The following is a 144,179-nucleotide window of genomic DNA, read 5'->3' as shown; positions in this document are numbered from 1 at the left end:
TTTCTATTTCTTTCCATTCAGTTTTGTGGTATTATATAGAAATACTTATGATTTATATAGATTTATTTTATATCCTTCAATTTTGCTAAAATTGTTAATTGTTTCAACCAGTTTTTTAGCTGATTCTCTAAGATTCTGTATGTCATATCATTTGCAAAGAGTGATTATTTTTTATTTCCTCATTGCCTCTTTTTATTCCACTTTTTTCTCCTTAATGCAATTAATTAATATTTCTATTACTCTTGGTTTTAAATAGACACTACTTGTCATTTTAAGCAAGACTTCATCTCTTCTCTCCAATTTTATAATTCTCTCCAATAGTCTCCTAAATCATGTGATTTAGGCCTTCAAAACTCTTCACCTGGGCTTTCTTAATTGGTTTCCCTATCTCTCCTCCCTTCCTAATCTAGTACTTTATTTTATACTTGTAAAATTGATATTCCTATAGCACAAATGTGACTGTTAAGACTTGCTCAAGAGGTTCCAGTATGCAAAGTCTTTACTTCATTTGATATTTATAACACTTCATGCTCTGGCCTATCTTTCCAGACTTAATACACAGTCTTCTTTTATTTATATACTATATTCCAATCAAGTTAACCGAGATGTCATTTCCTGTACATGCCATGTTACTAGGGAACATAATTAACCTTCAGTGCTTATTAGTTTATATGGTAAAATTGACAGTTAACTATATGTAATGCTGTTGGAATCGTTCCATCCAGGGGCAGGGGATAATTTTTGTGTGTCTGAAATAGTCCTAAGCAGGAAAGATTCAACACTCAGTGACAAATATGAAAGTCAATCCTACCTTGGGGTTTTTTAATTAGCATCCTCAAACAGCCAGTATGGGGGCCCCTTAACCTCTATAGCCACTACCAGTTGTTCACTAACTTTTAGGTTTCTCTTAATGAGAGTAGACATCTTCATCCTTTTTTACCTAAGAAAAAACAGGTTGAACTTTTGAAAAATAATTTTGTGATGTATTTATGTGGCCTTCATATACCTACTCATTGATTAGATTCCTATGAGATAGAGGTGTTTACTCTTGTCTTTTAACCACTTATCTGTTGAGTAATGGTTCTTGGTCTTATATATTTGAAATAATTTCCTTACTTTTCTTAGAAATCAGATCCTTATCAGAGATTTTGATGTTAAAATTTTGTCCTTTAAAGTCAACAGTTTCTCTAGGAAGAAGAATTTCATGAGCAGTGTGTCTCTTGGTAATAGATGACAATCACTCAAATGACTCCTAGTCCTGAAAAGAGTTACAATAAGGCATTAAGTCTACAAAATAGAGGGAAAGGGGGCCTGGACTTTGCAGCAAATTATTCAAATAATTCATATAGATATTATTCAAGTCCAATGGGAAAGGCTTACCTATCTAGCAGCCCTTGGCATTTCCTTTTGAAATGGTTCCAAGCTCTTAGAACAATCCCTTAAGGCTAAATATTTATATGAGTCTCTGTGGGGTAAGAGAGGGACTCTAGAACGTTCTGGTGTTGCCTGTGTAGTAGTCCCAAGTGTGTTTTCTTTCCAGGTGGAGTTCAGTCCTCAGGGTGGCAGTTGAGAGGTTGAAGAACTGCATACTTGCAGTCATGTGAATTTCCCTCCAGAGTGAATTTAAACTTAAGCCTAGTGTTTAGTTTGAAGAGATTAAAAAACTCTTTGGAAAGTGAATTGAATTTTTACAAGTGGAAGTATTGATTTTTTTAAAATATGATTTCTGACTACCCATTTTCCAGATAAAACTCTCAGAAGGGACAATAGCTAAAGAGTTGTTGATTTGGGAAGCCATCCCCAAAACTGGACCAAGTCTATATGAGCCCAAAGTGAAAGTTACAAAGTAGTGAGCTACCTGTATGTATTATAGATAAAAAATATACTGGTATCCACAGTGGAGGATAATGATTAGCACATTTCTTAAAATTTCATGTATAAGTCTTTATGAAGGGTAAATATTTTTTTTAATTCTAGTTTAATGTCACATTAATATATTGCCTAAACAATATGAAACTCAAGTTAGAAAATGGCACAAATCTTCTGGTGAAATCTAGAATCCTACCATGTGGAATTCACATTTTTCTGAAACTTTTTTTAGCCCATTATCATTTATTGACATTAGTAAAGGCAATTTAAATATTCCAACAAATAATCATTAATTAACAAGAGAAGTATAAACAGGACCCTGACAATTGTTTTGCCTTATCATAGTGTCACTAGTTTGCTATTTTATTTTGGGCAAGGCATTTTACCTCTTTAGACCTCATTTGTTAAATGAGAGAGTTAGACAAGAATCTCTAGGACCCCATTTAGCTCAAACTTTGTGAGTCTGTGTGTTGATTCTAGGTGACAGATGTTTTTTCAGTTGCTGGAAGTACAACTGAAATTGATAGAGCCTCTTAAGGAAACCCTTACACTCTCCAGGCTAGTCTATATGCTGTGCCAGAGAATTCATTTTTTCCTAGGTCCTAAATGCAGTGGATAATTCAGGGGGACATTTCATTGATCCTTTATTGGAATCAGTGTGTAGAAAGATCATGGGAGGGCTTGAAAACTGATTTTCAGCTCTTCTATGTGTTTATGTCTCTTGAAATGTTGCCTAGGACAGAGCCAGCCCTAGTGAAGATGACTTAGAAAAACTGACCACAAGTTTTTTGGAACTGAACAACCACCAAAAAATAGGCTGAAAATACAACCAAAAAGAAGGAAGCAAAAAATTTCTGATCAACAAATAAAATAGTTTTGTTAATTTAATGATCTTTTTGGACTAGACATGAGTTTTTCTTCTTTTAAAGTTGCTAAAAATTGGATAGCATAGATCACCAGATTATATTGAAAGATTTAACTGCTTCATAGTTTTTCAAGTGCCATACATATGTATAGTTTAAGACAAAAGAATTTATTATATTATATATAATACATTAAATTTCATAGAGTTGGATGTATGTAAATGTGTACATGATGGCAACAGTAGCTAACATCCTATTATCTTGAAAGAACAATTAGCATATTCCTTAATCAAAATTCTATTTATGATAATAATTATAGCTCCCGTTTGCAGTTTTCAAAACTTATGTTTATTATACCATTTGATCTCATGACAAACTGTTTGGTAGATGCTGTTAATTTACATATTCTTTAAATGAAACAAGTCCCAAAGGGGTCATAAACTAGTAGGTATCAGAAGTGCAATTCAGACCTAGGTCTTCGGGACTCTTAAGATCAATCTTATGTCTGTTAGAATTTATTACTATGAGACCATATTTGAATTAATTATTGACTTAATTTACACTTGTTATATACAGATATTGATTGACTACTATTAAAAAAAATTACTAACAATTTTGTAACTGGAAGGCAGAAAATTACTTAGTTCAAATAAATAATAAAAATAATTTTTAAAAATTCAAGCTTTTATTATGTGTCTACTTTGTATAAAGCATCATTTTATTCACAGAAGTATAATAATGAGTTGCTTTGTTCTTTCTTAGCTTTAGGTTTTTAGCTGTGACTCTTGATTCAGTAGTGCCAGTGATTGCAGTGGGGTTTTTTTGTTGTTGTTGAACCCATACAAATATAAGATATGAATTGCAACAGATGTACTGTTCTTTGTAGTATAATCCCATATGAAGGTTTTTCTTTGATTTTGTGGCAAATAATGCCACAAATTAGAATTGTGTAGAATATATGGGCTTTGCTCTTACTTTTCTCCCCATTTGCATTCCACTAACAAGTTGAATCTCCAGAGCCCCCTTCAGAATTCTAGAGACCTCCTTTAGGGGTATGAAAGAGTGTTCTTTAATAGTCAACACAAAATTTCAAAAACAGGCTCCCCAGTTATCAAGCAGAATATAGGTGTATGCGCTTAAAGACTGGACTTTCCTTGGCCACTCACTCCCACTTCAGTTACTCTTGTAATTAGTTCAGTCCAGAGCCTTCATTCACAGGGATCAGATCATTATTCATCCAATTGGTTTGATTGAGTTAAACCCAGCTAGGCAGCTTGTGTTCCATGATTATATTGTTTAATAGTTCCAAATGAACTGTTTGGCTTTTGAAAAAAAAAAAACTTGTTAAGTTTTCTCTCCTGGAAGTTTGAGAGTCTAGTCGCCTATTTTAGTCAGCAAATAAATTGTTTATGAGAGAGCTTTGATTTGAATCTATTTAGCAACTTTATTCCAAAAAGCCTTGAGGATTGTAAACTTTTGGGTAGAATTGTATGAACATTCAGAATTATAAAGTATAAAAGGTTAGGAGAGAAGGCATAAGAAAAGTAGGCAGCAGACTGCAAACTGAGATCTACAATGGAATTGTCATTCTTAGCTTGGCTCTTAGCCTGGTAACTATTTTCTCTGAGATAGTGTACTTCTTGATGCTTTTGCCTGTCAGAAAAGGAAGCTAGGTCTGGAGCCCAGGGGCCTCCTAGGAAGGAGCTGTCAGTGTCTGTGTGTATTGCTCTTTGTGGATGGGGCTCTTATGGACTGACCTTGCTAACTAAAATGTTTTGTTGGCATAGTAGCTTGCTAGTCTTTGAACAGAAGCTTTGACTATAAATGGACTGAGCTCTTTGATGCCCTCAGATGACCCTAAAAGGACTGCTGCTGGAAATGGGAACACAGGCTATAGTTTTCTCTACCATTCTCCCAGAGTAGATTTCTTAGTTATGATAGCCAATCTGGGAACTATCCTGACACCAATTCTTGAAGAAAAAAAATTCAAACTTTTCCTGAAGTTCTGGCTTTGTGCCTAAACAACGTTCCTGGAGTTGTAGACAAAGCAGATCTCAATCACAGGGGGAAAAAAAAACTCTTAAGTAACTGTGTAGATGCCCTTTTTAGGGAAAAAAACAAACTGTTCTCCTACAAAAACTGGGCTTTTTGATACACATTCTACATTCTTCCCTAGCTACTCATCAGTCTGTCAGTTGCAAGAAAAAATCCCTTAGGGTACAAAGTAAAGGGCTTAGAGAAAGATGGGGATGGGGATAGGGGAAAGTCTGGAAAAAGCAAAGGAGACAAGTAATGGGAAGCTGGAGGGTGAGGCAGAGATCTTACCACTGCCTGGAACATTCTGTTCTGGTTCTTACATAGTTGTGCTCACTTTGGCTCTGGTCCAGTAGGAGGTCCAGACCCCAAAAAGAACATGAACTCAACAGAGAGCTAAACTTGTAACCAACTGCTGTATTACGAGATTTGAAAGTACCGTATATACTCGAGTATAAGCCGACTCGAATATAAGCCGAGGCCCCTAATTTTAACCCAAAAATCTGGGAAAACTTATTATATCAGTAGGTTTAGGTAGCGCACCGGTGCCTGCAGAGGAGGAGGGCGGGTGCCGGTATATGTATGTAGAGCGGTTGCCAGCATTAGTATACAGTCTAGTTACTGACTGTGATACTACAGGAACAGCCGCATCACTGTAGCAATGGCGGCCCTTAGTACCACAGTCGGCACTCGCGCTGCATACTACACAGCAGGAGGGGCATTCAAAGGGATATTTACACATGTTTTATCTAGTGACTCGAGTATAAGCCGAGGAGGGGATTTTCTGCTTATACTTGAGTATATACGGTAATAAAAATCCTGTCTTCTTATATCTTCCATAGTCCAAAAAAAAAGGAATTTGTCTTGGGGATTCAAAACAGAATATCACAATGATAAAGGTGCTTCCTTCCTGTATACTGATAACAGAGAACCTGTTTTTGAACCCTGAATTCTACTTTGTGATTGTGGGAGGTCTGGTCAAGCAATAAATCGTTGCACAGTTTCTAAGTAAGGCTTGTACTATCAAGATGAAGAGAACTAGCCTCTTCTGAATCACAAATGTTATTTCTTTAATACCTGTAATTTTCAATGGCTTGCCAGATTAGGTGGAAGTATAGGCAGCACTCATTTATTAGCATGTTTCTAGTTGCTATGCCTTTAATTTGCCCATTCCTCTCTGTTCTCACAGCTACAACTTATGCCTTATCTCCTGTCTTCCTTACCTCAAAACTTGGTTATTCCTGGAGAAAGTTTAACTTATGGCCCAGCATCCCAGATTCTGGGTTCACATAAAATCCAATCTTGGGAATAATTCCAAAAAATCTTCTTTGTCCCCTCCTCAGAGTCTCCTTTAGAAAAATAGTCTTCTAGGACATATTGTCCATGTTTTAGTTTCCATACATCCACAAACCACATTCTATCCACAAACAAGCAATCAAGGTCATAATGCTTATCACTTATGGAATAGGATGTAGACAGAGAGAGGGAGGGAGAGAGACAAAGAGAAAGAAGGAGGGAAAGACAGAAAATGCAGAAAACATATAAGGGACTTGGAGTGGCCCATAATTGATATGATTCTCTCAACACTTCCAGTGAATCCTACCTTCCCCTCAAGGAGTAATCTTCCTTGCTCAAAGTACAACCCTCTGTAGTTTGAATTTCATTCTGAATAACGAGTTTGGTGTTGCTAATGGGGTAGCTCCTTTCTCTCACTTCCCCTGGAAATTTGATGAATCTTTCTTTCTAGACACAGCCTTCTAACTTTATGGTATTACCCTAAGGGCTTGGATTCCTCCCCAAAAGGAAAACTAACTTGAGGATGCTACAGAGAAATGCCTTTCCATCTGATGGGCACTCTTAATAATTAATGATTGTAACAGAGGATAAAATCCAGATCTGTTGTTTTTTCGTATCAAGGCTTAATCTTTTGCTGCCCTCCTGCCCCACCTCCAACCATGGTTTCCTATTCCTGAAAAGCTACAGTTATCTAAAAGAGTTACTGCTCTTTCTTATAGTATGGTTCAAGAACTTTACATTGTCTAGAAAATCCCCTTTCCTCTTTCTAGCAGGTTTGCATTTTGGAACTCTGTCACTTTCCTTCTAGTTAATCTGTTTTCCATCACTTGGGCTGAGATGTAGTTATACACTCTGCTTCTCCACAACTGTGGTCAGGAACTCTCTCCTGAGCCATATGGTGAGAGAACACAGGCAAACTCTTCTCAAAGAATTTAGGGGAGAGAGAAAGAGGGAGGGAGATAGACAGATGGATCAAATGTGAGGTTTTTTTAGGATGAGGACAACTGGATATGTTATAAGCAGTAAAGAGGCAACAGGAACAAAGATTGAAGATTCGTGATAATTGAGTAGAGATTTTAGAAGAGTCTGCTAGAAAAGACAGACTTGAATGGGATCATTTGTATGTGAATTGGGGCATTAACTAATTTGACAAAAAGGGCCAATTTATGTGAAATCAATGAAGAGGGAAGGAGATAGTGACAGAAGACATCTAGGTGATATGAGATGAGAAGGATATGAGAGGTCTCTTAGCAAATGACCTCAATTCTCTCACTTTAGCTATCTGGTTCTAAACATCAGAAAGTTTTTCCTGATGAAACATATTCCCAATCTTCAGAGAAAGAACTGAACTTTTTCACTTTTTTCATTTTTTCTTTCATTCTGGTCTTCTTGTGCAAAATTACTAATATAGAAATGCTTTGTGTGATTGCCCATGCATAACCTGTATATGATTGCTTACCTTCTGGGGGAGGAGTGAGGGATAGAATTTGCAACTCAGAACTTTAAATAAAAATGTTTAATAAATAAATAAATTGTATTACATCCCAAGAATTCTTCAGTGACCAAGCCAAAATTTAATCTAAGTTGGGAATGTAAAGGTGAATGCTCTCAAGAAGCTGGATTTGTTTACACATACACACACAAAAACACACACAATTTTTTAGTTACAGTATTCTCCCAACTCAGCATCTTTACACAACATTTGTTTGTGTTTTTCCAAGTTTTTCTGAAATCTACTTGCTCATCATTGCTTATAGCACAATCATGTTCCATTTCATTCATATGCTATGTTTTGTTCAGCCATATCCCAATTGATGAGCATCCCCTCAGTTTCCAATTCTTTGCCACTATAGAAAGAGCTGCTATATTTTCCATTTTTTTTTTCATTCCTTTTCCATTTGTAATGATCTCTTTGGATTACAGACCTAGTAGTGATATTTGTGGCTCAAAAGGTATACAGTTTTATAGTCCTTTGGGTATAGTTCCAAATTGATCTCCAGAATGGTTAAATCAGTTCACAACTCCACCAACAATGTATTAGTGTTCCAATTTTCTTACATCCTCTCCAACATTTATCTTTTCCATCATTTTAGCCAAACTATTAGATATAAGTGGTACCCTCAGGGTTATTTTAATTTTTATTTCTCTAATCAGTAGTGATTTAAAACATTTTTCATATAACTCTAGATAGCTCTAATTTATTTTTCTAAATTTATATAACTTTATTATATATTTAAGAGGAATAGCAAGTTATATATAATAAATCTCTTTAAATCATACTAAATTATTTTTTTATTCTATTTCTGAATGAAGAATATATTGAACTTTTGAGGACATTTATAGATTAAGATCATCTGAAAGAAGGAAAACAAGAATTATAAAAGATCTTAAGGTCATGATGAACAAACATTGAAGGAATAGGAGATGTGTAATCTGGAGAAAAGACGACTCAGGACATTTGATATCAATTCTGAAAGACTCATGATGGAAAATTCTATCCACATTCAGAAAAAGAATAATGAAGTTTGAATTCAGATTGAAACATACTATTTTTACTTTTTAAATGTTTTTTCTTTCTCATGATTTTTTCCTTTTGTTCTGATTCTTCTTTCACAACATGACTAAATATGTTTAATATGAGTGTACGTGTGTAACCTGTATCCGATTGACTTCTTGGGAAGGGAGGGAAGAAAAAAAATTGGAATTCAATCTTATAAAAGTGAATGTTGAAGAAAAAAATGAAGTGCTTCTAAGTGTGGAAGGAAATGAAAGTAATATCCTTTGTACATCTTAACCTCAACACGTCCCAATCTGAGCTTATTATCTTTCCTCCCAAGTCTCTAACTTCCCTATTACTACCCTGGGTACTACCATCCTCCTAGTCGAATAGAATCTTCAACTCCTCACTCTTAGCTTTCTTATTCAATCAGTTGTCAAGTTCTGTTATTGATACCTTTAAAACATCTTTTACACCACCCCTTTGTCTCCTCTGATACTACCACTACCCTGATACAAATACATATCATCTTACACCTGGATTATATCAGTAGCCTGCTGGTTGATCTCCCTGCCTCAGACCTCTTTCCTGTGTGAAACTGATTTTCCTAAAGCACAGTGGAAGTATGATGGTATCAGTTCTCTATATAACTAACTTCAGTGGTTCCTTCTTGCCTCTACAATCAAATATAAAATTCTTTGGCTTTTAGAGTTCTTCCTAACCCCTCCTATATTTACAATTTTCTTATTCTTTACTCCCCCAGTGTATCCTGCCATCCAGTGACAAATCTGATGATTTATTTGTTCCTCCATAGGCAAGGTGAAACCATTTCCCAACTCCAAACATCTTTGCTAGCTGACCTCCCACACCTGGAACTCTTTTTTTCATCTCTACCTTTTAGGATACCTGGCTTCCTTCATATCTCAGGTAAAAGCCCATCTAGTACAGGAAGACTTTCCCATTCCCCTTAAAGTTAGTGTCTTTTCTCTGTTGATTATTTCCAGTTTTTCCTGCATACGTCTTGTTTATATGTTGTCTTTCTCATTACTCTGTAAGCTCCTTAAGAGTGTGAACTGTCTTTTGCCTTTGTTGGTATCTCTGTTGCTTACTACAGTGCCCAGTTGCTTGCTGTTGTTCAGCTATTTCATTTGTCTGATTCTTCATGACTCCATTTGGGATTTTCTTAGCAAAGACCCTGGAATGGTTTGCTATTTCCTTCTCTAGCTGATTTTTTACAGATGAAGAAAATGAGGCAAACAGAATTTAATGAACTTGCCCAGAGTCATGTAGTAAGTATCTAAGGCTAGATTTGAATTCAGGTTTTCATGACTCCAGGCTGCCATGGTGCTCTAACTCCATTGTACTACTTACTTATCCACCTGGCATTTAGTAGATGCAAAATAGATGCTGGTTAACTGATTTTCTTTTCTTCCTTTTCATTTTTTGTTATAAGGTATATGATTTGCTGGGTAGGAGAGCTGAGAGGAGATTGTAGTCAGAAATGGTCACAGATTCAGAATTGGAAGGTATATTAGAGATCATCTATTCCAGTCCCTTCGTTTTGTTGGTAAGGAGGTAAGATCCACAGAGGTTAAAGTGACTTGCTGAGAGCCATCTAGATGCACATTGGTGTCTGGAGAAAGGACTGAATCTCTCTATCCGAACTTAAAAGTCCAGGATTCTATTCTATATGCCACGTAGCCTCTCAATATTGTTTGATTGTTATACAAAAACAAAAGGCATCATTTCTTTTTTTTAAAGGAGAAGAATATTGTGATAATTCACAGGAGATGGGATAAAACCCTAAACTAGAGTGATGGCAGAGTGTAAAGGAAAGAATCTCTATAAGATATTGTGGAGGTAGAAGTTTTTCTGGCCTCCATGCTCTCTTTCGTGATCAGTGTACCAAGACAACTGATCCTTTAATGTGATCACTTATGGGGACATAGCTTGATGTGCTATACCTGAGTGGAACATGATATACATCCCTCCTAGAGATGAAGGAAAATGGGTTTTGATGCAACTCAGACAATATGGCTATAGGGTGATAACATTTGATCTGTAATATACCTGCCTACCTTTCAACAGTTCATAAACACGATTTTTCATACCTGTAGTCATCTACTTCAATATTCTGATCTCCACAGATCATATTGAGTAACCACCCACTATAATTAACTCTCCACAAATACTACTTGTATGCCAAGCTAGGAAAAGGCCCATTTAGATAAAGTTCTTAGAACATTAAGGGTTGCTGAAATATAAGAGAAGAACCCCAGAACATGGATGCAGTTTAATACAGGCAGCCCTCGTGACCACAGAATATCTCAGCAGTTGTGGAGCACTTTCTCCACTTGTATCACACACTACTCATTGTTTTCTTCCTTCATTATTGACACTGAAGATGTTTTAGAACTTATAATGACTAGATAACAGGCCATTTATTCTAGATGATATAGATTACAAATCTCAAGGTATAGATTATCACCACTACTGTCAGCCAGGCTTATCCTGATCTTCAATGTTCTTATGGTAGAATCAAATGTCCTTTTTATCACTTTAGTGGTGATACTTTCTAAGACTGAACTATGATTTACTAGGCTCATTTTATTTCTGGAAAACTGTCTTCAATAGAGCAACTCTATTGCTCTCTGAACTTCCTTTGAACCATGGTAACAATATCACTAAGGAGCTCAACACCTAGTGGCAGTCCAGATTGACCATCATAATCTCATTGCATGTGTAGTGATTTATGATAACGTTAATAATTCAGTGGTAATATGCCCTCACTGATATGCCAAGAGTATAAATGGCAATCTTTCCATTCTTTTTCAGCCTGTGCAACTCTTTATTGTTATTTGTGGAAATATGTATAAGAGAAATGAACATGTTTAACATATATTGGATCACTTTCCATCTAGGAGAGGGGGTCGGGGGAAAGGAGAGAAAAGTTTTATAAGGTTAAATATTGAAAAATATCCATGTATACATTTTGAAAATAAATAGGAATTTATGCTTATAGAATGTATCTTTTAAGTGTTCAACAAAGTTTTTCATTTCATCAGCCTTTCTTAGTAAATCTGAGTCTCTCAGACTCATGATAAGTTGCAGTAGCCTAGCCTCCAAGGTAATTGTGCCACAGGAAAGATGTAAAGGATCTAGGATGAAATTTGGGCCTTTCTGATTTTAATCAGTTTCACATTTCTTCTTTGAAACTATCACGAAACCTTGTCTTTGACCTCAGGACTTTTCCCTTTAACTTCATTCTAAGCTTTTCTTGTTCACTGACACCAAATGGAAATAAGAAGTTTCTTGGATACAACTTAACAAAATTCAGTTCTAAAACTTTTTTTTTAATTGCTCACTATATACAAGACAATGTATTAGACAATGGATCATCCTTAATCCTTGAATCTACTTGGTTTTCTGGGTTAGGTGCTCTGTTACACTTAACCCTTAATTGGTTATCCCCTTTCTGACACTTTTATTGTAAATGGATATATAGTTCTGATCTACCTTCTTTCTCTACTTACTTTGTTCATCGCATGTTTCATACTACCAATTCAGGGCTTTGAGGAGAAAATGATATTCAAATTAAGAATACCACATTGTGGTAAGATAATTAGACATATGTATGAGAAAACTACTCAGTATCAGATTGGTGACACTCATGCCTTTCTGACTTAATATTTAAGTAGAACTATTTCTATGCCTGGAATATTGTGTTCCTTTGAGAGTCCCAAAGAGAATGACATCTTTAAAGCTCAGAATAACCACTTCCAATCTAGGATTCAGCTGAGATTCTGGATTGTGCCCATTAGTAACTCCCATAATCCTAGGTTTATATTCAAATATTTAGGAAAATTTCTAGTTGGAGGGTATATGATGAATCACTCATATGCCTTCATAATTATTAGTTGTATAATTTCTCCAGTCTGACCAAGGACTTATAAACAGGTTTGGATAATGTTCCCATCACCTCAAAAATCAAATACTACCATTCTGATAATATGCAAAGATGTATATGTTGTTGTATTTTTTGTGATTTTAAAGGTTTGAGGAAAGACACAAACAATTTCTGTTCTCTCTAATAGATAGTAGGTTGGTGTCATTTAATGTATCTGTTCCCTTTTTATCACTTTATTTGGAGAGAGACAGCTTATTTTATTTTAACCCTTATTTTATTCAGAATCTCAAAGTAAAGAGTACATCAATGAAGAATTTATTGGTATTTGTAAGCCATATATAAACCATAACTACAAAGAAAGAAAAAATAATTTTAATGAACACATTAAAGCATATGTCAAGATGAGTGACATTTTTCAATATGTTCCTTTGAAGGATATTACTTTATCCCAAAAATGCTACTATTGATCAAAAAGGATTAGGAACTTTGCGTTTTGGATTTGCCTTCTAAGGGGCAGATGGTTGGTACAGTGGATAGAACATTGGCCCTGAAGTCAGTTCAGATCTGACCTCAGACACTTAACATTATTAGCTCTGCAATCCTAAGCAAGTCATTTAACCTCAATTGCCTCTTCCCCTCTTCCCCCAAAAAGAATTGTCTTCTGAGCAGAATGGTCAGTTTATAAACTGCACAAGAAAGTTAATTTCATTACACTGACCTCATTTTGTGTATCTCAAAAAAAAGCTTCAACACTAAGGAAATAGCATTTATTTTACTAGTAACAGAAGTTGTCTGTTGTTAATAGTATTTTGTGTTTAAAGTCTGGAAAAACATTCTTTTGGGTGGGAAAAAGGAACACCTGAATAATATGTTCAAATACTTCAGGGATTCCTCATTTCTTACATGCTGAATATCTAAACTTGATTTTCAGGACTCTCCTTGATCTATACATACATACGTATAGTTTGATGATACTATATTCAAGTCTTAGTCAATTGTTCTCTCCAGGTTATTCTGACATCTATATGGAATAATCTCCCCTTAAAACTGCAGTATCTACATTAGCCACCAGAGGATGCCTAACCTGCAATTTGTCCTGCTGCTAAGAAAGATTCAAATCAATCTGTTACTCTTTGGCCAAACTGACTGAGATGATAAAATATGACTTTGAACTTTTGGAAAGTGAGAGGATTATGGAAAGAGGCAAAGTAAGTCAGAAAATTCTAAATTCTTCATATTCCCCGCACAAACATGACAAAATTGAGCCTCAGGGAGAACATAGAGCAGTTAAAAATAAATAATAGTTGGGATGGAATACTCGTTCTCTTGGAACAACTGGAAAAGATCTGAAGAAAGATACAGGACTGATGTTTGGCCCCTGTGAAATTTAAACATCTTCAGGCTACTTCCAGTGAAATAGCAAGGGATTAGCCCTGGTTTTAGCTGGGTTGAGAGGTAACCTTGGCCCCAGCCACAGGAATTTTTACCTCCCAATGTGAGAAGTCAGATGTCTGAGCAGGGGAAGACTGAGGGAATTTCTGCTGATAAGGAATGCCAGGCCCAGCTATCCTGGAAGACATGGCCCTGTGTGAGAAAGAACCAGCATAACCTGGTGAATACAAAAGCAGTGGGACAGGGGTACTACTGCTGGCCGTGGCCACTTACAAAAGGGTGGAGTTCTTGGTTTGGATTCAAGTCTAGAAGGAGAACTGAAGGAAGTCCTGAGTAAGAGGCACCATTTCTCCATATCCCAGGACTATAGATAAATACACCATTGATGACCTACTCTAAATTAAAAAAAAAAATGAGCAAAGTTGAAAGACCCCAACTGTAGAAAGTTACTATGGAAAAAGAGAAGACCAGGGCTCATCTTCAGAATAGGAGACTGAAAAAAGGTCTTTCCTACCCCAAAGAGTAACATTAAATGGTTACCTGCCCAAAAAGAATTCATAGAAAAACTCAGAAAGACTTTAAAAATCAAATGAGAAAGATTGAGGAAAAACTAAAAAAACAAACACCCCCCAAAACCAAGAATATTATGACAGCCAATTAGAAGAGGAGATCCAGAATCTTAAGGAAAAAAATGACTTCTTGAAAACTAGAATTGGGTAAGGAAAACCAGCAAAATTATAAAAGATTAAGAAATAATAAAAACAAAATGAAAAAATAGAAATGAATGTAAAACATTTCTTGAGAAAAACAATAAATCTGGAGAACAGACTAAGAAGAGAAAACATAATTAGACTACTGGAAAACTACAATAAAAAAAAAATCTAGATGCAATAATACAAGAAATAATTAGGTGAAGTTGTCCTGAAGTATTAGAACAAGAGGAGAAAGTAGAAATAATAAAAAAAAAATAACAACCAATCACCACTAAAAGAGATCCTGCAAGGAAAATCTACAGGAACATTGTAGCTTAAATTTTTAAATTCCCAGATTAAGGGGAAAATATTACAAGGAACAAGAAAAAAGCCAATTCAAATATGACAGAGCCACAATTAGAATCACACAAGACCTAATAGTAGCTACATTAACATTTAAAAAAAAGTTAATCATAATCCTGAATGGGGGAAAAATTCTGAGTCAATGAATTGCTAGACTTAAAGGATTTTTGTTGCAAAAATTCCTGAACTTAAACAAATTTGACATAGAAGATCCAAGATGCTTATAATGTAAGCATCAAAGATTAATTTCAGGGGACTCAATAACTACTTTGTTTTATATGCAGATATGTAAACTATATGTCTAAGATGGTTATTAATAAGGGGGTAATTAGAAAGATTGGGGTAAAGTTGAATATGATGTGATTACAAAAAGCAAAACCATATAGGAAAAAACAAAAAGAGTAATTAGGTTATATGAATGAGGAGTAAGAGGAAGAACTGACACAGAGGAATTTTGTTTTCTAATAAATTTTGTTCCTGATCACTCTCATGGCTCCATTCTTAGCATTCCAAAGAATATTCAACAGCAGGTTGGCTTTGGGAATCTAGAACCCGAGTTCTGAGTCACCACTTGGCTACATGATAGGTCTATTAATTATTAATTAATCTATTTTCTTTCATTTTGCCTCTTCTGTTTCTCCAGAATAATTTTGCCTCATCTCTGACTGTCAAATATTCTTCCCATTTTCAAAGCTCAATTTAAATGTTATGCGTTAGTCTTTTTGGTTCCTTCCTTTATTCTCCTCCAAGTACTTCCCTCCTTCAGGTAACTGTAGCATTTGGTATTTTTCTCTCAAAACACCTCAGCATTCTCAGAGTGTGCTGATTCCTTCCCAACTGGCATTTTACCTTATAATCATTTGTCAAAGAAACTTCTACCCTGTATTCTTGTTATTTGTGTATACGTCTTACATACCCTACTAGATTATAAATTCTTTGAAGTTAGAAATTGTCCTGTCTTTGTATTTACTACACATTGCCTCACACATAGTAAATTCAGAATAAATATTTGCTGGATTAGATTGAATTGAAATCAGAATAACCAGCAGAAAGACATGATCTTTGGAAAGCTACATAAGTCATCTTGACAAATAAGTTTATAGTTGAATGGCCTTTTCAATATACACTCTTTCCCCTTGTTTTTTCTTTCAAAGATCTTGCCCTGCCAACCATTGTCTTGGGTTACTTCCACAGTTCACTGCCTCACTTCCAATTATATGTTATTGAATAAAGCTGGAGAAAATGGCACAACTATGCTGACTGGTTTCAGTACAAGTGTATAATCTTAACTTAGCTCTCACTATGGCAAGGCAAGCTTTTCACAGCTCCCTAATTGACTCAGAACAGCTTTTCCAAAATTTTTCAAACCTCTCACAGGTGCTTTTTTGCCAATGCCTTTTCAGCTGAGAACCTTGCTTCATGTCTCACTGGGGAAAAAAAGAGAGATCCTTTGCCAAAAATTGGCTCTTCTCTGTTTATTTCATATCAGATTCTCTTTGTTGCTATCTCCTCCACTCATTTCACATAATGAAGTGAACTTTCTCCTTGATGGGGCTAAATCTTCTATAACAAGTGATCCCTTTCTATCTTTTCCAACAGATTCCCCCCTTTATCTTCTGTACTTCCTCATTTATCTTTAACCAATTCCTGTCTGCTGCCTACTTTCCAAATGCCTACAAATATACCCTTCTCTTCCCTCAAAAAAACCTTATTTTATCCTTATTTCTACATCTGTCCTATATCTCATCTTCCTTTTGCCACTAAATTCCCAAAGAAGACTCTTTACAATATATACCTCTGTTTCCTTCTCATTTTCTTAACACTCTATAATTTTTATTCTAGCCTCATCATTTAATCAAAACGGTTTTCGAAAGTTACCAATCATTTCCTTTTTTAATACCTCATATAATTTATTTAATATTTTCCCATTATATGTAAAACAATTTTTTAACATTTGTTTTTAAAATTTTTGAATTCTAAGTTCTCTCCCTTATTCCTACGCACAATTAAAAAAACATGTGAAGTAATGTAAAAACATTTCCATAAAATTCAAGTTGTGAAAGAAAATGTAGATCTTCCACCTTGATGAAAATGAAAACCTCAAGAAAAGTTTTTCAAAAAGCAAGAATGCTTCATTCTGTATTCTGACCCAATCAGTTCCTTCTCTGGATAGGATTTTTTATCATAAGTACTTCAGAGTAGTCATGAATGTGTACTACTGAGAATAACAAAGTCATTTATAGCTGGTCATCCCAGAACATTGCTATTACTTTGTATAATATACATTTCACTTGGTTTGAGTACATGGAGGACTTTCCAGGTTGTTTTTTTTTCCTGAGATCATTCTGCTCATCATTACCCATAGAACAATAATATCCCAATCACAAATACAATTGATGGACTTTCCCTTAATTTCCAATATTTTTGCATTGAGAAGATAGCTGCTATGAATATTTTTGTATATATAGGTCATTGTCCTTTTTTTAATGTTTTGCTATTCATACCTAGTAGTAGTGGTGTTAGGTCAAAGAATATGCATAAATTTATAACCTTTGGGGCACAGATCACATCTTTTGATCATTTATCAATTGGGGCATGGTTTTTTTTTTTATAAATTTGACTCAGTTTCCTCTTTCTAACCATTTCTTGCATGCCAAATCTAATTATTTTTCTCAATCCTCATCTTTTTTTCTTTTCTTTATTTTTTTTGGCTGAGGCAGTTGGGGTTAAGTGACTTGCTTAGGGTCATTCAGCAAGGAAGTGTGAAGTGTCTGAAGTCCAATTTGAACTCAGATTCTCCTGATTTCAGGGCTGGTGCTCGATATATCCACTATGCTAATAAACTCATCTTTCTTGACTTTGCTACAGCCTTTGACACAGATGATTATCATTTTCTCCTTGATAATGCTAGGTTTTAGGGGAGCTACTTATTTCTTCTCAATCTCTTTTACTATATCTTCATCCAATTCATACCCATTAAGAATGAGTTACTCACAGAGTTTTGTCTTTTTTTTTTTTAATATTGTTAGTAATGTTATCAGTTGCTAGTACTTAAATGATCGTGTCCCTTTATTTTACTTCACTTCATAGTATTTTTATATATTTTCTTTGCATTATTTCTCCCTTTATTTAGTAACTTTATCAGTTTCAATTATTTATGTGCAAAATAACTCTTAGAACTATTTATCCAGCCCCCATCTTTCTGCTGAGAGGCAGCTAGGTGGCTCAATGAACTCTGGGCCTGGAGTCAGGAAGACTTGAATTCTGCTCCTAACTTGCCTTGTTATTTATTATTTAATCTCTTCCATCCATGGATCCATTCCTTGTCTTCTTCCCACACCTTTTACTTACCTTACTTTCCATCCTTTTCCCCTTATTTCTTTTAGATTTTGGAGGGTACATATATACCCTTCAATGGTATATATGTAATGTTGCCTATTTAACCTATTCCCAATGTGAATAGGTTTTCACCTCTCTCTCCTCTAATGCCTCTGTGTCTCTTCTTCCTCTGCACCTCCTTTGTATAATAAAATTACTATTTTTACCTTAACTCTGCCCTAATCTTTTTTTTTTTTTTTGAACTACCCTATTGCTGATGTCAATCTTATGGCACACATTTCCCATATAAAAAATAAAAATTTGTCCATTTTAAGTTCCTTAAAATTGATCTTTGATAAAGGCTCTTATATATTAAATTTTCTATAGAGTTCAGGTTTGGTTGATAGACCTGAAAATCTGCAAGTTCCTTGAATGTTCATTTTTTCTCAAAATTCAATATGGATAATTTTTCTGGATATGTTATTTTTGGCTGTAAGCCTGCTTCTTTTGATTGTTGGTAGATATTTTCCTGGGACCTGTAATCTTTTATTGTGGCTGCCAATGAGTCCTATACGATTCTAATTGTAACTCCACAGTATGTGAATTGTTTTTTTCTTGTAAAATTTTCTCTTTCATGTGGGGGTTTCAAAATTTGGCAGTAATACTCTTGTGTGTTTTCCCCTTTTCTATTTCTTAATCTTGATGTTTTCCGTCTGAGATTACCTCCAGTTTATCCTAAAGGCATATATCTTATTTGTCTATAGTCGTTTCCCCCCCACCCCATCCCACTTAAATTGGGAATTCCTTGAGAGCAGGAACAAATTTTTTTTTGCTTTTTTAAAATAGCTTTTTATTTACAAAACATATGCATGGGTAATTTTTCAACATTGACCCTTGCAAAAACTTCTGTTTCAACTTTTCCCCCCCTTCCCTCCTCCCTCCCCTAGATGGCAGGTAATCCCATATATGTTAAATATGTTAAAGTATATGTTAAATACAATATATGTATACATATTTATACAGTTATCTTGCTGCACAAGAAAAATCAGATTTAGAAAGAAGATAAAAATAACCTGAGAAGAAAAAAAAAGTACAAGCAAACAGTAACAGAAAGAGTGAAAATGCTATGTTGTGGTCCATACTCATTTCCCATGTTCTTTCGCTTGGTATATCTGGTTCTGTTCACCACTGAGCAATTGGAGCTGATTTGGATCCTCTCATTGTTGAAGAGAACCATGTCCATCAGAACTGATCCTCATAGTGATGTATCAGTTTTGTAACTGATCATTACATGCTTTTTGTTGAAGCATGTAATGATCTCCTGATTCTGGTCATTTCTTATAGAACAATAATATTCCATGACATTCATACACCACAATTCAGCCATTCTCCAATTGATGGACATCCACTCAGTTTCCAGTTTCTAGCCACTACAAAGAGGGCTGCCACAAACATTCTTGCACATACAGGTCCCTTTCCCTCCTTTAAGATCTCTTTGGGATATAGGCCCAGTAGTAACACTGCTGGATCAAAGGATATGCACAGTTTGATAACTTTTTGAGTATAGTTCCAAATTGCTCTCCAGAAGGGTTGAAGCTGTTCACAATTCCACCAATGCTCAGTGTCCTAGTTTTCCCACATCCCCTCCAAAATTAGGTCATTATCTTTTCCTGTCATCTTAGTCAATCTGACACGTATGTAGTAGTATCTCAGAGTTGTCTTAATTTGCATTTCTCTGATCATTAATGATTTGGAACACCTTTTCCTATGAGTAGAAATAGTTTCATCATCTGAAACTTGTCTATTCATATCCTTTGACCATTTATCAATTGGAGAATGGCTTGATTTCTTATAAATTTGAATCAGTTCTCTATATATTTTGGAAATGAGGCCTTTATCAGAACCTTTAACTGTGAAGATGTTTTCCCAGTTTGTTGCCTCCCTTCTAATCTTGTTTGCATTAGTTTTGTTTGTACAAAGGCTTTTTAATTTGATATAATCAAAATTTTCTATTTTGTGATCAGTGATGGTCTCTAGTTCATCTTTGGTCACAAATTTCTTTCTCCTCCACAAGTCTGAGAGATAAACTATCCTATGTTCCTCTAATTTATTTATAATCTCGTTCTTTATGCCTAGGTCATGGACCCATTTTGATCTTATCTTGGTATATGGTGTTAAGTGTGGGTCCATGCCTAATTTCTGCCATACTAATTTCCAGTTATCCCAGCAGTTTTTATCAAATAATGTATTCTTATCCCCAAAGTTAGGATCTTTGGGTTTGTCAAACACTAGATTGCTATAGTGATTGACTGTTTTGTCCTGTTAATCTAACCTATTCCACTGATCAACTGCTTTATTTCTTAGCCAGTACCAAATAGTGACTGCTGCTTTATAATATAGTTTTAGATCTGCTACAGCTAGGCCACCTTCATTTGATTTTTTTTATTAGTTCCCTTGAAATAATTGACTTTTTGTTCTTCCAGATGTATTTTGTTGTTATTTTTTTCTAGGTCATTAAAATAAATTTTTGGGAATCTGATTGGTATAGCACTAAATAAATAGATTAGTTTAAGTAGTATTGTCATCTTTATTATATTCACTTGACCTGTCCAAGAGCACTTAATCTTTTTTCCAATTAGTTAGATCTGACTTTATTTGTGTGGAAAGTTTTTTGTAATTTTGCTCATATAGTTCCTGACTTTCCCTTGGCAGATAGATTCCCAAATATTTTATACTATCGGCAGTTATTTTAAATAGAATTTCTCTTTGTACCTCTAGTTGTTGGATTTTGTTAGTGATGTATAAGAATGCTGATGATTTATGTGGATTTATTTTGTATCCTGCAATTTTGCTAAAATTGTGAATTATTTCTAATAGCTTTTTAGTGGAATCTCTGGGGTTCTCTAAGTATACTATCATATCATCTGCAAAGAGTGATAATTTGGTTTCCTCATTACCTACTCAAATTCCTTTAATCTCTTCCTCAACTATTATTGCCGAAGTTAGCATTTCTAACACACTATTGAATAGTAGTGGTGATAGTGGGCAATTTTCCTGATCTTATTGGGAATGGTTCCAATTTATCCCCACTACATACTGATGGTTTTAAATGATGATACTATTTTAAGGAAAAGTCCATTTATTCCTATACTTTCAAGTATTTTTAATAGGAATGGATGTTGGATTTTATCAAATGCTTTTTCTGCATCTATTGAAACAATCATATGGTTTTTGTTAATTTGGTTATTGATATAGTCAATTATGCTGATAGTTTTCCTAATATTGAACTGGCCCTGCCTTCCTGGTATAAATCCTACTTGGTCATGGTATATTATCCTGAGGATGATTTTCTGTAATCTTTTTGCTAATATTTTATTTAAGATTTTAACATCAATATTCATTAGGGAGATTGGTCTATAATTTTCTCTGTTTTCATCCTACCTGCTTTAGGTGTCAGCACCATGTCTGTATCATAAAAGGAATTTGGATCCCTTTGTATTCCTATGTATGCCAGGCGTACCATATGCATTTAGTAACTATTATTTGACTTATTAGTCTTTAAAGGATTCAGTTTTTGTGATTGGAAGAGACAAGAATTGTCTTCAAATACTTGAAGGGAAACTGACAGGGTTCAAGGATGATCATAACAGACACTTGGAAACTTGGAGCAAAATTAGAACAATAACTAAAGAATCCCAGGATTCATGCAAGCTAACTAGTAAACAATATTAAATTCCCTATTATGTGCCAGACACTGGGAATACCAGAGATAAAAGTAAGCCCCTTCCCTCATGGAGCTCACAGTCTAATCACATAAGTATGGATTAGAGATGGGGGAAAGAACTCCCAATAGGCCAAAATCATAAAAACCACTAAGAAAAGCAAAATCTAAAATTAGTGATAGCAAACTCAAAGAGAAATGGATCCATTCTAGCTCACATTAACTTAGAAAACCATAAATTAACATCATTTATGTTGTATTTTTATTTTGTTAAACATTTCCCAGTACATTTTAAACTGGTTTGGGCAGTACTTCACTGCTTGGTCACAAGTTTGACACATCTGCTATATATGACTGCAGGATCAGTTTAGGAATGATGTGAAATCCAAAGAACAAATTTTGGTGACTGGACAGAAAAGCAGAACCTTTCTTATCTAGAGATCTAAGGACCAAGAGGACTAAAGAATGGAGAGACAGTACAACTTAGAACCAGAAGATACAACCTGGGAGCTCATAGTTATGGAAAAGTTGAAACACAAATTCTTGGAAAAGATGAGGATCGCATCCATGTACTAACCTGATTGTGCTATAAACATGAAGCACATTTAACTTGGCCTAAAGTTAAGCCAAATAAAGCTGAAATTAGAAAAATTAATTATATCTGAGAACTCCCTAAACATAAGTCAACTAGACCTATGAGTAGTTTAAAATTTCATTATTTATCTACTTCTGTATTTTGTTATTTTTATTTCCTTTGAAACTCAAATTTTATTTTGAAAAATTTTAAATGTGTTTCTATAGAACAAAGTGGAGAAAGAGTTTGTCTATACCTAGATTTAAATTGAGAGGAAGATCAGAAAACTTTGAGAAACTACATATATGTAGTAGTAGTGGTGAATATCCTATCTTGAAATATCAGAAAAAATAGATGGAACTAAGGCACACAGAAAAGTCAAAGTTTAGGATAAAAATGAACCCAGGGTAGAAATGAGTGAGGTTGATCTCATCCTGCCAGTAATTTTCCTTTGTGGTTTTTCCTAACTAGAATTGGATCTGAAGAAGCAATGCCATTGGTCAGGCTAAAAATTGACCATAGCTCTGCAAGTTTTAAATAACTTGAGCCTGCCAGCTGTTAAGAGTTTCAGTCAGTCTAGACCAAAAGTACTTTGTGCAGTTTGACCCTTGCACACTAAAGAGAGAGGATCCTCTCTAAATTCTCTTCATTCCGTCAACCATAGCATATATCACTTAGGAAGACCCTCCTTGTGTAGTTGCAGATTCATTTCAAGAAGTTTGAACCACAAAGGGACACATACTCTTTCCAAGCAAACATGGATACAGAGACTTGGTCACTGAAGGCTGAAAGCAGTTTCAAAGAATATGATTGACCTGTGGTAGCAAGGAAGAGAGCTGACTATGATTGGAGAGAGTGTTATTCTTGACAATCAAGATCAGATATGCACAGACAGGGGAGCAAATCCTGCAGAGAGGAAGCAAGTGAACTCTGTAAACTGTGAACTGTGAACTCAACTAAGTTACCTGTCCAGGGAGAAGCCTCATGAGACTGACCTGAGGAGAAGAAAGAGTACAGAATCTCTGTAGTTCTGGAGTGGAGATGATTTAGCCACATGCGTGTGCCTCATGATCATTGTACTCAAAAGTTCATGCCTACTGTTCCCATGGACATTATTTATGAAAGTATGTGCTCCATATTAACCAGAGAAATGTTTTGTGACTACTATTCTTCCTATGTTCAGGTTTTCCAGCTGTGTCCAATTCTTCATGACCTCATATTGGTCTGCCATTTCCTTCTCCAGCTTGCTTTACTATGAGGGAATTGAGGCAAACTGAGTTAAGTGTCTTGTCCAAAGTCATAGAGCTAGTAAATATCTGAGGTCAGATTTGAACTCAGGAAAAGGAGTCTTTCTGACTCAAAGCCCAGCACTCTTATCTCCGTGCCTCCTAATTCCTCATTCTTCCTATACCATTTTAGTAAATATCTTTACTTAGAGCTAATTGTATCTACTGACTATTGAAGGCAATCAAATTGGTGGTGGGAGTTCAGACTCACAAGATAACTCAAAACCTGGGTATCCAAAGACCTAAATCATAAACCTGTGATTGTCATATTTGGGCAGATGAGTATAAAAGTATTTAGTAAAATATTTCATAATCATGAAGAATTAGGAGGAGGAATCTAGAAAGAACAGGATGGAAACTGAGAACCTAGATCTAGCTGCATAATCACTGATTTCTGCAATTGAGTTGAGTCAACTTGTTCCAACTCTCTTAGCCTGAATTCAGAAAAAAATATGGAATGTCAAGAGTGTCAGATTTCATCTGTTCCAATTTGCACATGTTCCAGCATTATTGTTGTTATTATTTTCTTGGTGTAATGAGGAAATGGGATGATAATATGCACCTGTGCTTGCCCTACCCACATGTTGAACAAAACAAGTGAAGGGGGAGAGGCTTGCAGGCATAGAACAACTCAGTGGAGAGTAAGCAACTATCTTCCTTGGTGCTAAGCCTATTAGTATCAGGAAATCCATGTTGCTAATAACTTTAGAATGCCAATTACTATAGTGGAGTGATTTCAAAGCTCAAGCTGCAGTTCTGCTACTGCAGCTGCTTCTTCCAGGGTGTAATGTTTGTTTATTATCATAAGTCTCCAGCAAGTGGGGTTAGGTTGCCCTGAGTTGTAATTCTCATGGGCTTTTATTAGGCCACAGCCCTAATAGATTAATAATTCACTTAGTAATGTGTTGTATCAGAAAAAGCACAATTCAGTCAGAGGACTTTATATCAGATTTTGGCTCTTCTACTTCATGTATGATGTCAAGTAAGTTGTTTAACTTTTCTGAATCAATTTTCTCAGCTCTCAAATGACAGGATTGAATTTTTTAGGTATAAACCCAAGGATCCTGAATTTTGAGGGTTTTTTCTCCTTTGTATAATCAGAGTTATTCATTAGAACCTAATTAGTGAATGTATTGGGAATTTCACATGAGGAAATGCATTGTACCAATATAGATCAATAACTTTTTCTGCAACTTGTGTTTTTAGAAAGCTGCTTGGGACACCATGAAATTAAGAAACTTGCCACGAGTCATGCAGCTGGGAAGCGTCCAAAGAGAGGACTTGAATCCAGGCTTTTTTGAATGGGAATCTGGTTTTCTGTCCATGAAGTCCATTCTAGAAAGAATAATTAGCTTATTGAAATCCCATAGAATATTGTTACATAAAGGCATTGCTTGGGCAGTATCCTGGAAGATGGAGCAGATTCCAGTTCAGGATTCTATCCCTATTGCATGAAATTAATGAAATTCTAAAATTTAAGCACAGCATTCATAGAGACACAGCATAGTGGATAAAGAACTGGCCTCAGATTCAGTAAGACCTGGCCTCAGGGACTGCCTATTTACAACTGACTATGTGTTAAAGATATATTGTCTTTCCTATCGCCCATCTCTCCTATCACCTACGTTCAAAACCTTGATGTCATCTTTGACTCCTTACTCTCACTCATCCTACATATCTAATCATTTTTCCAGTCTTGTCATTTTGCTTTTACAGTATCTCTCAGATCCATTCAGATCCTCATTACCTCTTACCTGGATTTTTGCAATAATCTTCTAGTTAATCTCCCTATCATAATTTCTCCCTATACAGCCCATTTTCCACACAGCTACTAATGTGGTTTTTCTAAAAAGGATGTTTGACATGTCATTTACTTGCTCAGTAGACTCTAGTGGCTCTCTATCACTTCAGAAATTTAATTTAAGCACCTCTATTTGGCATTTGAACCTAATCTAAATTTCCAGCATTATTACATATTACTTTCCTTGTTCACCCCTTTTTACTCTTTATCGTTATATATGGCAGTCTATTTGCTGTCTCTATTCTTTTCTTTTTTTTCTATCACCCTAGGCCTAGAATCCACTCCTTTCTCATCTCCACCTCTTAAAATTCCTTTTTTCTTTTAGGAGTCAGATCAACTGACATCTCTCACGTGAAGCCTTTTCCAATCCCCTTCGTTGCTAGTACTCCCACCCTCACCTCAATTGCCTTGTATATATGCAAAATCCCACAGCTAGAAATAGATTGGGACATCACATGCTGGGGATACCCTCATTCACCAAGGGGTCCTGGCTTTATGCCTAACATTTAAGAAAGGGGATCAAGCTCTTGTACTCGTGCCTCATTTTTCCCCATTGGGACAACATTGGGGGAAATCTCTTACAGCTTAGACTTTGTCTACTATGTCTGAGAGTCCCCCAGAATAAATTAATAGAATAATTTCTATAAATATATTCAATATATAAAGTAGATGAGGTATAGGACTGCTATTTATTTCCTCTACCACAAAAGAAATGTTTAAAACACAAATGACTCATAAGTGTGCATTGACAGATACATAAAGCATGATCCAGCAATCCGTAATTCTTATTATTCTCTCCTGGGAGAATGCCACTCAAAACATTGAAACTTGAAACACTTTATTGTCTTCATCTAGCCTTACTCTGCCTAAGCATCTCAGTGAAGCTGTCTGTTCTAGCAATCTTGATTTAGGCTTATCATCCTAATTGTGGTCATCTCCAGAAAATTGTAAAAATCATCTCCCACTGAGCAAATAGTATCTTGGTCCAGGAGCTTAATCCTCTCAGACTTACAAGGTTGCTGCCAAGTTAGAACCAGTTTGGAAGATCTGGTCTCAGATTCACTCACAAGCACATGTTATTTCTCTCATAAGCAAGCAATCACTATTTCTGCTAAGGAGAAGAGGAAAGTACTTTCCCTCATCACCATCCCCAATGAAAGGTCAAAGGAAAGGCTCAAAGAGTCCTAAAATACTCTACAGATGAGAAAAGAAAGAGTAATCATAGAAACTGCCTTTCCTTTTAAAGTTAATTGAGCACTGTATGCAGTTCTTCTTGTGTTAGTCCTCTTTTACACAGCATGCCATCAGAAGACCAAGATACTAAGAAGGGGGGCTGCATCATCCCAAAATGAAAATCTTTCAATACTGCAGGCTCTGTATCCTCATGTTTGTCACCCCAGTTATGTCTATTTTGTAAATATTGTAAATACACATTTATATTTTCATGTCTAAGATCTTTAAGGGCATGAACTGATCTGTATCTCAAGTACCTAGCAAAATGTCTTAACAGCATATAGTAAGAACTTACTAAAGGCTGATTGGATTATGACCCTAGACAAGCCTCTGCATTTCTCAGTGCTCTGGGCAACTCTCCATCATGCAGAGGACCTGCCAATCTGCTTTGGGAGAGAGTGATTGCTCCCTAAGGTTTCCATTACAGTGAGGATAAAAGAGAGCCTTAACAAAGGGATGGGGGTGGAGGGTGGGGATAGGATCAGTAAGAGCTTCCCTCTAACAGGAAGTAATTCTTACTAAATTGACTTTGAAGGAAGATGAGAATACTAAAAGAGATGGAGAAAGTACAGTACAAGTATAGGGACCAGCTTTGCTGCATATGGAGGTGAGAGATGAAATGATTGAGTTTTAAGAACAGCCAGAATTAATCAAATTTGGCCTGAATGTAGAAAGAATAAAGGGGAATAATGTGAAACAAGATTGAAAAGGCAGTTAAAGTCTAAATGTTAAGGAATTTTTATATTTTATCCTGGAGGTAATAGAGAGTCACTAATGTGGGAAACAACTTCCTCAGTATTGTAGAGGGTTTTACCATCATTTGAGCAAGGGAATTGCAATGATCTGTTCTCTTCTGTCAGAGTTTTGTTATAATGAGCAGTACTAGTAGGCTATTTAAAAGGATTATACAGGTAAAATTATTCATGATAATGAGTGACATCTCAGACAGGATTTTTGGCCATATTACTGAGTTCTGCTTCTAGTCTACCCCAAAAAAAGGTCTCCTACCTTAACTTCTATCCTGACCAGACATTAGTGCTTTCCCACTCACCATTTGATTACCTGGTCATTGCCCTAAGAAATACTGAAAATGATTTGGATTTGAGGAGTGGTACTTTTAAAAACATAAATAGAAACACAAAATGGCTTGTGACTTAGTCTTCACTCCAGGAGCTTAATAATGCAATAAGTGAAATTCCAGAGGAGCTTTTTGAAGCTCTGTGTATAAGAGAAATGAGCCAGTCTATCTGCTCCACCAGACACCCTCCAGAATGTTGGGGACACATTCCTAGATTCTTCACTCCATAGAAGAATCACCCTTAAAGAAGGGGGAAGGATTTTTTCTGCTCAAGGCTTTCAGGGGCAGAACTTTAGGATTTTAGCCTTAGATACAAAGGCCCCAACATATCCTAGGCACGTTCCAAAGTTATTCCAAAGGTTTTCAGTTGGCATAAAATAGATTGGCAAGAGTGGTACTTAGGGGCAGTACTGACATTTAAGGGCAAATTGGCATTTCTCTTCAGGAATTCAACTCAATTCAAGTATTTCTTAAATTCTTTATTGTATGTGAGATAAGATAAACCAAGCACAAAATCTATTGGTTATTAAAAAGTAAAGGTTGATTTGGGGTTTCAAATCACAAAATTGCTTATATCCTGAGTAAACAAAGAAAAAAAACCCAAATTCTATTTCCTTACTTGAGTGTATTTTCTCAACCTATTAGACAAAGTCTGTTTATAAATCTTAACTGCTAAATGCTGGATCTATTGAAATTTAGAATATCAGTCAGTGTTGTGTGACTCACAAGTAAAGGATTGAGGTAAAGCTCCTCCTCCTTGGGATGATTGAGAACTTCCCTTGAGCAACGAACAGAGAAATTTCCTTTTTCTTAAATATTTCCGGCTTTTCCTTAAGCATAGGTGATGCTAAAGGCTTATTCCTTTTTTTTCTCCTCACTATATAAATCTCTGTGTGTCCTTATCACTGATTATCTCTGGAATCTTTATATTCAATTCTGATCGGTCTCCTAAAGTCTAGTCCCACATCACTGACTCCCTGATAGGTATCTCCACTTGAAGGCCCAATTTACATTTCATATTCCACATGTCCAAAAAAGCATTTAACATTTTTTGTTCTAAATCTACATCTCCCTCCTATTTATTAAAGAATTACTCCGTGGAAGGCACCGGGGGATACAAAGACAACACATCTTTGCCTTCATAAGCTTAAATTATGATAACATGGGATGGGTGGAATGGAGAGTGCAGTTTATAAACAAGTAAGAAAAGTTAAAGGGGAAGATTGTACCTGACAAATGCAAGATGGCGCCTGAGCCATCCTTGAATGATTGGTCAGAGATTCTTATCAGCACAGGTGAGAAGAGAGGATGTTGGCAGGGAAATATAAACAAGCAAGAGAGAAACTAATTTGGAAAACAACTTCCTCAGTATTGTAGAGGGTTTTACCATCTTCCCAGTTGGTTAAATTCAGGATTTGAGAGTCTCTATTTTTCCACCTCCCTCATTTATCAAATGCAAATCCTCCTCAAGATCTATCTGGCCCCTTCTCTCCACTTAGACAGCCACCACCCCCTTCTCTAGGGAACTGTTGTGATAACCTCCTAAGTGGTTTACCAGTTTCCAGTCACTTCTCTCATCTAATCTTCACCTCCCTACTGAGAAGCCTTCCATTGGCTTCTGACATTTAAGACCTTGTGCAAATTGGCTACAGCCAGTCTTTTTTCATATTTATTCCCCTTTGCAACACAGTGTTCATTCCAGCCATACTGGATTACAAGCTGTAGTCCAAATTTGACATTCCATCTCCTGCATGTGTGCATTTGCAAAAATCATTTCTCATAGTACCTAGAATGTCTTTTCTCCTCCTTTCTCTCTCATAGAATCTTTCGCTTCCTTCTAGGTTCAGCTTAGCAGTCTTCTTTTATATACCTAATTGTTAATATTCTTCCCCTTTTCAAATTATCTTGAATTGATTTGTACATAGATTAACTCATCTTCCATTATATAAAGTTCATGAGAGCTTTTTTCTTTGTAGCCCCAGAAAACAACATAATCATGTTTGTTGAATTAAAATTTCCAGTATCCTTAAGTAGGTAAGGTTAACTGGGACTAGGGTTACAAGCATACAAATTCCCAAGAGACTTACCTAGTTATTCTACAAGCCAGAGCCCAGATCATAACAGGCTTCTATTTGGAGAGGCCTGAGAATCCCAAGGAAGGGGGCTAAGTAAGATCCAGCTTACTCCTAGCAAGCAGCCACTGCTGTAGAAAGAAACCTCCTGCCTAGTTGTGTAGGCCTCTCTTCCCCTCTTGTGCCTGTCATACCTGTCTTAGTGTTTGACTACAACTCATCTAGACAACAATCCTGGGAGGTTGGTAAGTTGGATTTTATTGATGAGCAAACTATGGCTTAAGAGTTCTCAGAATCATAGATCCCGAGCTCCCAAGTTTCCCCAGAGAGGCTAGGGGCATAGCTAAGAATGAAATGAAGTTTGCTGCCTTGCAGAACAGGGCTTTTACTGCCGGGCACCATGCCTCTATCCTAGATATGGCTAGCTTCCAGGCAGAAATTAAATCAAACCCATATCTCTACAGAAGTTTGGTTGTTTCTGAGATTACATAGTTTTTCCTATTGTTTGAAAATCAGAATTGCATGGAGTGCCTACCCTTTACCTCCCTCAGACTACTCCAATTCTTGACTTGTTGTTTCCATCTTGGTAAGTGAGTCATTTGTGAATGGAAAACCCAGGAGTCACCATTGATGTACTCATAGCAGCATTTCTGCATTCCTGCATTCCTTCCTGGTGTGTTGTGCATTTTTATCATTCCCCAGGAGCCCAGTGTTCACAATATACATGACTCTTCAATAGGCACTCTGGCTTTCAGGACAATACCCCAGCTTCCAGTTGCCCCACAATTTTACTTGGTGAGAATTGGGGGTGGAGTCTCTGACAGGGAGTTTCAGTACTTGGTAGATAGAGGAAAAAAAGGGGACAAGAAGTTTTCTGGTGTGAGTTCATGGGAGGTAGCTACCCAGGATGAAGAAACACTGTTTCTCTGTGTTTGTTCCTTATATTGTCTTTTCTAGGTAAGTAGAGGAAAAAGTTGCAAATCAGTTGGAACAAAATTCAGTATCTTTTATGATGTCTCCAGTAGATTTTCCCCCCCTTCTTTTTTTAAAATTTCACCACTCATTATTATGCAATCATGGCCATATTAGAGAGCTAACCTTCTGTTTTTGCCTGTAGTTTTGCCGTCGTTCCTGTAGTATCTTTCGGGGATCTTTCTGTATAAAAACAAAGTACCTTTTTTCTTTTCCTTTTCTAATCAAATCCATAAATATTAATTGAGCAAATAATCTGCATGATTCACAATCACAGTCTTTTAACTAAGAGGTCATGGGACTAAAATTCCTAAACAATGACTCTCAAACTGAGGTCTATCAGAGATTTGGTAACAGAGCTTACTGGATGCTGAGCCTCAATTCAGCCTCAGACAAGCTGAGTGAGAGTCCCACCCCTAATCTTCATTACTGCTTCTCATGGGGTATTTACAGAAAGATTCAGTTTTGTCTGGAGACCAATTGAGCTGTCCTGGTTCCCAGTGGCCCTAGAAAAGCACAGGGTTGCTCTTGAAGTAGAAAGCTGCCCTGGATTTGGGCAATAACCAGTAGAACTTGATGCTGACGCCAGAGTGTAAAAATAAACACCTCCCACAGTGTCTTCTCAACCCGTTTGGCATCAGAGCTGCTATTATTAACCTGAAGGCCTCACAGGCAGCTGTAATGGGCAGACAACAGCCTGGACGGGACCCATCAAGCCAGATTGGGAGTTTGCTGCCTTCCCCTCGCACCTGGGGAGGCCGGATTCAAAGCCCCAGAAAAAGCGTGGCCAGGCTAAGAACATGCTCTACTTCAGGTAACATCAGAGGTGGGCTTTCCAGCTTTGGCCTTCTGGTCAGAACCCTTGTACACTCTTTGAAAGAGTTCTGGATTTCAGAGAGCCTTACATTATTTGGCTAAATAGTTGGGGGAGTAAGTAAGGGAAGAGGAGGGATGGGGTATTACAGAATGATTTACCAACCTTATTTGTAATTTTTATTCCATTTTTCCAAAGATGGAACATGGGAGATAAGGAGAGGGGAGATAAAAGATGGCATCCTTTTCTGCTGATACTTAGAAGGTTTTCTCTTCTGAGCTTCTCTTTTTGTTTGAAAAGTGTAGAAACAAAGAGCAAGGCGGAAGAAGAAAATCCTTAACATTTAGTTTCTTCTCCTCATCCTAACCACTAGCAAGCAGCAAAATTCAGATTGAAAACAGGATAGTCCTCAGAGACTTTGTGAATGATGCTGCTGCCTGCCTCCCATACCTTATCTGGGAGCTTCCTAGCAGCATTGATTTCCAAACTATATTGTGTAGTTTGGGGGGACTGTGTTTGAGCAATATAGCCTATCTTTACTTGTTCTTTTATTCTGTGGTGGCAGAAGGAAGGTTATTGGAAAAAAGGTAGGGACCCCAATGACCACCTACCAAAAGATGACCCAATTCAAATATGTCAAGCTAAAGTACTGAAAATCCAGTTATTGCATCTTCAACAAGGTACTCTCAAATCCCTCTTGATACTGATAGGATTGAGATAAGGTTAGTAGGTGTAGGGAGGGAGATAGCTTAGTTAATTGAGCCCTGGGCCTAGATTCAAGATCTGAGTTCATATTCAGCCTCAGACACTTATTAGCTGTGTGATTCTGGGCAAGTCATTTAGCTTCTGTTTCCCTTAATCCACTAGAGAAGGAAATCACAAATCACTCTAGTATCTTTGCTAAGAAAATCCCATGGATTGTAAAGGGCAGCTATGTGATACAGTAGATAAAGCAGTGGGCCTGATGTCAGGAAAATCTGAGTTTAAATCTGACCTCAAACATTCACAGATTTGCTAAGAAAATCAGGGCTGTGGGATAATAAAGACTGACCAGACTGAACAACAACAAAGGATAGAGAAGGGGGGGGGGGAAATCTGCCCCCACAATGCAATTGGGAAAGGGCTTTGACCTGGGGAATAGATCACATTGGCCTTGGGGTCACTGATCTCTTTCTCGGACTTTGGCTGAGTCATCTATCTGGGCAGTGAGTTCTGCTGCTATGGGCAGAGGGGCTAGAAAATTGGAGCTGAAGATTGGCTTCTTTTGCCCATATGGGCACTGTGGATGGTGCTAAGGGAGAGGAGCACGTGAGTGAATGCCAGCAGCTTCTCCCTCCCTGGGCTGCCCCTCCCATCTTTCCTCTCTGTAACGGGCTCTGTGTAATCCAATCTAGATTCTTCTCCTACCCCACTTCACTGCGCATCTGTGGCCCTTTATTTACAGCGGAGCTTCTCATGAACCAATTGGGCAGCAGCTTGCCAGCCTGCACTCCTCAGTCCACTGCCTAGGGGGAGGGGAAAGAGGGAACACCCCGGCCTTGCTCCCAGGCCTTGAAGCAGCAGGGAGCAGCAGCAGCAGCAACACCCCTAGAAGCAAGAGATTAGCCTCTCAAGACAGAGCCTGAGAAGAGCCTGGCTTGGACAGTTCCTGCCCCACCCATCCCTGCTCCTGCCTACACCAAGTCAGCTCTGAAAAAGAGAGCGGCAGCCCTGAACCTCTAGAGCAAGTTTATCTCTGCCTCTCAGCTCACACCCTTGGGAAAAGGCACCTCTTCCTGCAAGGATCCGTGCTTTCTGCAATTGCCTGCCTCCCAGATCTTCTCCTGCAACTGCAGAGGTTTCATTTCTTCATCTTCTGAGCCTGGCTGCCCCCTGCATTCTCCATCCTTATCTCCGAAGAAAACATTCTAGGGTCAGACTCAAGGTAGGCCCTGATTTTTCTAAGGCCTAAGTCCCTGTAACTCTTACGTTTCCCTAGAGGGAACTGGGGTTGTAGCACTGAGCCCCTGTCTTCAGGGACTTATCAGAGCTCTGTTTATAATTATGGTAGTTAGAAACTAAGGCATCGGGGAATGTAAGTTATTGTTAATGGGGGGGAGGTGGAATAGCGAGAGAGAAGGGAGGTGAGGTTTGTTCATATTCTGCTGTAGTCTTTCTCTTTGGCCTGGCTTTACTGTGGTTAAAGATAGACTAATTGCTCTGAGGGACCTTCTGAGGTCTTCTGGCTTAGTTCTCTGTCTGCAGGCAGAAACTACCAAGTGATCTAAGTAATGTCTGAGGTCCACTGGCTGCCTAAAATTTGGGAAAATAGTTGGTGTTTCCTAACCTTCACTCAGATCCAGGAGATAATATGTCTCTTTTGTGATGGGAATGACTGCCCTTGGGCAGAGGATGTTTGGGAGTGGTTAGGAAATCTGTATCTGGGTTTAATCTGCCTATTGTGGGGATTGGGGAAATAATAACCTCCAAAACAAGTCTTAGCCTCCTAGTTCATTTTCGCCTCATTTGAAATTCAGAATATACATCCATATTTATTCATGCTCAGCATTCCAGCCTGGATATTGAAGGTTTGTGGGAGTTTGGCTCTGCTGTCTCTAATCGGTCTCCATGCCTGATTTTAAATGAACTGTTCTTTGCCTGCCCCAAAGAATTTGGTTAGATTTTATATGAGGTCACAGTGGCCAGTTCAGGAGGAGAAAGTGGTGGATTTGTGCTTTGGGATTTTGTTGCTCTGGGCAATAAGCTAAAGACCTCTTCTTTATAGAGAGCATCCTATTCCACCTAAATGGTCAGTGATAAGCAGTTTAGGGGCAGTCTTTTGTGGTGCTGTAATTAGCTCTTTAGAGAGTTTAATCAAATATTGGCCTTCCCCTTGAGTGCCTTGAGAACCTATGGATAGGAAATAAAGATATTTTGAATATAAATATCAAAACTAGCTGCGGTCCTATGATTCTAAAAGAGAACAGTAGAATAAGTAGGAAGCAGCTGGGTGTGGGTGGGCTGGTCCTTCAGTTTAGAGATCTCATTGCACATTCTCAGCGTGCTGGCCTCAGATTTGAGTCCAAAATAACACCACCATGGTTGAGTCCCTAGGGTCATTGCTGTAGCAGCTCCCTACTTCAGGGAGCAGCTTCTTCCCAGCCATAGGAAAAAAGAACAGATCTCAAAGCCTTTTGCAGGGGAGTTGGGACTAATCTATTAACATAGCCAGGTGCTCTTAGGTACCTGATAGGTGATTTCTTTTGCACTCTACTTGTAATCTAATCTTAGGGTCCAATAGTTTACCAACAATGTCTTAGCCCTCAAAATTTATCCCTTCATATTTCCCTCCCACTCTAGATATAGCGAGAGCTTCTAGGATTAGAAGAGCCGGCTGATGTAGGATATGAAAGGGCTTTTCACATTAGCCAGACATATAGAGGAATACTCTTTTGGTCTGTTTTTCAGTAGCTAGTGAAGAAGGCAAATCTTTCTCTTGGAAGAGCAGCAAAGCAATAAATGATTGCTCTGAGATTATACCACACCCTAACATATCAGACTTCAATAAGACTAGACTGAGGTGCCTACTGTTTTTCTAGCCCTGTACACCAGTAGAGGATTACAAATGACAAGTAGCCAATCATAAGGAGAATTAGCCCTAAATTGATGACATGAATACTTGCCTTTTGTCTGATTCCAAAACCTTGCCAGCACCAGTTTCCAGGGAATTTAGAGCTTTCTCTAAATCCCAAAAAAAAAAAATTAAAAAATTCTTAATAGTATTTTATTTTTCCAGTTACATGTAAAGATAGTTTTCACCATTCGTTTTTTTGTAAGATTTTGAGTTCCAAATTTTTCTCTCTTCTTTCATTATCCTCCCCCTTCCTATGACAACAAACAGTCTTATAAGTTGCACTACATGTGCAATCATTTTAAATATTTCCAAATTAGTTGTTTCATAAAATAAAAATCAGGACAAAAGGGAAAAGCCATGAGAAAAACTAAAAAACTAAAAAAAAAAAAAAAAAGTGTATGTATTCTTTGATCCACATTCAGTCTCCAAAATTCTCTCTCTAAATGTGGATGGCATTTTCCATTCCAAATCTATTGGAATTATCCAGGATCACAGTATTGCTGAGAAGAACCAAGACCATGACACAAGTTGATCACACAATCTTGCTGTTGCTATGTACATGGTTTTCTTAGATCTGCTCACTTCAGTTGGTATCATTTCATAGAAGTCTTTCCAGGCTTTTCTGAAGTCAGCCTACTCATCATTTCTTATAGAACAATATAGAATAATATTCCATTAATTTCATGTACCATAACTTATTTAGCCATTCCCCAGTTGATGGGCATCCACTCACTTTCCAATTTCTTGCCACTACAAAAAGAGCTGCTAGAAACATTTTTGCACATGTGGGTCCTTTCCCCTCCTTTATGATCTCTCTAGGATACAGAGAGTGTACAGAGAGGGATACAGTAGTGACACCTCTAGATCAAAGGGTATGCAGAATTTGATAGCCCTTTGGGCATAGTTCCAAATTCCTCTCCAGAATGGTTGGTCATTTCACAAGTCCACCAACAAGGCATTAAGTATCCCAGTTTTCACATATCCCCTCCAATATTTATCATTATCTTTTTCTATCATCTTAGCCAGTCTGATGCGTATGAAGTAGCATCAGAAAGTTGTTTTAATTTTAAACATCAAAATTTTTATTTTGTTTTGTTTTGTTTTTATTTAGGCAATTGGGGTTAAGTGACTTGGCCAGAGTCACACAGCTAGTAAGTATTAAGTGTCTGAGGCCCGATTTGACCTTGGGTTCTCCTGACTTCAGGGCTAGTGTTCTATCCACCACACTATCTAGCTGTCACAAAATTGTTACTTTTGTTGGGCTTTGGAGAGACAGAGATTGCTTGAACTGTTTTACAAGTGGTACCTGGTCTCTAATGGCAAAGGCCAATCAAGGATTTAAGGGAAGGCAGTGTAAAGAATTCTAGATTTGGAAGCAGAGGACCATGGTTTAAACTTGACTTTGCCAAGCTACCTATATAACCCCAATAGTTAAATCAGTTTCTCTGGGACCTAATTTTCTCATCTGTAAAATGAAAATATTGTATCAGATAATAATAGATGACAGTTATATAGCATTTGAAGGTATTCAGAGTCAAAACCTACTTTGAGTCAAATCCAATTTGTCACTTCTCTTCCATAAAGCTTTCTTTGATCATCTTAGTCCACACTGACAACCTCCTCTGAATTCCTATAACGTGTATTGCCTATACTACTCATTAATAATTTAGCTGCTATACATTAAATCAAAAGTTGTTTCTGGGAGCTCTGCAATGCCTTGTACATTGTAGGAGTCATGTATTCACATGATCCCTATTCTCAGTTCCTCAGGGAACTCCCAATCAAATGGGCAGGGGTAGAGTATATCATTGTTTAAATGGCTTTTTAGTTAGTTGGTCACTTTTTTCCCTTATTGATGGATTGGTCACTCAGGCTATATAAACATTAAAGCCAAACAAGCAATCAAATGGAAACTGTCATTCACACAGAGGTAATCAAAACGTGTATAGTTAATCTGTGCCATGTACTCTGTCATCCTCAGAGATCCTTGGCAACCCCAGAGAAACTTCTAAGGCTTCAGGTTATAAGAGGCCTAGCCAACAAATACTTTTGTCTTGTCTTTTTTCCCTATACTATATACTTTAATTAGTATTATTCCTGGCGTTCTCTTGCTACTCCATCCTTAACCTAACATAGCTTCCTTAAGCTACAGAGAACAACCCTGGACTTGAAATTCTCCCCTAAGTCTTAATCAGACCCTCTTGAGAAAATGACTTTTTAAAAAAATAAACCTTATATCAGGCTATTTAACAGGTACAGATCTTCTTACTCACTGTGTTCATCTGTGCCCTCTAGACATGTCTTTGTCATTAAAAGTAGTCATCACTGTTATTATCATTAATGTCTCAAAATATTCATGTCCCCATCAGTGTGCACATTACTGTGCATCTGCTCTACTATGCTATATTCTGGTATAAGCTATATGTGACTAAGTAATAAGGTCATAGACCCCTGACCTTGTAAAGTTTACTGGCTAACTGTAAAAGAGCCAGTTGAACTTTCTAGAAGTTCAACACAGATAATAATAAAAAAATAATAATAGCCACTAAATATTTTTTTAAAAAAACTCATTCTCTTTGCTATTTGGAGACAGTTTAATGGACTATACTTTTTTCTGCTTTGTAATATTGATTTACAGATTTATAAATCACTTTTCATACAACAAGTATATAGAATAGATAGTACAAGTATTATTATTACTCTGTTATATATATAAGGAAACATGCTGGGAAATTATTATTTTTTGTTGTTGAATCATTTCACTTGTATCCTATTCTTTGTGACCCCATTTGGGGCTTTCTTGGCACAGATATTGAAGTGGTTTATTATTTCATTTTTTAGTTCATTTTACTGATAAGGAAATTGAGGCAAACAGGTTTAAATGCCCAGGGTCACACAATTAGTAAGTTTCTGGGATGGGATTTGAAATCGAGAAGATGAGTCTTCTTGATTCCACACCCAGTTCTTTTCCCAATAGTTAATAAATGTCCAAATTGGAATTCAAATTCAGATGTCTTGATTCCAAAGACAGTGCATATATATATGACAGACCATGCAGAGAAAAAAGCAGAAAAGTTTGGTATAAATCAGAAGAGAGAGTCAGCAACATACTTGACTATTTGGGCCATTTTGTGATAGGAATCTGAACATTGGATTAATATCTTGGACACGGCATTTAGGGCAGGTTTTTTCCCTAAAAATTTTGAACTTTGGGAAATCTAAAAATTATTTATCTGATCTCACCTGATGTTTGTATTTCTTTTTTTTTTTTAAATAACTTTTTATTGATAGAACCCATGCCAGGGTAATTTTTACAGCATTATCCCTTGCATTCACTTCTGTTCCAATTTTTCCCCTCTCTCCCTTCACCCCCTCTCCCCCAGATGGCAAGCAGTCCTTTACATGTTGAATAGGTTACAGTATATCCTAGATACAATATATGTGTGCAGAACTGAACAGTTTTCTTGTTGCACAGGGAGAATTGAATTCAGAAGGTATAAATAACCTGGGAAGAAAAACAAAAATGCAAGCAGTTTATATTTATTTCCCAGTGTTCTTTCTTTGGGTGTCGCTGCTTCTGTCCATCTTTGATCAATTAAAGCTCTCTTTATCGAAGAAATCCACTTCCATCAGAATACATCCTCAAACAGTATCATTATTGAGGTATATAATGATCTGGTTCTGCTCGTTTCACTTAGCATCAGTTCATGTAAGTCTCGCCAGTCCTCTCTGTATTCATGCTGCTGGTCATTCCTTACAGAACAATAATATTCCATAACATTCATATACCACAATTTACTCAACCATTCTCCAATTGATGGGCATCCTTTCATTTTCCAGCTTCTAGCCACTACAAAATGTTTGTATTTCTTTAGAGGTCAGAAAGGAAATAAGACATTTTGTTTCATCAACCCTTCTAGTTTTGGTCCAGACAGGAAAACAGGTTTGAGTAGAAATGGGTGAAGAATTATCCTTGGCCTAATAATATAGGCCAAGAAGAGACTTTGTCCTTTTAGTGTTACCATGATTAGAAAGAATCATGAATCCCTGAGACTAGAAATGACCAAAGCTTCATAAGATCAGAGTTAGTCCAGATATTCAAAAACAAGGATCTCCAGATCTCCCAAGCCATCTCTGTGCCAAACTGGCCATGAAATAAAGAAAAGCTCTATTCAGTATTATCCACAAGGTGAATTTTAATACTGGCCTCTATCTCATGAGTTTTTGTACCTTTCTCTGGGATTAGGAAATATGAGGCTTCATAGCAGTGACAGGCCTGAGATTTTGTTTTAAAGGGAAACTTGTTTTCTACACAGAGAACCATTGTGTCAACTGGGACCTATGCCAGGCAGTGTTGCTTATTTGGGGGGAAGCAGTCACATTTCCTAGAGTGACTGACTGTACACATACTCCAGAAGTGCTCCAGTCAATTAATCCCAAGGGGTCTTTTTTGCTTTTTTGCACACTACCTTCTTGGATTCTAGGATATTAGTCTTCATAGTCTTCCTAGACAAAGAAGAAAGTGATGTTCAGATAAGTTAGATATGTAGTCCTATAGCTAAGGAAGGCTCCTGGGAAGAATTCCAAGCTGCTCTCTCATCCAAAAAATGGAGAAAAAAATAAATGAGGACCAGAGAAGAATTAAAAAAAAAAAAAAAACCCACAGCTATCGTTCTATAGCCATAGAATGAAGTGTATAAATAAGCCTTAAAGAATGTAAGGTAAAATAATAAGTTAATGTTAATAGGGAAATCTGGAAATGGAGATAAGATCTAGCAGGGATAAGGAAGGATCTTGAAAGAGAGGTAGATTTTAGACAAGTAAAGAAAAAAAAGGAAGGCAGTTTAGACAGAATAATATAAGCAAAGGCATAGGGACCAGAATGCATGTGATATGTATGGATGACAATGGGTAAGTAGACTAGTTTGGCTGGATATAAAGTATCAGAAAATACAGTAGTAGTAAGATAGAAGATTTAAGAAGAAGATCAGAGCCATGAATACCAATATTCACGAACACAATATTCTCAGAAGATCAGTATGGCTGTACGTATTCTGAATGTGAAGACAAATGGGACAGAGACTAGTTGGGAGAGTACTACTACTACAGTAATCTAGGTATAAGAAGGAGACCCAAGATAGTCACAAGGAAAATGGAAAGAAAGGATGAATATAAAAGGTATTACAAAGGAGAAATGGAGATGGCTTAGTAATGGACTCTGAATATGTGTGAATGTGTGTATGTGTATAAATTAGTCAGAGATGACTAATATTTTGAAATTGAATGACTGGAAAAATGATATAACCATTAACTAAAATAAAAACACCCAGAAAGGAGACAGGGCTTAGGGTAAAGGTATGATAAATTCAGTTTGGGACAAGTTTGATATGGTCAGGCAGTCCTGGATGATTGATTTAAGCTCAAAGTTAGAATGTAAAAAGGCATTTATTGAAAAAGGGGAATGGGTGGAGGCAGTGTAGCTAGATGTTTTCAGTGGGTACCATGCCAGACCTGGATTCAGAAGGATTCACTTTGCTAACTTCAAATACGTTCTAAGTGTCGAAGGATACTTGTTCTTAGAACACTTACTAGTTGTGTGATCCTGGACAGGCCAAAAAACCTATTTTCTTGTCGAATGAAATGCATTTCTTACCCAACTCTCTATGTTTGTATATGTGTGTTCTTCCTTTTTGTTTTTGAGCAGTTTTATTGAGAGTGAGATTCAAGTATCAGCTGCACTGCCTTCTCCTAACCTCCTGCTTCTTATTTGACTAGATGTCTACTTGTATACCCTTTTTATGTATGATAACTTGTCCTTCTCTTCTTTTCTCTACCCTCCCTTTTAGTATATTCTTCATTCCTTTTCTTTCTGGGTTTTTTTTTTTTTTGAAGATTATCAATAAAAAACAGAAGTACTTCCAGGCCTTGCCTAATTAGTCTCTATTTAAACCCTAATGAAGATAGGGTTCATTGGGAACACATATAACCACATATTTAAATGTAAGCAGTTTATCATTTTCATTCATGTTTATCATTTTATCTATCATTACCACTACCAGAGTTTCTCTGGTCTTTTCATCAGAAATATTTGAAAGTTTTTGGTTTTATTAAAGATACATTTTTTCTATGAAGAATTGCACTCAGTTTTGCTGGGTGAGTTATTTTTGGCTCTAAGTCTATGTCCTTTGCCTTTTGGAATATCATATTCCAAGATGGCTGCTAAATCACATATGGCCCTGATTGTGGCTTTTTGGTACTTGAATTTTATCTTTCTGGCTGCTTGCAGTGTTTTTACTTTGACCTGAAAGATCTATGGCTATGCTGTACCAGAGATTTTCCTTTTGGAATTTCTTTCACAATGGTGACTGGTAGGTGCTCTTAATTTCTTTTGCTTTTTGGTTCTAAGAGATCTGTGACATTTCTTCTTCTTCTTTTTTCCCCTACTGAGGAAATTGGGGTTAAGAGACTTGCCCATGGTCACACACAGCTAGGAAGTATTAAGTGTCTGAGGTCAGATTTGAACTCAGGTCCTCCTGACTTCAGGGATGGTACTGTACCATCTAGCTCTCCATGATATTTTCTTATATCTGGGATCTGCTTTTGGTCATTGTGTTCAGATATTCTTAGTCCAGTGATTCTTAATTTTTTTTTCCTTGATATATTTCTAGATCAATTGTTTTTGCTTTGTGATCCTTACATTTTCTTCTATTCTTTCCCAACCTTTTAACTTTTTTTTTTAACTATTGTTGTATTATAAAGTCATTGGCTTCTAAACATTTGATTTATTCTAATATTTAGGGAGTCTGTTGCTTGGGTAAGATTTTGTACCTCTTATACCAAACCATTAATTTCTTCTCCAGTTATTTCTTCCATGACTCTAATTTTTCTTCCTAATTTTTCCTCAGGTTGGTCTTATTCCATTTATAAAAATATTTTTTTAACTTTTTAAAAAACTCTTGCTTCATCTATCCAGGAATTCTAATTGAATTTATGCCCAAGATATGTTTTTCTCCAAGGTTTTGCTTGTAAATGTTTTAGAGTCATTTTCTTCTCCTACATTTGTGTCTTTAAGTATTCCCTGCCACCATAATAGGAAATTATGAAGTTCTTTTTTGTTTATTTGTTTGTATATTTTTCTAACTTGCTTCCTAACATCAGACAAGCTTTAAGACTGACCTATGCAGCACTTTTGGAGTGAAAGTCTATTGCTGCTTTTGGGGATTATTGAGTATTGTGTTGTTCCAAGATCTCAAGGAGAGGGTGGGTTCCTACAAGTTTTTAGTGTTCCCAAATTGGATTGATCTAGGGCAGTCTTAATTGCTTGTCCCTGCCCCCCATCTCTACAAGTTCCTGATCTGGTTTGGGTCTGAGCAAGAGCAGATTGCTGTTGGATTTCACCCTTCTCAGAGAGCTAAAAAGCTCTGTTGATTCAAGTGGCAGAATTGTGGGCCTTCCTTTGGAAGGAATTCCTGTTTTGCTTATTCATTTGAATGCTAATGCTAGAAGTGAAACCCTGCTCTGAGTCTGGGGTCTTAGCCACAACAATTCTGCTGCTGCTGCTGCTGCTGCTGCTATTGTTGGGTTTTGAACTTCAGGGTCTTTCTACTTGGGAATAGAATACTATTCTGTGCACAAACTCCCTTCTCACTTCACTCTGGGAATGGGCAATATCTTTGTCATTTGGCACCTGTCCCATTGCAATGCCCTGGTATAGGTCTAGGAATGACTCAGTGGGTCTGAAACCTCTCATTTCTCTTGTACACAATGGTGTAGGCATTACATTCCTGGACTGATTTTTCACTGTCCACAGATCTCTCTCCGTATGCTGAGCTGAGCTGGACAAAAGACTCACAGTGACTTTTCCTTGATTTCTCCAACGAAATTCGATCTGATGCAGATATGTTTGGAGAAGTTTGTGAAAGAGAGTTCACTGCATTGCTCCTACCACTCTGCCAAATTAGCTCTACCTCCTATCTTTCACTCACCTTAACTTGAACAAAAGTGCTCCTTTCCTTAGCAATCTTCTCCCCACTTGGGAAAGTAGAGTACCCCAGTGGACCCTGGAAGTATGCTTTGGTATTATAGTAACTTGGCTGTCAACACTGGATACCCTTTTCAAGACACAATGATTTGAGAATGTGGCTACTAGGCTATCTGTGGTCCTACAGTTAGAATAGCCTAAATTTGGATAAACCTTGACAAGTAACCCTAGGGAGACTTAACAGTCCTTTCTTAACTGGATATAAAGACATGGGTGATTTTGAATGACCTGATCATCATCTTGTCCTTGTGTTTCAAAAATCATAACTCAGAACTCTCTATGGGAAAGAGTATCTTTCTCTACTTACCTACTATAGTGGTGGTCACCTTGTCATCTCCTATTATCCTCAAAAGTGCTGTATTTATGTGGAAAGCCCTATTTGTCTATAGAGAGTTGCCCCAAACTCCCTTTGAGACTTCACAACTTATATGATGATCTAGCAGTAAAGACCCATAACCAAAACCTGATCTAAGCCAGGATCTAATTTATCTGAAGCAAAATTGTGATAGAAAGTTAAGAAGAGGTGAAATGAGACTATAAATCCAGTCCATCATACCTTCTTTTTAAATTGTCATCTATTCCCTTGTTTTCACTCATTGGGAAACTAGAGGAATTCTGTTCTAATTCTCCACTTTAGCCACCTAAAAAGAGACAAAGGACAATACCCATCTGGAGCCTCTAATTAGTTTCATTGACTTTGCAAGTTCCAAACCAGTGAAACTCTGCAATTGACAAAACACTGAGCTGTCTTCGTTAGAACATAATCTCATTAGCCATTTTTCAACTGATACATTAGATTTCTGTTTAAACTCCTGCACTCTCCCTAGTTCCTTGATGGTGAAAGCACATTTAACTTCTGAATGCCCTGTGGAGTAAATCACTCCTTGGAATCTAATAATGGGATAGGCCTAAGGCTTTTTTTTTTTTTTTTTAAACCACCTGTACTGGTTCCCAGTCCTCTTCTCCTATTCCTGTTCTCTTCACTTATAGCCCTAATCCTAGCAGGGTTTAGCATCTTTTCTAGAGAATCCTCTGGGTCAGAGAGCATACTTCCATCTGTGGCCTATCAGTCCTCATTCCAATTAATATTGCCTTCTTTCCCTTAAGAATCTTAGTAGATTCTTAAAACTACTTCTGCTTTCAAGGTGTGGTCCTTAAAGTTCTTGAAGTTCATTCATCTCTGCCTCTAATTGTCCAATTAACAAAAACAATTTCTCTCCATTTTCCTTAATGTTGGTGGTTTTGAAATTTATTAACAAAAGCCAAGGAATACTTAATTTTGCTGTGTTTCTATTTTACTTCTAGAGTTTCTTAAACATCCATTGGGTTAATACTAAAAGGTAAATGGGAACTTCCTCCTTACTCTATCAAGAAGATTCCCCATATATCCCAAATAAATCTGCAGCTATAAGATACCAGGTCCTGTGTATGAACATCCAATCATTTGAGGATATTCTGCAATACTTTTCCCCTAGTTCAATAAATAAATTAACCATGAAATTATTGCAAACAACATCTGCTAACCACATTAGATATATAAGGCCAAGTCTATCTCAGGCCAATCCAGTATTTCAGGCTCAGGACTAGAATGCAGTGAGTCACTTAAAACTACCAAATCAAATAAAACTATTTTACTGGTGACAAAGGCTTTAAAAGAATGAAATTCCTAAATGCTAATAATGGAAGAACATAGAAAAGAAAGCTAAGTCAGGATCTTTAGGAATGCTTGTATTTGAGTGGAAAAAGGAAGTAGTGTCAAATGAGAAAGAATTGTGGGAATAATACCTGAACGATATAGTATATAATAATTCCCAGGCAGGAAAAAAGTTTTAAGAAGAGTGCTAAATCCCAAAGAGGATGAAAATGTTTAAAACTCCATTGGTCAGGTGAGTAGGAGGTCATTGCTAATCTTGAACAAGAGAGTATATTCATTGATGGGTGTAAAAACCATATTTCAGGGTATTAAGGACTGACTGCATCTGTCTTTGGGGATAGTGATTCTAGACAGCTGTTACCAAAAATGTTGAAAAGAAGGGAAGAAGAGACAGCTCTGCCTGTTTGGGGTCTTTGTGTCTCTGGAATCAATAGTCAGTTTAATTCTGAGTCTTGAGTACCTACTTCCCCAATTCACTTGGCTGGTCTTGCTGCAAGTGCCCTGAAGTCTTTATACCATTTCCTGTTTCAGTTATCCCAATTACTACTATTCTCGCTGACAAAGAAATGCACGTGAGTGACCTGCCTTTCAGCTTAAATCTTGACTGACTTGATTATTCCGTCCCTTTGTTTTATATTGGCACTAGGAATTGCTGTCAGCTCCTCCAAAGACTCCTATTCCAACTGATCTCTTATCCTACCCAGGCCTCCTCAAAAAAAAACAAGAAGAGAAATGTCATCTGTCATAAGAATATGGTTTGCACAGATTGGCTAAGATGACAGGAAAAAATAATGATGAATGTTGGAGGGGATGCGGGAAAACTGGGACACTAATGCATTGTTGGTGGAGTTGTGAACGAATCCAACCATTCTGGAGAGCAATCTGGAATTATGCCCAAAAAATTATCAAATTGTGCATACCCTTTGATCCAGCAGTGTTTCTATTGGGCTTATATCCCAAAGAAATACTAAAGAAGGGAAAGGGACCTGTATGTGCCAAAATGTTTGTAGCAGCCCTGTTTGTAGTGGCTAGAAACTGGAAAATGAAATGTCCATCAATTGGAGAATGGCTGGGTAAATTGTGGTATATGAATGTTATGGAATATTATTGTTCTGTAAGAAATGACCAACAGGATGAATACAGAGAGGACTGGCGAGACTTACATGAACTGATGCTAAGTGAAATGAGCAGAACCAGGAGATCATTATACACTTCGACAACGATATTGTATGAGGACATATTTTGATGGAAGTGGATTTCTTTGACAAAGAGACCTGAGTTTCAATTGATAAATGACGGACAAAAGCAGCTACACCCAAAGAAAGAACACTGGGAAACGAATGTGAACTATCTGCATTTTTGTTTTTCTTCCCGGGTTATTTATACCTTCTGAATCCAATTCTCCCTAAGCAACAAGAGAACTGTTCGGATCTGCAAACATATATTGTATCTAGGATATACTGCAACATATCCAACACATAAAGGACTGCTTGCCATCTAGGGGAGGGGGTGGAGGGAGGGAGGGGGAAAAAAAAAATCGGAACAGAAACGAGTGTCAATATAAAGTAATTATTAAATAAAAAATTTAAAAAAAAAGAATATGGTTTGCAAGCCTGCTTTATGTACTTATTTCTTCATTATGGATGCATTATAATTTATTTATATAATTTATTAAATAGGTAGATTTGAGAAAGTGGGGTGTGTATTTGTAGTTATTACTGTTTTCTCAGTTGCCTGATTTGGGTCAACAAGATCTGAGTTTTGGGGGAGTTTACCCCATGCTTTCAGTATTTTACTTCTCCATTTTAGATACCCTGACAGTGGATTTCTCAATGCCTTCAAAATTGTGTCACCACTAACTTGGATTTCTTCTCTAATCCAATTGCTTTTTCCACTTCTGTTTTCTTCAGTATCATATCTACTCTCTCGAACAACTATCTGAGATTACATTATAGTTGTCATGGCTTCACATGCCAATAAAAAGGAATTGTTATAAAAAATCTTAAATCTTTTATATTTTTAAATCTGTTGTCCTTCCAGTTTCATCCTCACTTGCTTTCAAGAATGACTTTACTTAATTGGGTCTTTTGCCTAGTTTTCTTTATACTCATTTTTCCCTATATCACTTCTCACTATGTCATTTATGCTTGTATCATTTTTTTTTTTTTTACAAACAAGTTTATATTTTATACCATTGCTATGCTTGGCTACCATGTTTCATCTCTTTTTGTTAGATGATATGTTTGCTGACTGAGACAGTTTCTAGTCTCTTTTGGTCTCATTATAATAGTTGATTTACATCAGTTAAGCTTCTTTAGGAAATTAGTATAATCAGTATCAAAGTTCATTTCTCCATTCAGTTCCTATATTTCAGCATCAATAGTTTTAATTGTATATCTTTTCTCAATTTTATTCTTTCTTTAGAATTTGTATTAATTTTGATCCTTTTTCTAACTATAAATAGGCAGTTGTTTCAGAAATGACTCCCATATCAGTAAGAAGTAATTTTTTATCTAATAAAATATAAATTCCTTTTTGTGATATCATTTAGTATTCAGCAAGTTCAGCATCCTCCATCTTTGTTCTCAAAAAAATATTTTATAACAAACATATAAAGCTTTGGTGTAGTTTATAATCTTTTGACTTTTTACGTTTCTTTTTCTTGAACTGTATTTTCTAATGTGTTTTTTTTAACCATCTTCTCCTATACACACTTTTATATTCAAATCTCTGTATTTTAAAGTGTTTGTTGGTTCAGAATGGAGATGGTTAGTGAATTCTTAATAGAATTTCTGTATCCTAAGTTTCTGTAACAGATATCAATACATAAACTGTAATTATTTTCATAGTGATAACATGAGTTTTTATCATGAGCATCATAATACAAGATGACCAAGTATCCCATGAAATGTTTTAAATATATGCTTCATTTGGGCAGCTAGGTGACATAGTAGGTAGAACACCAGCCCTGAAGTGGGGAGGACTTGAGTTCAAATTTGGCCTCAGACACTTAATACTTCCTAGCTACGTGACCCTGGACAAGTCACTTAACCCCAACTGCCTCAGCAAAAATTGTGTGTGTGTGTGTGTGTGTGTGTACTTCATTTATTTTAATATTAATTTTTTTAAATTTGAGTTCCAGATTCTCTTATTCCCTCTAGCTCTTGAGCCCTGTCCATTGAGAAGACAAAACATATAAGTAATATATGTGAAGTCATGTAAAAAATTTCTATATTAGCTATATTGCTCCCCCCCCCCAAAAAAAAAGAAAAAAATAAAGTGAAAAAAGTATGCTAATTTACATTCAAGATCATATCAAGTTCATATCAGTTCTCTTTCTGGATGTAGATAGCATTTTTTCTTCATGAGTCCTTTGGAATTTTCTTGGATCACTGATTGATCAGAGTAGCTAAGTTCTTCATGGCTGATCATTGGTTTTTTTTTTTTTTGGTTTTTTTTTTAATTTTATTTAATAATAACTTTGTATTGACAGAATCCATGCCAGGATAATTTTTACACAGCATTATCCCTTGCAATCACTTATGTTTCGTTTTTTCCCCTCCCTCCCTCCCCCCCCCCAAGATGGCAAGCAGTCCTATATATGTTAAATATGTTGCAGTATATCCTAGATACAATACATATTTGCAGAACCAACAGTTCTCCCGCTGCACAGGGAGAATTGGATTCAGAAGGTAAAAATAACTCAGGAAGAAAATCAAAAATCAAATAGTTCACATTCATTTCCCAGTGTTCCTTCTTTGGGTGTAGCTGTTTCTGTCCATCATTTATCCAATGAAACTCAGTTAAGTCTCTTTGTCAGAGAAATCCACTTCCATCAGAATACATCCTCATACAATATCGTTGTCGAAGTGTATAATGATCTCCTGGTTCTGCTCATCTCACTTAGCATCAGTCCATGTAGGTCTCTCCAAGCCTCTCTGTATTCATCCTGCTGGTCATTCCTTACAGAGCAATAATATTCCATAACATTCATATACCACAATTTACCCAGCCATTCTCCAATTGATGGGCATCCATTCATTTTCCAGTTTCTAGCCACTACAAACAGGGCTGCTACAAACATTTTGGCACATACAGGTCCCTTTCCCTTTTTTAGTATCTCTTTGGGGTATAAGCCCAATAGAAACACTGCTGGATCAAAGGGTATGCACAGTTTGATAACTTTTTGGGCATAATTCCAGATTGCTCTCCAGAATGGCTGGATTCGTTCACAACTCCACCAACAATGCATCAGTGTCCCCGTTTTCCCGCATCCCCTCCAACATTCATCATTATTTTTTCCTGTCATCTTAATGGCTGATCATTGTTACAATATTATTACTGTTATTGTATACAGTATGTACTGCTACATTTTTGTATCTATGTGTGTTTGTATTATATATTTGTATCTAGAAATCCTTTTCCTTTTTCTTTGATCATTTTGGGGTATCAACCTAGTAGTTTTATTGCTGGGCCAAAGGATATGCACAGTTCAATAGCTCTTTGGGCATAGTTCCAAACTGTTCTCCAAAATGATTGAACCAGTTTGCAACTCCTGCAGCAGTGCATCAATGTACCTATGTTCTATGAATTTTTCTTCTCTTCTATAGACACACATTAAGACCAATTTGATCAAAACAATCAACAAGCATTTATTATTATGTGCCAGGCATTGGGATATAAATATAAAAATAAGATAGATACTGTCCTCAGAAATCTTAAATAATACTGAGCTGAATAGATAAGGTTTTATTTATAGCAAGATATGTCAAAATTAATACAGTAGTTTCTCCCATAGCATAGCCAGTTCTTGGCCACTGGATAACAATGTTATATTTAGAGTACCAAAAGTTAAGAATATTTTCAGATAGTTTATAAACTATCTGATTCTTAGTACCTCAACTTTGTTTACTCTCTTTCTTCCACCAAGAAGTAGAAATGGGCTGTAAGGCCTGAGGCCAGTTGCTCTGGTCAAAGAATTCAGCACCAAATGACTAGCCTACTTGGAAGGAACCTTTCCATACTTAGCTAGTTTGGTCCATAGAAAAGAGACATAGTCTATTACAAAGCTCAATTTCTCATCATAGCAGATTTTGTATTTTGTGGGCAAAACTTTTTAGAAGTCAGGATCACTGCCACATCATGATAAGATATTGGAGTAGGATTTTGTGAAATTTCACATACTTGAAGTATTTTAATATGTCCCATATTAATGTCCCAATATAGGAGGACATTGTATGATCAAGGGTAGATTGTATGATCCAAAATATAAGTTATGCAGTAAAATGAAGAAAATATTAGTGTGGATTGGAATGTCTAAGGAACACTTTATAGTGGAGGTGGGAAGATGGGTAAAATTTAGATAGAAACAAAGCATAGAGAACATTCCAGATTAGAAAGAATGTTACGAGCAAAGATCAAGGAGACCAATCAGACAAGAGTGGAGGATACATGATGGGCTCGGGAGAACTAAGGTTAGGTAGTCAAAATCAAGTCAAATTACAGAGGGTCTTAAAAGCTAGGCAAGAAGTTTGCGTTTTATTCTGTAATCAATAGGAGGTCAGTGAGAAAGGGAAGTGACCTGAAGTGATGTAAATAATAGATGGATGGTAAAGGGAGAAACTGGAAGCAGAATAGAAGACTGTTTATGTTTATAATGTGACAATGTATATATTTTGCTTCAAATTAATAACTTCCTTAGTATCCATTGCACTCATTGGTATCTTATCAGAAGTCCTATAAATCCTATTTATAAACTTCAGGAAGAGTTTTTTAGTGATGGCAACTGTATTTAGGTATGGCAGGAGGTCTGTGGTGTAATTAAAGTGGGCCAAACCAATAAAATTTGAAAGCTGCTCTCCTATATCAGCACCTGAATGCTAGCTGTCTTGTGTGACTAAATCACAGACTTTTAGTCTTTTCATCTTAGCACATAGTCTCCATTGTGAATGGAAAGGATATGAAGCAAGGGGCTGGGGGTGGGGGAAGGTGGTGGGGAGGGAAGGTAGAGAAGGCTCAGCCTGCTTTATATGTTACAATTCTCTGTGAGCTCAGAGTTCTTCTTCTTTCCTCCTCTCCTCTCCCTTCCCCTCTCTGTTCTCGGCCCCAACTTATTTTCTCCAATTTGTGTCATATGTTCAATGACTTCTTATCTAGCTCTTCAGACAGGAAGGAGAAAGTTTTTGGTGGCTAGCAAGATAGAGACCCAATGACCTGGCCTTGATGGTCATGTGGCACCATGGGAATGGAAAGGTATTAGATTTGGAATTAGAGGACCTTAGTTTGGATTCCACCCCTGTCACTTGCTACCTGTAAGACCCTGGGCCCTTAGGTCTTATCTAATCTTTCCAGATCTCAGTTTCCTCATCTGTAAAATGAAAGTTTTGGACTAGATAGTTCCTAAGGTCTCTTCAAGATCTAAATCTCTGATGAAGTGACAGAATAAGTATGAGGATGACAGCTTTGGGACTATTTTTTGCAGTCTTCTCCTACCTCAATAGGATTAACCAGGTCTGAGATCTTCTTTGGCCTCTGAGGTTAGAATCTTAAAGAGTCAAATAACAGAGAGTGAGAAAAGACAGTACTTCTGCTTCTTGTAAATATAGTTCTTCAAGACAAAATTGTCTTGATTTCAGGATAGCAGAATGTCTGCTATAGACCCACGCAGCCCACCCTACCCTTCCTCTTCATAGAGAGCTGGTTTTGAACCACGAAAGAAAGTACAAGACAGCCTTCCTGCCAGAGAGCCAGGCAGAACTCTTACAGAACTCCTTTTGATGATCTGGGAGTTAGTTCTTTTTCTCAGCACAATGTCTCTTTAACTATCATCCCCAGAGCTTTGTTCAATAGTTCCTTGACTTAAAGGAGCTTTCTTCCCCCAGATGGGATGATTGGAGGAATAAGGTTTGGCCCCACAGTTACTAAAAACAAAGCTGTAACATTGGATTTGGAGAGAAATCTCAGTTTCTGCTACTGTAAGGGATCCCACTGGAGGGATGAGAAACTGAGCCTCTGTGTTAGGGCAGGAGGCCATTCTTAAGGTGAGAGATACAAGTTACTAGAAAGCTATCACTCTCTGTCCCTAACTTCATCTTCCTAAAACAGACCTCCATCTCCTAATCTGAGTCTCACTTGCAGTTTCCTCAGAGCTGCGCTGACTTCATTTGGGAAAGAGATAAATATCTCCTTCCAAAAAGCCTTTCCCTCTGGTTAAACTACCAGGAACCTACAGAGAATAGGCACAGTATTGATCTTTGAATCTCTTTCCTTCATCTCCTGAACCTCAGAGTGACTCTCCCAGGACTTGGTGAACTTCTATAAATGACTACCCTAGGATCAGTCTAGATATACTTCCTGTCCCCCTCCCCCAATTCTTGCACCTCATCCCCATTCTAGGCCCACTGAGGTTAAAGGAAAGGGGCAAGGAGAGGAAATGAGGTGTCACTGAAAGGTGGAAGAGGGAAAGGCTTCCAGCTAAGAACTGAAAGGAATGGCCCACGGAAAAGGAGGAAGCCCCAAGTCTGTTTCCATCCCAAGTTCTTTCCCAGGGACCTCCTAGGCAACGAGGAGGACTGGGCCCAGCCCATCCTGCTTCCTCTTCTGTTGCTCAAAAAGAATCATCCAAACAGTTCCGCCTGCCCTGGATCTCTGACTCCTTCCTCCTCCCTCCCTTTCCCTGGGCTGAGAGCCCATAGGGATTGACAGGGAGGGAGGCAGGCTGAATGGCTGTGCTGTGGGCATGCCTATTCCTTCCCTTTCCCTCTTCCCTCAGCAACAACGTCACCGCAGCAGCAGCGGCGGCGGCGGTGGCAGCAGCAGCAATAGCAGCAGGGACGCTGGGGATGGAATTGCGCAGCCCCTCTGCATGGGCAGAGATGCAACTGTGAGGAACAGAAAATAGAGCTGAGGAAATCAGCTAGATTCCCCTGCCCAGCCAGGCCAGAGCCATCAGGAAACCCGAAGGTCTAGTTGAAGGCTCCTTACAGAGGTACAGCTGGATGGGGAGGGAAGAACAGGGAGGCTTGGATGGTTGCCTGGCTCGCTCTTTTGCACCTCTAGATCCTGGAGACTGGCTTTGTCTATCTGGCTCAGGGCTGGGAAGAAGGGGTTTGATAGAATAGCCGCCAGAACTCCTTAATCGCGCGCACGCGTGTGTGTGTGTGTGTGTGTGTGTGTGTGTGTGTGTGTGTGTGTGTGTGTGTGTGAAGCACAGGGATAACAAACAGCCAGGCCAAAAGGGTTTGTGCTGGTGCTGCCCTGTCAATGAGGTAGAATGTCTCCCCTCCTCCCTCCCTCCTGCTGGCCAAGACATCAGCATTTGTTTTGGTTCAGAGAGTCAGACTGCTCCCTCCATTCCACTGCTGTCTATTTGAGAGAGGTAGACATAATCAAAGACAAAAGGCTGAATTATGTGTTAGAGAATCCTGCCAAAGGAAGGCTAAGTCTTTATATAAAGTCCCCCAAAATGGAGTGACGCTAGAGGATTAAACTCTCCATCCCCATGATTCTATAGGGACCAGAAAGCCGAGCCTCAGTATAAGATCTGACCAGAGACATTCAGAGACATTATTTCCCCCTGAGGGCTGACCAGGGATGCTCTGAGGTGTGCAGGATCAGCCATTAAGGAGATTGAGGTAGAGATGGGTGGAAGATGGAGCAATATCCAGACAGCTGACTAGAAAGTCAATAATAACCGAAGAGGTCCCTGGTATCACATTCAGACTCTTAGGGAGATATATTCCCTTCTTCATTCTTTCATCATTCTCCCTCCCTGACCATGCCCTCTCACTTTTTCACCTGCCCTCTCAGGGAATTTTTCAGTATATTATAAGTGAGCATTTCTATTGAGAACCATGTCCTTGCATCTCAGGGCTCTCAGGCCAAGGTCACTGAAATCTGGGTCCAGACTCAGTGTTCTAACTCCTACTCTCTACTTCATTTTCTACCTCTCCTTGGAGATGGCGAGAACTGAGAAAGGTAGGCAAGAGGACACCTACTAATATGCACTAGCACTGTCTGGAAGATAACACTGGCTATAAGGTAGGGCCTTCTTCCTTGAATACTAAACATTTTTCTAGCCAGGAGTGTCCCCAAGATATCCTGTCAATCTGAAAGAGGCTCTCATGGTGTGGGCTCACCTACAAATAGAAGGAAACAGAGGCCCCTTCCCTCCATTTTAATAGTAGTTATTTTATATATTTTCTATATTCTTGAAACAAGACTTTCAGAGACCTTACCTCTATTGCAGCTTTGGCCTAAAAGGAGAAGAACCCCAGGGAGGAGATTGTGGTCCCTGCTAGTTGCAATATGATAATCACTAGCTTCTGTGGAAAGAGCAAGCCAGGGTTAAAAAAAGGACCCTCCCCAAAATCCTCCTTCCTTGGTGTGGGGAGTTGGTACTTGTGTGGTTGTCATCATTGTTGTACTTGGGGTCTCATGTGGATTGAATCCACAATTCGACAGCTAGCCTGGTTAAAGTTATTAATTCAGTCATCAAGCTTATTAAGCATTACTATGTGCCAGATACTGTGCTAAATTAAACATAGATTCAAAGAAAGGCACTGTCCCTATTCTTAAGATGCTCACATTCTAATGTGGGATTCTCCTCTTGGTGTCCCAACCCAAGAAATCTGAAAATTGAAGTAAAGGAAGGTTATGTGTGATGAGGGCTCTTTTTTTCTGTAGCCGTTTGTCCCTAGGGAGAAAAACAAGGGCAGCTCTGAGTGGAAGTAACATCGGTTAGTCTTGGAGAGTCAGAGCAAACTGACTGGTCAGAAGCTGGCCTAGAGTGCTTAGCTGGATGGGCTTCCTAAAAGACAATGGATTAGGCTTCCACTTATTTCTCAGGTGTATCCTTTCACTCAGCCTACCCTTAACCAGGGGTGGCTTTTCCTCATGGTTGAGAACTATACTATGAGCTCCCCTAGAGCCAGGGTTTAGTCTTCTCCTCTCCCCATAGCACAGGGATGGGACATAGGAAGCACTCAGTAGCACACAGCCTGCCTTTTTGACCCCAGATTAAATGAGAACACAAGGAAAGAAGGAAGGAGGGGGGGAATAAGCATATATTATGTGCCAAAGACTGTGCTAACTACTTTTTCCAAATATTATCCCATTTTAATATTTACATGAATACTTTCTCTTGAAATATAGGGCCTGTTGTATGAAAAAATCCCTGAAAGCTAAACCAACTTTAAAAAGTTAATGAGATGATTTCAATATGGCCACTAGTGGGAAAACTTTCCTCAAGGCTTTCATAACCTATTCTCTAGCCTGGGAAAGGGTAAAGTACAGATTTTATATCAGTACATGAGAAAAAAAATCCAGGAGTTTTAGGTGATCACAAGCTCAAAGTGAGCCAGAAATAATGATGGAATAATCAATGGAATAGTAAAAAACATAATCTTTTGGTTGCATTAATAGAAACATAGTACCTAAACTGAGGGAGGTCATGGATATATCATACTGCCTCCTAGTTAAGCTGCAACTTTAATATATTCAACCAGGCAGACCATTGATTATATAATAAGAAGCTTTTTTATTAAGTACGTTCCATGTATCAGGCACTACACTAAGTTGTCAGTATACAAAGAAAGGCAAAGGACAGTCCTTGTTCCCATTGAGCTCACAGACTGTTGGATAGCCACATCTTAGGAAGAACATTGATAAGCCTGAGAGAAAACAAGAGATGGTAAGAAAACTCAATATTGAGTCATATAAGGTTGGAGAAACCAAGGATACTTAACCTTGAAAAAGTAAAACTTTTGGGGGACACATAATAATTTTAAGTATTTGTAGGATTATATATGAAAAGTCCATCTCCATTTTTTTTTCTAAAACTCGCTGTGTTTCTGGTAGCGTTAATTTTTTTTTTTTTTTTTTTTTTTGCAATTCTTCAAAATGTATTTCCACATTTATCATGCTATACAAGAAAAATCAGAAAGGGGGAAGAATGAGAGGGGAAAAAAAAAGCAAGTAAACAATAACAAAAGGGAAAACACTATGTTGTGATCCACATTCAGTCCCCACAGTCCTCTTTTTGGATACATATGGTTCTCTCCATCACAAGTCTATTAGAATTGTCCTGAATCACTTCGTTGTTGAAAAGAGCTATGTCCATCAGAATTGATCATCACATAATCTTGTTGCTGTATACAGTGTTCTCTTGGTTCTACTCACTTTACTTAGCATCAGTTCATTTAAGTCTTTCCAGGTCTCTCTAAAGTCATCCTACTGATCATTTCTTATACAGTAATAATATTCCATTACATTCATATACCATCACTTATTCAATCATTTCCCAACAGAAGGGCATCCATTCAGTTTCTAGTTCCTCGCACATGTGCGTCCTTTTCCCTTTTTATAATCTCTTTAGAATACAGGCCCAGTAGAGATCCTGCTGGATCAAAGACTATGCAGAGTTTGATAGCCCTTTGAGCATAGTTCCACATTTCCCTCCAGAATGGTTGGATCAGTTCACAACTCCATCAGCAATGCATTGGTGTCTCAGTTTTCCCACATCCCCTCCAACATTTATGATATATCTATTTCTGTCATCTTAGCCAATTTAGAGGTGTGTAATGGTATTTGGTAGCTTTAGACTAGGAATTGATATCCTACCACTGTCAGCCATCTCACAAAGTCTCTAGCCCAAGTTCTTAGACCTTACTGATCTCTGTTAGTCTCTTGGGGAATTATAGCTATTTCTTGGAATAAATTCAGAGAGCTTTGTCTTTGGCTCCATTGCTTTCATCTTCTTTCAAAATTTTATTCATTTTGAACTTAAATTCAAAAAAGACAAAAAAAGAACATTTCCATGTACACAGCATAAAATGAAAAGAGGATCCAATATAAAACCATGAATTTTGATTTCACAGTTTTCTTTTTTTAAAAAAATTATGTAATAAGTATTACACACCATTTTCAAAGTTTTGCTTCCTTCTAAGTTTTCTTTTGTTCTCTTTTGTTCACTTTATTACTTTTTCTTTCTCTCTCTCCCAATCCTGCCCTGGGGAAAGTCTATTCCTATGTATATATGCAAAATTATACTATACATATTGTTTTAATCAGTTCTTTCTCTGGACATGGATAACATCTTCCTTCATAGGCCCTTTGTAGCTGATTTGAGTATTTACAATACTCAAAAATGATTGAGTCGTTCAAAGTTGTTTTTTAAATAATTGCTGTTACCATATACAACTTTCTCTTGATTTTGTTCATTCACGCTTGATTATTTCATTGCAAGTCTTTATATGTTTTTCTAAAATCAACCAGCTCATCATTTCTTATTAAGCAGTAGTATTCCATCACAATCATTCCATTTCACTTAAATTGATTTGCATATAGACAAAATAACTCTTTAATTGTTTTCATCTTCTTTCTAAAATTCTCAAATTGAATTCCAACTTGAAGAAATGCATTTCCTAAATCTTTCTCGTCCCTGAGCCAACCCCTATTTAGAGAGCTATCACACCTAATCCCAAATTAACTCTCCCTCTTCTGCTGCTGCCACAAACTGAGTGCCTGACTTGGGTACCAGCTTCTTCTTTCTTCTTCTACCCGTACCTCACAAACTATAAAACTGTGTTTCCCAGAGCTTAGGCACTTAATACGTACTAGTTAACTGACTACTATTTAGAAGGGGAAATGATATATTTTCATTTCAAAGATAATATTAAGATTATTAGAAATATATATAAAGATAATTTATCCCCTTTCAGATTAGATTTTGTCTTTGCTTCCTAGGGTATGTCCATAAAGATTACCATTAGACACATATATGTGTATACTTGCAAAACCATACTATACTTCTTTTTATCAGTTCTTTCTTTGGATAGATATGGATAGCATCTTTCTTCATAGTTTCTTTGTAGTTTATTTGAGTATAATGCTTAAAAATGACTGCCATTCCTTAAGGCTAGAGCCTCCATACCATAGCAGTTGCTCTCTCTTAGTCCCAGAAGAGAATAGAGTCCTTGGAATCAAGATGTTCCTTTGCCAATTTGGGGATTCATTTACTTGAGCTCATATCAAACTTATTGGCTAAATCTACAATTCTGTGGTCATTCTCAACCCATTAAGAATCTTGATTACGCCCATCAATTGGAGAATGGCTGAATAAATTGTGGTATATGAATATTACGTAATATTATTGTTTGGTAAGAAATGACCAGCAGCAGGATGATTTCAGAAAGGCCTGGAGAGACTTACATGAACTGATGCTGAGTGAAATGAGCAGGACCAGATCATTACATACTTCAACAACAATACTATATGATGATCAATTCTGATGGACATGGCCATCTCCAGCAATGAGATGAACCAAATCAGTTCCAACAGAGCAGTAATGAATTGAACCAGCTACATCCAGCGAAAGAACTCTAGGAGATGACTATGAGCCATTCCATAGAATTCCCAATTCCTGTATTTTTGTCCACCTGCATTTTTGATTTGCTTCATAGGCTAATAGTACACTATTTCAAAGTCCAATTCTTTTTGTACAGCAAAATAATTGTTAGAATATGTATGCTTATATTGTATTTAAATGTATACTTTTAACATATTTAACATGTGTTGGTCAACCTGCCATCAGGGGAAGGGAATGGGGGGAAGGAGGGGAAAAATTGGAACAAAAGGTTTGGCAATTGTCAATATTGTAAAATTACCCATGCATATAACTTGTAAATAAAAAAGCTATACTAATAAAAACACAAAAACAAAAAGAATCTTGATTACATGACAGTTTGAGGGGGTTCCACCTACATTCCTACTTAATTATTGGCTACTTGGCTACTTGATTACTGCTACAGTGCTCATATATGCTCATCAAACATCTGTTGAATGAATAAAATTATACTAAACAAAGCTGCCCAACAGTAGAATGGCCTCTCTTTTAGAATTAGTGAGTTCCAAGCCAGAGGGAGTGATTAAGCCTAGATCAGCTGATTACTCGTCAAGGATTAATAATTAATCATTATAATCATGGAGTTATAAATTTACAACTGGACCTTAGAGATCCTATCATCCAATCTTCTCATTTCATAGTTAAGGGAACTGAGTCTCAGAGAAGTTAAGTGACAGTCATGGTCACAGGCAAGAGCTGGTATTCAAGCCCAGGATATTGGACACTGAATCCATTGTTCTTCCCTATGATGCCTCCATTGTCTACCTCGATAGGAATATTATAGTAAATTTTTTGTAGGATCTTATCAAACTCTTGAGATTTCTCTAACTCCATGATGACAGCTGCTGAGAGAGTAGGTAAATTTATCCAGTCAGATACATGGTTAACAAAAGGTAATTTGACTTTTGATTACAGAGATGTCTTCATACTTTCAGGGTAAGTTAGAAAAGTGAAGAGTGGGGGAATCAATGAAAACTGGAGTTGATAATCAGGGTCAGAGTTTAGATAGATGGAATAAGAGAAGGCCAGAGAATATATATTGTAAATAATTTCTCTAAAGGAAGTGAAATTGGGAAAATAATATGTCCCCAAACTCAAGTCCAAGGAGGAGTTCTAAATTCTGGGATGCCAAGCAGCTTATAGCAACAGAGGAAAAGACTTGACTTGGCATAGAATCATGAGCAATTGAAAAGCATCATCATGTGCCTGAAGGAGTGGGATGGGAAGTAATGGGTCTGTCTCTCAAGGAAAGTGGTAGTTCTGTTTCCCTCCCTTCTTTCTCAGGAAGTTGATCTAAGATGTAGTATGTAAGGGTTTGGAGAAAAGAGAATTTGAAGTGTACTGTTAAGTCACCAATTAGGACTTGGACATGGATGAGCACACTGGTAGGAATTAGTTATCAAAGGAGGAAGTGTATCATGAGACAAACATGGCCAGCAATGGAAGAAAGGGAGGGAGGGAGGGAGGAAGAGGTCATGCAGTGGTATGTGTGTTGAACATATTTGATTTTGTTAAATAAAATTCTCAATCCTGGCTCCAGCAAATTCCTTTTCTACCTTGGTTCAGACACAGACTTCAAGGGGAAATGCTGGAGCTTCATTATATGGCACAAATACCTGCAGTCATTTAGCAGACTTCTTCAGGATAGATGAGGCTCTCCTCTCTTGCTGGGTAGGAACAACAGGAAAAGTCCCTCAAAGTCAAGGCAATAAGATATCAAACCTCTCATTAGAATTAAGAACCCCATACTAGGAGAATCCTGGAACAGAGAATTTTCTCTGGAATCATTGTCATATTTAATGCTTCAATAAGCCTTGGACTTAAGGTTCTCAGTATGACTGTCACAAATATCAAAAGATGCTATGCCTCACTTATGCTTACAACTCTGAAAATACAATGTGATTTTAAAAGACCACAGGATGGAGATATGACTCCATGAAGTTTTCTCTATCCTACATCAGTAGGCACAAGACCTAGTTCTCTGTTGTCTTACTTTTTTTTTTTGACTCTTTGTCTCTGTTTTCCTCCTCTCCCCCATTCTTCCTTCTCCCCATTATCCCATAATTGACCAAAATATTGACTCAAACTATATTTGTCATGTCTATTCTACAGGCTGCCATGGCCAAAGAAGTCATAGGCTTGTTGTTACCTTTCTGGAGAGAATCCTTTCTTGGGTTCTGTCAAAGGAGAAAGAATAGAATTTTTTGTTTTTCTGAAAGAGAAAGGAGAGTGCTTTCTATATACATATACATCCCTCTATTTTTCATAAGGGTCAGTGACTACTAAGAAGTAATAGTAACAGTTATGACAGCAAAATAGTTTTTAAATTTACTGAATTACATTTTATCATCTCATTTGATCCTGTGAGAGTTATTGTCATAAATAATGTTATCCTTATTTTATAGATGAGGAGACTGAGATTCTGGGAACTTATAACTTGCCTGTGATCGCACAAATAGTAACCATTTGATTTGGAACTCCCCTAACTCCAAGTCCAAAGTCCTTTCTGCTAGACCCTGATTAAGTGATTATTGTATATTTGGGTGTTTTAGTATACTTGAATAATTTAATGTTTGTGGATATGAGCATGTCACCACATATGTATGGATCTCTGTATGTTTCTGCATCTTGTGTGTATATTTGTGTGTGCCTCCTGATGATGGAGTTACAAGCAGTTCCAGATGAGGATCCTACAGTGAGGTTTTGACTATAGAAAGAGATACTAATATATAATTACTATAACAAAGCTTTTTATATCTATTCATTTTTATGATATAAAAATGAAGTTTCCTATGGCTACTGGGATCTCAATGACAAGGAGAATGGGAGAACACCATTATCTGTGCGTCTCCGTGAGCCATATGGACTGATACTTGGGAATGATGTAGTTAGGAACATATGGACAGGAAAAGAACCCTCCCCATTGTCTTATCTTCAATATTCCTTTGTTGTAGAACAAATGTTGCACTGTATTACATGTGACTAGATGTTGTCATATATATAAATTCACCAAAGTTAAAAAAAAGTTGGAAAGTGGTATCTATCATTAAAAAGTAAAAGTGATGAGAAAAGCATCCCGAAGTAGAAGACAGAAAAATAGGAGTGACAAGGAAAAGAATAGAGGAATGAGTGGTTCGTGAATTGAGTTAAGAGATTCTCTTGAAGTGAAGACTATTTGAGCAGATAGAGACTGAGAGCTCAGACACTTAGGAAAACTGAAATTGGGGGAGCAGTAGGAATGGAATCTTAGCTTTAACATAGAACCACATAATAATAGTGAACATTTATGGAGAACTTTTAAGGTTTACAAAAATGCCTGACACATCTTATCCTTTGATCCTCTCACAACAACCCTGAAAGATAGGTGTTATTATTTCCCCCTTTTTACAGAGGAAGGAACTGAGGCTGAAAGAGACTAAGAAAGACTTTGCCCTGGCTTCACAGCTAAGTAAAGGTCTGAGGCATGTTTAGAAACCTGGTTTTCCAGATCTAAGTCCAGCACCCTATCTGTGTGTGTATGACTGATCCAGTGACAAAGAAACTTTATAATAAGGTTTCTAAACTATGTCTATGTCATATACCACTTGGGCATATCCCTTCTCAAAACAGTTTTTAAGTATATAAAATAAAATTACAAAGAAAACAAATTATATTGAAACATAGTTATCAGAATATTTTTTTAAAAGATCTATTTTATTTTCTTAAAAGGAGAACCTAAATTAAACCTTGAAAACTGGGGAAAAATATTGAAAGACAAATATACAACATATGTGATTTTATTAGTCTTTCAAACATTGTGCTTAATTTCCAAAAACTGGGATGATGAATATTTTTAAGGGTATTCTTATTGTCAATCTTTCTGCCATAGTTACTTGTATTATCCCCATTAGAGCCAATGATATTTGTTGTCGAAGAATGAGCAGAATTTGTTCTTTATTTTTGGAATAAGTAATCAAAGGTGGAAAATATTTAAACATATCTATTATATATTGAAACTCAAAGGAGGTCAAGCCTGTAAGTTTGCCTTAATTTTCACATACACACATACACACACACACACACACACACACACACACACACACACAAGGCACATAAAACCGAATCTAGGTCCAGTCAGAACATATTTTATTCTCTCAGGAATAGGCCCCTATGATGCAATAGAGTACCAAATTTGACAAAAGAGAACAAGGTTATAAATCTGAACTCTACCCCTTATTCTATAATAATAGGGGCAGCTCGAATCTGTGATGGTGCAAAACATGCTGCATTTGTAATTAAAATATGTTCTAATCTTGGCTTTATGACTTATTACCTGTGTAACTTTAGACACTTCCCATTGTTGGGTCTCAGTTCCTTCATCTGTAAAATGAGAGTATGAGAGTAGATGATATTAGGTGCTTTCTAATTCTTAAGTTTGTGATTCTAGGATCCTTCCAAATCTTCTGCTCCTGGGAATAGGGCAGGGTTTTGTGTATTCCAGGTAAAGATATGAAGGTATGTTAGGTATGGTGGGAAGCTGTATGTGCCTTCATTTCTGGCAAGATGACATTGCATTTTGTCTTTTTTTGTGTCTCTCCAGGTGCCAGGCCTTCCTGATGAGATGTGTCCTGCCCCAGAGGGTACCGGGGGCAGTATCTGGGGCCATTGATGCCCTCGGCCGAACTTTCCAGAATGGATAGTCCCCCCAAGCTGACAGGAGAAACCCTCATCGTCCACCATATTCCCCTGGTGCATTGCCAGGTCCCTGACAGGCAGTGCTGTGGGGGTGGAGGTGCGGGCAATGGAAGTTCAAGGACCAACCCCTTCTGTCCCCCCGAGTTGGGCCACCCTGACAGAGACCTGACACAGGCTGACTCTCTGCTCTACAGTAGAGTGCTCCCTGCCTCAGGGGGTGCTGTTGGGCCTGGGGATGGTCCCAAAAGCAGGATCCGTGATGGGCGAGGCCCTGGAGTTCCCAAGCGGCACAACCCATTCCTAATTAAGGAGGGTGAGCCAGAAGAGCCATATGGAGATTGTGATAGTTCAACCCAACAGTCCTTTCACCTCCATGGGAGCAGACAGCCCCCCTTCCAGTTGGCAACTCTTGGCCCTGGAACAGGGAAAACCTGGGGATCCACAAACAGTCGAGCTGGAGTGGTAGAAGGACAGGAGCAGGAACCTCTGAGCAGTTCAGAAGCACAGAAATGCAGCCATGGGCACCACTGTCCCCCAGAACTGGAGACAGAGACCATGGAGCTGGATGAGGGGGGTGGCCCTGGGGCCAGTGACACCTCTGGTTTTTCCTTTGATCAGGAGTGGAAACTTAGCTTAGATGAGTCCCCAAGAAACCCAGGCGTCCGAGCCTGTGGCTGTTCGGGCTCAGGATCTCGAAACTGCCGTTGCAGTAGTACATCCAGCCAATCTGAAGTGGCCGACCAGTCCATGGGATATGTTAGTGATTCTTCCTGCAACAGCTCAGACGGTGTATTGGTCACCTTCAGTGCCCTCTACAACAAGATGCATGGTCATTCCCGTGCCAATCTCAACTCTGCCCCCTTGTCTTGCAGCGACTCCTCCTTCTGTAGCCACTCAGACCCTGGAGCCTTCTACCTTGACCTGCATCCCTCCCCAGCCGAGTCTAAGATGTCCTGTGAGTCTCACCACCCCGACAGTGGGGGTGGAGACGAGGGCTGCGGCTGCCCTCATGCCTCCTCTCCTGAGCTCGATGCCAACTGCAATTCCTACCGCCCACACTGTGAGCCCTGCCCGGCTGCGGCTGACCTCACCGCCTGCTTCCAGAGCCAGGCCCGCCTTGTGGTGGCCACACAGAACTACTACAAACTTGTCACCTGTGACCTGTCCTCCCAGTCCTCGCCTAGTCCCGCCGGCTCCTCCATCACCAGTTGCTCAGAGGAACACACCAAGGGCAGCCCTGGCCCAGTCTCAGGCCAACCCACTGAATACTACCTATTCCAAAAGCCAGAGACCCACACAGAGGAGCAGAAGGCCAAGAGTTCTCCAACAGAAGTGGGACCTGGGGCAGGCCCAGATGTGATAGAGGGACAGGTGTACGTCAACGTCTCTCCTCCCAACCTCAGCAGCGGGCGCCAGCGTTCCCGCAGTTATGACCGAAGTCTGGAACGAAGCCCTCCAAACCGGCTGGGCTCCCTGGAGCGCATGCTGAGCTGCCCTGTCCGTCTGAGTGAGGGACCCTCCTCATTGGCTGGGCCCAGCTCCCCACCCAGACGGGTCACTTCCTTTGCTGAACTGGCCAAGGGTCGAAAAAAAGTGGGAGGCTCAGGTTCACCTCCCCTGCGGCTGAGCACTGGCGACTCATCCCTGGAGTTCTCACCCATCCCTGAATCCCAGCGGGATGGGACAGGCCCACTGGATGAAGGGGCCCGCTGTAGCCATAGCCTACCCTCTCTTCCCCTTGGGCTCTGCCTGGATCCCAGCAGCCTAGAAGCCCAGGCTGAGCAGGGCAGCAGGGATGGCCTCCAGCAGGGCCCCCAGTCCAATGAGGTGCAAGCCACCAGTTTTGGAGCTGCTGGGCAGGCATCCCTGGCTCTTCTGATGGAGCCAAGTTCTCCTTTCTCTGCAGTCCCAGCCAGCAGCCATGCACAGAGGGATATAAGAGCTAGAGCTGACGGTAAGGATTGGGAAACCTAGATGAGCCACAGCGAGCTGGGATGCCAGATGCCAGTACACTAGGGAACCATTCTTGGCATATCTGTGGAATACCTGAATTGATTCTGGAGTAGAGGGAAAGGATGGATGACTAGGGAAATAAAGAGCTTTGAAGTGTCGACACCTCAAAGTGTTATAAAGATAGGAAGTGCTGTGGGAGAGACACAAGATGTTTAACAAGGGGCCAACTAGCTAGTGGGGGACATAAGAAGAACACGCATGAGATAATTAGATAAGAACTAATTAAATGATCACATTTCTGAGTATGATCACATTTCCTTCAGAGAAGGAAGAAAGCAGTGTGAAGGAATCAGAAAAGGCTTCTTAGAGAAGCTGGAACTTGAGCTTGGCTTTGAAGATATAAGGTTTGGATAGGCAGATAGGTTGGGTGGAGGGCATTCCTAGCTCAGGGTATATGAACAAAGGTACAAAAGTAAAACTAACTACAACATACAACCTTCAACAACACACTGTAGAGATGTGACCTAATTGGAGTGGAGTAGAGTGCACATTCTGGGAAGCAGGTGAAAATCAAGTTGGATATTTAAGGGCAAAATAAGATTGTGGAAGGTCTGGAAACCAAAGATGAGACGTTTAAGTGTGCTAAAGCAGGAAAATAGACAGCCAACATAGGTACTTAAGTAGGGCTGTCCCACAATAGAAGCAATGCCTTTGAAGATCAGTCTAGCCTTGATACACAATCTGAATTATAACAGGAATTTTTAAATCTTTTTTGGGTCTTAGATCCCTTCTGGCTGCCTGTTGAAGCCTGTGTACTTCAAACTAATCAGAATAATGTTTTCAAATGCATAAAATACATATGATTACAAAGAAACCAGTTATATTAAAGTAGTTATCACAACATTAAAAAAAAAAAGTTCATAGACCTCAGGTTAAGATATGTGGATTAAAGGAAGAGTCAGCCCAGTGCAAAATTGTGGAGTTTGTCTTCATAGTTTAACTGCCTTTTTTTTCTTCCTTCTCCTGCCCCCTGTCCTCTCACTGCCTCTCTGTTCAGGCATTCAGCCTTCTGGCTGCTCTAAGCACCCCAGTAGTACTCCAAAAACATCTTCTCCCTTCTCCCAATATTCCTTTAAATCCCTAGTTTCCTCAGAATAACTACCTTAGCTAGTTCCTTGTACGAAAGTTTCTTGTGGATATGTGACCTTAATTCGCAACTACTTTCTGGGTCTCAATTTCGAAATCCCCTTGGCATAATGAGGGAATTGGAGTAGAGGATATCCAAGACCTAGCTAAATTCTGTATTAGTAAACAAAATCATGTCAGTTAATAGTAGCTTGATGTGTTATTCAAGACATAGTATTGTCAAAAATGACAATTACCTATATGTAAGAATGACACTTGACTAGAGTAAGAATGATACTTGACTAGAGTAGGGAGGTTCTGGAGGTAGGGAAACTATTAGTATAATCATGCATAAGGTAAAGAGGGTATAATACATTTCATAAATAATTATATAGCATTTATAGAGTGCATTATGGTTTACAAAGAACTTTACAAATGTTAACTCATTTTATCCTCACAACCACCATCATAATAGATGCCATTATGATTCCTATTTTACAGATAAGGAAACTGAGGCAGACACATTAAATGACTTGCCCAGGTTCGCACAGCTAGTAAATAGCTGAAGCTGGATTTAAACTCAAGTCCTTCTGATTTCAAGTCCAATGTTCTGGACTTGAAAGAACAATGTTCTGTTCTCTGTGTCACCTATGATGGTGATAATTATCATTTCTGTAGGATGGCAATGCTATTGACAAATAATGAAACCTAGAAACGGTGCCAATTTGGAGGGAAATGTAGAGAATTCACTTTGGATATTTTGAATTCATATGGTTGTAGTGTCAAAAGCTGGAAGGGTGGCAGAGATCACTTAGTCCATATCTCTCCCTTATTTGAATAGACAAGAAAGTTGAGTCTGAGAGGGGTCACTTAAGTAAAAAGTAGCAAAGGTCAGATTGAATACAAGTCCTTTAAATCCATATCCAAAGTTCTTGCTGTTTCATATTGCCACAGAGGTACTAAATAGGTTTCTCAGTTTTAAATGATGGTAAGACACACAAGTAAAAAGGTCTGGCATTCAGAATATGAGGCACACGAGAAGTAGATAGTTTGATCACTGAGTGCAACGGTTACCAGATCTTCTTATCACTATTTGATACACGGGGCCTTAGGATGAATCTGAATCCTTGAGCCCCAAAGACTTATACTTATCCTTGGAGTTATTCCCATGCCCTTCAAAGATAGCAGTCATTTCCCAGCTTGTAAAGCTGTGTTGCTTCCCAAAACTCTGTCTTAAAAGTGGAGATTTTTGTTCAGTCGTGTCCAACTCTTTGTGACCTCAAGAACCATATTGTCCATGGGTTTTTCTTAGCAAACTTACTGGCATGGTTTTGCATTTCCTTCTCCAGTGGATTAAAGCAAATAGAAGTTAAGTCATATTTGAACTCAGGTCTTACTAATTCTAAGCATAACACTTAATCCACTGAGCTACCTAGATGTCTCCTTAAGGATATATATATATGCATATGTATATATACACATATACATATACATATATATGTATATGTATATGTATATATGCATATGTATATATGTATATGTATATATGTATGTATACATATACACAAAGTATGAATAACAGGGAGAAATTTTTCAGTGACCTGTATTCAGTATATTTTTGTCTTTCTTCCATGGCCAGGTAATTTCTGGGCCCAAAGTATAGACACAGAAGAGGAAAGCTAAGGAGCAGATGTCAGTTTCTCACCAAAGAAAAGCAACCTTGATTCTTTGGGGAGAAAACAAGCATGATGATAGGAATCCAATTAGATCATCTATAAAGAGAGGAAGAAACAAACAGGAGTGACACTTGACCCCTGCAAAGAGTTCATGAGACAGTTCTGTATCTCTCAATGTGAATTTAAGATGTAAGCGAAAACATCTCAAGACTTGTCTGATCCAGCTAACTAACCACTTTCTGGTGACTGATGTAGGCAAAAATAGCAGGAAAAAAAAAGGTGCTGTCAGAAGGAATATTGGAATCATTGTTAAAGCCTTGAGCAAGGGATGAAATGCTTTATGAAAACAGGTAATATTTTGATTACTTATGCATAATAATGAAAGACAAGGATTTCATAGGGGAAAGGGAGAGTTCAGATTTGAACATCGAGTTAAGAAATTGGTATTTGAAAAGACAGAAGGTCACAGTTTAAATTTTTGACCAGGGGGAAAGTATGCATACAAAGCCTAGGATTATATATGACTGAATCTTTGAATCTAATTAAAAGGACGTTTAACTGGGAAAAAGATAAAACTAGATAATGCATATCCACCAAGCTAGACCCTCTAGAGAGTGGCTATAAGAAGAGTGCCAACTCCTAAGAGTTTATAAGAGATCAAATGCATGCAAATAAAATCCATGGTGCATATGACCTAAATACTAATGCACAAATGTATAGAATGAGTGAAAAAAGATCAACGAGAAATCTGTGTGAAGAAACAAATTCCGCCTTATATATTGAAACTTAATTAGGGTAAGAGCCATGGATGGAATATGGCCCTATTCAAAATAGTCAAAAAAAATGTTTTAAGAAAAAATAGCATTAGAATTTTAATCAGATGGACTCTTGTGGGGGAAAAAATTGAGAAACCATAAGAGGACAGCCTAATAGCATCTGAGTGAAAAACAATGGCGGCAGATGTCATTGAAGAATATTAGAGCAGAAAAGAAAAATAGATTGCAATTAAAACATTGCAAACCTGACATAAAAGCATATTATTATAGAGGGGGGAGAGAGAGGGTGGTTCAGTTATCCTGAAAATCACAAGTGTGGTTTTTTGATTTTGGCAGGGGGGGGGGGGCGGTATTGCCAAAAGAAGAAATAATGTCCTGGCTTGTCTTAGTAATAATTATCTCATATCTCAGAAGTTGGAGAAACCAATCAGAACAACTGGTTTTCTGGACCTAACTCCCACCAACAAGGAGGAACTGGTTGTTAAAATGGATGTAATAAAACTTTGGAGGGAAATTGTACGCTGCATTGCAGAATTTATGACAAAATGAGAGGAAAATCAAGTGTTCACCCTAAATTTTGGGTGATAGTATTAACAGAGTTCAGAGGAAGGATACCTAAGATACTATGAATGAAATTCAGAAGAGGAAAAAAAAAACACAGTTCAGTGGTATTGAAAAAGAGGGCAGAGTTGTCTAAAGATACCAGTCTATGACTTAAAGAGATTTCATCAACCAACACTTAAAATAGGAAATGAAAACAAGGGCAGATAACAGGCTCAAGAGAAAAAAAATTATTAAATTTTCATTTTGCTTCTGTTTTCTCATCCGAGGAGAATAATCTTTGGACTTTGAAGGACAAGAAAGAAAATGATTAGCAGGGAATAGAAAGCCAGAATGAGTGAAGAGTTGGTCATACAGCAACTAGCTGCCCTCATTGTGATCCCCAGATCCATAGAAATTATTTCTTAGGGTAAGAAAATTGAAGAGGCTGGAAATGAAAAAGAAACAAATAATTTATTAAATCTTTCCCTGTGTGCTGGGAATTGTGCTAGATGCTTTACAAATAGCTCATATAATCGTCACAACAACCCTATGGGGCAGATGCTGGTACAATTGAATGAATTGAGACAGAGGTTAAATGACTTTCCCAGAGTCATGGAGTTAATAAGTATCTGAGGCTGAATTTGAATCCAGTTCTTTCTGATGCTGACGCAGCACTCTTCACTATCATCTAGCTGCTTTATATATGACTGCTAAAATGCTTTTGATGATTTTAAATAATACTGGAAAACCAAAGCGGTCCCAAAGTTCTACTAGAGGAGAGAATGAAGTCTAGAAATCTATTCGTGGAAGAATTCTGGATCACAGTAAAGAAGAAATATATTAGGATCCTGATAAGATTTTTCTGAATCCCCTGTAGCGTCTCCTTTACGTTCCTTGACAAAGCTAATTTTTCATTAACAAATTTAGCTTTTTGATAAATTGATCTTCTTCCTAACTCCCCTGACTTAAGGCTATATTAAAGGTGATGATGGAGTTATGGCTGGCCTTAAGCTATGAATGTCCTATTTAGTTTTCAAAAGAGTACTGGAGAGACAGATGTAGAGAATCTGAGCTGAGAAATATTGAGAGGAAAGGGATTATACATAGAGATCATGTTCTTTCACCAGTAGTGAAGTGATAAAGATGTTTTGGAACCAGAAAAGGATTTCCTAGGAATTCCCAAACTAACTGCTATAAGAACTTAAGCCTGTAGCAGCAGGATGGCACTAGCAGGGTACTCCAAGCCTTCTGGACCCAAAGAAGTTATTGGATAATTTTGAATCCCTGGACCAAACAGGAACTGTTATAGATGAATATCAAAGGAGAAAACCATGAAGTAAAGAAGTAAACTAATTTTTTTTTCTTTTACTGGAATAAGGTATTTGGGCTACACGTGTCCAAAAAAGGAATCAACTCCATGGTGAGGTAAGGAGGAGGCAAAATTTGTCAGATGTTATTTACATACTAATCTTGAAGGTGTTCTTCTTTTGGAAGACTTCAACTCTTTGGCTTCCAGCCTGACCTAGGAATTGTGTTATCCAGGAAACCTGGTTCCAAGAGTTTTGATCTAAAATGTTTTTCCAAAAATTACTTTATCACTCCTCTATTCTCCATTCTATCAGTTTTTGTAGCCAATCTGGGCTAGGAATTCCTTAGTGTCTTGCCACTGCCTCCATCTTGAGACCATTTGGTTGGCTAGAGATGGTTCAAAGTTATGCAGACTTCATTCCTTTCTAGAGCTAGCTGATAGCACAGAGAGATGGATTTGGAAGTGGTTGAAAAATTAGGCTTAAAGAAACTAAGAGTTCAGTGCCAACTTGAGTATATTTGAGCATTTTTGAACCAGTGCTGTGTAACATCAGTAACTTGAGTAAAAGCCTAAATGGCTTGCTCACAAAATTTGTAGAGTATGGAAAACTAGGAAGATTACCCAATAATTGAATGACAAGCTAGAAAATGGAACTACATCTAACAAGATGAGATTTAATATGAATAAAAGTAAAGTCAGAAAAAATACTTTCTACATCTCTCAAGTCTGATTATTCCATAATTTGTCTCTCTAGTTCTACTTTTAAAGACCAAATCTGAAGTTCAGACTTTAGCCATGATTCTATCATCCTTAATATGTTGTTAAAGAAGAAAGGGGAGCACATAGCATCAGATGGGGTTATACTTGATATCAAAAAGTTAAACTCTTAAATAAGGGGGCTTTGTCAATGGAATATTTTGTAGGGATTTAAAAGGCCTACCAGGATCCACTTTATTAAAAGTGTAATTTTGACAGATACAGAGAAAAGCATGTAGTTTACTATGTGCCAGGCACTATACTAAATTCTGGGGTCTACAAATAAAAGCCAACAAAACAATCTTGGTACTCTTTAACAGATGATAATAATACATAAAGACCAGCTATAGAGAAGAAGGGATATGTAAGTGTCGTCAAAGTTTTGAAATGGTGTCTGGGAATTGGAAGCCGCCTTCTAGGCAAAATAATGTAAAAGTTCACTTATCAGATTCTAAGTGTCAAAGGAAAGATGAAATATGCTGAAATGTAGCATATAGTATCTGCTACTTGAAAATGATGTCCAAGAAACTGTATATAGGGCTGGAAAGGAGTGATCACTAAAGCCAGAAGAACTTGTTCAAGTGCGGGCCATGCCAGATTATCTCCATCTCCTTTTTTGACAAGATTATTTGAGTAGTAATTAGGGGAATGCTACAGAGTATAGATTTTAGCAAAGCATTTCATTAAGTCATTTTTAAGATGGGAGGATATATATGAGATGATAATGATAGTACAATTAGGTGAATTTAGATGAATTTGGAACAAGTTGAATGAAAATCCAAAAAGTAGCAATTTCAGTATCCATTTGAAAGACCTAGGTATAGTCCTATCTCTGGCACGTACTACCAGCTGTGTGACCCTATGCAAGTCACTTAATCACTCAGTAGTCTAGGCAACTCTCTAAGATATGAGTTGCTAAGGCAAGATTTGCCTTGAGTTTCTCCATTCAGAGTTACCTACAGCAATAAAATCCCAAATCCAGTTCCTATCACTATTTCTATATAGGAGGTGGTCTCTTATGCAATGCTACAGCATGAGTAAAAAGCATTAAATTTATTTTATTTGAGTCCTAAGAGGAAAAATTAGTAGTGAAAGGCACAGGAAAATTTAAGCTTGATGGAAAGAAAAGCTTCCTGATACTTAAAAGTTTTTCAAACATAAAATAGGCTACCTTGATCAGTAGTATACTAGTCTGCCCTCTTGAGGCTATCAAGCCAAAGTTAGATGACTATTTACTACTTGTCAGATCTGTTGTAGAGATTGAACAGAGATTGAACTAGATATTCTTGAAATTCAGAAAACATTCTGAAATTTTTTTGTGATTCACAAATATGCAACACAGAAGAGAAGAAGAGGGTGAGCAGGCCAGCAAGTCAAAAGGAAAAGGAAAGCCTTTGGTTGTGTATGATGCTATATATAATTGGGAGCTCTGACTGGTTGGAAGGTGGGAGGAGGAAAGAACATGTGGTTTTCATTTCCCTGTAATGGAAACAATCCTGTTTTTTAGGTGAGAGTAGGAAGAAAGATTTTCTCATGGATTTTTTCCATGCAAATCCCTGAGGGGCACAGAGAAGGCTTCTAAGTTCTGAGTGGGTAGTCTGTTTCCCACTGGCATTAAGCACTTGAAATTAAGCCAATTTATTTTATATATGGAGGGCCTGCCTAACCTGATAGGACTGTGGATATATTCTATCCCATCATTCATTTCTCTCTTGGTACAGTCTGTCCAGAACAAAAAATTCAAGGTGGAACTTATAGACAGAGATGGAGGGGATTCAAGCTTAAGCCACTTGCTTGAAAACATTTGGTGTCATACAGCATTGACCTCTTTTAGTCTTTCATCCAATGCCCACCTTTTTATTAGGTACTTTGGGTACTACAGAGATATTTAAAATATTGTCTATGTCCTTGGGAAATCTGTAATCTAGCTGGGAAAATACACACATAAAACAACTGAACATTGCAAGTATTATTAAATGCTAGATTATGTATTTATGCACTATGTCCTACAGGAGGTCAGAAAAAGACATCCATGAAGGCTGGAATAGATTTTTCCATTATCAGTTTCTATGCTTGCTTTTGTTTTCAAGGTTGTGGTCCTTTGTTAGTTGGCTGCTACTTTTCAAAACTCATTCTCGAAAGCCTACTTTATGCTTTTTTACACTAACATAATACAAAAAATCTAGAGTATAGTAATAACATACAATTTCTGCTGATGTAACTTGAGTTACTGTAGCATAGGCATACTGTGTTCTCATCATTGTACTAAAACTATGTATAGTCAGAGAAGCATAAGGCACAGTCTTACAAGCTAATATGAGACTAGGACAAATTTCGAGACAAGCTGACAATATATCATAGTATATGGCTGGTACGGAAAAGAATTCAGAGAAGGCAGTTATTGTGATGGGAGATGGCCATAGAAAGCTGCTCAGAGGAGGCAGGACTTAAGCCAGGAAGTGAAGAATGGGTAGGATTTTGTTAGGTTAAGAGCAGAAAAGTGAGAATGAAATGAACAAAGGGGTAGAGGTGAGTATACATTTCAGGGAGAAGTAAAAGATATATATTTGGAGCATAAGGTTAGAGAGAGGTTTGAATGCCACCAGAATAAGAAATTTGAACTAAAATCCTGTAGACAGTAGAGAGCCATTGAAAGTTTCTGAGCCAGGAGGATTGAAATGATCCGAGTAGTGTTTTATTACAAATACAGGTTATCATCTAGAAGTCTAACCACAGAGCAGTTTAACTAGCATAACTTATGAGGTATAGATTCTTGGCATTTTTCTGCAAAATTGACTAGTTCAGATGCCAGAAAAATAAGTATTAGTAAAAGAATTGATTTTTACTAAATTCTCTAATAAGTATTAAGTGCTTACTGTATATTGTGCCAGGCATTGTGCGTTGTTACACAGAAAAAGCAAAAACATTTCCTGCTTATAGGCTTCAAGACAAAAAGGAATTTGAATTGGGATCCCTGCCATGTCTGATAAGATTTTTAGTCCCTTCCAGAACCTGTTTTTTAGTTTTCACTCTGAATTTAAGCTCTTAGACCATCTCTTTTGGCCCTCGAAAACTAGATAGTCCCCAAAATTCTTTTCCTTAAATTGCCTCTTGTCCTCTCCCTCTCCTAGAGATCACCCTGACTATAACCCCTAAAAGTCAAACTCTTACCTCTTAATCCATTTTCTCTGTCCTGTAGAGTTTGTCTGAAGATCTGTATTTAATAGCACATTGTTAAGACCCACTCTGCCTTGAATGAAAACCCCTCTAAACCCTGACCTAGTCTCAGTAGGGACCAAATAGCCATGAAGAAGGGTGCACTATCATCTTTGCAGCCTATATCAGTATTTCTATTCACCAAGTACTTGTTTTCCTCCAACTTTCAGCTCATTTGCAGGGCACATAAATGATATATTATTGAATGATCAAGTTCAGGTTACTGGCTCTGCCAACTTTCCTAGTAATAATAGTAGTAATAAGGTTTTTTTTATATATACATTTGATAGTGGTTTGGAATTTACAAGTTGTTTTCATAGACATGTAATGAGATACCAGTCAGGTATTTCTAGAAGCTGATTTTTCTAAAAGCTTATCCTTACATTTTTATTCCAAAATCACTTAAAACATTGTAACAAACATTGTTATTTCTCCTAAAAGAGAAGTGTTAATCTGTCACAGTCTCATTTTGCTAAAATATTTATTGGCATTTATGTAACATGTTAAATATTTTTATTTGAGCTTTATCACAATCCTTGAGGTAAATATTTACTGCATTCTGTAGATGAGAAAATCTCCACTAAAGGAAAATTGTTATTGGACCTAGTTTTCTGGTATTTCACACAACTAGAAAGTATCAGCAGTGGGATTCAAACTCAGGCCTCTTCCTACTCAAATTCCATTATATCTTACTGCCTCTCTAAGAGCAGAAAATCTGATTAATTCTTTGGATGCCTTACAAGGACATCTTTCATAAGAGACAAAGAAAGGATTTATTTGTTCTATCCCCTACAAAAGAAGAAATGGTTTGTAAAGTAAAAGAGTTAGGAATCCTGGGGAAAAGTTAGTGTATTATTTTAGAATTTTTAATAAAGGAAGAGAACACTGATACCATAAACATAAAAAGGAAGCAGTTATCAAAAGTTCAAATGAAAGATGTTTATGATGCTAAAGGCAAAGAGTACAAAAAGGAAAGATAACTCAAGAAGGAATGGATACACTAACAATAAATTTTTAAAATTGGAGATGAGCCTAGTAAAGGAGAAAAGGGAATGATTTCTAAAAATAAAAATTGTGGCTACATAAGATATTCTCAGAAAGATGAACATGTAAAACCAAGGAAAAGTACAGAGTGGCCTACAGGGATATCAGGAAATCTAAAACCAAAGTACGATGTATGGGACTACCTGCCATCTAGGAGAGGGGATGGAGGGAAGGAGCAGGGAAAAGTTGAAGTTTTTGCAAGGGTCAATGTGGAAAAATTACCCATGCATATGTTTTGTATATAAAAAGCTATAATTTAAAAAGTAAGCTAAGATTTGTGAGAAAAGCTAAAAAATAACCAAAAAAAATTTGTTAAAAGTTCAGAAAGAAAAGTGAGGGCTGGACCGATAGAGCAGATTATAAAGTTTTAGTATGTAACAATCACTCCACTCTTAGCCTGCTTGAATGTTTCCTACCCAAGAGACTGATCTTCAAAACAGAGTGGAAACAAATTAGGATTAAGAAATAATTGAAGCTCAAAATAGGTATGGAGATACAGAGAAGACCTCTCAAATGAATTCAAGTCAGCAGGCCCAAATATATATAGAGAGAGATCCTAGGGTGCTAAAAGAACATACCAATGTGATTAGTGACACTGAGGAATTAATAGACAATTAATTAAGTTTAAGAAGGCTGCAGACAAATGTAGTTTTGATTTTCAAAACAGAAAATCATAAATTCTAAAAACTTACAATCAGTTGATAGTCAACAGCAAAATTCTAAAACTATGAAACAAAGATTTTCAGTATTTCAAAAATGAACCAGTGATTACTAGAATTTAGCGTTTGGTTTACCAAGTCAAGCCAAATCAACTTCATTTTTTGTTATTAGAATGTCATATCAGGGAATGTTTTCAGTGTATCTTAAATTCAAGGCCTCAGAATTGTATTTTCATTGAGTTTTAACAAATGGATAGGAAAATTCAGCAGACAGAGGTGGTAGAGAAAAATGACATTCTAGACACAAGGAGCTATAAGGTATGTGGAGACAATTAGTATGAAAAGACTGAAAAAATAGATTGGCCCCAGATTATGGGAAAAAAAAAGAGCATAAGGATTTTGGATTCTATTCAGTAGTCAGTAGACATTTCAGGATTGCCTAAAGAGGAATGTCCTAATTAGTTAAATAATCAAAAATGATTAATATGTCTTATGGAGGGTGATCTTTAGTAGAGTGCCTCAAAGAACTTTCCTTTCAAATAAGATAAATAATATCAAAAATTATAATCTTGGATAAAAAGATGTGTTTATAAAATGTAAAGATGTCACAAATGTTTTTATCGAATAGACTACAAGATGTGACAAGCGCAAATAAGAGATCTAGCAGTGTCCTAGAAAAACATGAAGAAGGAGAAACCACTATCACTTAGAGAAATCAGAGGTAGTTTCAAGAGCCTAAAGCATATTAGGGGCGAACCAAATTTAACATGATAAATCCCTGCATTTATATTTTTTAAATTAGTTTTATAAGGAAAGGACAAGGAAAAAATAGAGTGACAACTCATTTTGGATAACTGATGTAGTAGTTTCTAGAATAAGTTAATCTTAGACTACATTAAAGCATAATAAGTATAGAAATTTAGAAATGAATAGGCTTTTTGTATGGCACTGGAAGGACATGACTGAAATATCTTGGTAAATTTGGGGCATTTCTTTTTAAGAGTTGCTATCTGAACAGTTGAAGGAACTGAAGTAAAAAAGGTTTAAATAACACATGGATAGATAGTATATGTTTTTTTAAATCTCAATGCAAATGTAACATTTTCTCTGAGAACACCAACATTGGTGGGTTGGGGCCTCCAGAGGGCAACTGCTACTCCCAGGTTCCAGAGAATAGTCTGTGGATCTGCACTTCTACTACAATAGCTCATGAGCCCAGAACCAATGTTGCTTCCCAAAAATAGTAATCCGGTAGAGACAATTCATTGTTGTCAATAGCATTTAATAAGATAATAAAAATAGAGGCTCATATTCTCTCAAAAATGGCATGTGAATAGTAGGCTCAAGTTTAGCAAACAATGATAATGTGGGGAATACACGTGGCCAAGGAAAATAGCAATTACAGATGTGTCTCTCTCTTAATGTAATTATCATGAAGGCTGCCCACCTTACCTTGGGGTCTATTGAGTGGGGTTCTGATGTTTCAACCCTCTTCACTGGGGTTCTGATATTTCAACCCTCTTCACAACTGAATTTGTGATTGTCAGAGTTAGCTCAAGTCCCCATCTGTTCTGTTCTGTGCTTTAAGAGAGCATGCTCTTTGAAGCTGCTTCTGGCCACAAATTAGTGACTTTCCTCATGTCTGTCAAAGAGATTATATCTCTTTGCTTCCTCAGGTATCAAACTTCTGAACTGACTTTCCAACTGCTTGAGAGGGGTGCCTCTTTCCAAATGAGTTCCTCTTACCACTAGATATCATGACCACTGGAGCAGTGGAGGAGGGAAATAAAATCTATCTTCATCCCCTGCACATTTCCTTCTCACAGACCTTCCATAATTGTTCATTCTTACCTAAAATCTCAGATGGGACATATTTTAAAGATCAAGTGTTTCATCAAGGGTTCATGACTTCAATGACATTGTTTTTTGCTCGGTCAATCAGAAAAATATATACTGTAAGGATTACAAAGTGTTACGATCCCATGATTGTATCAACTGAGATGGAAGGATAACCAAAACTTTCTAATTACCCTGTTGAAAAATGGGCCAGCCTGTGAAGTAGGGTGTTCATTGCTTAAAAAAAAATTTAAGCAATTGTCAAGAATGTTACATTATTCCTACTCGTGAAAGAAGTTTAGACAAGATGGATTAAAAGGTCCCGTAAAACTCAATCCTAGAGCTTCCAGATTGATTGTGGGAGATCAGGATAAGTTGATCTTTTTAAAAGAAGGAAAGGAAGGAAAAACCAGTTTTAGAAAACAACAGCTTTAGAATATGAGTTCAGCTTTAAACATGTTGAGTTCAAAGTGAAGATAGAATATGTAGGTGGAAATTTGAAGGCAGTAATAGTGGCTAGAGTTTAGGAAAAAAGAACTAGAGCTATGTGGAGGTTGCCTGCCCACATAGGAAAGTTAAAACCTTGGGCAGCAGATGAGGATGAGGGAGAATAGGAAAACACAAAACTGGGACTGGTTTTTATGGGTAAGGAAGTCAAAAAAAAGGAATAAGAGGAGTTAGTATGATGGAAGCCAAGAGGAGAAAATTTCAAGCAGGAATGATTGTCATTTGCCACAATTATCAATTTTCTCCCATCTTTTCAGAGCCTAGTGATAACTCCCATTGTCCACTAGTTTTCATTTTCTATCCTTGCCTCATCACCTTTTTTTTTTTTCCTTTTTAGTCTCATATTTTTATTTCCCTTCTCTCTACAGGGGGCAGTGCTGAAAATCGGCCAGTCCTTCGTTACAGCAAGGAACAGCGACCAACCACCCTGCCCATCCAGCCTTTTGTGTTCCAGCACCATTTCCCTAAACAGTTGCCCAAGACCAGGGCTTTACACGGCCTCTCCCAACTCTACGGCCTCTCTGGCAGCAATCGTTCACAGGCACCTGTCCTGCTTGCTGCCACCTCCCAGGGCTCTGTCCTGGCCCCTTCAGCACAGGCGACTGCTCCTGCTCCCCGAACAGTGGATGGAGCTGCTTCCCTCTCTGAAGAAAGCACCAGAAAGGCTGCACCTGACCCAGACACCTCTCGGCCATCCCCTCTGGGAAGCTATTCTCCCATCCGAAGTTCAGGCCCCTTTGGGACCAGCACCAACTCTTCCTCTGCCTCCGGTTCTCCCCCTGAGCACACTGTGGATGGCCCCCCACCACGAAGCCGCTCCTGCCCTGCTGCAGCCAATCTGATCCCTGTCCGGCAGGCCCTGATGCCTGGCCCCACCCCCCAGCTGGAGGCCCCAGAGAGGCTACCACCAGAGCCCAGCCCATTACTCTCTGAGTATCGACTCCATGGGGCAGGCAACCTGTCCCACCTGGGTCCCACAGGACCTAGCCTGAGCAGAGCTGAAAGTCTAGCCCGGGGAGGTGGTGAGGGCAACATTACATCCCGGCTTAGTAAGGGTACTAAGCATGCGTCTCCAACCTCCCCCAGCAATGCCTATACTCCCAACATACCCTATGCGAACAACCCCAACCCTTCTTAGCAAATGGGGAATAGCTCTTTGCCCTTGGGTGGTCCTTTGAGGGATATCTCCATGGGGCTTTCCCACCCTAGAGCTCCACGGGGTCCATGGGACAACAATCCAGGGAATGAAAAATGCTGGTAACTGTAACTAACTTTTCTTCTCTCATTCTACCGTGCCACAGCCAACCACCTATCCCCTCAAGCTCTCAAGTGGCGAGAATACAGACGAAAGAACCCACTAGGGCCACCAGGGCTTGGGGGAAGCCTGGATCGGAGGCCCCAAGAGACTCGACTGGCCCGGAGAAATCCTCTATTTGAGTTCCCTGGACCCCTCAGTGCTGCAGGTCACTTGCAGTGCCGCCTAAATGGTACATGCACCAATGAGGAGGAGGTGTGTGTGGATTTTGTAGTTGAAAGCCTGAGAGGAGGAGGCAGGAGATGAGGCTGGCAAGCCAGTCCCAGGAGCACAAATTTCATATGACACATTCCCCATGGAAGGAACAAGAGGAATAAGTCTACTTATTGTGAGATAAAGGTTGGGGGGAGTAAATAGGTGCAAGTCAGCATCAGGTCTGGGATCAAAAAATTATAGCTAAGAGTTGGTTGTCTCTCCCATCCTCCTTTCAGGTCAAGCAGTGAAGCAGTTGCCATTGAGTCATGCTGACTTCTCTGACCCCTTCTCCTTGGCTGAGAAGCCACCGGCTGAGTTCTGTCTGTCTCCAGATGGCAACACAGAAGCTGTCTCAATTGATCTGCTACAAAAGAAAGGTGGGAACCTACCCCCATCCTTGCCCCCACTTGAGCCAGAGGCATTGTTGTCAATAACACACCTTACTTCCATCTTAAACAGAAGAAATTCTTGTCTTTCCACAAGCCCCCTAGATCATCTCCAAAGTTTATCCTTATGGTGACTGTTCTTGGACAATGTTGAAAGCCAAGTTACTGTGTTTGGGGGTCTCCATCATTATAACCATAATCTTTTCTCCAGGACTGGTGAAGGATGTTAATACTGCTGTGGATCTCATTGTGGCACATTTTGGCACAAGCAGGGATCCTGGAGTTAAGGTATAGAAAAAACTAATGGGAACAATTGAAAGAGCCTCAAAATCTCTTGTGCCCCTATGTCTTCACACCTCCTTACTGTTATTTTTTTCTTAGGCCAAGCTGGGAAACAGCTCTGTAAGCCCCAATGTGGGTCACCTAGTGCTGAAGTACCTATGTCCAGCCGTTCAGGCTGTGCTGGGTGATGGGCTCAAGGCCTTCGTGCTAGATGTCATCATTGGGCAGCGCAAAAACATGCCCTGGAGTGTGGTTGAAGCTTCCACACAACTTGGTATGGGGCAGGGGAGTGGAGGAGCTTGAAGGAGAAACAGAGGTGGGGAGGGAAATGGCTAGATTTGGGAGTTAAATTTTGAGACCAAACACTTCATTCCCCTCAGGCCCATCCACCAAAATTCTGCATGGCCTCTACAACAAGGTCAGCCAGTTCCCAGAGCTTACTAGTCATACTATGCGCTTCAATGCCTTCATTCTTGGCCTTCTCAAGTAAGTACACGGGCACACCCTGGGTTCATAAACACCTTAAGTATGTGAATCCAGACCACCCCTACCACTTCTGAATATGAGAATTCCTGGATAGACCCCATAATGAATTCCATACTCCTTCCCTCATGAGCCACAGAGTTGAGGAATGCAAGTATTTATTTTTCCAAATAAATGCAAAGATGAAATTTTCAACATTCACATTTTTTTTCCTTCCTCCTCCCAAGCTAGGAAAAGCTTCCCAAGCAATTGCTTTCAGCAAGCTACAAGTTTGAACATAAGTTGAACAAGTCTTTTAAAAACAATCATCATTCTGCTGCACACACAAAATCAGATTCAAATATAGTTACTAAAATCTGCTCATTTCTTAGAGCCTTATAATGGAGTAGGGAGGAATAAATATGATAGAGTGTCCCTCATATGTATCTGAGCTCAATCCCCACCTAAGATCTAGTACTTTAAGTCCTATGTTTGTTGTAGTTGGGCTCTTGGATCACTGGGTTGCCATATTCCTTCATTTATTCACATGTCATTCACATTATCCTGTTCATAACTACTCTCCTTGCTCTTAAGTGGCTTAATGTCTCATGATCTTGGTGCTCCTCAGCCCTCACCATTCACCAGCAGTCTTTTAGAACACCCTCTGAACAATTAGAGTGCTCAAACCTCTACTCTTATCTCCCTTCAGCATTCGTTCCCTGGAGTTCTGGTTCAATCATCTTTACAACCATGAAGGTAATACTGTCCCATCCCTTGCAAAATGCCCATCACCTCAAAACTTTAGACTGCACTGTAGCCTTTATTGCCAAGCAGCCTCAAGCAGAGACTGTTCCATGTTCTCTAGCCACAAGCCCAACACTTTTTAAAGCTGTGACTCTTCAGAACCATGGCAGGGCCTGTAGGGGAGGGGGAGTGCTATCTAGGGGAGAGGGAGAACTAGTGTTCTTTCCTCCAAGTCTCCTATGCCGTGGTTTATGCTTCCCCTATTTCTTAACCCAAGTCTTATTTTGATTGCCTTTGCCTTCCCTATTCTTCCCTCTCCTTACAGATATCATTCAAGCTCATTACCAGCCATGGGGTTTCCTGAGTGCAGCTCACACTGTGTGCCCAGGATTGTTTGAAGAGCTGCTGCTGCTGCTGCAACCTCTGGCACTGCTGCCCTTCAACCTTGACCTGCTGTTCCAGCATCGGCTCCTTCAGAATGGCCGGCAACAGCAACAGCAGAAGGAGCTGCTCCGAGTATCCCAGGGACTGCTTCTCTCAGCCCACTCCACTCTGCAGCTGGCACGTGCCCGGGAACAGGAGGGCCATGGGGGCACCGATGGGGCAGCCCCAGGGGAGCGGGTGAAAGGGGTGGGTGCTCCAGCAGGAGGGGAAGAAGAAGAGAAGGTGGCGGCAACTGTAGCAGAAGTACAAGCAGGCGCAGGGCAGGGTGGGCGGGCACGAAATGGGCAGGCTGGCTGGTGGTACCAGCTCATGCAGAGCTCCCAGGTCTATATTGATGGCACTGGTGAAGGCTCCAGATTTCCCCGGAGCAGTGAAAAGAAGAAAGTAGCAGGGGGCTCCCAGGCTCCACCTCCCCGAGAAGGTGTGGTGGAAGGGGCTGAAGCCTGTCCCACTGCTGAGGAAGCTCCCAGCCGGGAGAGGGGTTGGCCTTTCTGGATGGGGAGCCCCCCAGACTCTGTGTTAGCTGAGCTGAGGCGAAGCCGGGAGCGTGAAGGGCCTGTAGCCCCCCAGGGAAGCAGTGAAGAGGGGACCCAGCAGGAGTCCACTACTGGAGGTATCAAGTGGGGACACCTGTTCGGCTCTCGGAAGACCCAGCGAGAAGCACGGCCACTCAATAGGTAAGAGCAGTTACAGGACACAAGGGGAAGGGACGAGGCAAACTCAAAGGAACTTTGGTAGAGTCCTGACCCCTTGCTAACACAAATTGTCCTCCCTCCCCCCAGGCTGCCCTCAGACTGGCTAAGCCTAGACAAGTCAGTGTTCCAGCTGGTAGCGCAGACGGTAGGTGCCCGCCGAGAGTCAGAATCGAGGGATGGCCCTGAAGAACCGCCTGCCCTGGACTTGCCCCCTAACTTGCCCTGGTGAGCAGGGGAAGAGGTGGGAGTGGGGATGGATGAAAGGGCCGTTGGTTCCAGTGGATTTGACTTCTGTTTCTTTTTCTCTCCAGCGAGGTGCAGGCACTCTGCCACCATTTGGCCACAGGGCCTGGGCAACTGAGCTTCTGCAAGGGGGACGTCCTGCGGGTGCTAGGACCGGCTGGGGGTGATTGGCTTAGGTGCGGCAGAGGTTCCGACACTGGCCTGGTGCCCCTCGCCTATGTGACACCGGCTCCCACCCCAACCTTTACCCCCAGGGGTACTCAAGATTGAGGCCCCTGTGCATGCTGGAGCCCTCCAGGCACCTTCACTTTCCCTAGGGACCCAGAGCCCAGGATGGGCCACAGACTTGGCTCCCCCCAGCCTGATGGGAGCTGAAGAGCCATGCCTGTCTCCCCATGCCTGCCCTCCCCATCTGCTCTGTATCCATTAATCCCTCATAGCTGTCCCAGTGACCTTAGCCCCACCACTCACCACTCACAACCCACCACCATGCCCACGCTCTAAGAGGACTAGGCCCTGGGATGCCGAGACGTATCCTAGCCTCACAATTGGCTAAGTACCCAGCTGTGAGGCTAGGGTACAAGAGAGGGATTGTGCCATGGGGGCACTGGGCTGGGCAGTGCTGTGAAGAGGGGAGAGTAACAGTATTGGGGGCCAGCCCCTCCCAGGCCCCCCCAGCTGTAAATAGGCTATTGCCAACACCCTGGCCATATGGGGGGAGGGCCTGGGCCAATGTTTATTTATTATTTATTTATTATGCATATTAATAAAAAAGGTGCTCAGCCTCTGTCCCTGCTCCTCCCCCATCTCTCCCCAATCAGAATGTAGGGAAAGAGGAATTTTAGAACTGCTTCTAAAAGTTTGAGGCCCAGAACCTCATGGGAGTCCCATAAGTGTGAGCACACTGAAACTTAGCCAAGGAAAGCTGTCATACAGAGCAGACACACAAAATGGAGAGATTTTGGACACGTGTTGGACGTGTTTCTCAATAAGGCTCTGCCTAGGACTTTAAATCTTGAAGAACCTATCTCAGATCAGTCATTGGATCTTCAGTAAAATCTTTTGGTGTCTCAGATTGGACTAGATTTTCAAGATCAGATGGTTTTTAACTCCTTGTGGAGCTGATAGGCCATCCACCTCATCTGGTATTTTAGAGCAGCTCCAACTTGCTTTTAGGACCTTTGTCATCCTGTCCCTCTGGCTCCCCAAAGTATTCCCCTTTCTCCCCAGTCTGATTCAGATTTCCATTCCAGGTCTCACCTGATCCATAATCCCTATAACAGGGCACCATGCCTAAATTCTTTAAGTAGGTCCTGGAAAGACTGGGAATATGCTTTTGGTCCCTCTGGCCCCGGGCCCCTGGGCACATCTGCCCAAATTCCTGCAGAGCCTGATTGGTGAGGACAGGAAAACTAGAGCCAAAATGAAAACGGGCTCGGGGCACAAATCCAGTAAACCCTGTGAGGAAAGAAAGGAACGTTTATTGTCTAGATATTATGAGAAGGGCTCTCTTCTCTTCTCCCTCCCGCTTCACCCCTTACCGTACCCATTCTTCACCTGAGATGAAGAACTTCTCAGGATCTCTGTCATCCATGGAATAGGGAGAGGCCTGAGGGGACACCAAAGGAGATTGGGGACAGTGATCAGAGTATCTAGCCCGTGACACACATAAGTTATACACACTCCTTAGGTTCATGGGGAGCAAAGATCCTTGGGCAGCTTCCCACAAGAAAGTAAGAAATGAAGCCCCACTCCCCCCTCCCCTTGCCACCCTTGTCGATCTCCCAGCCTTTTGGTCAGAGTCCCTCACCTTTGGTTTTTGCTCTGACTGCAGTTCTAGCTTCAGATGCTTCTCTGATTCCTTCTCATCCTCTGCCTTAGGCTCCAGTTCTTTCTTCTCAGCCTCCAGCAGTTCTTTATACCCTGTACCTAGATGGCTAGTAAAGTCCCTCAAAGCTTCAGCCCAGACCTGGGTGCATCTCTTAGCAAAGATGTGCTGAGACCGGGGCACAAAGCCTGGAAGGTCATATTGAAGGAGATGATTAGGGAGTCCCAGCATCCCCAGGGAAAAGGAAGAAGTGAATGCCCTTTCAAGGCATGCTAATAATATTGAGGGCACGTGCCTATTTCCTTGGGGTGTGCAATGGGGAGGAATGGCTATCATGTGTCATTTCCCCCCAGGGGATACCTGGGTATCAGATATGCCTTTGAGATAGTTTACCTGTGTACCCTGGGATCATATTGGACTTGATCCTCTCATATCCATGGCAAGAATGCTTAATTGGGGGCAGAAGCATGCGATGGGCAGGGGGCCAGGCTAGGTCAGAGGGGCCAGACAGCAGCAGCTGTGCGGTCAGTTGTCCGTAGGTCTTCCCCAGGCTGAACCCAAGCTGTGGGCAGTGTCCAGTATACCTATGGTATAGGATTCATGCACTCAGTCCCCCTTCCCGTTATATCCCCCATACACTTGTGGCAAATGTACTTTGCTGATGATCCCTACATGTATCGGATATCCCCCATTACACAACACCACTCCTTTTTCAATAGGTATGTCCCAACTGTTCTTTATCTTACAAGGGACAGGTGGGCGTGTTGGGGTTTTCGTTTTTTTTGTTTTCAGTCCAGTGGCCATGTTCTCCAGCTGTTACCAAGGAGATGATAACACACCACTGGGAATAGGGGCCAGGAGATTGCCATCACAATTTTCCTGCCACACTGTCCCTACACCCCCAGTCCTTTCATCCCAGCTTGTCTTCTAGACCTGATATCGCCAGTTTGGTTAACCACCCCCACATCATTCTCAACTCCCTCCCCAATCCACCACATCATCTTCTGAAGGAGTTCTTAGTGGAGAGAACCTACTTACCCTGGGATGTAATAAGGAACCTGGGGTGGTAGCCCTGGGGGGAAGGCAGAGCTGGCCATGGCCCTGGACCAGAAAAGAGCCTTCCCAGTCAGGCTCTGGCCTCTGTGTGAGTGTGGGGTGTCCAGGGCTGCAAGGCAGGGCCAGGAGGAGTGGGTGGAGCAAGGGGCCGGACTTAAGATGAGAGACAGGTTGCTGGGGAATCGGAGACAACAGACCCCAGTGAAGCAGCACGTCTGCCCCACACAGCCCAGGGTCGGTCAAACCCTGACGCAGACAGCGTCTCATTTGAGGCTATGGGGATGAGTGTTATCCCTTGCTGAGAGAAAACCTTCGTTTACTCACAAATGATACAACTGAGTTGGAGAATACCTTTTACAAGGAGAGTGGATAGGAGCCCTTAAGCTGGACCAGATACATAGTTTGTGTCTTTAGAGAGGCCTTAGGCTCTGATTCAGTGTGGAAGAATACTGCTATTTGAGAGGCAAAAGAAGAAAAGGTAGAAAAAGACAGGAAGATGAAGCTGCGAAGGGTTGAATGACTACTTTTTGTGATTTGTTGAACTATGCATAGAGATTAGAGGGTGATTTATCACCAATTATGACACTTTGTAGAGATAAAGAATTTACCCTCTGGAGACAAAGTATGAGCTCATAAAACATTTGTGCAACTTTATATTGGCACTAAATGCCAAAAACCAATGGTATATAGTGCAATAGGAGTAAGCACTGAGTAAGGATTAAGGTAGGGCAGTCAGGTGGCAAAATGAATAAAGCAGATCATCCAGCTAGTGTCAGGGAGACTCAACTTCCTGAGTTCCCACCATTCAGCCTCAGACACTGTGTGTCCCTGCACAAGTCACTTTATGACAAAGCCCTCTTTGTCCCAGTTCCTCAACAGTAAAATGATCCATAAAAGGAAATGGTCACCCAGTCTAGTATCTTTGCAAGAAAAGGGGATCATGAAAAGTCAAGTCAGATAAAACTGAAAAATGAAATGTGAAGAGGTCTTGAGAGGATGTAAGGAAGCTTTTTGGATTCTGAGAGAAAGAAGAGTTCATGACTGTACAATGAGGATTTGCCTTGAGTCACACCCTATGTGAAATATTAAGTTCAGTTAGTTCCGAAAGCCACACTTTAAAAGACCATTGAGAAGCTGAGGAGCAGCTTCACCAGAATGGTAAAGGGTCTTGAAAACTCATGGGGAACAAGAGAACTGTGTCTGGGTTCTTCAAGTATTTGAAGGGCTTCTGTAGAATCAGGAACAAGGTTGCAAGTTTCAGAAGCACAATTTTGGCTGTTTAATGTCAGGGAGAACTTAGAAAAAAATGGGCTGCTTTGGGAAATGAGTTCCTTCAAAGTGAAGGTCTCCAAACAGGCTGGGTAGAACATACCACAGACTCCTTTCTTTGTGGGTATGGGTTGGACTAAATGAACTGAGTAGAGAAATCATTTGTGACAGCTGCAAGTTCTTTCTATTTGGAGAAGGCTCCAATATGACTGACACCTGGAAATCTGAGGATTTCCCTAAACTCGCAGACACACAAGAACTGGGTTACCAAATAGCTGCCTCTCATGCTACCAAGCCATATGATAGAAAGTGGAGGCAAGCACAAACTGGCCCTGGCTCAGTATTGGTCTAGGGGATTAAATGAGCTATTTCTCAAAATTAATGAAACAGGAAATCTCTAGTTTGGTCCCCACCCTACACTTGACCTTTCAGAATGTCAAATAGCATTCACAAGGACATTCATTGGCCATCAGCATACCACAGGCAACATAGTGAAGCCTACTGGCTCAGGGGAAAATGCAATTAGAAATGTTATGTCCTCCCACGTGACCACGTTAGCTTCAACCTGCACTGTATATTGGGAGAAGTCTTAAAGAAGGGCTATATGTGTCTGTGACCCCAAGATTAATGGAAAGTACACTGGACATCTGGAGTTAGGTTCGGATCCCTATCTCTGTAAAATATCTTTTGTGCAATCTTCAGCAAGCAAGACCCTATATGAGGGCTCTAACAATGTGGGAGTCTCAAAATTATCAGGAAATTTTTGGTTTGTATACCTATATACCAGGATCATGTAAAAAAAATAGCCTTGATCTATACCTTTATAAGACAAAAGTAGTTGAATTCAATGGCCTTCTAAGGTCATTGCTGAGTCTTCCCCTCTATCTCTCCTGCCATTGAGATTTTTCACTCCCTAACACTCTGAATCTACCTTGACTTCAGCATTCAGACTCTCAAGGCATGGTGGATCTGTGAAGTGAGTTAACCTATGAGTTATCCTATGTGGTCAGCTCCTCCTGACCATCAGGACCAGCCCTGTAATTTCCATTCTAACCCAGAATCCAACAGCAAAAAATCTACTGCTCTTGCCTAAATAGTGGTGTGCCAAGTGCTTCAGTCCAAATGTTCTCTGCTCCCTGGTTTTGTGTGGTAGGAAGATTTTTTTCCAAACACAAAGGAAAATCCTCTTTTGGAACTAGTGTCAAATCTTATTTCTCCCCTAAACGTTTCTTCCTGTTCTAGGACACCTCCTTTCTGAAGCAGTACCATCCTCCCTGTGAGTTCAAATATATTACCTTCCCTCTAAGTTTTGGGATATGACGATTAACCATAACATTCTATAAGTCATAGAGTCACATACCTTTCCACCCATTTTATAAAGTTAAATATCTTATCCATGGTCATGCAGGTAGTATTAGAAACAAGAGAAGGCAGATGATTGAGTGCTCTCTCTGTCACCAAATTATCATCCTGAACCCTGAGATAAATAATAGAATAAACAGTTTAGACATAGGTTATACTCACTTTGATACAGAAGGAGAGTCATCCTTATTTCCTAGTGATTAAATGTGCCTCTCCATGTTGTGATATAAAAGATATAGTAACAAAGTGCTTCAGAGTCTACCATTAATTCCTTTAAAGGGCATACATATCCTTTGGGAGGATATTTGATAAAATTGGGCAAAGTCTGGTATGTACCTTAGATATTGAGAAGAGAAGATTTAAAAATCAGAGAAAGGATAAATAGGCCTCAGTGACCTAAAATTCTACAAGGGATATTTTTAATGCACAAGTTATTCCAATAAAGAGAAAGAAGGGATACTGTCTAGACATAGGAGGCATAGGAGCTCCACTAACAAATTCTGATCTTAACAAGTACAGAAGATGAAACAAGAGTGAATAACTAATGGATGAGTATAGAATAATATCAGGAGCACTAAGCCCTAGAATGAGCTTCATGAGACTAACAAACATTGAGAACTTCAAAAATATTTTAAAGCTCTTGTAAGAAGAAAATGTAGACTTCTGGCAAAAATTTATACCATATTATTAAAGAAATAGTTTTGTGAACATTAGAAAAGTAGCCAGTGGGGCTTCATCCAGAGCAGGTCATGCCAGATTCTCTTTTTTGTTGGAATTACTGGAATGTTGTGGAAGCATAGCATATATCTAAATTGAAAAAAAAAAAAAAAACTTCAATTATCTGAGCAAAATTCAGCAATATTAGGTATAACTACACAAATAGGTGATTTCAAAACTCTGAACTCAAGAGTAGTTTGTCTAATAAGACTGATGAGAATTTGCAGGAAAGTTTTTGGAGAGTGGTCCCAGTGCTATCCAACTTTTTTGTTAGTAATTAAATAATCCCATAAGAGATAGCTTACACATTAGATAGCAAGAGTCAGAATTCAGGAGTTTACTAGATGACATGGGTCAGGCCTACAATTCAGGGGGAAAAAAATTATATATATATATATATATATATGAATGGAGGTAGGAAGATATGAGAGAGAATAGCCAATGAGAAGATATTGAACTAGGGGAATGGTTATGTGAATGGAGAGAAGGGAGTGCCTACAAAAAGACTGTTGCAAAGATACAAATGACAATGTCTGGCAATGGATTGAATATGTAGGGGAGGTGTGAGAGTAGAATTGAGTATAATACCAAGGTTGTAAGCATAGTAGGTGACTAAAAAGATGATAGAGGGGAGAGTTTTTTGGGGGAAAGATGAGTTCTGTTTTAGAAATATTACATAGTATATAGCTAAGGTTTTCAAAGCACTTTACATAAGTTATCTCATTTGATCTTAACAAACCTGTGACATAAGCATTATTATTTATTGTACCTGCAGGAGATTAAATCCCAGCTGTCTAAGGCAGGATTCAAATTCAGGCTCTAAGTGTCATACATTATCATTCACTGTACTGCCTAGCTACCTGATCATTTTCAATCTCAGATGTCTCTGGGACGTCCATTTTGAAACACCCAAGAAGCAGTTGATGATGGGTGATTATATATAGTTGATTATATGTAGTTAAGAAGAAACAATAAGGATAGATATATAGATCTGGGAATCATCTGCATAGATATGGTCATTGACCCATGTGAGCCAAGCATATAAACAAGAGTATGAAAAAGGTCTTCACTTTTTGTGCCATGAACTGGTTTGGCAGTCCAATGAAACCTATAGACACCATCTCAGAACAATATGTTTAATTGCATAAATTGAATACATAAAATTACAAAGGAAATAGTTATATTGAAATATAGTTACACTTTTATGGAGCCTAAGTTAAGAACTCTTGGTATAAACAAAAAGAAAAGATGGTCCAGGACAGAACCATTGGGGAATGACTCAAGGTTAGTGAGTGGTAGGGTTTTTTTTTGTTGTTGTTGTTTTTTAAGGATAATGGATACTTGAGTTGTTTGGTAGATATCAAGGTAAAAGCTCAGTTAAATAGGAAGATATTCAGAATTAAGAGAGTGGGGATGATAGGAGAAATTTTCTGGAGAAGTTCGGAGGGAGTGAGATCAAGGAAGAAGAGTTGGCCTTGGCACAGGGAAATAATACCTCTTTTTATGAGACTAGAATAAAGGAAGAGATAGAGAAGATGTCTAAATAATATGTGATGAGGAAGAGAAGAGGAGGAACTTTCAGCAAATGAGTTCAATCTTTCATTCAGATATGAGATAAGATAAAGTCCTCAGCTAAAGGTCAAGGGAGGGAAGCTCATGGGAAGATTAAGGAGAAACTAAAATATTTGAAGTAGTTGCTGTAGATTGGGATAGTGAATGAGAAGGAAATAAAATATTTTCCATTCTGCAATGAGAGCCCAGTTGAGATCAGATGAGACATTTGTAGCAGACTCCATCAACACGGCTTCATTTCCTACAGCTCCTTTCAGCAGATGCATAAGAGCAAAGGAAGATGATATTGGCAGTAATCTAGAGTTGAGATTTGGCAAGGCATGATTGGCAAAAGAATGTTCTGGGGAAAGCACTAATGGGCTAAAGAAATGGAGATCATAATGAAGACAAAAAATGTGGTGAGGGATTATAGGGATTAAAGGGAAGATGAATAAACAAAAGCAAACAGCTTAAACTAACTAGGACTAAAAATTCTTACTCAAGTATAAGTTGAAAATTTGATCTCTGAGGTCTCAACTATGAAATTCCATGATTCTGAAGGTATAAAACTAACACCTCATTATGAAATGAATTAGAACACTGAGCTCTGGTTAAATGTATGTGGGATCAAGAAGAGAAGGCTTAGAACAATAAAATTTGTTTTAACTATTTCACAAATCTGATACAAGCTTGTTCTGGGGATAACCTATGGTCAGGAATAAATTAGGACAAGAATTGGATATGATTCAGAGTTAACTGAATATTCGTATATAAAGATTATAATGAAAATTAGGGCACTAGAGGCTACATTATGGTATGAAGAAGACTCAAATTCTTCAGCATTATGCCAGTTTTTCAAGCTCTGAAAAGTCTTATTCAAATTGAAAAGGCTTCAAATACAGACTCAGTGATCATTATGACTTATCTGAAGACCAGATTAGCTAAATTTGAAAAGGAACATCACTACAAGGTCGGTCTCTCTGGCAGCAATAACAACTTTAACCACAGAAATTCATGTGACTAAGGTATATACCAGTAGAGGGAGTTAAATTGTCTTTCCCTGAAGCATTGAAGCTTAGTTAGAATTGAGTATGGATTAGACCTGGGATTAAAGGATGAGTGAGGGTTAGCACTATGTTGGCAGTAAGCAAGGGAAAAGAAGAGAAGCAGGTTTGGGAGAAAGAAAAGAGGAAGAGCAGGAGATGAGAAAAAATGAGTGACTATTAGGCAGTGGTATGACTGAGATTGGACTTGAGGCTAAACATGATAGAGCCAGGGAAGGGAGAAAGGTAGGAAGTCAGAGTATGTTATTTAGGGAAATAAAATCAGGAGGATTAGAACTAGAAGGGAATTCAAAAGATCTTTTCCAGTTCCCTCATTTTACAAAGAAGGAAACTGAGGCCCAGAGAAATAAGTTGACTTGTCCAAGGTCTCACAATAGGTAGAAGAGCCAGAACTCAAACTTAAATCTTCTGACTCTCTATCCAACATTCTTTCCAAAATATAACACTGCCTCCCTTGAAAAATGGGACAAATTAGGCATGCTGAGTTTTGGTTATGTTTGAAATTAAGATCCAAAATAAAAGGAGGGTTATGATATAATAATAATAATAATTATTATTATATATGGTTTTGGTTTTTGTTTTTTTGGCTGAGGCAATTGGATCATCCTGACTTGTCCAGGGTCACACAGTTATGAAATGTTAAGTGTCTGAGACCAGATTTGAACTCAGGTCTCCTGACTTCAGGGCTGGTGCTCTATTCACTGTACCACTTAGCTGCTCCTGGGTTAGGATATGTTTAAGGGGTGGTTCAGATATTCAGAAAATGGAGTGCATGTTAGAAGAATTAGGGTGTCCGATGAGAAGACAAGCAGAGAAAGAGGGCGGCAGTTTGGATTAGGATAGGCATTAAGTCACAAATCAGAGATCAAATTTGGACTAAAGTTAGGATATGGAAGAGAGGAGGAGAGGGGAAATGAAAAGGGAGAAAGAGTTGCAGACAAAGATCAATAGGTACGTGGATAGAGCATATTTTGAGCTAAGTGCTAGAGATACATATACATGCTATTTACAGTTCCTGCCCTCAAAAAGTTTTACAAACAAAACATTGATTACACATTAGCCTGAGAGCAAGTTTTCAGAAGGGACACTGAAGAAATGTCCCCACTATTCAAGGTTCCTTTCTATTTTTCCATTTTTCTCTTTCTCCTCATCTACCCCAAACTACTGAGGAAACAATGTTTTGTCTAACCCTGTGTCAGCAAAATTTCCTTTAATCAAAGCATGGTGACAATCTTAAAGCTTTACTAGAGAATAAAAGGAAGATATATTTAGGATAAGGGCTTCAAAATCTGGAAAAGAGTTGGGACCTAATATACATATTTTAAAAACAGCAATGTTTCTAAGCTGGAAGAAAAAAAATGACCTTGACCCTTAAGCTTTCCTTTTCTAGTATGGTTCTCCCCACCACCACCACTACCAACACCCACTGACGCTCCTCCCCATCACTATCCATTGGCACTGGAGACCAAAAATGTCTTGGAAGCCTACTATCCTCCACCAATAACTTTTAACCTTTGACCATTCTTTGGAAAGACAGCTTCTGACTTAATTTTGACTATTTACAATTTATCATTTAGAAATTAAATTGGGAGCCATGAGAAATTTCCAATCCTACAAGTAAAGCCAGGCCTCTGACAAAGATCCCTAGGGCCCTTTGGAGAGCAGGAATAAAGATTAGAAACATAGATTTAAATTTGAAGATACTAGCTGGATGGGACTATTCTGTGTTCCAGAGAGCCTGGTTCTCAGGACAATCAATCTCCTTCTGGGGAAAAAATACTTATCCAGGCAAAGCCTTTATGAGCCTGGGAGGCAGGGGGGGGGGGATGGACGTTGGGAGGCGGGGGGCAAGATTCCTTAGTCTGTAAACTTAAGCAGCAGTAGCAGAGCCCACTTAGGACAAAGAAGTAGAAATCATCTTCTTGATGTTATTGATCCTCTTCAAGAACAAAGGACAAACAGCAACAGAACCTCAATACAGGAGCCTTCTTGGAACTAGCAAGTAGAAAAAGAAAATCATCCCATCATCCTCAGTGGACCATCACATCATCTCACATGAGACCATCCAGGAAGAGCACCTAATAGAGACTTTGTGCCAATAAAGAACAAGGAGCAGACCTACCAAGGACAGCAAGATGGCATCAGCCCTGTAGCATCGGAGGCTTAAATCATTCTTCCACATGTGTGGGACTTCCCCCTTGTGTGGGACTCTATATGTGTGCTTGGCTACAGTGTCCCACACATATACACCTCTCCACATGTGTCCTTCGGTGCATCCACTTTTCTCACTAAGATGTGAGTTTTTATTTGTAGAAGTATGTCTAAGATTTTACTAAGAAGTGATGCTTATTAGTATTTTATTAAATCACTTTGCTTTTAACTGTATTGTCTGGTTGACTAGTAAAACCTATCAGTGGGAATGTGTGAGCTTGAGTGGTTCTAAATCTAGTTGGGCAGCTATGTGGTTCAGTGGATAGAGCGCCAGATCTGGAATCAGCACCTGAGTTCAAATCCAGCCTTAGACATTAGCTCTATGGCCTTGGATAACAAATCATTTAACCCTGTTTAAACAGCCTTCCTTTCCACGTCTGTAAAATAAGTTGGAGTAGGAAACAACGAGCTAGAACAATATCTTTGTGATCACGAAGAGGCAGACAACTAAAATGAATGAACAAAAAAGCCTAGTCTTCAACATAGTGCATTCTTGCTTAAAAGCATTTATTAAGCACAGATTGTATGTTGGGCACTGTGTTAAAACACTGGAGCTACAAAGACAAGCTTTTAAAATTATGATCCCTGAAGCAATAAACTGGGAAAACATTTTTACAGTCAAAGGTTCTGATAAAAGCCTCATTTCCAAAATATATAGAGAATTGACTCTTTAAGAAATCAAGCCATTCTCCAATTGATAAATGGTCAAAGGATATGAACAGACAATTTTCAGATGAAGAATTGAAACTATTTCTAGCCATATGAAAAGATGCTCCAAGTCATTATTAGAGAAATGCAAATTAAGACAACTCTGAGATACCACTACACACCTGTCAGATTGGCTAGAATGACAGGGAAAGACAATGCGGAATGTTGGAGGGGATGTGGGAAAACAGGGACCCTGATACATTGTTGGTGGAATTGTGAATACATCCAACCATTCTGGAGAGAAATTTGGAACTATGCTCAAAAAGTTATCAAACTGTGCATACCCTTTGATCCAGCAGTGTTTCTGCTGGGCTTATACCCCAAAGAAATACTAAAGAAGGGAAAGGGACCTGAATGTGAAAGAATGTTTGTAGTGGCCAGAAACTGGAAACTGAGTGGATGCCCATCAGTTGGAGAATGGCTGAATAAATTGTGGTATATGAACATTATGGAATATTATTGTTCTGTAAGGAATGACCAGCAGGAGGATTTCAGAGAGACCTGGAGAGACTTAACATGAACTGATGCTAAGTGAAATGAGCAGGGCCAGGAGATCATTATATACTTCAACAACAATACTATATGATGATCAATTCTGATGGACGTGGCTCTCTTCAACAATGAGATGAACCAAATCAGTTCCAATAGAGCAGTAATGAGCTGAACCAGCTACACCCAGGGAAAGAACTCTGGGAGATGACTATGAACCACTACATAGAATTCCTAATCCCTCTATTTTTGTCCGCCTGCATTTTTGATTTCCTTCACAGGCTAATTGTACACTATTTCAAAGTCCAATTCTTTTTGTACAGCAAAATAACTGTTTGGACATTTGTGTATATATATATTATATATATATATTGTATTTAACTTATACTTCAACATATTTAACATGTATTGGTCAACCTACCATCTGGGGGAGGGGGTGAGGGGAAGGAGGAGAAAAGTTAGAACAAAAGGTTTTGCAATTGTCAATGCTGAAAAAATACCCATGCACATATCTTGTAAATAAAAAGCTATAATTAAACAAAAAGATTCAAAAAATAAATAAAAATAAAATTATGGTCCCTACCCTCAAGAAGCTCTCATTCTAATGGGGGGAGAAAACATGCAAATAAATATGTACATTCAAGATATGTACAAGATGAGTTGGAGATATTCAACAGAGGAAAGGCACTGCCTGATAAAGAACTCTTGCAGAAAGGGAGATATAAGCTGAATCTTGAGGGAAACCATGAAGTGGAGCTGAGCAGGTGGAAAATTCCAGAAATGAGAAATAGTTAGTGAAAAGTCATGGAGTCAGATGGAGTGTCATGTATGAGGAATGAGTAGACCAGTGTCACTATCATAGAATATTTTCTAAGGCATAACTAGACAGGAAAAATAGGAAGCAGCTAGGTTATAACGGATTTTTTAAAAAGCCAAACTGGATTTTAAATTTGATGTTTGAGGAAATAATGAGCCACTGGAGTTTATTGAGTAGAAAGTAGGGTAACGTGATCAAACTTTGTGCTGTAGGAAAACCAATTTGCTGGGTGAAGTATGGATTAGAGAAGAGACCTGAGATAGGCAGAAAGTTCAACTATAAATAAAGTAATTAAAACCTGACCATAGCCTAGATGTTTCAAGAAATCTTAAAAGAAAACTGCCCAGACATCTTAGAACCAGAGGACAAAGTGGAAATAGAAAGAATTAACCAGTCACCTCCTGAAATAATGAATGAAAACTATCAATAATATCAACTAAAATCCAGAGTTTCTAGATAAATACTACAAGAAATCAGAAAGAATAAATTCTGAGGTTATATTTAGGATCACACAAAATTTAGCAGCCACCTGATAAAGGAGCAGAGAATTCAATATTCCAAAAGGCAAAAGATATGGGCTATAGCCAAGAATAATATTCTTAGCAAATCTGAGTATAATGAATGCTATGGAGGGGGAATGGACCTTTTAATAAAAGGACTTCTAAGCTTGCCTAATGAAAAGATCAGAACTGTGTCAAAATTTTGAAGTGGAAACACAGTTTAGAGAAACATAAAGAAAAAAAATAAACAATGACAATTGATTTAACAAGAATAAACTGCTCACATTCAAATATGGGGATATGATATATGTGCCCTCTCTGATTGCTACATCATTAGGAATCATAGAGGGAACCTAATTAGAAAAGGCCTGAGAAGGGTTCTGCTATGTCTAGAATGTTAAGAGAAGGGAATTCATAGGGGATATAAAGGGGGAAGGGAAAGGAGGGTAGGGAAAATTATCTTAACTAAAGTGGGACATCCAGGAGGGTAAATTTCAGTCTCATATGAATTGGTCAGAAGGAAGAATACACACACTCTTTAATAGAAAAATACATTTCACTCAATAGGAAAATAGGAAGAAAAGGGGGGAGGGGAAGAAGGAAAATCAGACGGTAGATTAAAGGATTGATCCTAAGAAAAAAATCCTCTTAAGGATACCCAAAAATGTCTCTTTTGAGGGTGCAAAGAATGGGAGTCAGAGATTGCCCTTAAATTGGGAATGAGCAAATTATGATTTATGTGGTGGAGTACTATTTGTTCGGTAAGAAATGGGAGTTTCAGAAAAGCCTGGGAAGAATTATATAAACAGATGCAGAATGAACAGATTTATATAATGGCTACACTATGCTAAAAATTTTATAATTAGTAACTTATCAACATAATTGACCAACCACAATTTCACAGGACTAATGTGGCCTTCCCTTTCCAACCTCAACATAATGATGAAACATACTACTCACCTCCTATTTTAGGAGTGAAGGACTCGAGAATGCAGAATAAGACTTTTTTTGGACATGGCCAATGTGGAAATTTGTTTTGCATATACATGTTTGTAATGGAATTTTTCTTTTGTGCTCATGGGGGGGGGGGGCGTGGAATAGGGGAGTGAGACGGCAGATTTTGCTGACTGAAAAAAAATATAAAAAAAAAAATGATCTCATACTTCCCTGGAAACCATATATCTATTAGGTGTTAGCTATAAGGCCAGAAAGATCCAGATTCACTGAGGGCCCCCAAACTCTCCAGCCTGGAGTGTCTGATTGCCTGTTTACTCTCTCTCCCAATCCTCACCTCCAGCTATATTTTCCTCTTTTTCTCCTTATTTCTATGATACTCTCTGTTTCTCTTCATGGTTTGTCCCAGTCACCTTTCTAGATCTGCAACTTTTACAATACCCTCCCCGCTCCCTTTCTCGGTCTTTTTCTCCCGCTGATTTCGTCGATCTCTCCTAAATTTTAATCTAGAAGTCTCTCTTCCTGCTCATCCCATGGCCTTAGGGTGGCGACTCGGATTCTGTCTTTTTCTCTTTCTTTGTCTTGTCTCACCCCGCCCCGCCCCCTTTCATCTTTTTGTCAGTCAGCCTCGGGTTCTCAATTGTTTGTTTCTGTCAGTCTTTACCTCTGCTTTTCTGACCTCCTCAAAGTCTCAGGAGCCCCCTCTCTTTTTTGTCTGTGCCCGTCTCCCTCCATCTTTGTCAACCTCATTTGCTGTTACATCTGGTCTTCACTCCATGTCTCCTTTGGTTCTGACACACCCGGAGTTCCCTCTTTTTGCTTTCTCCCTTTTGTGCCTGATTCGCTCTTCTTCAGCCTTTGTCTGCTTCTGTGTCTCTGTACCTGTTTTGTGTCTCTGTCTCTGCCTCCTGCCTCAGTGCCTATCGCGGCTTCTGTGCATCTTTTTTTTCTTTTTTCTGTCTCCCCCATATCTGCCTCTCCGTGTCTATTTCTCTCTCTCCAGCGTCTCTGTCTCTCCAGTCTCTGTGTCTCTCTCGTGACTGTCTGTCTCTCCCGTGTCTGTTTCCTCCGTGTCTGTTTCTCCCGTGTCTGTTTCCTCCATGTCTGTTTCTCCCGTGTCTGTTTCCTCTGTGTCTGTCTCTCCCCGTGTCTGTTTCCTCCATGTCTGTTTCTCCCGTGTCTGTTTCCTCCGTGTCTGTTTCTCCCGTGTGTCTCTGTTTCTCCCGTGTCTGTCTCTGTTTCTCCCGTGTCTGTCTCTCCCGTGTCTGTCTCTGTTTCTCCCGTGTCTCTGTTTCTCCCGTGTCTGTCTCTGTTTCTCTCGTGTCTCTGTTTCTCCCGTGTCTGTCTCTGTCTCTCCCGTGTCTGTCTCTGTCTCTCCCGTGTCTGTCTCTGTCTTTCCCGTGTGTCTGTTTCTCCCGTGTCTGTCTCTGTCTCTCCCGTGTCTGTCTCTGTCTTTCCCGTGTGTCTGTTTCTCCCGTATCTGTCTCTGTCTCTCCCGTGTGTCTCTGTTTCTCCCGTGTCTGTCTCTGTCTCTCCCGTGTCTGTCTCTGTCTCTCCCGTGTGTCTCTGTCTCTCCCGTGTCTGTCTCTGTCTCTCCTGTGTCTGTCTCTGTGTCTCTCCCGTGCCTCTTCTCTCCCCGTCTGCGGTCTCACTCTCCCTGCGCCCTCCCCGCCCCTTCTGCTCTAGCTCTTATCTCCTGAGGGTTCCAGCCGTTGGGCGGGAACGGACTGGAAGCAGCAGGTGGCGCGAGGGCGGAGGTGGACCCTGAGCTTCTGGGGAGAGACTACCCAGCAGCCAGTGACATCATCGATTCTCCTTCCACTATTGGCTGCCCCTTCTCTGACCCTGAGCAGAAGAGAGTGGATCCAGGCTGAGCTAGATCAAGTTTATCCTGCGACATTTAAGGCGAAGGAGCCCTTGAGAACCGAGCCTGGCACCCGGCAACATGGGGAGGGGCACGCAGACAAAATGGGATATCAGTCAGGCCCCGGGAAGTCTTCTCTGATGGGGGAAGACAACCAACCACCTGTCAACTACGGCTGTCTGAGTGGGAGGGCTCACAGTGAGGAGAGGGGTCACCTTTAGGGAAGGGCAACAAACGAGGGGGAGGACTCACGAAGGGTGTGAAATCACTGGGTGAGGGACCGTAGGGGATACCCAGTAAGGGGAGGGGTTCACAGTGAAGGAGGCCTAACTTGGACGGGGGGGGGGGGGGGGGGAGGGGTTAGCCCTAAAGGAGAGAAAAGGGTCACATTAAAGGAAAGTGTCTGGTGGGGGAGCGGAAGGAAGAGGTCAAGGAATCTAGGCAGGAGACAAAGCTTTGCCTCCTAAAGGTTCAAGGGGATTCTCCCGCAGTGCCTGGGTGGCTTGGAACACACACCTGGTCAGGCCAGGTTCAGAATTTAGGGTGAATCCTAGTCCAGGACTTGGAAGAGTAGGACATTTCATTTCAGTGGGGGGGGGGGGGTCAGGATACCAAAATAGTTGAAGGGATCTGCTTCCCCACTTGCTTTTATTCATTTTACAACTACTTGATGAATGTGAAGTCCATCACTGACACCCCTTTTCACTTCAGAAAAAGCCAAGGAGAATGGTGGCTTCCTAGTTAGCGCTTTTATTTAAAAAAAAGATCATAATTTTCAACCATCACTATCAAAGGAAGTGAGAGCCTCCTTTCCCCCTACCCTTGCACCAGGGTAGATGAAGCTCAGCATGATTGACATCGAGATACCCTGAACTTGGTCACTGTCAGGGTTAGGAATCTCCAAGAGTCCTGCTTCTGTCACTATTCTGAGTTTCTCCTTAGACAAGTCATTTTAGCCGCACACTCCAAAGTTTCCACATCCATAAACTACTGAAACAATTTGAGATAATGGAAAGGGTGAAGAATTAGAATTCACAAGACTGGTTGCTAATTCTACCTTTAGACACTTTTCAAGCTTATGGTCTTGGACAACTCAACTAAATTCAGTATCCTTATCTCTAAAATGAGAGTGATAATGCTTGCACTAGGAATATAATTAGTATAAGTAGAAAGAACTTTACAAAGACTATGTAAATGCAAGTTATCCGTAAAATGGGAAGGTTGGGCTTCAGAACTCTGATCAATGAATTCAGTGACCAATTAAAACTTCTGGAGGCTCTCCTTGAAGATGTTTCCCACCTCATGGCAGAGAGTGAATGGAGTACTCTAAACTTTAAAACATTGGCCAATCTCTTGATTTGGTTTGCTTTTGTATTTGTTACAAGGTGAAGGGGAGAGTGGTGACAGTGATGCAAGGGGGAAAAAAGGGAAAAGATCATCGATAAAACATTTTTTAAAATGAAAAAGGGATCAGAAGGAAATTCATTAAGGGACAGCAAGGTAATTTTGCAGCTGCCATGTTCAGTTTCACATGCACTTTTATAAATCTACATGAGTTTTCAGTTTCATATACAAATCTCTTCTGTTCTTTGTATATTGACTAGTTTATTACAAAGTTCATAAATTTAAAAAAATTTAAAGAGTTGAAATTCTGGTTTTGTTTTCCTCATTTGAAAAAGGTGTTTTGTAAAATTTAAAGCAAGTCATAAAACCTCAAATGAATTAATATTCATAAAAAAGCAAATAACACTGGCATTATCTACCTCACTGGGCTTTTGTGAGGAAAGCTTTTTGTTAAACCTTAGGGTACTCACTACCTAAATGAAAGTTATATTATTATGGGAATAATGCCTACCTCACTAGGGTGTTGTGAGATCAAAGGGGTTCATGTCAGTGAGAGCCACAGGTTAAAGTGGGGGAAGATTGGCACCTTTTGCCCCGGGTCTCTAGTCCAGCCGCACTAGCCTGGTCCGCATGCCCCAGACTCTGGGGACCAGGGCCAGAGCCAGGAGACAAGAACAAAGAGGAGTACCCGCAGCAGCAGGGATGGAGATTAGATCTAGGGAGGAGGCTGGGAAGGAGGCTCAAGGGCGGGATGCTCCGGGCTGTAAGGAGTTAAGCGGAGGCCGGGCCCCGCCCCCCGCAGGCCGCAGCGCCGGAGCCCAGCCGGAGCCGGAGCCCGAGCCGGAGCCCGAGCCGGAGGAAGGGGAACACGGCGGCGGCCTCCGAGCCTGCCAACCCCCGGGGGAGGGAGCCCGCCCGCCACTTCGGCGCCTGGGGACTGTCGGGCCGGCCCGAGCCCGAGGCCCTAGCCTCGGAGCCGAGTGGAGCGCCGCGGAGGGCTGGGCCGGCCCGGCCCCGGGCTGCCAACTCCGGGGGCGGACCCGGGATCCCGGGGATCCCTCAGATCCCCCCGATCTCCGGGCCCCGAGCCCCAACGCCGCCCCGTCTCCCCCAGGCCGGATCCCCCGCGCCGGCTCTCCTGCGAGCCTCTGGCCAAGCCAAGAGGCCCCTGCCGAGTCCCCGGGGCCCCCACGATGTGAACCAGGAGAGCGCGGTCCGGCCATGGCCGGAGAGCGGCCCCCGCTGAGTGGCCCGGGGCCGGGGCCCGGGCCGGGACCGGGGCCGGGGCCGGGAGAAGGGCCCGGGGAGGCCGGGGGGGAGGGGCCCCCGGCTCCTGGGGGCGGGGGCCGCCCCTCCTCCTACCGGGCGCTCCGCAGCGCAGTGTCCAGCCTAGCCCGGGTGGACGACTTCCACTGCGCGGAGAAGATTGGAGCCGGCTTCTTTTCCGACGTGTACAAGGTGAGGCCTGGGGCAAGGGACTGGGGTGGGGTGGGAGGGAGAAGAAGAAAACTCGAGGGTGGAGGAGGGTGGGCAGGGGGGAGTGTACTGCTGCTGTCTGGGATAAAAGAGGGTGGAGTGGGAGCCAAGGTGGGGGGTGTTACCACAGAAAGAGGGCTTTGGGGATGTGAGTGGGGAGCGGCCGAACCGGGGTCCCTCAAACGGCCTCTCACACACACATTCCCCCAGGTCCGTCACCGACAGTCTGGACAGATCCTTGTGCTGAAGATGAACCGGCTTCCCAGTAACCGGGGAAACACGCTTCGGGAGGTGCAACTCATGAACCGACTTCGGCATCCTAACATCCTGCGGTGAGCTGGGGGAGCTGGGTTCCAGAAGGTAGGACCAGGACTGGGGCAAGATCTCTTCTAACCGTACTTCTTATATTTCCCCCAGGTTCATGGGCGTCTGTGTGCATCAGGGGCAACTGCACGCCCTAACTGAGGTGAGGGAGGGATCTGAGTAATGGGAGATCCAGGAGCAGGAGGGGAGGCGGGAGGGGGGCGGGAACTGCAAGTAGAAATGTGCCAAAAAAAAACTAAGCCCTGTATTGTAGATGGCAGAATTGGGGATCCATGTGTCCCCTTGGCTGCTATTCCTTGCTTTTTCACTCTTCTATACAAAGAATTTGCTTAGGCACTCGTTTTGTCCTGCAGAATTCCCAATATCCCCCAGCACAGCTCGGAGAGGGATCTGGAGCACAGCTCCAGCCTCCCCTGATCTCTCTGTGCCCTCACAACTCCTGTGTCCTACAGTACATTAATGGCGGGACCCTGGAACAGCTCCTCAGCTCCCCAGAACCTCTGACCTGGCCAGTAAGGCTTCGCCTGGCTCTGGACATTGCAAGGGGCCTGCGCTACCTACATGCTAAGGGAGTTTTCCATCGGGACCTCACCTCCAAGGTGAGCCCTCTGCCTTTGAGATAAAGTAAACATGGGATGAGGGCAGTGGGAGATGTTGGAATTGGGAGCCTGGATAATGATTTAGGAAGCATGGGGGCGTGGGGCTGTTGGAAAGGTATGAGGAAGGGAGGTAATGAGGTTGGTGATGTGAATGTGTATGTGTCTCAGAACTGCCTGGTGCGTCGGGAAGAGGAGGGCCTTACAGCTGTGGTGGGTGACTTTGGGCTGGCAGAAAAGATCCCTGTATACAGGTAGGTCAACTAATCCTATCCCGCCTTGAGAGCAGCCCAGCGAAGACCGTTCTTAGCTCCCAAAGTGTGTTTGTATACATGCTACCTTAGCTGCCAATGCCTCCTACTGAAATACCTACCTCCATAGACTGCTCCTAATGGAACTCTGCCCCTCCAAAACTGAAGATCAACTCGGGTTTGGGGGTGGCTCGTGGCACTCCTTTTTTGGTGGGAAAGAGCCACTTAAAAGGACAGGTGTGGAGCGAGTCAAGTCTCAGAGGACTCTATCCCATTTGCAGAGAGGGGGCACGAAAGGAACCGTTGGCTGTTGTTGGCTCCCCATACTGGATGGCCCCGGAGGTACTTCGAGGAGAACTTTATGATGAGAAGGTGAGACCCCCAGAAACACACTGCTTGTTATTCAAGATCACTCAGGACCTCCCTGAAGTGTGGTTTTGTTTGTATCCTTTCCTCCAACCAGAGGGGAGTCTACTTTGGGGGTTGTCTTGTGGGAACCTTATAAGATCCTATGTAGGCAGAGCTTATGTCTTAGTCTAAAAAGTTTAGACTCTGTTCCATATGCAAAAAATACTTTGTAATTTAATGAATAAATGAATGAGAAATACCTCAGCACCACTTCTAGACCCTCCAAAGATCCTTCAGAATGATTTTCTAGCTACTACCTAAAGACTTTCTCTTAAAGAGTTTCACCTTTCAGAGACTGCTCCACGAGTCTCTCAGAGAATCATCTCAGACACCTTAAAGATTTATTTTAAGGTCCCCAGGATTTTTTTGCCCACCTTCCCAGTATACTATACTTATACATAATCTCCTCAGGGATTATGATATCATCGTCCCAAGATTTCCCTGGCCCCGTCAGACATTCCCCATACCCCCAACCACAGTCTATATTCTTGACAAACCTTTGATGTTCTCTCTTGGACGGGGGAGCTTCAGGTATCCCAAGGGTCAGACTAGAAGACCAATAGTCCCCATGAATCCTCCTTCCATCCCCATATACTTCTGGCAGAGGAAAAGGGAGTTTTTAATCTCATCTCATATTTTTCTCCCTTCCCCATTGACATCCCAGGCCGATGTCTTTGCCTTTGGGATTGTCCTGTGTGAACTCATTGCTCGGGTCCCCGCTGACCCTGACTACTTGCCCCGAACTGAGGTAAGTGCTATTGGGTGAGGAGAGGGGAAGAGCAACACATCTTTTTTTTTTTTTAAACTAGGGAGTGCTTCATGAAGGAAGGGGATTCTGAATGAGGGGTGAAGGATTTGGTTGAGGGAAGGTTGGGAAGCTAAATGGGAGGGGTTTTGATCCTTCTCCTTCAGGATTTTGGTCTGGATGTTGCTGCTTTCCGTGCCCTGGTTGGGGAAGACTGCCCCCCACCCTTTCTCCTCCTGGCCATCCACTGCTGTAGCGTAAGAGCCTCTGCTTCTCCCTTCGAACCCTTGAATCCCCCATCCCCCTCCCCATACACACACACTATCCCTTTGGCTTCACAGAGCGGGATGTACCACATTATTCCCTACTTTATCCCAGGTTTAGTGCCAGGACTGGCACTAACCCTCAGGACTTGGGGGTACAGAGAATCATTGGGAAAGGAGCCCTTGATGAGAAACTCAAACTGCATCTCTTTTCTAGATGGAACCTAGTTCCCGAGCCCCCTTCACTGAAATCACACAGCATCTGGAGCACATCCTGGAGCAGCTGCCTGGGCCCCAGAGTCTGGTTAAGCCAGCCCCCTCTGCCCCAACCCAGGGTACGGGAGAATCAGGGTGATACATGGGGGCACAGGAGTTGGGAATGGAGGAAGATGCTAATGGTTCTGGACCATCAGGCAGCATGATGGGCAAACAGGAATTTTGAATCCTCTCACTAAAAGGAGCACCTATGACATGCAAAGGCACGAGGGATACCTAGTGCCTGCCCTGGAGCCCTCCCCGGGGGGAAACAAGCATGTTACAGATACGTCACTGGAAATCAATATGAAGTAAACAAAGTAACAAGTTGGGGAGCAGAGGGCAGTAAATCTTTGCTCTACTCTCCTTTCTTGACTGGGAGAATCTGACTTTGCTCTTTGAAATTTTATCTGTTGTGGGAGTAGTATATGATGGACTGAAGATAAAAAATAAGACACCAGTTTTCACGGAGGGCTAACGTGAGGGGTTGTTTCTGACTATATTTGTTACAAGGACTTTATCTCTTTCCTCCCCCTCTCCCCCCATCCTACTCCCCTAATTGTGGGAGGTTGGGAATAGAAAGAAGAGGAGGTAGGAGGATAAGGGATGGAGTAGCGAAAAGAAAGGAAAGTCAATGAAACATTTTTTAAATATATAACGAGCAAGGCTAGAAAGAATCATGGGACAACTTTGAAAGTTATTTTGTTGAATTTATCATTTATTTATTTTTAAAGCAAGTTTTACATAACAGATCCAACAATTTCATATGCAATCAATCCTCTTTTCTGTTCTCCTATCTACAGAAGTGCTCATTTAATTTATTGTTTGTTAGATTCAGAACTTTAAAAAATCAGTTTTTCAAAAAGAAGAGAAGGCAGGTTAATGTAGTGTAGGACGCGGGTTCAGATACTAGTTCTGCTTAGCCAAGTCATGTGACCTCTTAAGTTCCTTCTCAGTTCTAGATCTGTGATCCTACTCTGAAAGTCCCCCAGGAAGGGTGGGTAGTCCCTGGGGTACAACGGGGAACACTTAGGACCTTTCTGCTTGTTGCCCCCACAATCCATCCTCTCTGATAATACAGGAAGCACTTTGGGTTCTTTACAGCTGGGGCTTATGATGAGAGAAGAATGTGAGAAAAACGACTCTAGAAAGGGTAGTTCCTGGGCTCTTGCATTGATCACTAGGAGGTTTGGAGAGAGCTTGTGAGACAGGGCTCAGGAATGGGTTGGGGAAGTCATTGGAAAAGCAGGGTCCTAGCGGGGGCTCCAAACATTGACCACCACTTTCTCTGTCCACAGCGTCAGCCCCAAGAGATGGTCCATCTGCTGCTCCTCCTCAGAACTTGCCACTGCCCCCCGACCCCCGGCTGGCTCGCAGCCGCTCTGACCTATTCCTCCCACCATCCCCAGGCTTGTCCCCTTGCTGGGGAGATACCCAGACCCGAGTCAACCCCTTCTCCCAGAGGGAAGACCTTTGGGGTGGCAAGATCAAGCTCTTGGACACGCCCAGCAGAAGGGCCATCCCGCTGCCGCCCCTGCCCACCGCCACCCCCACTCCGGTGACCACCCCCGAGCCCCTGGTCCAGCTCCCTTACCCCCGCCCCCTGCCAGGAACCCCCGCCCGAAGATGCCGCTCCCTGCCCTCCTCTCCGGAGCTGCCTCGCCGCATGGAGACTGCTCTGCCTGGGCCCGGCCCCCCTCCTGCGGGCCCCTTCTCTGAGGACAGGATGGACTGTGGGGGCAGCAGCCCCGAAACAGAGCCCCCGGGGCCCCGGCCCTGCCCGTCCCCCGCCGCAGTCAACGACAATTTCATCAGCACCTGTTCCTCGGCCTCCCAGCTCTGGTCTTCCAGGGCAGGACCCGCCTCGGGACTCCTGATCAACAACAACCCCTCCCCCGTGGTGGTGAGCTCCCCCCCGGGCTGGGGCGGCCAACCCTGGGGCCGAGCTCAGCGCAGCCTGCCCCAGGCCACGGCCCTGGAGCGGACCGAGCCCCCCAGCCTCCCCCCCACCGCGGCCCCCAGGGACCCTGACGAGGGGCTGCCCTGCCCCGGCTGTTGCCTGGGCCCCTTCAGCTTCAGTTTCCTGTCTGTGTGCCCCCGACCCACACCTGCTGTGGCCCGCTACCGCAACCTGAACTGTGAGGCCGGCAGCCTCCTCTGCCACCGAGGGCACCACGCCAAGCCGCCCACGCCCGGCCTACAGCTGCCTGGAGCCCGCTCCTAGCAACGGGGACTGGGGGAGAGCTTGTCCCTTGTGCCCTGAACTTTGGTCTGCAGAAGGCTGATGGAATACCCCCCGAATATAGCAGTTAGCGCCTGGGCAGTGCCAGCCTCAGCAGCCCACTCCCTGCCTAGGTTCGGGAGCCTGGAATCGGCAGTTAGGCGGTGGCGGCTGGATCAGAACCGGCAGCCACAGGACACCCTCCCCAAACCAGCTTGGACTCAGAGGCTAGAGCATTCCTTAGCCAAACCCCAGGGCCCTCCAGGGTCCCACACAGCGTCACTGACATGGACACATGTGGTGTGGCTGACACACAAGACTAACACACAGATTATTTAAAAGTATTTCAATAAAACTGCCTGGCTGGCTCCGGGCCGCCCGCACCCAATCTGCCCATGTATCCTCTTCCCTTTCCTTCTCACCCCCTCTCCTGGAGTAAATAGCTCTCATGGAGGCCCAGCAGTGGGCCAGGGGCCTCAAGGAAGATGCTAGAATCCAAAGCCCCCTCCTCGAGGCCGGTCCCCTCTTCCCAGAAGTGGTCCGACCTCTCTGGAAATGGAGGATGGGAGCTGACGGGAATAATGACTAGACAAGTTCAGTCCTTAATCTAGGCCCTGGATTGCAGAGGCCGAGAGGACTTGAGATGAATCCCGAAGCTCTGGACCTGCGATGGGGACAGGGAGGTGGGAGAGGAAGGAGATTCAGGGACAAGGTCTGAAAGGATAGAATTCTAGGGAGACCCCACTCCATTGCCCCTCTGACCCCCACCCACAATTTCCTGAGCTGGGGAAACATGTAAAACTTGGCCCTTTTCCCTCCAAGATCAACCAAGCGCTCTATGCACTCTGGTTGACCATCCCAAAGGTTACCTATAGTTCTGGTCTTGGACCTTCATTCTCCCTGTGCCCCCAAATACAGAGGATATCTGTCCTCTCCGCATACTCTCTCCCACTGCTCCCTACAATCTCACAACCTGGTAAGCGCAGCCGTTAGAACTTTGGTGATGCTAGGCCCCTGCTACCCAGTCTAGACCCCTCCTCTGAGGAAAGGGGGGAGCAAGCAATCCGAGAAGCAGACAGTAGTGGGCTGTTAGTAACTCCAACTAATTAGGCGCCTCTCTGGCGCTGCTCCCCATGCTTACCCAGCTCAGGGAAGGAAGCGGTCCTCCATCTCAACAGGACGTTCAATGGCTTGTCGTTCAATGGCTTGTTTCTCACAGATGAAATAGAAATTCTCATTACAGTTGTCAGTAGAAATCCAGGAGGAATAAGGTTTGATCACTGGACACCTGCTTTTGGGGAGTAATGAAATGGAGCTGAGTCAGGTTCTAGCCATTTTCCACCCCAAATTCCCTCATTCCACCTCCTTAACCCCCCCTCCACACCCTCTTCCTCTGCCCCCAACAATAGCCCAAGCTCAGATCAGGTTTTTGAAGGGGAGATGGTGGGGGGAAGGAGAGGTTTACAGATGGTGTATGGAAAAAGTGGCCGGGTCAAGTATGATATGCAGCAGGATCTACAGGGGGCTTTAAGACCCACAGAGAGCAAATGGCCCCACACTGAGGGAGCTGGTAGAGACTGGGAATTATCAGATAATCACCTGAGCTTTCCACACTAAAAGTCTGGGAAGCCAGAAGTACGGCCCTTTCCTGGTTTGGGGGTCCTGGAGTGCCCAGCTCTCAAGTTCACGCCTCTGAAATTCCCATTTTGCTTTCTCCCCGGCAGGGTTCATCATGCCTGTGCTACCCTGAGGGGACCCTGTGTTCACCCACACCTGGGGGCATTTGGTCAGAAATACTGTTAGGATGCCTGGGTTCTTTTTCCTTCTGCTTAGGATCTCCTGAGCCAGTGCACTTAAGTCTTGGTGGTTCAATTTCCCCTAATTCTTCAGAGAGTCAGGGTCAAAGCCACATCCACATGGGGTGATGTGATATTGAAGTAAATTTGGTAGAGGGGACAGCTGGCAGGGGGATACGTTTACCATCGCGATAGTCAACTTACGGCTCTCTAAGTGTTTTGTGATTAGTTTGCCGTTCCTGGATCCAGAAATGAGAGAGAATTATAGTTTTTTGTTTAATTATCTCCTTTATCGCTTGAATGTCAGAGTACTGTGGAAAAAGTCCAGAGGGAAAGATAAAGTTTGTGGGAGAATGAAGACACCTTGGGGGGGGGGGGGCTATGAGTCAGGAGCCTTCATGATACCAACGCAAAAGGTGGCTGAAACCTTCCCACCATTCACCCTTCCTGGTGGGTCAGCCCTGCTTCTATCAAACCCCACCTTGAAAACTCTGGGGGAGCCCTACAATAGGCTGATCTTCCAGCTAGGGAAGGACACTCACTTGCCCTCCACCAAAAAACCCTCCTCCGGGTTTGATCACTCGCCCATGACTGTAGCTCACAAGATATAGGAGGGATAAAGGGAAGAGGAACACATGAATTCTCCTATGACAACCACTGACCCTTATTGTCCCCACCAGTCACCCCAGAGAGGTCGTAGAGCTGACCAGAAAATTCTGACAGTGCATTATCCATTTTACCACAATATTCCTCATCTGCTAGGGGATCAGATGTGAAGCCTGGAAAAAAATGAAGGAACGCTTACTTTGTTTTCCAAAGAATTCCAAACAAGTAGCTTTGAAGACAGAGATTGACAAAACGAGTCACTCCCTTTCCAAGTCTTCTCACAGCTTGATATGTACAGGCATTTATTCTTAAATAATGTCCACCCCAAGGGACAGCAGTATTCTTGGAACTGGTGAAATTGTCTCCACTCGTGGTCTAGGAAGGAGATCACAGTATTAGTTTAGCTTGAATCTGATTCCTTGGTATTCTCTGACAAGAGCATCCATGGACTCAATGGAGAGACCTCTGCACCTTGAACTTGAATTCAAATCTGTCTTCAGAGCTGTACTAGCTGTGTGTGACTGAGCAAGTCACTTAATCTCCATTTCCTCAACAGCATCTATCTCCAAGAGAAGAGGATCAAATGAAATATTTGTAAATATTTTGCCCTTAGCCCAGTGCCTCACATTTAAGTGGTTAATAAATGCTGGTTCCCTTCCTCCTTTCTTTTCTTCAACCCTCCTACTCACACCCTTCCTCCTCCAATGGTTCTTTTCTATGACTGATTAGGCAGGAAAGATACCGTACTCAGGATTACATCTCAGCTTCTTAAACTTCTAATTCATATGACCTTTGCTATTTTTTTCCTTTCCTTTTTTCTCTGGATATCATCTTTATGTCTAAATAAGTACACTTTTTAGAAGACATTCACAAGTTCTATCCCAATTTATGAATCTTATAAATTTTATTTTGCTTAATAGATACTATTATTATCCCCATTTTACAGTTCAGGAAACTGAGGCTCAGAGAAGTGACTTGCCTAGGGTCACACAGCTAGTACGTGTCTGAGTCTAGATTTGAATTCAGGTCTTTCTAACTCCAGCTCCCAATGCTCTTAATCTAGTGCTAATCACTTTTCAGTCTGTAATTGCATGCTGGCCTTTGTGTCTTTACCTCTCTGAGCCATTTCCTCAGCTGTATGAGGGGTATAATAATTCCTCAGAGGGGAAAACAAGACGAGTATTCTCTTGATAATAGCACCTATTCCATAGGGCTGTTGTAAGATAATATCTTAAAAAGTGGTTTGCAAACCTCAAAGCACCATCTAAACACCAGCTATTGTTACAAACCTAAATCCCTTCTCCCAATAATTCACAGCCTGAAGTTCACCCTCCTAGCTTTCCAACCTTCTTTGCCAGTTTTCTTATACTGAGATGAGAAGATCATAGATTTAGAGCTGGAAGGGGCTTTAGATATCTTACAATCTATTCCCTTTCATATTATAGATCCTATATAAGTATATAGTTATAGGTATCATAGGCAAAGCAGGTGATTCGAATGCTATAGATGGCTGTAAGGGTTGTGGCAATAAGGGTGATGTTAAGAGCTCATGCACTGGTGTGGGATGGGTTTATAGCTTCGATAATTGAGTCTTTTGAGTAGAATCCTGCTAGAAATGGGAGAAACTAAATTCCGAAGTGGCAAAGTCTCTCTCACCCAAGGGTCCAGAGGTTAAAGGTGGTAGAGATTTCCTGGGATCCCCACCCAGGTTCCCTCTCCATTTCATGTCATTTCTCCTCATCTCAACGCTACAGTCAAACAGGTATCCTCACCAAGCAGGCTTTATGTTGCCCAACTTCCATACAATCTGGATGGAAACCCTTCCTCTCCCTGCTGAGTGTCTACCAAAGGTACAACCAGTGAGAATGGTGAGGACGAGGAAAATTCCAAGAACAGGGAATGATTCTGGGACAGAATCATCAAGAATGAGGAGTGGTTGACAGCCAGAAGCGCTCTCTTCTCCAGGACCCCCATGGCACCAGCCTATTCCACCCATGTGATATTTGTCAACATTCTGCCCTGTGCTAAGTAGTCCATCTACATGCCCTTTTTCTCACTCTTAAACTTAGTCTTAGAAGGGCAAAGACTGTGTCGTGCATCCTTATGTTCCCCCCAGTGCTTAGCAAAGTATATTGCATATAAGATGCTCAAATATTAAATGATTGCATATGGAGACATCAAAGATATTCTGAATTGAGATTAAAGATAAATTATCCTAATTTCTACACTAATATTTTTAGATTATTAGAATTTAGACTTTTTCACTATGCTTTCTGCCTCCCCATATGTTGTTTGCAGTTGACTTGCTGCAAGTCCCTGATCAACCCACCATCAACATCTCCTTCCCATCACCAACCTTCTCTTCTATCAAATCCCACATTATTCCTTGGTAAGCAATTGAAAAGGGGCTGGACTTGGTTCAGCCCTTTCTGCAAGATGTTCAGTTTTTCTTCCAGGTTTCTCTTCTCCTCTATATTGTTCTCCAAGCTCATTTTTGTCTTATTCCATTCCAACCTGCAGGTCAGCAGGAGATTTTCAGTAGCTCCGTGCTGATCCTTTTCTATCTTCAGTTCCTTCTGGGTCTGGGTCAGGTCTTCCCTGGTAACCTGCAGATCCTTTTCCTTACTGGATAACTGGGTAGCCCCATTTTGGAGTTGCTGCCTCAGGCTACCATTGGTGACTTCCAGGACCTGGTTGATGTTACTGAGTTGGTGAGATAGCTGCATATCTTTTGGACACAGAAAAGCAAGAATGGTGAGAAAAGCCAAAACCATGATTTCTCCAACTTTATGGGTGCTTATCATTTTTCTCTATTTCTTGCAAACTTCAGGACAACTGTACTCTTTCAGCTACTTGTCTCACCAAAGTTAGGTTACAAAGTTCTTGTATGTTAACAATTGTACAGGTAAATCTTAGATTGATTGCTGTCTTGGAGGGGGGAAGTAAGGGAGAGAGGGAGAAACAAAAGTTAGAACTCAAAAATTTTACAAAAATGAATGATGAAAAATGTGATATTTTTATGTAATTAGAAAATTAATAAGGGCAGCTAGGTGGCGTAGTGGATTAAGCACCAGCCCTGAAATCAGGAGGACCTGAATTCAAATATCAGTCATTTAACCCTTAACATTTAACACATAAAAGTTTCAGACATTTAACACTTCCCAGCTATGTGACCCTAGGCAAGTCATTTAACCACAATTGCCTCAGTGTGGAAAAAAAAAGAAAGAAAAGAAAATTAATATACTATTAAGATAAATAAAGACTTCTTTAAAGTAAATAAATGGATCTTTCTCCTGGATCTATTGTTCAGATCAGCTACTTTTTGAATTAAAAAAAAATATGGAGGCTTCAGGAGTTAAAATCTTGGGGGGGTTGTGTTTTTTTAAATTAAAAAAAACTTTTTATTTTCAAAACATATGTATCGATAATTTTCAACATTCACCCTTAACAAACCTTGTGTTCCAAATTTTTCCCTCCCTTCCCCCACCTCCTGCCCTAGATGACAAGTGATTCAATATATGTTAAACATGTATAATTCTTCTAAACATATTTCCACAAATATTGTGCTGCATGAGAAAAAATCAGATCAAAAAAGAAAAAATGAGAAAAAAAGCAAAATGCAAGTAAACAAAAAAGTGAAAATACTATGTTGTGATTCACACTCAGTACCCACAGTCCCTCTCTCTGGGTACAGATGACTCCCTTCATTACAAGATCATTACAATTGGTCTGAATCACCTCGCTGTTGAAGAGCCACATCCATCAAAAATGACCATCACATAATCTTGTTGTGTACAATGTTCTCCTAGTTCTACTTGCTTCACTTAGCATCAGTTCATGTCAGTCTCAAGGAGCTAAAGTCTCAAGAAAGAGGTAGAGCTGTAGAGACTAATAATATATAACACTTGCTATAATATATAGCAATATAATGTGATATAATAAAATGTAGCAATGTATAATATAGAGAGCATCATGCTAGATGCTGGGGAATATATGTGGTTTAGCTAACACATGACCCCTACCTTTCTAAATAAATTGCTCATGAATTTATGGAATAATGAAATGGAGCAGGAACACCAGATTCTTTGGGCACCCACCAGGAAAGGTCACAATGGCAGCTGGATGCAGCCATACTTTAATAAGGCACAGAAGATATACTGGCATATGGCATAGAAAGTACAGATAAGTGGTGAAAATGGAGAGAGGATGTAGAGGCAGGCAGCAGGGAGAAAAGGATGGGAAGGGGAAAAGTCACAGAGAGTAACTTATATGACCATGGATTCAAGTTGAGAGCACAGGGCAGCATGGATGCAATGGAATTGGAAAAATGCTTGGTGGGGGAAGAAAGACTCACTAACATATCCAAATCACCTCAAAATGGTCAGTTCTGCTGATCTTAAGAGCAGATCTAGATGTCTAGAACTTATCTGAGATTTATGTATTATAGAACCAAAGGGTCAGACAGCAAAGCCTAGATAGTTTCCCCTAATTTAGCACCTATTACTAGCATGTGATTTTTTATTAACGTAGGATACAGTTTGCAAATTATGTTCCTTTTGAGGCAGTCTGTACATGATGGCTCCTAGGCTCGCCTTTGCAATCTTGTTTACTGCCATTATCATTTTATAAACTTATATACTAGACTGACCAGAAAGGGGAAAAAGAGATGATCAAGGAGGCGAGAACAAGCAAAACTTTGAACACAATAGAGCTCACAGTCTGGTGACAAGCAACATTTGGAGATCTCCCAGGAAAGAAGAGTGAAAGCTAGAGGTGGTTGGTGATTCAGGCAGAAGGATATGTCTCCAGAGAGGTAGAGTGGTGCTGCTAGAGATAATGAAATGAAAGGCCTTGCCTCCCTGCCCAAACTAGCATCCCGTCCCCATTTGGGGCGACCATAAAAATAAGTTACAAGAGAACAAAATGAATAGAACCAAGAGAACAATTTATTACAGCATTGTCAAAAGAAACAACTTTGAAATAATGGAGATCTCCGATCAATATAATGATCAATAAAAAAGATTGATTCACAGACTGATGAGGAAGAATGCTCCAGTAGACAAGTGATGGACTCATGATGCAGAATGAGACGTACATTTTTGGACATAGCCAATCTTGGGGATCTGTTTTGCTTGACTGTGTTTGTTTTGATGGAGATTGAGGGAAGAGAGAGGGAGGAACAAAAGAGAATACTTGATAATTGAAAGGAAAATAATTTAATATTTAAAAGATACTTAGCAAGAGGGGACATACTTACATTGAATGCCTAGACTGATAGTAGTGATCCCCAACAGCAAACAGGTGCCCAACAGGCTCAGGATAATGTATGGTGTCCAGGTCATAGGACCTGAGGGGAGAAAAGTTGGGATGGTAAGTCAGCCTGTCATACAGGAGAAAAAGGGACAGTCAAGAGTAGTTTTGTTCATGAGAAGCACTTCAGTTGGGATCTAAATGCCCAAACCATGAAATGAGCTCAGTGGTTATTTCAATAAAGTCTATTGAAGCCTCTCTATTATACTGAATATTAATGGATTAAGAGGTTTTTCAGAAAATGGAGAAGAGAAAAATCTCACTGAATGGGCTTGAATTCTCCATGGCAATCTATGGGTCTCACCAAATAACTCAAATAGGCATTTAAAACATAATTTGCTTTGTGAGATTTTGGGGAATCATTGTTTATATGTTGAAGGTTATATGTTAAGTTATTGGGGATTTTGAAGGTTATATTTTAAGTCATTGGGGATTTGCTGTTGGAAGAACTATTAGATTTATGGAAGAATTAATCCACAAATGACTGGTAGAAAATATCACCTTAGAGCTGTCTACACCCAGAAAGAGAACTGTGGGAACTGAGTGTGGATCACAACTTAACATTCTCACTTTTTGTTGTTGAATGCTTGCATTTTGTTTTCTTACTCATTTTCTTTTCTTTTTGATTTCTTTTTCTAATTTTTATTGTGCAGCATGATAATTATATAAATATGTTTACATATATTGGATTTAATATATATTTTAACATGTATAACATAGATTGCTTGTCATCTAAGGGATGGGATGGGGAGGAGGAGGGGAAAATTTGGAACACAAAGCTATGCAAGGGTCAATGCTGAAAAATTATGTTTTGAAAATAAACAGCTTTAATTTAAAATATATATATATCACCTTATTCATTTCACCATTTTTCTGTTGCAGGAAGCTGTTCTCTTACAGAATACTCCTATGCCAGTGGTACTCTGTACCTCTTGTATATAGGTTGTTGCAAATATTGTTCTGAAATACTTAACTTCAGAATTATGTTTTGTAAAAGTAAATAATTGTTTTAAATCTATTTTGTAAAGATATAAAGTACAACAGAATTTCTGGAATACAATTTGCATTAATAGACATGATGAGCATGACTTAATAAAATAACTTCATTCTTTCTAAAAAAGGGGTGGGGGGAGACAGTTACAGAAGGGATCAGTTATAAGAAGGGAGATAGTAGGGATATGTGGCCAGGCCCTTTATAAGAAGGGGATTGGGTCAAGGGAAAGTGTTTAAAGGGGCATGAAGGGAACAGGGCAAAGGCAAGAAAGAGGCCATTATGTGGCTGAATGTTTCAGTTTGTGCCCTGAGGGATAACAGTGATCATCTCTTTCCCTTTATCTATTTTCACCTAGTAGTGGGCATCGAAGCACCCACTAGAGCCTCCAACTTTCTTCCTCTGGCTATTTCAATATCCTAAGCCTAGACCCTAGTCCAATGTTGGGACAGTGCAGAGCCTGGGGTATATGCTCCAACTGTGTGTGCCCTAAGGATGGTCCTAGAAGAGTACTAGAAACATCAATCCTAGAAATCCTCTCCTGAGGCTCAATGTCCTGCCTTCCCCAGGTGTTCAGGATCCTCTCCCTTCTTCCCAAAGTCTCTAGGGACCCTCTGACAGTCCTCCTCCATTCTAACCCTCAGTGTCCCTTTTTCCCCACCCATCACTTTCTCTTAAAGTTATCCTCTCTCCTTCCTTTACCCCAACCCTTTCCATTTCAGGATTTCCCTGCCCCAAAACAATCCCATCCACAGACTCAGAGTACCTGGTAATGATTACTTACAGGGCAAAATCTTCCTGGCAACTGGTGATATCACGGAATAAGGTACAGCAACTGACTTATCTGTCTTTTCTCCACCTGGAGATAAAAGAGTGTGGGGGAATAGATAAGGTGAAGAACTTACAGGAATGTATGAATTCTTTTTCTGTATTTTATTATTTCTGTGTCTCCCCTATGACCTGTATGATATGTGCAGGCTCATATCTACTTGAGCCTTGGCCAGCTAGAAACATATTTACTTAACCTGAGCTGATGACATTTATTGGTATTTGACATTTATCGATATTTAGTCTATTAGCTGGACCACTGTCTGCTTGATTAAGCCTGAAGGCCTGACTTTCTGTTTCCTAGAAATCAGAAGATTTCAGGGAAACAGAAACCTTCCATTCCAATCTCCCCGAATAGCAACAACCAATTAGATGCCTCCTCCTCCCCTTCTCAATGCCCTCTTACTTGTGATGTAATTTCTTGTATAAAAGCTATGCATCTTTACTACTTCTTTAGCCCTCCTACCGCAAGTTTTCTCTTTCTTATCTCACGATGGGACGGCTCATCCTCCAGAGGTTTTAAATAAACAACTTTTCTGCCTTCTACTGAGTGATCTCTGAGCAGTCATTTTGGGTAAGGGTCTTCTACATCCCTCACAAAGAGTAAACCCATCTTCACACTATCCTCCCATGGCTGCCCCTCTATTTTTGAATCTCCCCCCATCTCTCTAACTACTCCCCTGGGGATCCATTTCCCCAGGGACACCTCCATCCCCCTTGGCCTTAATTCCATCTTCCCCAGGCATATTCAGAATTCTCTCCCCTCTTCCCAAAGTCCCTAGAGACCCCCTGACAGTCCTCCTCCACTCTAACTCTACATGTTATCAATATGCAGTTGCCTCAAAAATCTCCTGGAGTACCCACCTGTTTGTCCCTCACAGGCAGGTTGATCTGGGCTTGGGAACACATCCTTGACTGAAGGCACTTGCACATTTTCATAGGTGAGCTCTCCATCCTCATCCACCTCAGGGTCTGGAGGAGGGAGGAGAGAGATGAGGAGATGGCTAATTAGGGATAGGATCAGTATGTAGAACTGACTCACTGAGGAGTAGATCAATGATAATAATGGGATCAATAAGATTTAGGAGATGAAACCAGTGCAAGAAAAATATAATAAATGATTGGAAAAATGAGGCAATTGTACAGAGGTGAGAGATAAGTTAGAAAAATAGGGACAGCCTATGGAAAAATTCACTGGGAATTGAAGCCAATGAGGCATAGAATCACTGTGGAAGGGGATCATTTAAGTGTGTGGAGTCTTCATGGCAGAGTCACTGGAGAAATAGAGCCATCAGTGTATTGGGGGGATTCAGGGATTGATTGGATAATGGGAAACCAATGACCAGGTTGAAGTTCAAGGGAGTCAGAAAAGGATGGTCAGTCAATATAAACATTTATGGGCTGCATGGAGATAATGGAGAACAAACTATGTGAAAGAATATGGACTATAGAAAAAGAATTGGTGTCGGTCAAGGAAGATGGACTATAGGGAGATGGAATTAGGAAATATCAGAGAAAGAAAATTAGCTGGAGGGGCATAGGTTCAGAAGAGAAGGGGCTTCAGAGAGGAGAGAATCCCCAGAGGATGGAGGTCAGAGTAGGGGCTAGTTTCAAGGGCTCTTACCCTGCTTCTGTATAGCTGAAAGGCTCTTCTTCAGAGGGGATTTCACAAAGCGCAGATCTGCATAGGTGATAGATTCAGCCATGGTCCTGAGATCCTTATGATCCCTTCCTCTTTTCCCTCTTACCTCTTCTGTGTCTCCCTTTTGCTGTCTATCCCTTTCTCCTTATCTGATTCCTTGTTCCCCTTATGTCAGCTCCCCTCAGTCCCTCTGAAGCTCTCTGCCCACTCCCTATTGAGAACATATCACACTGCAGAGCTCTTTACCAATGATTTTTACTACAAAAGAGGAAGATATAAGAAATTAAGACTCCCCTCCCCAGCTGGAGTCAGTAAAGCGAAAGGTGGCTCAAAAATAGAAACAGGATAATATTAGTCATAGAAAGATAGGGCACAAGGAAAGAAGAAGTTGGGACTCAGGGTCAGAAAAGAGGGCTCAAAGACAAGAGAAAGGGAAACTGAGGCTTGGGAATGGAGTAGATTTCACAGGATCATTTCCTCCAGGAAATTGTTCCTGATTAACTCCCCTACTGTAACTACCTCACTCCTGCCCACCAATGCTTTCTATTCTATATTCTCTGAGCACTTGGGGATTCTAACCTATCTCTCTCTCTCCAGCAAATTGACAGGTTTTCTAGGGATTTATAGGGATTATGTCATTAAACTGGAGGGTCTCCAAGGGAAATATCTATGTTTCTCCAACCCAAGTCCCAAAGAATGAGATTATTTTTCCTCTACTTAATTCCCTAGAACAGTGTTATCAGAACAAGATTTCCCTCCAAAGATGGGAACCATATTTCCCATTTTTCATTATGAACCTTCCCTCGGGGCAGAAGATGCTCAATCAAAGGTGCTGGTGATTGTATGGCAGTTCTGTGTTTGCCAGTACCCAGAATACCCAGGTCAGATTCTTAAGGATGCAGGATGAGAATCCTCCAACCATTTGGCACCTTGTGAGTACTTGGAAGATCAAGGAATGCCACTAGCATTTCGGCTTAGGACTCTTTCCTTGCCCATCTCCCATTTTGGTCACTTTCCTCCCTTAGGGATGAATATTGATAGAGCTAGAAGGGAATTTAGAGATTCTCTAAACCAACACTTTCACTTTGTAGATAATGAAATTGATGTGTCCTCATTAAAATTGTTGCTCTGGTTCCTCACTAATCTCTATCCATAAGAGGTCCAGGATTGTAGAGTTGGCCCTCAAGTGCCCTATTCCAAGCTCTCAAGACCAATCAATCAATCAACCATCAAGCTTTTTTAAAAGCCTACTAAGTAAAAGGTAATCACCTAGGTACTTAGAAAACAGAGAGAAAAATAATTCCTGCCCTGAAAGAGCCTCTATTCCACTGGAGAATATCCCCAAGAAATTATTGTTGCATGCAGTCATGAGAATGGAGATGGACTGCCTCAACGGTTTATTTCTGAAAGTGAAAATATAGGTACTGAGAAAGTAATACAGAAATGGGGAAACAGGGTCAATGATGGGAAAAACCCTACCCTCCCTTTGGGTTGTCCCCCACCCCCATCTCCTAGGCTCCACCATTCATGCAGCTGTGGAGTTAGAAGAAGAAGAGGAAAAAATAATCAGATCTGAACAACATTATAACAAGTGACTGATCATGCATGGGACTTTGACAGGCTCTTTTAAATGTTTCCGAGCTTATGTGTGTTTGTGGTTAAACTTTGTCCATGTCTAAATATATATGAAGCAATAAGGTTTGCCCCTAAGTATAAAAAGACTTTGGATCTCTCCTTCCTTGGAGAATATAACACTTCAGGGAATGGTAGCTTCTATCTGTAACCTAGTGAGGGGGTCAGGGATGGGGCTGGGCTGAAGGGGACAAGATGCCTCTTTCTGGAATAGAGTGAACATGTATAAGATTCTGGTGTAGACATGTAAAAAAGGTAATGAGTGAGGGGATGAGGGAGTCCCTCCCTCTGTAAATCCTCATCTTTCAGTAAGCTTCTGAAAGGAGAGGTAGGATAGAAAAGGCAATAAATGTACTAACAAAGGAATCAAGAAAGATTCATGTGATTCCCCAAGGAAGACAAATTTTTTCCCTGCTCCATCCTAGGATAACTCAACATATGCCCCAAGTTGCTTAGCCTAGGGTATGGCAATTAAAATTTTTCTGTATATTAATCCCTTTCTATTTACAGACTTGTAAATGACTTCGAACTGGTTAATGGATATGATTACAGTGTGCCCCAAAGGATTTGTTTTGGAACACATGAGGGGTGGGATGTTAAAAATTATTGCTTTGCTGCCTCTCCATTAGCTTCTCATTAGAGATTGGATGTATCTCCCACTTTTCTCAGACTAACTGATTTTTCTAATTTCTATCTTCATTGCTTGCATAGATATTCGAAAAGTGTTGGAGGCTGTATAATTTCTTTTATATAAAGGGGAACTATACAATAATAAAGGATGTAAGGCAAAAGGGAGGCTATTTATTGGATGTAGAGTGGTTGCACCAAGAACTTCTGACTACAGGAGCAGAAAATAACTTTTCTGCTTAGTGGGGAAAAAGGGAGAGGTAGACCTTAAGGGTATGTTTCCTAGCTTCTGGGGTAAGAACTCACTATTTCACAGAAATTGCTAGGAAAACTGGAAAATTATATGTCAGAAACTCGGCACAGACCTATATCTCACACCCCATACCAAAATAAAGTTAAAATGATTTGGGCATAAAGGGTGATACCATAAGCAAATTAGAAGAGCAAAGGATAATTTACCTATCAAATTTTTGGATAAGGGAGGAATTTGTGACCAAAGAAGAACTAGAGAACATTATGAAATGCAAAATGGACAGCTTTGATTAAATCAAATTTAAAAGGTTTTGCACAAACAAAACCATCACAAACTAGATTAAAAGGGAAATACAAAACTGGGGAAAAAATTTTACAGTCAGTGTTTCTGATAAAGTTCTCATTTCTAAAATATATAAAGAACTGTGTCAAATTTATAAGAATACAAGTCATTCACCCATGGATAAATGGTCAAAGGATATGAACAATTTTCAGATGAAAAAATTTGAGCCATTTATATTCATATGAAAAATGCTCCAGATCACTATTAATTAGAGAAATGCAAATTAAAATAACTGAGCTATTACCTCATACCTCTGAGACTGGCTAAGATGACAGGAAAAGATAATGATAAATGTTGGCGGGGATATGGGAAAATTGAGACACTAATGCATTGTTGGTGGAGTTGTGAAATGATCCAACCATTCTGTAAAGCAATTTGAAACTATGCCCAAAGGATTATAAAACTGGGCAGTGCCATTACTGGGTCTGTATCTTATTGAAATCATTAAGGAGGGAAAAGGACCCACATATGCAAAAATATTTGTAGCAGCTCTTTTTATAGTAGCAAAGAAATAGAAAATGGGTAGATACCAATCAGTTGGGGAATGGCTGAACAAGTTGTAGTATATGAAGGTAAATGGAATATTATTGTTCTATTAAAAAATGATGTACAAGCTAATTTTAGAATGGCCTTTAGAAAATCTTTAGAAAGATTTACCTGAACTGATGCTGAGCAAAACAAGCAGAACTAGTAATACATTGTATAGAATAACAGCAAAATTGTGTGATGATCAACAATGAAAGACTTGGTTCTTTTCCATGCTTTTCCATGCTTCAGTGATCCAAGGCAGTTCCAATAAACTGGGTAGAAAACAGCATCTGCATCCAGAAAGAGAACTATGGAAATTGAATATAAAAACACATATTATGTTCACTTCTTTTTTATGTTTTTTTCTCTCATTTTATCTCTTCCCTTTTGTTCTGATTTTTCTCTCCTAACATGATTCATAAAGAAATGTATATTTAAAAAGTTAATATACATGTATAACCAGAAAAAAAAAACAATTAATAGAAAAGAAAATAAAAAAAGAAAAATAGCACATTTCCCAAACTCAGGCAAGGGAGATAATATCTATGGAGATTGTTAAGGTTGTCTCACCAATCATTGCTTTTATGAGGGCTACAAACACCCTCAGCAGCTGCAATTCAATGACTTGTCAGTGTCCTTGTAAAGGAAAGACCTGGGTGGGGGGAGTGGGGAAACTGTCTTTTTAGATGATATAAAAAATCATTCTGTATTCTTTTTGATTCTTCATGGTTAAAAAATGTAGATGGGAAAATTTAGGCTTGAAGGGGAAAAAAAACTTCCCAACAACTAAAACTAACCAAAAGTGGAATGGGCTACCTGGGGAGGCAATGGCTTCCCCTTCACTGGAGGTTTTCAAGCAAAGACCAGATGACCACTTGTAGATAGAGTATTTTGTTCTGGGATATTGGAGGAAATGACATTGGTGGCTCCTTCTAAGTCAAGTAATTCAATAAGCATCCATTAATCTGTTACTATGTAACACAGATGCTCAGTACTGTGATACAAGCAGAAACCCAAAAGAAAGACATTCCCTGCCTATGAGAAACCTACATTTCAATAGGGAAACACAACGGGATGTACCCAAGAAGGAATATGGTGGAGGTAGAAGTTTGGAGGATCATGAACAGGTCCCCAGAGAAGAAGGAAGGAATCAGCATGGTTAGCTTTCAAATGGAAGTTCCAGGAGTAAGCAACCAATCCAAGGAAGGGAACATGGGGACGGAGGGATTTTCCCAGATAAGAAGGGTGATGTAATACAGAGAGGAAGGCAGTTTCCAGGGTGAAGAGGCTACAGGAACGTAGTGGCCAAAGCATCTCCCAGAGTAGAGGGCTGCTGAAGCACTGTGGAAAAAGAAGTTCAGAGAGATAGAAGTGGACTCCAGAGAGGAATGAAGTAGAGATTCCATCTTATTGTCCAAATTGGAGCTTCTATGAAGGGTTTCTCTCAGCAACAGATATAGATATTATATGACCCAGTAACATTTTAGGGTTTAGTCATCTTGGAGCACATGAATGTATATGTGTGTATGTGTATGTGTATATATTATTGGATAGTATATATAATCCTTAATTCCTCACTATTTCTACTCCCTCCCCCTGCCCCTGCCATGTCCAAACTGTTATCATATTCTATTATTTCTAATTTTACATGGATTCAACCATCTTCACAATTACACATTTTACACAGTGCTGGCACATAATAAATGGGGTGGGAAGGGAAGGAAGAGAAATTTTTATATTTTTATATTTTATATATTTTGTATTTATATAATACCTACTATGTGTCAGTCATTGTGCTAAGTACTTTAAAAATATTATCTCATTTGATCTTCACAACAACCCTGTGAGGTGGGTGCTATGATCATCCCCAATTTATAATTGAGGAAATTGCAACAAACAGGGTTAAGTTACTTGCCACGGGTCTCATAGCTAGTAAGTGTCTGAGTTCACATCTGAACCCAGCTTTTCCTGACTCCTTTGGAATTGCCATTCTTCAGTATTGGAAATAAACTGATCTTTTCCAATCCAGTGGCCACTGTTGAGTTTCCCAAATTTACTGGTATATTGAGTGCAGCACTTTAATAGGTTTATCTTTCAGGATTTTAAGTAGTTCAGATGGAGCTGCATCCCCTCCACTAGCCTTATTGTTAACAATATTTCCTAAGATCCACTTAACTTCATTCTCTAGGATGACTAGCATTGGTCTAGAACCGTTGTAGTTCTTGATGATTTTAAGATCTTTCTTATATAGTTCTTCTGTCTATTTTTGTCACCTCTTCTTAATCTCTTCTACTTCTGTAAGTCCCTACCATTTTTGTCTTTTATCATGACCATTTTTGCATGAAATGTTCCCCTGATATTTCTAATTTTCCTAATGAAATCTCATCTTGCCTATTTTATTGTTTTTCTCTATTTCTTTTCATTGCTTATTTAAGAAAACTTTTTTTTAGTATCTCTTCTGCTATTCTCTAGAATTCCCCATTCAGTTGAATATATCTTTCCTCTTTCCCTTTCTCTTTCCTTCCTACTTCAACCATTTGTAAAGTCTCATCAGACAGCTATTTTGTTTTATTGCTCTTCTTTTTCACCTTGAAGTACCAGAAAAGCCAGCTGGTTTTCAAAGAGGTAGAGGAATTAGAGATCAAATTGCCACCATTTGCTGAATAACGGAAAAAGCAAAGGAGTTCCAGAAAAACATTTACATCTACTTTTTTGACTACATTAAAACATTTGACTGTGTGGAGTACAACAAAATGTGGCAAGTCTTTGAAGGGATGGGAGTACCAGTTTGTTTTGTCTGGGGAAAAAAATCATCCCAGGCCAAAAGAGAGACTGAGGCAGAGCTCTGAGCCAAAAACACTTTATTAGAGAAGTCTGACTCTCCTCCAGTAAAGTAGATCACAGACCTCCTTCTCAATCTGAGGTGCCATTGTAATGCTGGAGAAACTGAGCAAGACAGAGATTAGAGAACAATTTAATAGTTTATTAAATGGAGAGAAATACTGGGACCAAATGGACTAGGCTGGATGAGACTATCATCTCAAAGAATCCAGCCCTGAGCATCAGGACAGCAAGATTTTTATAGGATAACAAGAACAATGACATAATGGGGGAGGTACCTGGATGGGGATAACCTAATGGGGGAGACACCTAGGATGACACAATGGAGGGAGGTACTGGAGAGGTCACTGATATTCTAGTGATGTCTAAAATGGAGAGACTTTTATCCTGTCAAACATTAAGAAGGAATGATTATAACCTAAAGATATAAAACCTTTATCTCATCAAACATTAAGAGGGAATGGTTATAACCTGAAGCAGAGAAACTAAATAGGACAATTGGAGAAACTGGGTCAGAACCTTAAAAGGGAACTGTGGCATAACACCATCTCCTTCCAGGGCTGTACTTTTATAAAGTTAAATATCTAGACATTCAAGAACAATTTGCCAAATATAGAACAATTTCATTGGTTGACACATACAGAGCAATTTCATTGCTTGCCATATAATGCATAGGTTAAAATAAGAAAGCCAGCAGAGTCACAAGATTGTTGGATAGGCAAGGCAGGAAATATTTCCATTGACTAGGTGGTCACAAGATGGATGAGTTATCCTTTGGGTTGGGTAAGCAGAGACAGCATGTCCTCCAAGAACATAGGAACTTAGGAACTTTCCATCATGCCATCATTTTTGCTTGATTGAATCATGGAATTTGAGCAATATCGAATTTGAGCACAACAGTATAGAAATATTTCATGTCAGTGTTCTCATGGTTTTGTGGTTGTACAAATAGACCCCACAGTCGGTATACAAGTAATTTCCATTATATTAAAGCGTGGGATCTATTATATAAGACTTCTTTTTCAAACACTATACTTCTATGTAATTTATACAGAATATGAATTACTTATTCTTACATGATTGACTAGATATGCATTGCTAGATGAATAATTACTAACAATCATTACCCCTTATAAAATCATTACAAACTGATTAATACTGATTAGAGTTTGATCCGGAGCCTTTAAATAATCAGCTTTTTCACTTATCTCTTGAGGAATCTGTATGCAGATCAAGAAGCAATAGTTGGAACCAAACACAACACAACTAATTGGTTTATGATTGGGAAAGATCATATCAATAACAAAGCCACTCTAAAACAATGAGATGATTCAGGCCAGTTCCAATGATCTTGTAATGAAGAGAGCCATCTACACCCAGAGAGAAGACTGTGGGAACTGAGTGTGGATCACAACATGGCATTTTCACTCTTTTTTGTTGTTGCTTGTTTGCATTTTATTTTCTTTCTCATTTTTTTTCTGGTCTGATTTGATTTTTCTTGTGCAGCAAAATAATTGTATAAATACGTATGCATATATTGGATTTAACATATATTTCTACCATGTTTAATATATATTGGACTACTTGTCATATAAAGAAAGGGGTGGAGGAAAGGGGGGAAATTGGAACACAAGGTTTTGCAAGGATTAATGTCACAGAATTATCCATGCATATGTTTTGAAAAATAAAAATCTTTAATAAAAAAGAATATCAGAAAAAGTATGCTTTGCATGATTTCACATGTATAATTAATATCATACCTTTGACTTTTCACTGGGTGGTAGAGGGGATAGGAGGAAGAGAGAATTTGGAATTCAAAATTTAAAAAGAAGAGAATGTTGAAATAAATAATTGAAATAGTTAAAAAATTTTTTTAAAAGCCAACAGAAATAATACTATTATCTCAATAGACACAGAAGAAGCTTTTTGACAAAATATAACCTCTATTCCTTTTTTTCCCTCCTGAGGCAAATGGGATTAAGTGATTTGCCCAGAGTCACACAGCTAGGAAATACTGAGTATTTTCCCCCCTGAGGCAATTGGGCCAGGAAGTGCTAAGTATGTAAGGCAAATTTGAACTCGGGTCCTCCTGACTTCAGGATTGCTTCCCACTCCACTGCACATCTAGATGCTCTTAAAACCTCCCTTCCTAATAAAAACACTAGAAAGAATAGGAAAAAATGGAATTTTCCTTAAAATTATAAATATATAAAACCATCAGCAAGCATCCTATTATCCATAATAGGAATAACCTAGAAGACTTTCCAATTAGTTCAAGTGGGAATTAAGGAGGCTCATTATCACTACTATTATTCAATATTGTACTAGAAAATGCTGGCTGTAGCAATATGAGAAGAAAAATTGAAAGAACTAGAATAGGTAATAAGGAAATAAAATTATGACTTTTGGCAGATGATATGTATACTTAGAAAAGAGAATAAACTAAAAAACAATTTGAAATAGTTAACAACTTTAGCAAAGTTGTAGAAAATAAAATAAAACCACATAAATCATTAGCATTTCTTTTTCTTTTTCTTTTTTTTTTTTTTGGTCAAATGTTTTTTCTGCATCTATTGACATAATCACATGATTTCTGTTTGGTTATTGATATAGTCAATTATACTAATAATTTTCCTTATATTGAACCAATCCTGCATTCCTACTATAAATCTTATTGGTCAGAGTGTATTATCCTGGTGATAATCCCGGTTGAACCTCTTTGCTAATATTTTATTTAAGTTTTTAGCATTTCTATATGTTACTGTATAGAATATAAGTATACTATATATACATACATAAATATAATTATGAAACACTTTTCACACAAATAAAGTCAGATCTAAACATGAGTAGATGTAGTCAATATAATGAAAATGACAATTCTACTCAAATTAATTTAGTTATTCAATGCCATCCAATCAAACTACTGAAAATAGTTTTATAGAACTAGAAAAAATTCTAACAAAATTCATCTGGAAGAACTTTTGTTCAAAAATATCAGGGGAATTAATTTTTAAAAATAAGAAGGTAGCCTAGCTTCTGAACTGAATTATTAAGTAGTAATCATTGAAATGATCTGATATTGACTAAAAAATAGAGTGAAGGATTAGTTAAAGAGATTAGGTACCTAAAATATAATAGTAAATGACCATAGTAATCCAGTGTTTGATAAAACCAAAAATCCAAGAATTGGGGATAAAAACTCATTATTTGATAAAAACAAAAACAAACAAACAAAAAAAAACCCAACTGCTAGGGAAATAGTTTGGCAGAAACTAAGTATAAACCACATCTCACACTGTATACCAAATGGAGACATAATTTAAATCAAAAGGGTGATACCATAAGCAAATTAGGAGAGTATGGAATGATTTGCTTCTTAGATCTATAGAGAAGGGAAAAAATTATGACCAAGTAAGAGAGAAAATATAATTAAATGTAAATTGGATAATTTTAATTATATTAAATTATACTATTTATTAATTAACAATAAATAAATAAATAATATTATATTAAATATAATTATATAAATAGATTAGAAAGAAAGCAAAAAAAAACTGGGGCAAGAAAGATTTTTACAGCAAGGGTCTCTGATAAAGATCTCATTTCTCAAATATAGAGAAAAGTAAATCAAACTGATAAGGTACAAATCATTCCCCAATTATCATAAGTGGTCAAAGGATATGAACAGGCAGTTTTCAAACAAAGAAATGAAAGCTATCGATAGCTATATGAAAAAAAATTCTAGATCATTATTGATTAGAAAAATGAACACTAAAGCAACTCTGAGGAACTACCTCATACCCATCAGATTGGCTAGTATGATAGAAAAGGAAAATGTTATATGACGGAGATGTGGGAAAATTGGGACATTAATGAAGAGCTGGTGGAGCTGTACACTGATACAACAATCTGGAGAACAATTTGGAACTATGCATAAAGGGCTGTAAAACTATGAACACACTTTGACCCAGAAATTACACCATCAGTTCTGAACACCAAAGAGATCAAAGAAAAGGGGAAAGGACCTAACTGTACAAAAATATTTATAGCAACTGTTTTTGTGGTGATTAAGAAAACATTGAGAGAATACCCATAAATTTGGGAATGGCTGAACAAGTTATGGCATATGATTGTGATGGAATGCTACTGTGCTATATAAGAAGTGAGAAACACAATGCTTTCCAAAATAACTTGAAAAAACTTGCATGAACAGGTGCAAAGTGAAATGAGGAGAACTAGGGGAATCTGTATAACTTAAAAGCAACATTGTATGATGATCAACTGTGAATGACTTAAGCATACAAAAAAGCAGAGATATCACCTTTCCAGCAAAGGTCCATACAGTTAAAGTTATGGTTTTTCCAGTAGCAATGTATGATTGTAAGAGCTATATTGTAAAATAAAAAAAAATGTAAGTGCCTTAGAATTGATGCTTTAGAGAGAAATGATCATTAATAACCAATATCTTGGGGAAATTGAGTTTTCCCCTTTATTTCAAAGTCCTGATTTTAATGTCTCTTGATGGACATTACTGATGATGAAATTGCATTAACTCTCTTTATCTTGATCAGATTCCATCCAGCCTTACCAGCAATTGCTCATTGTGTTTTATATTCAAGCTTGGGTGTAGACAGATCCTTTTGTCTAGTTAATCCAAGGCTGAATGGTCTAAATAGAGAGAGAATTTCTGTCAGCACCTCAATGCCCATCTGCTCTTTTCAAGGGCATATAAACTGTGAATTCTGCTGCCATAATTGCCTTGGGCTAAGAGTGACAACCAAATAACTATTCTTTTATTAACAATTTGTTGTCCTTATTAATAAAATGATGAAATTACTCAGAAACTATGTCTCTTAAGACTTTTAAATATCATACTTTCAAATTGGGGTGCTGGAGAACTTTTGAGAGTCTCTTGGGTGGCAAAGAGATCCAATCAGTCAATACTTAAAGATAATATTTATTGGAAACATGAACATGAACCTGGACAGACTTCAGGAAATAGTGGATGATAGAAGGACATGGTGTGCTATGAACCACAATCATAAAAAGTCATGCATGACTGACTGAGTAATCACTTCCTGATTCCACTATATCACCTCACTTCCAAGTACCTTATAAATGTTGTTGAGTTCACTTGACCTCCACCTCATCTCTTCTCGAATAATTATTACCACTCAAATATAGCCACATATCTATAGCCACTTTTTGTCCCTAGGCAGGAGCTGGTTGCATCAGCACCATGGATCCTGCATGTGGAAAGCACAAAACCACAAGAGAAAAAAACAACAAAAAGAACAAGCTGGTACATTGCATATATAGTCAAACTCAATTGATATATAAAGTTCTGCTAAACTGCTTTTTTCTCCCTCTTTCTTTTTATTTTCTATTACAAAAAATGGCTCACTGGATATGTGAGAAGGTGAAATATATTTAAAAATAAAAATGACACTAATGCATTCTTGGTAGAGATGTGAACTATTAGTCCTGGAAAGCAGGATCAGTAGCTAGATCCAAAAAGTTACCAAACTATGCATATCTTAACCCACCTATAGAATTACTAGGTTAGGCTAGCCCCAAAAAGAACAAAGAAGGAGGGAAATAATCTATATGTGTAAAAATATTTATAGCATCTCTTTTTATTATGGTCAAAAATTAGAAACTAAGAAGCTGACCAATCTGTACATGAATGACTAAATAAACTATGGCATATGAATATAATGGAATATTATTGTGCCATAAGAAATTATGAAATGGATAATTTCAGAAAAAACTGGGATGACCTCTATACAAAGATGTAGAGTAATGTGAGCAAAAGTAAACCAATACATATACATTATGGCAATTTTTTTGTATTTGTTTAATAATTTTTATTTTTCTTTATTACATTTAAAACAAATTTTTTACATTTATTTTTTAAAACTTTGACTTCCAGATTCTCTCCCCCCTCCAAAAAAAAAAAACTCTTAAGAAAAATAAAATTTTAAAAAGTATGCTTCATTCTGAATTCAGACACAAAGGAGTTCTTTCTCTGGTATAGATATCGTTTTTCATGAGAAGTCCTATAGAGTTGATTCACACTGAATAACAAAGTCATTCACACTCGATCATCCCACAACACTTCTATTACTTTGTACGCAGTACATTTCCCTTTGTTTAAGTTCATGCAGGACTTTTCAGGTTTTTTCTGAGAGCATCCTGTTCAACATTTCCCATAGAACAATAACATTCCATTACAATTACATCCCAAATTTATTCAGTCATTCCTTAATTTATGGGTATCCCCTCAATTTCCAATTTTTTGCACTGAGAAGAGAGCTACTTTGCATATTTATGTACATATAGATCCTTTTTCTTTTTTAAAAAAATTTCTTATTAGATTCATGCCTACTAGTGGCATTGTTAGGTGAAAGGATAAACATGAACTTATAGCCATTTTGGTCATTGATCACATCTTTTGATCATTTATCAATGGGGCATGGCTCTTGCTTTTTATAAATTTGATTCAGTTTCATATATGTTTGAAAAATGATACCTTATAGAAACCGAGTGGATATCCATCAGTTGGAGAATGGCTGAATAAGTTATTGTACATGAATATTATGGAATATTATTGTTCAATAAGAAACTTTCAGCAGGATGATTTCAGAAAGGCCTGGAGAGACTTACATGAACTGATGCTGAGTGAAATGAACAGAACCAGGACATCATTGTACATGGCAACAAGATTATATGATGATCAATTCTGATGGATGGGACTCTTTTCAACAATGAGATGATTCAGACTATTTCCATTGGTCTTATGATGGAAAGAGCCATCTACACCCAGAGAGAGAACTGGAAACTGAATGTGGATCACAACTAGCATTTTTACTCCTTTTGTTGTTGTTTGCTTGCATTTTAGTTTCTTTTTCATCTTTTTTCCCTTTTGATATGATTTTTCTTGTGCAGCAAGATAATTGTATAAATATGTATGCATATATTGGATTTAACATATATGTTTACCATGTTTAACATATATTGGATTATTTGCCATCTAGGGTAGGAGGTTGGGGAAGGAGGGGGAAATTGGAACACAAGGTTTTACAGGGGTCAATGTTGAAAAATTATTCATGCATATGTTTTGAAAATAAAAAGCCTTAATTAATAAAAATGACATTTTATCAGAGAAACTTGCTTTAAAATTCCTTTTACAATCACTATTGCTAATTGTATCTCCCCCCCCATTTATTCTATATTTTTCTCCTTTCACCCTTTCACCCTTTCCTCTTCAAAAGTGTTTTGCTACTGATCATTCCCTCCCCCAATTTGCCCTCTATCTCCTTCCTCTCTTTCCAAATCCTCTTCCCCTCCTACTTTCCTGCAGGGTAAGATAGATTTCTTTACTCATATTGGGTATATGTGTTATTTCTTCTTTGAGCCAATTCTGATGAGAGTAAGGTTCATTCACTTCCCCTCCCGTCCCCCTTTTTCCCTTCACTGTAAAAGCTTTTTCTTCCCTCTTTTATGGCAGATAATTTATGGCAGCATTTCACTTCTCCCTTTTTCTTTCAATACATCCCTCTCTTATCCATTAGTCTTATTTTTTTTAGATATTATTCCTTCATATTCAACACACCTTTTCCCTCTGCCTATATATATTCTTTCTGATTGCTATAAAAATTAGAAAGTTCTAATGAGTTACAAGTATCATTTTCCCATGTAGGAATATAAACAGACAAAAGTTAATAAATCTTGTATGATTTCTTTTTCCTAATTACTTCCTTTCACTTCTCCTAAGTCCCGTGTTTGAAAATGATGTTTCATCATGAATACCTAAAAGTCCTCTATTTCATTGAATAGTCATCTTTCCCCCTGAAGGATTATACTCCATTTTGCTGAGTAGGTGATTTTTGATTGTAATCCTAGCTCTATTATTCTCCAGAATATCATATTCCAACCCCTTTGGTCCTTTAATGTAGAAGATGCTAAATCTTGTGTAATCTTGATTATGGCTCCACTATATTTGAATTGTTTCTTTCTGGATGCTTGCAATATTTTCTCCTTGACCCGGGAGTTCCAGAATTTGGCTATAATATTCCTAGGAGTTTTCATTTGGAGATCTCTTTCATGAAGTTATTGTTGGATTCTTTCAATTTCTATTTTACCCTCTGGTTCTAGAATATCAGGAGTTTTCCTTGATAATTTCACGAAAAATGATGTCCAGTATCTTTTTTTTGCTCTTGTCTTTCAGGTAGACCAATAATTTTAAAAATTATCTCTCCCGGATCTATTTTTTCAGGCCAGTTGTTTTTCCATTGAGACACTTCATGTTGTTTTCTATTTTTTCATTTTTTGGATTTTATTTTACTGTATCTTGATTTCTCCTAAAAACATTGGCTTCTATTTGCTCAATTCTAGATTTTAAGAAATCATTCTCCTCAGTGATCTTTTGTATCTCCTTTCCCATTTGACCAATATTGGTTTTTTAGGCATTCTTTTCCTCATTAGCTTTTTGCATTTCCTTTTGTATCACTCTTAATTCTCTTCCTAATTTTTCCTCTATCTTTGTTACTTGATTTTCAAAATTCCTTATGAGTTCTTCCATGACCTGAGCCCAATTCTTCTTTTTCTTTTTCTTTTTTTTAAATGTATATCTTGACATTTATTTAGTCCATCTCTAATCTGTCAAAAGGTGAGCTACACTTCCTCTAGAGTTAAATTTTACATAGCTTGATTAGAGTTGTTAAGTTTTTCAAAACTGATCTTTTTTTTTTAACAATGTTTTTGCTAGAATATAATTGGTTCTGGTTCTGCTCACTTTGTTCTCCATCAGTTCACAAATTTACCCTTTCCTTTCCTTCCTTTTTTTTTTTTAAATAACTTTTTATTGACAGAACCCATGCCAAGGTAATTTTTTACAGCATTATCCCTTGCACTCACTTCTGTTCCAATTTTTCCCCTCCCTTCCTCCACTCCCTCCCCCAGATGGCAAGCAGTCCTTTATATGTTAAATAGGTTACAGTATATGTATATACAATATATGTGTGAAGAACCGAACAGTTCTCTTGTTGCACAGGGAGAATTGAATTCAGAAGGTATAAAAAACCCGGGAAGAAAAACAAAAATGCAAGCAGTTTATATTCATTTCCCAGTGTCCTTTCTTTGGATGCAGCTGCTTCTATCCATCCTTGATCAATTGAAACTGAATTAGCTCTCTTTATCGAAGAGATCCACTTCCATCAGAATACATCCTCAAACAGGATCGTTGTTGAGGTATATAATGATCTCCTGGTTCTGCTCATTCCATTTAGCATCAGTTCATGTAAGTCTCGCCAGTCCTCTCTGTATTCATCCCGCTGGTCATTTCTTACAAATAAATAATATTCCATAACGTTCATATACCACAATTTACTCAACCATTCTCCAATGGATGGGCATCCATTCATTTTCCAGTTTCTAGCCACTACAAACAGGGCTGCCACAAATATTTTGGCACATACAGGTCCCTTTCCCTTCTTTAGTATCTCTTTGGGGTATAAGCCCAATAGAAACACTGCTGGATCAAAGAGTATGCACAGTTTGATAACTTTTTGAGCATAGTTCCAAATTGCTCTCCAGAATGGCTGGATGTGTTATGTTCACAATTCCACCAACAATGTATCAGTGTCCCTGTTTTCCCACATCTCCTCCAACATTCCGCATTGTCTTTCCCTGTCATTCAACCAATCTGACAGGTGTATAGTGGTATCTCAGAGTTGTCTTAATTTGCATTTCTCTGATTAATAATGATTTGGAGCATATTTTCATATGGCTATAAATAGTTTTAATTTCTTTGTCTGAGAATTGTCTGTTCATATCCTTTGACCATTTATCAATTAGAGAATGGCTTGATTTCTTATAAATAAATTAGAGTCAATTCTCTATATATTTTGGAAATGAGGCCTTTATCAGAACCTTTGAGTGTAAAAATGTTTTCCCAGTTTATTGTTTTCCTTCTGCATTTGTTTTGTTTGTATAAAAACTTTTCAATTTGATATAATCAAAATTTTCTATTTTGTGGTCAATAGTAATCTCTAGTTCGTCTTTGGTCATAAATTCCTCCCTCTTCCACAGGTCTGAGAGGTAAACTATCCTATGTTCTTCCAATTTATTTATAATCTCATTCTTTATGCCTAGGTCATGAACCTATTTTGATCTTATCTTGGTGTATGGTGTTAAGTGTGGGTCAATGCCTAGTTTCTGCCATATTAATTTCCAATTTTCCCAGCAATTTTTGTCAAATAATGCGTTTTTATCACCAAAACTGGGGTCTTTGGATTTGTCAAACACTAGATTATTAAAGTTATTGGCTGTTTTGTCCTTTGAACCTAACCTATTCTATTGATCAACTAGTCTATTTCTTAGCCAATACCAAATGGTTTTAGTAATTGCTGCTTTATAATATAATTTTAGATCTGGTACAGCTAGGCCACTTTCATTTGATTTTTTTTTCATTAATTCCCTTGAAATTCTTGACCTTTTATTTTTCCATATGAACTTTGTTGTTATTTTTTCTAGGTCATCAAAATAGTTTTTTGGGAGTCTGATTGGTATAGCGCTAAATAAATAGATTAGTTTAGGTAGTATTGTCATCTTTATTATATTTGCTTGCCCAATCCAAGAGCATTTAATATTTTTCCAGTTGGTTAGATTAGACTTAATTTGTGTGGAAAGTGTTTTGTAGTTTTGCTCATAAAGTTTCTGATTTTCCCTTGGCAGATAGAGTCCTAAATATTTTATACAATCATAGTTACTTTAAATGGAATTTCTCTTTGTAACTCTAACTGTTGGGTTTTGTTAGTGATATATAAGAATGCTGATGACTTATGTGGGTTTATTTTGTATCCTGCAACTTTGCTAAAGGTGTGGATTGTTTCTAATAACTTTTTAGTAGAGTCTCTGGGGTTCTTTAAGTATACCATTATATCATCAGCAAAGAGTGATAATTTGGTTTCCTCATTGCCTATTCTTATTTCTTTAATCTCTTTCTCAACTCTTATTGCCAAAGCTAGCATTTCTAATACAATATTAAATAGTAACGGTGATAGTGGGCAACCTTGTTTCACTCCTGATCTTATTGGGAATGGTTGCAGTATGTCCCCATTACATATGATGCTTACTGCTGGTTTTAAATAGATGCTACTGGTTATTTTAAGGAAAAGTCCATTTATTCCTATACTCTCAAGAATTTTTAATAGGAATGGATGTTGGATTTTATCAATTGCTTTTTCTGCATCTATTGAGATGATCATATGGTTTTTGTTAATTTGATTATTAATATGGCCAATTATACTGATAGTTTTCCTAATATTGAACCAGCTCTGCATTCCTGGTATAAATCCCACTTGATCGTGATGTATTATCCTGGGGATGATTTTCTGTAGTCTTTTTGCTAAAATCTTATTTAAGATTTTAGCATAATATTCATTAGGGAGATTGGTCTATAATCCAATTATTTTTCTTGGAGGCTTTGGATGTAGGATCTTTGACTTTGTTGTTTTCTGAGTGTTTTGATCTTCCTTGTCATCATAATAACTTTTTATGGTCAGAATCTTTTTCTGTTGTCTGCTCATTTCCCCAGCCTATTTCTTGGCCTTTAACATTTTGTTTAAGTAGATCTCTGTTCCCAGGGTAGAGGGAGTACTGTCCCAGGTTTCAGGGGTTTTGTGCAGCTATTTTCATAAATCCTTCTAGGAACCTGACCATAAGCCCTCTTTTCTGCTCTAGAGCTCTTAGGAGTGTCCCTGCTACACAGTAGCTGTAAGATCTAGTATGTCAAAACTTGTAAAGAAACCTCCTGTGAATTGAGACTACTGTCCATGCTCACTCCTGGTTTACTGATTCCCCAAGGCCCTCTCACCCTGCTGAAAGACCTTTCTAAGTTGTCTTCGGTGCCTCTGGGCTGAGAGGTCTAGCAGCCAATGCTGCTGATGATTCTGAAGTCAATAGACCCATTCCTGCTTTGCTGGCCTTGGGGCAGTCCTGCTTTGGGACTGCTTGCTGGGTGGAAAATTGTTCTATTTCATCTTCTTGGGTGTCTCTTTATAATTATTATTTAAAGGAATTAGAAATGGTTTGGGGGAGAGCATGGCAAGTTCCTGCCTTTACTCTATCATTTTGGCTCTACCCTCTCTCTCTTATCTATACCTAGCAATATTAAAGAGAAAAACAACTCTGAAAGGCCTTAAAATTCTGATCAATCCAACAATAACAATTCTAAAAGAATGAAGATGAATCATGCTATTTATCTCTCAACTGAGAGATGATGAATGTAAAATGAATTTTAAATTGAAGTAAAATTTAAAAGGAGACATTTTTTGATATGGCTAACTTGGGGATTTGTTTTCTCAGACCATGTATGGATATACTGAATAATTTATTTTCTAGGCTTGATTTGTTTTTTAAATTTGCTTTATGGGAGAAAGAATGGTTGTAGAAGGGACAGATTGACAAAAATGTTTTTTTTAAAGTGAGATAAATTATTGTTAAATAATCCAGGATTTTCCCCCTTCTAATTTCTTCATTCAGAAACCAAAAAACTATAAGTTGTTCAATCTCTGAAGGACATTGCTGATGGATGAGATTACCCAAACCTTCTGGGGTACCCACTTTTCAGTCCTGGGTGGGGAACCCCACACAACTAGAAAACCTTATAAAGAATTTGATCTAAGGTAAATTCTGGTCCATTGTGTTCTACTCCGACTTTGATGGAGAATAGGGTCCTTTGACTAAACTTCTTGAGGTTGGAGGGTAATCTGGCTTGAGATAGTCTCTCTTTGTCCATGAATGACATAATCAAAGCCATGTGTCCTAGCCCCTCAGTAGAATAGGTTCAACTGTCATAATATTCCTTCTTCTCAATAATTATCTACCAGTCAGAGTTGATTGTCTTACACATCCACTCTTTCCAGGGCATGTAAACATCAAGTGGATTTTTTGATCCAAACTGGGATTTTGCAATATAACATTCCAAAAGATATAGGCTTTCAACCAAGAATAATCTATCCTACTGGGGAGAAATTAGACCTAATAAGGTAGAGCATTTTCAAGCATTTCAGATTTAAAACAAAACAAAGCAAAAACAAACAGCCAGAGTGGAGTAATAACTTTGAAACAAAAACAAGAGTTCACCAAAATCTAGAAAGTCAATTTACTAGAACAATTAGAAGGAGCTATATGATGATTAACATTCTAGTAGAGGGAGAAGAAACAAGGATCCCTTCATGTTTTCGAAGAATACTGAGGAAATTAAATGAGAGAAACAGAGGTCAAGGGAGTGCATTGATTCTGTTCTAAGGGTTTGAAGAAGGAAAAGAGAAGAGAAGATAAATGGAATACATTAATGTAGAAAAGAGAAAAAAAGTCAACAATAATGACAATTAAAAATAGAGAAATCTGGGAACATTTTTATACATAGAAAAAAACAGAAGTACAGAAAGGAAAACCAATAAACAGAATAGTTTTTGAAAGTAACATATAGAATTTAATATATACTTTTTTAAAAAGTGTGAAAATTTAAAAAGTGTAAAATGGAGATTTACAAAGTCATATGGAATTCTTTTTTTGTTTATTTCTGTGTATATTGAAATGCTCTATTTTTTTGTTGCTTAAGTTTATAATTGAAGAAAAGGAAAGAAACAAGATAGAGATTAATCAAAAGCATTTGTTATGCCTTGACCATGAGCCAAGTAGCATGCTAAGCTCTATAAAGTTCAGACAAAACTAAATTGACTGTCAATAAAAAGTTATTATTAAAAAAAACATTAAAGATCATATTAATAAGAAAATAAAAGAAAAAAAACTAAATTGAAAGCAAGACACCTAATTTTTAAGAGTGAATTTGTAGTATGAGCTTGGAGCATATGTGTATATATGTGAAGGGGACAATCCACTCCAGTAGTTTTTCTGATGACTACATCCCTTGATGTAGAACAAAGGAGCATGTAGAACAAACTGACTAAATAATTGTGGCAGGAAAAAGTCAGGAATCTTTAAGACCAAAGGTCCTCCAGCAGTCAACTTACTGGTCCTTTGGATTTCAGTGATAAGCATGATCCTGGGCCATGAAGGGATTGCCTTCCCTGTAGGAGTCAAAATGACTATCACCTAACAAGCAATGAAATGAGATGAATAATACAGTGGGAGGGGATAACACCTTTCTTTTCACCTTTGTGACTGGCAGGAAGGAGAATAACTGAGTTTACAGATATTAAGAGAGGGGGAAAGCTGCCACTGAAGAGTTTTAAGGCAAATATTGAATTTTATTTTATTTTATTTCTACAGTAAAGAATCTAGGAAGCTGAGAATTTATACCTCACCGGGAGGGGAAGGATGTCAGTGGGTGGAGCTTTCTACTATACCTTTCACTTTTGATTTCATTCAGCTGGGGTCCCACTCTCACTTTGCCACTCCCTCTGCTAAACATAGAGGTCTGGGCTTTCAAGCTAGGGATCAAGAGAAAATGATTTGTCACAGAGAAGAAGAGTGAAAGAAAGAGATTCGGAGATAATGTGGTACCTGAGCAAGGGAGCTGGACTTGGAGTCAGCAGCCCTCAGTTTGGATTCTGTCTCCTGGGGTTCAGTGAAGGAATTAGACTAGATAGTCTCCAAGGTGCTTTCTAGATCTATTCTTGATTCTGTGATCCTGGCAAATTTTCTCACTTTGCCCTGTGCTGGGTTAGCTCAAATGAAAGAAGTCAGGGACCCATGCCATCACCCAGACTAGGCAAACCTCCTGAGCTATAATTGTCAGCAGACTCCAACTTCATTCCCTGTGCTTTGAGTCCTAGATCCTGAGTTCCTCCAAACTTTCTACTTACACTTCTAATGATACAATCAATAAGCATATACTCCTTGTCCTATTCAGAGGGGAATAAAATGAGTAAAAACAAATATATCCCGTACATTTCCAAGAATTCCTCCACCAGATTGATCCAATGTCTAGGAGACTTCTGGAATCTGAAAGAATGGTGAGTTTGAAATGCCATTTTTATACATTTTATATATTTCTATTTTATATATTTGTATATATTTATACATCTAATATATTTTTATTTATATATTTTATAGTTAAAATTATTTATATTTATTTTTATATATTTTATTGTACATTTTATATATTTATATATTTTGTGGATTTTATATATTTATTTTATATGTTTTCAATATATAAATTTTATATTTTTGAAAATATATTTACTGTACAATATTCTCTAGTTTTTACGCACCATTTACTGGCTTGTTAATATTAGAATAGTTGTAAGTACTTCCTATAGTGTCCAAGCAGATTTGCTTCTATGGAGCACTGACTCTACTTTGCCAAAGTTGATTAGGTTTTACCACAATATTATAGCAAGTTCTAAAAAAAGAGACTAGCTTTCACAAGTGGAACTCAGAGCTATATTTCAATTAGACAAAACTACAAATCCACTTTTGCCGTAAGTTGACCTCATTTCCATAGTGAGAGACAGAATTGAGAGATGCGTCATCGATTTGCTAGAAATTATAGAATATAGTATTTAGTGCTTATGCAAATCTAGTCATGTAAAAGCCATCAGCCTGAATGTGGAACTATCCACTGTCAATACCACCCGGTGAATAGACAGTAAAATGAATATTATATGTGAGTGTGTGTGCATACATGAATGTATATATACATTTGTATATATATTTATATAAATGCATTCATGTATATATATGCACATACACAATTACATATATAATATATATAAATGAGTTGTTTTTAGAAGGTCACTTCTAAAAGTAGTTGGATCAGTTCACAACTTCACCCACACTGCATTGGCACCCCAATTTTCCTACACACCCTTCAATTTTAAATAGGATGGGGGCTAAGACAAGTTAATAAATTGTGAATTTATCAGGAATAATTCTTAAATTTAAATTGTCATTCATTTGTTTTTCAGTCATGTCCAACTTTTTATGTTCCAATTTGAGGTTTTCTTGGCAAAGACGCTGGAATGTTTTGCCATTTCCTTCTTTAGCTCATTTTACAGATGAAAAACTGAGACAAACAGACTTAAGTGACCTGCCCAGAGTCACACTGGCTGTCTAAGTGTCTAAGACCAGATTTGAACTCAAGATGAGTCTTCCTGACTCCAGATCTGGCACTCTATCCACTATGCTACCTAGCATTCTAAAATTAAATCACATTAGATCAACATGGACTGAAAAAGGTCTAAATGCTAAGGTCTCTGAGTACGTCCCTATGCACACATGCACAAGGACTTGGGGCATAGATTTAGGTGAGGTACTGAAGATTCTGCCATCACAAAGAGAAAGAGCTGAAACATCTCAAACTCAGACATCATTATCTTGTGGTTTACCATAAGTTAGCATTCTGAAATAGTGATTCTGGTGGGGGAAGGGGAGTAGGGAACATAATATACCAGTTACCATCTTATTGGAGAGCACATACTTTATCCTTTACTTAATGTGCTTTTCCATCTCTCAATGTCAATATAAACAGATTCTCCTTTAGAGAGAAGGTTAGAGAACTTTCTCCTTTGAAACTAAGGTGGAAAAAGAGATCATAAAAGAGGGGAAAGGATACACAAGTACAAAAATGTTTATAGCAGTTCTTTTGTGGTAGCAAGGAACTGGAAATTGAGTGGATGCCCATCAATTAAAGAATGTCTGAATAAGTTGTAATATTTGAATATAGTGGAATATTATTGTTCTATAAGAAATGATGAGCAGGCTGATTTTATTTTTTTATTATAGCTTTTTATTTACAAGTTATATGCATGGGTAATTTTTCGGCATCTACAATTGCAAAACCTTTTGTTCCAATTTTCCCCTCATTCCCCCCACCTCCTCCCCCAGATGGCAGGTAGACCAATACATGTTAAATATGTTAAAGTATAAGTTAAATACAATATATGTATATATGTCTATACAGTTATTTTGCTGTATAAAAAGAATCGGACTCTGAAATAGTGTACAATTAGCCTGTGAAGGAAATAAAAAATGCAGGCAGGCAAAAATAGAGGGATTGGGAATTCTATGTAGTGGTTCATCTCCCAGAGTTCTTTCGCTGGGTGTAGCTGGTTCAGTTCATTCCTGTTCTATTGGAACTGATTTGGTTCATCTCATTGTTGAAGAGGGCCATGTCCATCAGAACTGATCATCATATAGTACTGTTGTTGAAGTATATAATGATCTCCTGGTCCTGCTCATTTCACTCAGCATCAGTTCACGTCAGTCTCTCCAGGCCTTTCTGAAATCATCCTGCTGCTCATTTCTTACAGAACAATAATATTCCATAACATTCATATACCACAATTTATTCAGCCATTCTCCAATTGATGGGCATTCACTCAGCTTCCAGTTTCTGGCCACTACAAAGAGGGCTGCCACAAACATTCTGAGCAGGCTGATTTTAGAAAAGCCTGGAAAGACCTACATGAAACGATGCTGAATGAAGTGAGCAGAACCAAGAGAACATTGTTCATAATAATAGCAAGATTATATGATAGTCAACTATGATAGACTTAGTTCTTCTCAGCAATACAGTGATTCAAGACAATACCAATAGAATTGGGATAGAAAATGTCATCCATATCCAGAGAGAGAACTATGGAGACTGAATGCAGATTGAAGCATACTAGTTTCATTTTTTTGTTTGCTTTTTTTGGTTTTTTCCTTTTGTTCTGATTTTTTTCACAACATGATTAATATGAAAATATGTTTAAAATGATTGTACATACATAGCCTATATCAGACTGCTTGCTGTCTTGGGGAGGGAGGAAGTAAAGGAAAGAAGGGAAAAACTTAGACCTCAAAATCTTACAAGAATGAATGATGAAAACTATCTTTGCATGTAATTGGAAAAACAAAATACTATTGAAAGTTTTTTTTTTAAATTAGGGAAACTACAGCAAAAACAAAAAATACAATTCAGAAGCCATTCAACTTTCAAATATACAATCCATAATTAATGCAATAGGCTTGTTTAGCTCACAGTTTTTTGAATACACATTTGAACACACTCAAAAATTTCATCATTCCTGTCTGATGAACACTAACTCAAAATCATCTCTTCACTTCAGCAGAGTTCTCAAGAAGAATAGTCAGATTTGAATCTGATTCAGAAGAAAAAGATAAAAACATGGAAAAGGAAAATAATAAAAATTGAAGGGGGTGTAGGAAATTGGGGTGCCAATGCAGTGCGGGTGAAGTTGTGAACTGATCCAGCTATTCTAGGGAACAATTTGGAACTATTCCCTAAGGACTATAAACCTATGCATAAACCTTAGCAATAGCACTCCTACCTAGGCCTGCACACAAAAGAGATTTTTTAAAGGACCTATTTGTACAAAAATATTCATAGTAGCTCTTTTTGTCATAGCAAAGAACTGGAAATTGAAGCTATGCCCATGAATTGGAGGGTGGCTAAACAAGTTGTGGTATATGATTATAATGGAATAGTATTGTGTTTTAAGAAATGATGAACAGGTGAATTTCAGAAAAACCTGGAAAGATTAATGTGAAACGAAGTGATCAGAATCAGGAGAACATTATACACAGTAACAATATTATATGATGATCAGCTCTGAATGACAGATCTTCTTAGCAATACAATAATCCAAGACAATTTCTTTTTTTCCCCACCTAATAATATTTTCCCAATACATGTAAAACTAATTTTCAACATCATTTTTATAAGATTTTGAATTACAAATTTTTTTCTCCTTCCCTTCCTTTCCTTCCCCTCCCCAAGGCAGCAAGCAATCTGAAACAGTTGCATATGTATAATCATTTTAAACACATTTCCATATTAGTCATGTTGTGAAAGCAAAATCAAAACAAAAGGGAAAACCACAAGAAAAAACAAACAAACAAACAAAGTGAAAATAGTATGCTTCAATCCACATTCAGTCTCCATAGTTCTCTCTCTGGACGTGCATGACGTTTTCCATTCCAAATCTATTGGAATTATCATGGATTACTGTATTGCTGAGAAGAGCTAAGTCTATCATAATTGACCATCATACAATGTTGTTTTTAGTGTATACAATGTTCTCTTGGTTGTGCTCACTTCACACAAGGTTTTATATAAGTTCACAAGGTTTATGTCAGTCTTTCCAGGCTTTTCTGAAATCAGCCTGCTCATCATTTCTTATAATGTTATTTCATTA

General features: G+C 39.2%; 4 protein-coding genes and 1 long non-coding RNA gene across 13 annotated transcripts in view; 3 read left to right on the top strand and 2 right to left on the bottom strand.

Moving 5' to 3' along the window:
- The first annotated feature begins 31,637 nt into the window (after positions 1-31,637).
- RUSC2 (RUN and SH3 domain containing 2) lies at positions 31,638-84,121 on the top strand. Of its 5 annotated transcripts, XM_051965301.1 has the most exons (13): positions 31,638-31,782; positions 33,227-33,706; positions 63,072-65,120; positions 78,935-79,621; positions 79,868-80,053; positions 80,313-80,453; positions 80,674-80,750; positions 80,844-81,018; positions 81,125-81,230; positions 81,916-81,962; positions 82,276-83,071; positions 83,177-83,314; positions 83,401-84,121. In XM_051965301.1, exons 3-13 carry the CDS (start codon positions 63,140-63,142, stop codon positions 83,600-83,602), a joined length of 4,536 nt encoding a protein of 1,511 aa, XP_051821261.1. In that variant the 5' UTR covers positions 31,638-31,782; positions 33,227-33,706; positions 63,072-63,139; the 3' UTR covers positions 83,603-84,121. The 5 variants fall into 5 exon arrangements, with proteins under 5 accessions (XP_051821261.1, XP_051821280.1, XP_051821250.1 ...); XM_051965320.1 differs by lacking the exon at positions 31,638-31,782 and having other exon boundaries at positions 33,142-33,706; positions 78,935-79,615; XM_051965290.1 differs by lacking the exon at positions 31,638-31,782 and having other exon boundaries at positions 33,142-33,706.
- FAM166B (family with sequence similarity 166 member B) lies at positions 84,043-96,254 on the bottom strand. Of its 3 annotated transcripts, XM_051965347.1 has the most exons (6): positions 86,199-96,253; positions 85,554-85,744; positions 85,143-85,348; positions 84,890-84,941; positions 84,772-84,790; positions 84,043-84,524 (listed from the first exon to the last, which is right to left on the bottom strand). In XM_051965347.1, the coding sequence occupies exons 1-6, from the start codon at positions 86,255-86,257 to the stop codon at positions 84,413-84,415; spliced, it is 639 nt and encodes a 212-aa protein (XP_051821307.1). In that variant the 5' UTR covers positions 86,258-96,253; the 3' UTR covers positions 84,043-84,412. The 3 variants fall into 3 exon arrangements, with proteins under 3 accessions (XP_051821307.1, XP_051821298.1, XP_051821301.1); XM_051965338.1 differs by having other exon boundaries at positions 84,043-84,790; positions 86,199-96,254; XM_051965341.1 differs by having other exon boundaries at positions 84,043-84,790; positions 88,846-96,248.
- A 5,623-nt stretch (positions 96,255-101,877) lies between these two features.
- Positions 101,878-107,993, top strand: TESK1 (testis associated actin remodelling kinase 1). Its single transcript, XM_051965249.1, has 10 exons — positions 101,878-102,524; positions 102,753-102,874; positions 102,960-103,008; positions 103,319-103,465; positions 103,634-103,716; positions 103,995-104,085; positions 104,786-104,869; positions 105,034-105,123; positions 105,347-105,464; positions 106,683-107,993. The coding sequence occupies exons 1-10, from the start codon at positions 102,288-102,290 to the stop codon at positions 107,606-107,608; spliced, it is 1,947 nt and encodes a 648-aa protein (XP_051821209.1). The 5' UTR covers positions 101,878-102,287; the 3' UTR covers positions 107,609-107,993.
- Positions 107,994-108,088: 95 nt separating this feature from the next.
- CD72 (CD72 molecule) lies at positions 108,089-119,078 on the bottom strand. 3 transcript variants are annotated; one of them, XM_051965265.1, is made up of 9 exons: positions 118,761-119,077; positions 118,001-118,108; positions 117,093-117,167; positions 115,265-115,354; positions 112,364-112,735; positions 110,207-110,382; positions 109,606-109,712; positions 108,747-108,896; positions 108,089-108,269 (listed from the first exon to the last, which is right to left on the bottom strand). In XM_051965265.1, the coding sequence occupies exons 1-8, from the start codon at positions 118,840-118,842 to the stop codon at positions 108,752-108,754; spliced, it is 1,155 nt and encodes a 384-aa protein (XP_051821225.1). In that variant the 5' UTR covers positions 118,843-119,077; the 3' UTR covers positions 108,089-108,269; positions 108,747-108,751. The 3 variants fall into 3 exon arrangements, with proteins under 3 accessions (XP_051821225.1, XP_051821218.1, XP_051821234.1); XM_051965258.1 differs by having other exon boundaries at positions 108,089-108,896; positions 118,761-119,078; XM_051965274.1 differs by having other exon boundaries at positions 108,089-108,893; positions 118,761-119,075.
- A 20,296-nt stretch (positions 119,079-139,374) lies between these two features.
- The window catches only part of LOC127540515 (uncharacterized), a 6,925-nt gene continuing 2,120 nt past the window's right edge, over positions 139,375-144,179 (top strand). Inside the window, exon 1 of the long non-coding RNA XR_007948213.1 lies at positions 139,375-139,991. This is a non-coding gene — a long non-coding RNA (uncharacterized LOC127540515). The remainder of the gene's footprint in view (positions 139,992-144,179) is intronic.

The sequence above is a fragment of the Antechinus flavipes genome, chromosome 1 (genome assembly GCF_016432865.1).
Source record: "Antechinus flavipes isolate AdamAnt ecotype Samford, QLD, Australia chromosome 1, AdamAnt_v2, whole genome shotgun sequence".
Classification (NCBI taxonomy): Eukaryota; Metazoa; Chordata; class Mammalia; order Dasyuromorphia; family Dasyuridae; genus Antechinus; species Antechinus flavipes.
Note: the sequence above shows the minus strand (reverse complement) of the source record. Positions and strands in the feature narration are given on the sequence as shown.

Excerpts from the sequence above, each read along its gene's own strand:
- RUSC2 (XM_051965301.1), top strand. The coding sequence starts at position 63,140 with ATGCCCTCGGCCGAACTTTCCAGAATGGATAGTCCCCCCAAGCTGACA. Across the intron at positions 65,121-78,934 it reads TATAAGAGCTAGAGCTGACG|GGGGCAGTGCTGAAAATCGG; the intron begins GTAAGGATTGGG and ends TTCTCTCTACAG. Across the intron at positions 83,315-83,400 it reads TTGCCCCCTAACTTGCCCTG|CGAGGTGCAGGCACTCTGCC; the intron begins GTGAGCAGGGGA and ends TTTTCTCTCCAG.
- FAM166B (XM_051965338.1), bottom strand. The coding sequence starts at position 86,257 with ATGGCCAGCTCTGCCTTCCCCCCAGGGCTACCACCCCAGGTTCCTTAT. Across the intron at positions 85,349-85,553 it reads TATGATCCCAGGGTACACAG|GCTTTGTGCCCCGGTCTCAG; the intron begins GTAAACTATCTC and ends ATGACCTTCCAG. Across the intron at positions 84,942-85,142 it reads AGTCAGAGCAAAAACCAAAG|GCCTCTCCCTATTCCATGGA; the intron begins GTGAGGGACTCT and ends GTGTCCCCTCAG.
- TESK1 (XM_051965249.1), top strand. The coding sequence starts at position 102,288 with ATGGCCGGAGAGCGGCCCCCGCTGAGTGGCCCGGGGCCGGGGCCCGGG. Across the intron at positions 102,525-102,752 it reads TCTTTTCCGACGTGTACAAG|GTCCGTCACCGACAGTCTGG; the intron begins GTGAGGCCTGGG and ends ACATTCCCCCAG. Across the intron at positions 104,870-105,033 it reads ACTACTTGCCCCGAACTGAG|GATTTTGGTCTGGATGTTGC; the intron begins GTAAGTGCTATT and ends CTTCTCCTTCAG.
- CD72 (XM_051965258.1), bottom strand. The coding sequence starts at position 118,842 with ATGGCTGAATCTATCACCTATGCAGATCTGCGCTTTGTGAAATCCCCT. Across the intron at positions 118,109-118,760 it reads TTCAGCTATACAGAAGCAGG|ACCCTGAGGTGGATGAGGAT; the intron begins GTAAGAGCCCTT and ends TCCCTCCTCCAG. Across the intron at positions 115,355-117,092 it reads TGCCAGGAAGATTTTGCCCT|GTCCTATGACCTGGACACCA; the intron begins GTAAGTAATCAT and ends TTCTCCCCTCAG.